Source organism: Elgaria multicarinata, chromosome 20 (assembly GCF_023053635.1).
Source record: "Elgaria multicarinata webbii isolate HBS135686 ecotype San Diego chromosome 20, rElgMul1.1.pri, whole genome shotgun sequence".
Classification (NCBI taxonomy): Eukaryota; Metazoa; Chordata; class Lepidosauria; order Squamata; family Anguidae; genus Elgaria; species Elgaria multicarinata.
Window position 1 is genome coordinate 1,998,659 of NC_086190.1, and position 127,298 is coordinate 2,125,956.

General features: G+C 51.0%; 1 protein-coding gene across 1 annotated transcript; it reads left to right on the top strand.

Annotated features, from left to right (window-relative positions):
- Window positions 1-3,150: 3,150 nt before the first annotated feature.
- On the top strand, window positions 3,151-96,257 carry PLEKHG5 (pleckstrin homology and RhoGEF domain containing G5). The gene is made up of 21 exons (XM_063145346.1): window positions 3,151-3,210; window positions 24,961-25,037; window positions 59,163-59,292; window positions 60,052-60,154; window positions 60,855-60,915; window positions 61,758-61,849; window positions 62,989-63,125; window positions 63,388-63,551; window positions 81,132-81,317; window positions 82,326-82,502; window positions 82,814-82,909; window positions 85,418-85,468; window positions 86,014-86,163; window positions 86,708-86,818; window positions 87,600-87,749; window positions 89,654-89,791; window positions 90,018-90,137; window positions 90,843-90,975; window positions 92,322-92,437; window positions 94,049-94,215; window positions 95,393-96,257. The coding sequence occupies exons 3-21, from the start codon at window positions 59,250-59,252 to the stop codon at window positions 96,255-96,257; spliced, it is 3,060 nt and encodes a 1,019-aa protein (XP_063001416.1). The 5' UTR covers window positions 3,151-3,210; window positions 24,961-25,037; window positions 59,163-59,249.
- Window positions 96,258-127,298: the final 31,041 nt, after the last annotated feature.

Sequence of the window (127,298 nt, forward strand, 5' to 3'; positions counted from 1 at the left end):
ATAGGCAGAAGCAACATAGGGCACTATTCTATGCATGTCTAGACAGAAAAAAGTCCTACAAACCTATGCATGTCTAGACAGAAAAAAGTCCTACAATTCTATGCATGTCTAGACAGAAAAAAGTCCTACAACTCCCAGCATTCCCCAGCCAGCAATGCTTAAGAGCTGTTTGAAAAGGAGCTAAGTCTTGGCAAAGGCCACCTGGCTTCTGAAAATGCTGTAGGTCAGCCTCCCCCAGATATATTGGGCCACGAAGCTGCTGTGACCACTCCACTGGCATAGGGGACTGTGCGTGCACTGGAGAAGATCCAAGTGCGCTAAGCTTAATTAATTAATTGCATTTCTATACCGCCCAATAGCCAAAGGTCTCTGGGTGATTTGCAGCATTAAATCATAACATGGTTTCCATTAAAACCGTGCTTTTGGGCCAGGCCAGCGGCCCTCTTGACCCTGAGCCCACGCGGCAGCAGAGAGATTCAGATCTTATCAGCCCTGCTTTTTCTTGGCCTCGTCTGTAGCTGCTTTTATCTCTGCTCCTTGAAGTTTAATGATTACAGACCTCATTTCGGCTTTTCCCCTTTCTGGCTAGGGAAGCGCGTCTGGTACAAACCCACTTAATCAAACGGCTTAATACGCCGTCCGCTCTCAAAATGTGGTTGCCGTGAATGTGCCTGTTGAAGCTTCCTGATCCGGCATCTCTCAATCCCCACGGTTTTGAAGCTTGCCATTTTCGTATTCTGGATGCCGATACGGAAGTGTGCTTGCGTCTGCATTGGTGCCCAGCTGGGAAATTTTGAGGCAACGAGCGTCCCTTCAGTCCACTCTAACGCGCACCTGTGGCCTTGGCTGGCGGCCATTATGGGTGCGGTTTTGGGGGGCGCCTTGAGCTTCGAGGGCAGCATCTGTCGGCTCGTATGCAAGGCGCCCGTCTCGGGTCGCGGTAATTCTTCACTGCTGTTCAGCATTTGGAAGACTTGGAGGGTTGGTCCCGAAACCTTCCTAGAGTAAATCAGTGCAAGTGAGCGACTCTGAGTTCTTAATACGTTATCATCTAACTGCACCTTGAAATGGAAGGTGCAAAACAGCCAACCGCATCACTTTCTGCAGGGGTAAGCAATGTGGCACCACCAGCGCACCCTCGAACGGCTTTCCTGGTGTCCATGAAGGTGCCCTAACCGCTCCCATTATTTTAAAAAAATCGTTCTTACTAGCCATGGGAACACTTCAAAGTACAATGGGGGCCTCTCCCTGCTCCCGTCTTCTTTTCCTACGGATGCCTCTGCCCCATATATGGGGCTCAGCAGCTGCAGGCCAATGCTTTCCTCTGCTGCGGTGGGAACTGCCCAGAGCAGTTTATCAAACTGCCGGCGTCTCCACAGGCCTAAAAAGCTCACCCCCCGCCCCCATGACTGTGTTGCTGCCCCTCTCCAGTGCGTATAATTCTGCCCTCCCCTCCAAATCCTCACCGCAGCCCTATGAGATACGTTTGTGACCTTGTGCCTGGCCCAATTTCTCATCCCAAACGTATCTCATAGGACTGCGGTGAGGATTTGGAGGGGAGGGCAGAGTTACATGCCTTGAGAGGGGCTGAACCCAGGTCCTCCTGGTGCCCAGCGTAATCCACTCCACAACCCAACTCCACGCAATCGATGTCCTAGAGCACCTTTAAAATCAGTTATCGTGGCAACTGCTTTTATGGACCAGGGCTACGTCATGCATCTGATCGTGGGAACTCCGATGCACAAAATTTCATGCTGCAATTGAAGGTGCCACGAGACCCACCGTCGTTTTGGTTCATGCAGGTCTGGTGGTCATGGAGCCAGGAGTTGGCTGCGGTTCCTGTTGAACACGTAATGTGCGGAACGGCTCTCGGGTGACTTCTGTGCTCCTGGCGTACGGAGTTCTCCCTTGGCCAGAGACGGCTTCTCTTACGGAGTTCAGGCCTATGAGCAGCTGCCTCAGAGCAACTCCCAAGTAGTCCAGAGAGGTCTCGGAAATGCTTTGATCTGTTTCCTTCTTAACTCTTTCGTGGCGTCGGGAGAGCAGTCTAGATGGGAAAGTTGGACTTGACCAAATCGGAGCAGGGCGCCCGGTGTCAGGAGACGCCTGTCGAGCGGGGTGCTCGCTCTGGCCCAGGCCTGGCGACGTCGTGCTGCTGCAGTAGAAAGAGTTAAAACTTCAACTTAATCTCTTCTTAATTCTCCCCATATGGCCGAGTCTGGCAGGGCAGGAAAAGCATTGGCTGACAATCCACCCTGAACAGTGGCTAGAATAAATATGGAGGCCATCTGTGCAGCAAAGAGGCAGCAGGCGGGGAGCGAATCGCGTGGAAACGTCAGGGCCTGAGACGATTTAAGTTTTAAAAACTGGGGGAGGGGGTGAGAAATGTCCAGAGGCAAAAGACCTCTTCTGCTCGTGGAACGAGCTGAATCCATCTTTAATCTGAAATGTGAGCCGGGGGGGGGGGGGAGGGGAAGAGAAGATGGAGCCAGGGGTGCAGGGATGCTTCCCTAGTTGGTCCGAGTAGCCGGTTGCTGTAGCAACCGATCCCGCTGCCGCCGTGATGCTCAGTGGCCTGTAGCGCGAGTTTTTCTAAACTCCACTGGCTGTTTTTTGTGTGTGCAGGGTGGGTGCGGGGAACAGCCTTCCTAGGAAAATATAAAGGAGGCAAGCTGGAAGGAGAGTGGAACTGGAGTTGCCGTGCTTCCAGCGGCTTCACCTGCCCGGCAAGCTGGCTTGGCGGCTCGCTGCATTAGCCTAGCGGAAAGCAGGTGGCCATTTGCCAGGGAAGGGGAAGGCCCAGACTGCGAGCCAGGGCTAGCGGAGAGGCGGGAAGGCACACGCAACGGAGAACCTCAGGAAGCCGGTGCTAAAATATACAACGCCTAGAGGAAGCTCGGATCTGGAAAAGGGTGCATGCGTTCCGAGGCCAAGCAGACGCGTTTCAGTCTACCGTCGGAGCGGAAGAACTGGAGCCATGCTTCTGGACCGCGTTCCTTGAAGGGGTCTTGGTGTGTAGCCTGAGCCTGCTCCATGCTTGGATTCCTCCCCCACGTCACCCTTCATTCATGGTACCCTGACTTCTTCGGCTGCCGGGACGGGCGCCTCTCTGCCGGGACTTCAGCTCCGCGCAAGGCAAGGGGATGATCCCGGTCCTGACCAAATATGAGCCCCCCCCACGCAGCTGGCTCAGTCTACGCTTGGGAACAAGTAAGTAGAATGGACCCATCCAGACGATCGCGAGGCCGAGGTCAGAAGAGGCTGTCATGTGGATGCGAAGGCTTCCCCAACCAGGGCCTCTCCAGATGTGTTGGACTGGGGGATTATGGGAGAAGTAGTCCAACACATCTGGAGAGCCCCTGGTTGGGGAAGGCGGCTCTATATTGCTCGGAATGGAACTTTTCCTTTTCAGCCGCAGCTTACAAGGTAGCGCTATTTTTTTCTTGCCCAGTTTATTTATTTATTAAGACATTTGTATCCCACCCTATGGCAGTGAGATCTCAGGGTGGCGTACAGTTAAAATGGATTTAAACAGTAGAAAACAATGAATTATTTACACAGCTAAAGATGCATGAAACCATTAAACGAATATCTGTATTTTTTAACAATAAAAACAAAGCAATGTATAAATTTAGCCCTCCAAGGCTTTGATGAAAAGCCACGTCTTAACTCAGTGCTGAAACAAAGCCGGCATCTGTGCCAGTCGGGCCTCCAAGGGGAGGGCATTCCACCACTGGGGTGTCACAGCAGAGAAGGCCCTCTCCACCACTGGGGTGTCACAGCAGAGAAGGCCCTCTCCACCACTGGGGTGCCACAGCAGAGAAGGCCCTCTCCACCACTGGGGTGCCACAGCAGAGAAGGCCCTCTCCACCACTGGGGTGCCACAGCAGAGAAGGCCCTCTCCCACGTCCCACCACAGCATATGTCTCGCTGACCTCGGATCTCGGGCAGGCACGCTGCGTGCTGACTTTGCTTCTTGTGAACGTCTGTTGGCACCTGTGGTCTCACCCAGCTGGGGCTGTTGTTAATGTTCTTTGCTGCAAGATCACATTTCCTTCTGCACTCTGCCCTGTGCTGCGAACGTCTGCATGGGATCTGGTCCTGGCGTTTCTGCACATCGTGAGCTGAAATGCTCCTTTTGGTTCTTTGCAGCTGTTCAGAAACGATCAGGTGCCCCGGTCAGTTTCGGACAGGAGCCCTTGCTAGTCAAGAGTGGCGGCGGTGATTGTAACAGGTTGAAGGCGCTCGTGCCAAATTGCCTTTGAGGTGGCCTTTGTAAGTCTGAAGGCTATCACAGAGGAGGGCCTGGTTTCTCTCGGGTAGGTCGTGTCGTGCTTGCTGCTTTCGTCTCCTCCATTGCCCGCATTCTGGAGGTGTAACAGGTGGTGCCCCAAGACCCCTTTGGTGCTTTACCCTACTTCCAAGCACTGGGGTCAGTTTACCCTCATCAGAACCACAGAGGGTAGCCGGGCTGGCGCCACCCTCTGTAGCGCACGGTTGGCACGGTCGGGCTCTGGCCAAGGGCCCACATCTAGAGGGATCCACTGACAAGAGCTCCCTGGAGTTGCACTTTCTGTTCATTGCGGCCCTCCAGCGCTTGCTCAGTGTAAAGCAGTGGGGTCCGGAAACTCCGGCATCAGCGGACCCCAGCAGTTTCGCACCTGGGAGAGCCGCTTTAGAGTTCCGCCTGGCTCTGCCCGAATCCCGGAGCAGATCCACAGCTCCGCTGACATCGGAGCCACCTGCCTCCAGTTGCCTGTGAGGAATCTGGAGCATCCTCCTTTCAACCTGGTGCCCTCCAGATGTTGTCCAACACATCTGGAGAGCACAGGGGCCGCGGAAGACCGCTCTAGATCCTGCAAACGTCCCCAAGACCACGACCTGAAATTGCCCTTCTAGTGACGCGCTGCCTTTTCTCGCTAAGTCCTGACGGGCGGGCAGACGAGACGCGGCCGCTTTGCCCGCAGCCCCACCGACACAGAAATAGGTAGGGAACCAAGTATGTCAGCTGGGATGTTTTGGCAATCCTCAGCCGGAAGTAGGAGGGACCGGCGATTTTAAAACACTGGCTACCTCTTTGGCAAACGGTACAGACGGAACAACAAACTGTTCCGAGTGTGTGGGCAGGGTGTTTTGTTTTAAAGTAAGCAAAGGAGACGCTGATAAACGATCCGGCTGGGAAATGGTTTACCCCACCCGCTGAGCCTCACGAGGCTTTTCCCCTGTTATAGGGGCCGACGGCTTCTTTTCGTGCCTCTCCGGAATGGATGGGGCCCTTCAGACATGTTTTTTGTTAGCTGCTCTCATTCCCCCCCCCCCCCCCCCCGCGCCTTCCTCTCTCAGGCTCAATCAATTTTAGTGGCCCAGGAAGGAAATCCCAAATGCTGCCACCGGCCCCCTTCTGTTGCTGAATCCGGGGCAAAAGGCAGGGCTTGGGGGAGAAGGTCTTGCGGGCTGCCTCCCCCATGGTGGGCGGGACTCAAGGTGAAGGAGGTGTGGAGTCAAGATGCAACAAAACTGCCAACATAGAGCTTAAAGCTCTTCCTGTGACGATCTCAGCCTTTGGAGACGCATTTCGGTCTTTAAGAATGGGGAAGGAACTGCCCGAAACCCAGGAAAACACCCAAGGGGTGGGGGTGGGGAGGGGCACTCTGGTGTGCCCCGGGAGGGGCGGATTTGCCTCTGGGCCCAAACTGCCCCACGCTGGAGGCCAAGGGAAGTTCTCCTACGTAAGCCAAACGAGATGATGAGACCCTGCCAATGAACGGTGCCGCCTAAGCTGGCTCCATTTCCCCCTCTGCCATACCAGGGGTCTCCTAGGCTGAAGGTCACTTTGTCCAGAGTTTGGGGGGGGGGGTCTTTGCAACGGCCCTTCCAGGCAGGACCCCGTTTCCCGCTTCTGCCCCCTGCGTGTTCAGAGCCGCGTGGAATTGAGACGGCAAGGGCATCCGCAGTTGGAGGGGAGGTGGGGCTGGTGCCGTGCCATGCTGATCCCCTGTGGTTGTATCTGGGACGGGGTGGGCTTTAGGGAGCGCCCTTTTTGTGTGCTGCTGCTGCCGCCGGGGCAGAGTCTGTGTGCGTGTGAGGAATGGGGAGCTGCGTTTCGCTTGGCTTTGGGAATTTTAATTTGTACCAGGGTGAAAGGAATGAGCCCCCCTGGGGCTCGTCACGGAGTCCAGAACCATTTGCCTCTCTTCTTATTTTTAACAGGAGGTGGGGAAAAGCTTGACTCTCCTATTGTGGCGGCTTCTCACGCACGTTTCCCGGGCCCTGGCACAGCTGTGCGTACAGGCGGGCTCCTTGCCCGCCTGGCGCTCTCTGCTTTTGCAGACGGAAAGTAAATCCCCATGGAGCCGGCTCTCTTAAGTCCAGTGAACCAGTGTAGCTTGGTATATCGCCACCTTCCCCAGACTGGTGACCTCCAGCTGTTTTGGACTTCAGCCCCCGTGATCCCCATCCACCATGGTCAGGAATGCTGGGAGGCGTAGTCCAAAATATCCAAAGAGCAGCAAGTTAGGGAAGTCTGGTATATAGCAGGTGTGGGAGGCCTCGGGCCAAATTTGCTCCTCCTTGGCTCTCAATCGGGGCCACCAGCGAGATGGCCCTGCTACAGCCCCCTTCATCACCGCTTCCTGCCTTTTGCGCAGCATCTCCCCCCCCCCCTTCTAAAAGGCTGAGACTTGAGTTAACTGAACCCCCTGGAGACCCAGGTTCAAATCTCACAGGGCGTTCTGGCAGTTCGCCATGGTATGGGTCTAAAAGGCCTGACCCGACCAGACGTGTGTCACCTTGAGTTCCTTGGAGGAAGGATGGGGCTCAAATACATTTTCCCCCTCCTGAGAGGGTGGGTGGGCTTAATTCACCCCTTCCCCCATATGCTCCCCGACTCCCGGTCCCTTGCTGATCCCAGTTGATTTTCTTTGCCCTTTGAACCCCTGAGAACGGAGCCTCCTTTATCTTCCGTTTCTTGGCCAGGGTGACGTTTTTAATATCCCTGCCTTTGGCTCAGACTGGCTTAGTTCAGCCTTTTCCAGCCACGGGGATTCTGGGAGCCAGACCGACACATCTGCAGGGCGCCAGGTTGGGGATGGCTAGCATAGACAGGCTCCTGGCTCCTTCTAAGCTCTCTCCACCCTTGATGTATTCTTCAGCCTCCAAGGCTGGCTTGCTAGCCATTTGGCTTTGCTTGACAACGTCTTTCTCCGTGATCTCTCCGCCCCCCGCTGCTTGATGAAGAATGCTGCTGGCCTTGTCAGAGTTTCCATCCTTCCAGGCTTGAGGGGTCATAAAAAGCAGGGCGGCTGCAGCCAGGGTTTTTGGTTCCAGGCTACAGTCTGGTGCTGTCGGCAGCCAAGCGGCTCCCCTTCCAGAAACCACTGGGAGGCTGTGTGTGCCGCTCCCTGTGTTGATGTGGCGGGAACGGCTGGAGATCGCCGCTTAGCCAAGCCAGGGGCCAGCGAAGCAGCGCCGAATTCAGCGACTGAGAGGCGCTGCTCCCGATCCCAAACTGCAGCTGCGTTTTTGTGACTGTGCAGGAGGAAGGAAGGGGGCTTGCCAGGAGGAAAGCTGAGGAGACCACACTGTCCTGATCAGGTTCCCTGCCTGCAACGAAGATTAAAAACAAAGCTGAGGGACAACAAAGCCCGGGGCAGAAAAAGGTCTTCAACTGGCACCGAAAAGACCACAGTGTAGGCATCAGGCGGGCCTCTCTGGGGAGCTCCTTCCGCAACCGGGGTGCCACCACTGAAAAGCCCCTTTCCTTAGTAGCCACCCGCCTCACCTCATTGGGTGGGGGCACCCCGAGAAGGGCTGTGAGGATCATCACAATGATCATAACGTGACAGGATTTGGTCTTTCCGGTAACCCAAACCCCAAGCTCTTTAGGATATTCAAACTTAATGGCATCCATTTGAAACTGGAAGCAGGCCAGGAGTGCAATGTGACCCTATTGACCAGCTCCCCCTTAACACTCTTGCTGCCCTGTCTTGGACCAGCTGAAGTTTCTGGGCCATTTTCAAAGGCAGCCCCACGTTGCAGTAAACCAGACGAGAGGGTACCAGAGCATGGATAAGTGTAGCTTGGCTGTCTCTGTCCAGATAAGGGCGCAGTCGAAATAAATAAATAAATAATTATTTCTTACCCGCCTCTCCATTCTGATCGAGGCAGGGAACAACAGTAAATATAAAATACATAAAACTGAATTAAAACATAATATACGTTGTTAAAAACATTCTAAAACATCTTAAAATATCAGCCAAAGTTGATAAAAGATGCTTTGAGCCACTGAGACCACTAGTGACTCGAATGGCAGTTTGGGATCCAAGGGCACTGCCCAATATGAACCTGCTCCTATGCAGGGGTTCAACACACACACACACACACGGACAAGCTGAACACCTCTTAGCTGGGCCCATGGACCAGCCACGAGCGGCACCTTTGCAGGATTTAACTGTCGCACCGCCTCCGCTTAGCTCGGACGTTTCATCTTGTCAGAGTGAAGAGCCCGTCTGACCCAGTTTTGAGGCTGATCAGAGAGGCAGGTGGGGAAGCATTCAGAATAGACCTTCTCCTGGCGCTCCCCACAATGCCAAAGATCACTGTGATCCCTCTTTCCTCCCCACCCCCTCGGCCCCAAGATGGAAAGTGCTGCAGGAGGAGCTCAGCATGATTTAGGAATAGATTGTGCGTTCCAAAGCATGGTGAATATGTACCTCCTCTGTGGGGCAACCTTTCAAGTCTTTGAAGAGTGCTCTCATGTCTCCCCTCAATCTTCTCTTCTCCAGCCTAAACAGGCCCAGTTCTTTCAGTCTCTCCTCCTAGAGCTTGGTTTCCAGACCCCTGATCATTCCCCTCACCCTCCTCTGAACATGCTTCAAAGCTAGAACGTTGTGCAGAGTTGCCAGAAAACAACAAGTTTTTTGCGTTTTTTGCTCCATCCATATTTGCTGCCCATTACTGCTGTCTGACAATAGTGCTGTGAATTTTCCTGGCTGGATACCCCAACGCTCACTCCTGCCATGTAACTCTATTTATGCCGCTTTGCAGCAGTGACACTATGGGATGGGGGTGGAAATCAGTAGGCAAAGCAGTGTCATATAGGTGCCCCCTTGGCTACTGACGGGAGACGGAAAGCTGGCCAAGACGGACCCTTTGTGCCCGATCCCCTGGACTCTTCCTGTGTGTAAGGAGCATGGAAGCCACTGTCTAGGGCAGCCTTCCTCAACCTGGGGCGCTCCAGATGTGTTGGACTGCACCTCCCAGAATGCCCCAGCCAGCTGGCTGGGGCATTCTGGGAGTTGTAGTCCAACACATCTGGAGCGCCCCAGGTTGAGGAAGGCTGGTCTAGGGGGCGTCTGAAGAGTGGTCTCTTCTCCCCCCACACACTCTTTGATGTGGATTAAATCCCCTCTGTTTCTTAAAAGAAAATCCCTGACCAAACCTCTCTCAACTGAGATTTAAATAAAATAGAATATTCCACTGCATGAGCCAAAGCATGTGCTGGAACAAACATTTGCTACAGTATTTAATCGTCGGTGGGGGAGGGGGGGGCGGAGAAAAACTCCCAACCGCTGCCTACCCCTGAATTGCAACCAGGTGTATGATGCACGAGTGGAAACCAGAGACGTGAATGAGGCCAGGGAGCCTCCCATGGAACCGTGCAACTGTACTGTGTGACTTCACTTTCGTTGCCAAAGCTGCCTCCCCGCTTTCCCTGTGCCACTTTATTTATTTATTTATTCATTTATTTAAAATATTTATATCCCGCCCTATATCACTAAGATCTCAGGGCGGCGTACAGATAAAAACATACAGTATAAAACAATAAACAATACACAGTTAAAAACAAATTAAACCATAATCCAAGTTAAAACAATATATAATTTAAAAGCAAAAGATGCAGTTAAAACAGTTAAAACAATGTGCCAGTGAGTTTAACCATCAAAGGCTTTGTTAAAAAGCCATGTTTTTACTTGGCGTCGAAATGCAATCAATGTTGGTGCCAATCGGGCCTCCAAGGGGAGGGCATTCCACAGTCGGGGTGCCACCACAGAGAAGGCCCTCTCCCTTGTCCCATCATAGCGTATATGCTGCATTGGTGGGATGTGGAGAAGGGCTCCTCCAACAGATCTGAGGTCTCGGGCAGGCATATATAAGGAGAGACGCTCTCTCAAGTATCGAGGTCCCAAGCTCTTTAGGGCTTTAAACGTCATTACCAACACCTTGAATTCCGACCGGAAGCATATAGGCAGCCAGTGCAGTTCCTTTAAGACCGGTGTTATGTGGTTTCTATAAGATGTACCCGCCAGCAGTCTAGCTGCTGCATTTTGCACTAGCTGCAACTTCCACGTCGTCTTCAAGGGCAGCCCCATGTAGAGTGCATTGCAGTAGTCTAATCGGGAAGTTACCAGTGCATGCACTACTGTGGCTAGCCCTTCCCCAGCCTGGTACAGTCTGACACATCTGGAGAGCACCAGGTTGGGGAAGGTTGATCCAGCACATATTTTTGTGTCCCCCTTTTTCCTGAGCGGTAAGAAGTTCCAAATGCAGAATTTTGGGGGGATCCATTCCATTGGGGAGAGCAAGCGAGCGAGAGAACCAAATTCTTACAGCCAGTGGGGTAGTGGTACATTTTGGAAGTGCAGGTTCTCCTCATGACAGCGCCCCCAAGGAGAGTACAAAAACACAGTCAGCTGCATGGATCCATACCAGCAAACCACTTCTAACAGGTTTCATCTCCACCAGGAGCAGGTCTTGCATGAAGTGAATGGATCTGAATCGCCTGCTCCAGTCCAAGGGCTTGTCTATATGTTGTGGCTGTGCAGTTGCGCCCTGTTGTTTATATGACACAGCCATCAACCCCCAGCCCCGTCATGGTATTCCCCACAAAACTCTGCTTTTCAATGTGTTATTTTATTGTGGCTTTTTACGTTGCTCCGATGTCACCACGGTTGTGTGTTGTCTGTCAGGGGCGGCTTCAGTTCGGATTAAGAGAGTGGCGTTGTTTTGTGCAGATCCCAGTGCAGGGGGAATGCCACGGGGGGGGGGGGGGCAAGCCTAGTAATGGCCACCATGGCAATATCAAAGTCTGCAGAACGAAAGTAAGGACAGTTACGATAAATATCACATAAATTCAATAAATTTCTAAAGTTGCACAGAGTTGCCAGAAAACAAAGGGGGTGGTGGTGGATGTTTTTTGCAAGTTTCAGTCCCTCAATATTTGCTGCCCGTTCTCGCCATCCGACAATAGTGCTGTGATTTTTCCTGGCTGCACAGCCCGCGGTCACTCCAGCCATATAGCCCTATCACTGCTGCGGGTGTTTGTGGGGATGAGTAGGCAAAGCGGCATCATAGAGGCAGGCCCCGTGCAACCCCAAAATACTTGGGTTTAAAATAGGGAGGGGGCATATCATAGAATCATAGAATAGCAGAGTTGGAAGGAGCCTACAAGGCCATCAAGTCCAACCCCCTGCTCAATGCAGGAATCCGCCCTAAAGCCTCCCCGACAGATGCTTGTCCATCTGCCTCTTGAAGGCCTCTAGTGTGGGAGAGCCCACAACCTCCCTAGGTCACTGGTTCCATTGTCGTACTGCTCTAACTGTCAGGAAGTTTTTCCTGATGTCCAGCCGGAATCTGGCTTCCTGTAACTTGAGCCCGTTATTCCATGTCCTGAACTCTGGGAGGATGGAGAAGAGATCCTGGCCCTCCTCTGTGTGACAACCTTTCAAGTATTTGAAGAATGCTCTCATGTCTCCCCTCAATCTTCTCTTCTCCAGGCTAAACATGCCCAGTTCTTGCAGTCTCTCTTCATAGGGCTTTGTTTCCAGACCCCTCATCATCCTGGTTGCAGGAAAACGCACTCCCCTCCAGCTGCTGTGAGGATTTGCAGCAAAGCTCAGAGGGAAAGGGCAGAGCCTGAGTGAGCCCGGCAGACCCTGCTGCTGCGTGTAGCATTTATTCCCCCCCCCCCCCAATATCTGTTTATTTACAAAGATACACGGTGAGCCAGTGGGAGCAGGCAAGGCAGAGCCCAAGCGGGCCATGCTATGCCTCAGAGCAGCCTTCCCCAATCTGGGGCTCTCCAGATGTTTTGGAAGGCGGCTCCCACCATTCCTCGCACGCAACCCCCAGAATGCGCAATCTCGCGATAGAATGCACCATCCAGTGCAGGCTGGTGGGTCTGATGTCAGTGGGGCAGTGAATCCACTCTGGGTTTTAGTCAGAACCAGTCAGAAATCTAAAGGAGTTCTCCAAGGTGTTGGACTGGGAGTCGAGAGATCCGGGTTCTCGTCCCCACTCGGCCATGGAAACCCACTGTGTGACTTTGGGCCAGTCACAGACTCTCAGCCCAACCTACCTCACAGGGTTGTCGTGAGGATAAAATAGAGAGGAGGAGGAGGATTATGTATGCCACCTTGGGTTCCTTGGAGGAAAAAAGGTGGGATATAAATGCAATAATCAAACAAACAAATAAATACTCCTCTATTCTAGAGCTGTGCATGTGTGCTTGCGTGCCATAAAGACACTCTATACATGCTCCTGGTGCTTTTTGTTCAAGTGTTCCAGGGCAAAGCACTGCTTTCTTCTTGGCTTGATCAAGGCATGGCATGATTTTTCCCCTCTGTGGTCGGGAGTTCTAAATAAAGTTTGCTTATAATGGAATTAAAATCGGCTGCTCCGGGTTGAGAGGAAGGGAGCGGCCATAGTTGGGAACGACGGTGGTGCCACATGGCCTGGTGGTGGGAGAGTTGAGTTGAGTCAAAGTCCAAAGCGGCCGCTGCGTACCAGGGGAACTTTTCTGCTCACTCCCTTTTGCAAAGGCCTGTGTAACATGTTGCACAATTTGGAGGAAAACCGAACGTGTCTTGATCAAAACTAGCAAACGCGGACGATGTGCGTAGAATCTGAGTCTCGGCGAAACGTCACAATGGCACACGTCACTTCCACCTGCGACGCTGTGGAGTAGGTTCTGCTGAGCACGGGGCCATTAGGCAGAGGGAGGCAAGCGGAACCGAGAGAATGTGATTCAGATAAACCGTAACGGCTTCAGAGAAGGGCGACAAAAACAATCAGAGGGCTAGAAAGTGAGCCCTGCGAGGAAAGACGGGAGGAACTGATTATGTTTAGCCTCGAGAAGACTGAGGGAAGAAGAGGACAGGACTTTTGAAATACCCGAAGGGTTGTCCCACCGGAGAGGACCAGGACCTGTTCTCTGTCATCCAAGACTGTAGGCGTGGAATACCAGGCTTAATTTACAGCAAGGGAGATTTCGGTTGAACAGCAGGAGAAGTTTCCTAACATTCAGAGCAGTCAGACAGTGGTGCCAACTGCCTAGGGGGAGGTATGGGGGGGCTCTCCGTCCCATAAGTATTCAAGCAAAGACTGGGCAGTGCCAGGGATGCTTTAAAGTGGATTCCTGCACTGAGCAGGGGGTTGGACCCGATGGCCTAAATCGCTCCTTCTGACTCTATGATTCTCCCAGGTCTCCCAGGACTACATTAGATTTATGACACCACGCTGGCTTTCTTCCGGTCAGCAGGGGTGTATGGACCAAAATCTCTTTGGTCAGAGGTGATAGCGGGATGTCAGATACGGGTGTGGACACCATGGTTGCCCCTCTTATCCCACCTTCATCTATCTTAAAAACGACCATCTCTCACCCATCTAGGTGACAGCTGTCTTCTTCCGGTGTTTTGACAATGCCGCTCTTTCCTTTCGAAATCTTATTGTGCAGGCAGAACTGCTGAACAGCTTTCTGTCACTTGCTCTCTGGCAAGGGTTCCCCCCTCCTTTTTAAGAAAAAAAGAAAGAAATACCCACCATAAATATGTCTTGTATCCTTGGCTGAGATCTCTTTCATAAACGACGGAAAGCGAAATTCGTAAAATGTCTGTAGGAGGCTGAAGAAAGGCCCTTTGTCCGGCCTGGTGCCCGGAATATCGGACAGTTTCTTAGAAGCATTTTGCTGTCCCAGAAACCTCCTGTTTGGTGGGATGAATGTGGCAGTGGCCGGGGTGTCCACTGGAACCCGCTCCTTAAACCTGGTCGGCTCCTCTTAGAGCCAGAGATGGCACTTTGGCTAGAAGAGTTTAGGGTAGCCAACGTGGGCTATTAAGACAGAGACAATCCCCCCCCCCTCCCAGGCCACCGAGCGGCAAGGACGAGCGGACAGTCTGGAATTTCTCTGGGCCTCTTTCTCTGCAACATGTTTCTATACTGGAAGAAAAGGGGGGCATACGAGTTGGAGACCCTCCCGACGGACCTTGCGGAGCTGGAATATGCGCCGGTGGAGCGTTTCTCCTGGAGCTCAACTCTGGATATTACGCAGGATCTGGAGAGTAAGTCAGGCGCCTCCGTGTGCCAAAGGCTCTGGGGATGAGGTCACCCAGGCTGGGTTTTGCATTTGCCCTCCTTGCTCTGCAGAGCCAACCCGAAACTATGCAAACATTTTTAAGAGTCGAGATAATTTATTTTCACAATGAGCCCCCTTGCTTTCTTTTCCTTCCTTTTCTCTCCTCTTTCCTCCCTCTCAGAATGTCCCAGACTGTGTTTTATGGCAGGCTGAAGAGTTTTGCACTCTAAACAAAGAGTTAAGATGAATAAACAGACAAATGAAAATCAAAGTTTGGGTGCTTGGACCTGTTTTGGCTTTCCAAATATTTGACTTGCTATGGCAGAAGGATGAGAACTGGATCAGTGACCGAGAGCATGTTAAAATCGTATTTGCTTTCCGCAGGAGGCTGCCTGCTGTGTGTCTGTATGAGTTACTGCTCTAAGCTTTCCTCCTTCCCATCTGCAGTCGCACCTCTGCAGTGACCTGCAGAAACACAGCAAAGGAGCTCTTCCCAGGCTGGTCAATTTCATTTATATAAAACATATTTTAAAAGGAAGCCTTTTAGGTTTTAAGGACAGGCCAGCCCTACTGTTAGGCAGAGTGAGGCAGCTGCCTCAGGTGGCAGATGCTGCAGGCAGTGGGGCGAGGATGTTGGAAGATAGAACTGTGTGTCTCTTGCCCAGTGACGCCTAAACTAGCCTGCTGCCCTCCAGGTGTGGCGGAGGACACACTCCCAGCGCCTGTGCTGATGTCAGATTCAACCGTCTGTCTGATCCGCTTTGGAACAAGGGGGAGGGGGAAGCATCTTCTTGGGGTGGCCTATTTAGGGCTGACATGTGCCTCTAATTTTAATTCTTTGCGGGGGGCGAAGTAGCTTGAAGACATTGGAAAAGGTTAGTTTGTTAATAAGCAGAAAAGAAAAGTGAGGATGCCAGAACGTGCTTGGGGAGTTTCTTGATCAGCGTCTGGGCCCCCTCCCCTCCCCCTCCCCCCGCCTTGCAAAAGCTGCCTCCGGAACCCTCAGCTAAGAGCCCCCTTGATGCTGTTGGCTGCTCTTAAGGCAGAGGTAAAAGGGCTGAGATTTGTGCAGGGCTGCACAGTTTGCTCCCCCACCCACTCCGCCCCGCACTTTGAAGCTCGCACAAATATTTAGCTCTGGTTCTGCACTGGGAGATAAACACCCCTCCTGCTGTGATGGATGCCTTTCCTTGTCTGTGAGCTGGCACAGGGGTGGGGCAGCAGCGGCCGGGGGGGGGGGAACAGGACCTCGCACTGGCAGGAACGGATGCTCATTGGGCAGAAAGCAAGATGGGGGGCAGCTGTTGTAATCCACTGAGGCCGTGGGGCTCTGGATATCTCTGTTATGGCCTTTCTCCAACGTGGCAGCTTCCAGGCAGGTTGGACTACAAGCTCCATCAGCCCCAGACAGTATGGCCAATTCCCTTTGCTTGTTCAGCCCTTTAGAAGAGCCCAGCAGGGTCAGACTACAGCTTCACTCTCATGCAGCATCCTGGTTTCCAGCAGTGGAGCCCAAATGCCCCCTACAAGACCAAACAGCAGGGAGTGAAGGCAAGGGCACCTGCTTGGGGGCACTTGCTGGTGCCCCCAAGCAGCTGGTTTTGGGGGTAGGCTGCTGCTAAACATGCAGGTTTCATTTGCCCCTCAGAGCAACCTGCCTTCTTTTACCATTATTCATCTCATTCCCTTTTAAAGCCAAATGTTCAACCAAAGGGTTTCCAGGAGTGTTTGCTGCTGTGTGAGATGAGGAGTGAAGAGGGGGTGTTTTCATGGGTTTCATGTTATTGGGAAAAGATTGCCTGTTGCTTCCATGCATGAGTCCCTGCTCTGGCCTTGCAACCAGCTCCAACCAGCTCCAGAACAGTGTGTCAAGTGTGAAGCGAGGGCGCTCGGCACTGGTCACACTCAGTCTTATGTCATCTAAAAGTAAAGCTTCTCAGGTGAAAGAGCGAATTTCAGCAATCAAGATTGAGTGATTTCCCACGTTTTAAAGTTCTAAAAATATTTTTCTCAGTCCTTGCAGAGCCTTTGCATTGCTTGACTAGAACAACTGGAAGGCAGGAACAGGGCTGGTTTTTACAGAACGGTAACCTGGTCTGCATGTTTTCCCCTCAGGTTAAAAGGGCAAGAAACGGATTTTCTATTAAAATGAAAGCTGGGACATTCAGGGCCAATTTAGGCAGCAGGAAAGGGCAGGAGGGCAGCCCCCCCCCCCCCCGGGCTCTGCCTTTGGCCCTGAATGACAGCTGCACCCTAAAGACATCGCTGGGGCACGAACTGGCAAGAGTGACAAGGCCCAGAGCATCGCTTTGGGTGGACCACACCTGCCTTCTTTTCAATAGCACCTATTCATGAGGACATGAGAGTTGTTCTGGATTAGGCCCAGGGTCCATCTGGTTCAGCATTCTGTTCACACAGGGGCCAACCAGCTGTTGACCAGGGACCAACAAGCTGGACACAGGTGCAACAGCACCCAACCACCCATGTTCCCCAGCAACTGGTGTACAAACCAGACTGCCTCTGACATGGGAGACATCAGGGCTAGTAGCCATGGATAGCCTTCTCCTCCTCCAGGAATTTGTCCCATCTCCTTTTAAAGCCATCCAGATTGGCGGCCATCACACATCTTGTGGTAGTGAGTTCCATAGTTTGACTCTGCGCTGTGTGAAGAAGTCCTTCCTTTGATCATTACTGAATCTCCCACCCATCAGCTTCATGGGATAATGACCCCATTGGGTTCTAGCATTTTTACAGAGAGAGAAATGCCTCCCTCTCCACCTTCTCCACACCAGGCATGACTTTGTCCACCTCTCTCCGGCCTCCCCTCAGCCTCCTTTTTTCCAAGCTCAACAATCCCAGCTGTGGTCACCTTCCCTCCCAGGGGAGATGCTCCGGCCCCTGGGTCATTTGAGTTGCCCCTTTCTGCACTTTTTCCAGCTCTACAATTAGACATGGTGACCAGAACTCTACACGGTATTCCGAGTGTGGTTGCACCAAGGATTTCCCGATTATGCCTGTCCTCATCCCCCAATGAATCTCTCATCCGCTGGGGCGGGTGTGTGTGTGAGAGATTGACTGATGTCCGTCCAGGGATTGCGGCGGCTTGGTGCATGCTTGCAAGGGTTGTGTCTTTCATCTGTTTTTGTTGCTGGGGGTCATCCTGCAGATCCAGGGGAGAGGGTTTTTTCAGGTCGACAGCATGGTGAGGAAAGCTTAACTGCCCCCCTCCCTCAGTGCTGTGGCCCTGATCCAATTCAGCCCAGATCCCCCAGTTGCTTTAAAAGGAAACGTAGAGAGGTGTCAGCTCTGATTCCTAGGGCAGGATCTGCACCACTGCCTTAAAACGGTTTATATAACACTAGTGACAACGGTTGGGGCCAGGACACACTCCATGTACAGGCTTCACACCGTTTTCAAAGTTCTGCTTGGTGTACATCTGGCCTTGTCCCCAGTCTCCAGCGTTCCAGGCAGTCAGCCTGTGTGCACCAGCTACTGGGGAGCATGGGCGGGAGGGTGCTGTTACACCATGCCTGCTTTGTTGGTCCCTGGCTGACGGCTGGTTGGTCCCTGTGTGAACAGAGTGCTGGACTAGATGGGCCCTCAGGGCTCTTCTGATGTCCTAATGTTCCTGTGGGCCATTAGGAAAGACACGAAGCAGGGTCCCTCTTGCCCACAGCTCCATTGTCGCCCCCCCTGCCCCCCCACCCGTTCAACTTCCTGGGCTTGATCCTGGCTCTGCCATGGGATTTCCTTGTTCTCTGGTCTTTTCCGTGTCTTTGAGAAAACTTTCCTTTCTCCTCTGCTGAAAGAATTCCTTCTTTGCCTCCCTTATCGCCCATAATAGGTCAACAGCAATAATAATTTCGCCCGGCGAGGCGGCCAATGGCGAACCTGGCACCGAGTAGCCGGGGCCAGACGTGAACCCGCCAGTGACAGAGACCTCATTGTTCGGTGGGGTCGGGCTGGGGGAGGGGGTCGGTAATAATTTCAAAGCGTGGGCAGCTCATCTCTCAAGCCAGCACATTTCTCTCGTCCATCTTAGCCAGGCTGCGGCGTTCAGCTGCAGTGTGGGTCACCCCAGGGGCCTCCGCTGTCTTGGATGGTTGCCCCCCTCAGGCCATGGCAGGGAAGAAGCACCCCACTGGATCAGGCCTCTCAGAGTGGCTAAGTAGTTGCGTCTGAGAAGCCCACGAAGACGACGGCACTGGCCGCCTCCCGCTGTTTCCCTGGACCAACTGGAAATCAGTGGTACACTGTTCCATTTCACTGTCATAGTTGGTAAAAGACCTTCCTCCTCTTCCTCCTCCTCCATGAATTTGCCTAAAACCCTCCAAAAGCCATCTAAATTAGATGCTATCTAAGTTTAATTTAGGGCACAATCCTATGCATGTTCAGACAGACCCCCCCCCCCCATCCTGGCTCAATGCCACGCACCCTCTCTGGCTTCCATGATTCTGAACGTGTGCCTGAAGTGTGCAGGCTGGCGGGGGGTGGGAGAGTTATTTTAAATGACAGCGACACCGTGCAAAACAAAAGCTCTCACAATAGGATTTGGCTTAACTGGGAAAGCCGCTTGTAAACCTGTTTCGGGGACCGGGAGTTGACTAAGCTCCGAGGTGCCATCAGCAGTGAGAAGCAAAGGCTCTTCTGCAGCACAGCCGGAAGGCAGGTGGGTCCCCTGTCACCCCGCTCCACAGCCCTCAGCTGGAGATGGAGCTCAAAGTGCGCTTCGGTTGACTCAGGCTCTGCGTCCGTCCTTCCTAGGGGCACCCACCTCAGCGAGGTGATTTTGCTCTGCCTGTCCTGCTCCTTCCTGCACGGCATGCTGTCGCTTCTCCATGCAGGGCCTAATTAACTTAGGGAATTTGCTGCCGTAAGAGGTGGCGATAGGCCTTGGCCTCCGAGGGCTTTGAAGGGGGGATTAGACCCACTGGAGCGCTGCGGAAGGACCTCTGCGTTCAGAGGCTGTGCACAAACCGGGGAGGTCGGTCCCCGTTGTACCTGGCTGGTCCAATTCCTGGAAGCAGATGGTGGACCTTCAGTCTGACCAGGCTCTCCTTATAGTTCACACAGACCTGGACACTCGATCACTGGTGATGCATGGAAGGGATTATTTAGTAATGATGTCCTATTAGAATAGCAGAGTAAAGGCAAAACAGAATGAGCGTTTACCAGTCCCACATGGACACAGGCTATCCTGGTGGAGACCATACCCTCCTTTGGTGAAGAAAAAGTAAAATGGTTTTACTCTCACAAATGTTCTTGCATATACAATGCAGGTACAGCATAGGGTTCTGAAAAGAGTTTGCTCAGTCCTTTTGGTGTTCTATTGCATCGGCAGGAGTGAGAGTGCAAATACGCATGCTCCTGGCAATGATGGAAGTGGGTGGGGGGAGAGGAAGGAGCAAAAGGAAGAAATCACAGGAAACCACACTGTAGAGTATAGTGATTCTAAGGCTAGCTATTGCCAAAATCCCCCAGAACTTGCTAACTGCAACGCTGTCCCCTTCCAGGAACTTGCAGATGAGCTTGCAATATTCCCCCAAAATTGGTCTCTTATCCTAAAACAGTGGTCTTCGACTGGTGGATTGTGACCCAAAAGTGGGTCGTGAGATCAGTCCAGATTACTCGCGGCAAAGCTGTTGCTGCCGTCATGGGCAATTGTGAAATTGTGAAAGTGGCTCCGACGTGTGTCTCGGGAATGGACCCGTTGAAGACCGCTGTCCTAAACCCTGGCATGTGAGTGAATACCCCAACAAAGATGGTGGTGGAAGACACCATTTCACTTTGCAGCCAGACCCACCAGGGAAAGAGTTTTAAAAATCTTAAGAAATAATGCAAAACCCACGAGGGGCAGAGGCCCCTGGCGTCTGCCAAGGGAGGGGGTTGGGGGCACATTGGGGCCCACGGGCACCACGTTGGAGAGCCCAGCTCCAATGAATATTAAAAACAAACACGAAACTATTTCAAAGCAGGGAGTTGATGTGTGTGCAGAGGATCCATATCAGGAAACATTTCGGCATTATCCCTGCACGCCTGAGGCAAAGTTAATGCTTTCACACCAAAGTGCATCATTGGGTCCAAAATCTTGACTCCTTTGCGGTGCCTTTTCTGTGGCTTACAAATGGTTCCCTGCCAAGGGTTTCAATCCAGCGTCCTTGGAAAGAGAAAACTTGTAGGCTTCGAGAGGACCAGGTCTCAGATCCCAGCCTTCCTGGCCCCTGTGTTGCCGTCCTCGCACATGCGCCCTCCTGGCTCTGCCGCGGACTCCTTAATAGGCAAGGCTCAAGACTTTGGGCTCCTTTTTCCATTAGTGATGAGTGGAAAGCTTCCATTTTTAAAAAATAAATAAATGAAAGCGACGCAGCAGTGAGTCAGTTTGCTGGCAGTGCTCAGCGCACTGGGTCAAAGGTAGATTGCCGACACCGTCAGGATGTGCGCGGCCTCTGTTTTTGTTGGCTGGAACTGCGCAGCGGTGTAATTCGCATGGTTTGCTACTAAACATAAACCCGGTGGAGCTACTCTGGCCAGAAACAGCAGGTAGCGATGCAGGAGGCAACTCACTTGCTAAGTCACCAGCTTCTTTTTCTTTGGCTCAAGGTCAAAAAATAATGCCACACTTGTAGGCCAGTAGTAGATCCCCTCCTTTGCTCTGGAGCAATGCGTTGCTTGGTGTTGGCTTGAAAACAGAGCTGCGAAGCAAATTTCTCCAGTGTGTTTTCCTTGGCAATCCATGAATTGCGGTTACGTGTGCATCAGGTGGGATATGACCCTTGGCAACAAAGCATGTGCAGACGTACAAGGAAAATGCACACGTGTGTTGCAGCAGCGTGTGCAAATTAGAATCTCACGCCACTCCTCCGCTTTCCCCCTGGCCTGGAGAAAAAGCCTGCAGTTGCTCACGATTGGGTCGCACACAGGAAGAGAGGAGGAACTCCACGTTGCCTTTGAAGACAAGCTTTGTGATGCATGTTTGTTTACTTATTAAGGGGAGAACATTTACATCTTGCCTTTCTGCCTCAATCAACGAGAGGCACTCAAAGTTTAAGAAAACACAAACAAAACAGTAAATCAATGAAATACACTTGGCTGGAGTTTGCTGTACTTTGCACGCTGGCCACTCGAGATGTCAAGCTGGACCCCTCTACTGGTATGTGTGGAGATCTACTTGTGAGTAAGTCGGGCGAGAAACAGGCAAGGGCTCTTCTGTTTCTCCCATGGTCGTAGCAGGCTGTTCGTTTCTCCTGCGTTTTCGAGGCAACGTTCTGTTGTGCGGCAGAGAATCTGAGCGGCGTTCACGTGCGGAGAGGGTTTCCCAACCCAAATCGCTCACACGGATGGAACATCTGCAGCCCATTCTGAACGATGCATAAACTGTTAGTATTCTTGACTGTTCAGCCTGGTTATGTTCAGGGTGGAGGGAGAAAAAGGAAACGGCGGGACCTGCTTATGAATAATACAAGAAGCAGAGCTAGACCAGACCGGCCCCTCCTTCGTATCTTTCCCCCAGATGGTCGCGGTAAGACAGACGGACACCTTTGGTGCTGGCTCAGGTGGCATTAAAAGGAGATTAGAGAGGCAATCCATGGAGGAAAGGTCTGCTTTCAGTGGTGTAAGGAGTAGTACCTAGCTGGCTGACTGGAACCTCCTTGGTCAGAGGAAGTAGGTCTGAAAAGAACAGATGATGGGGTGTTTGGGAGAGGCCTTTCCACAAATAAAATCTTTGCATCCTGAGAGATTTCTCTCCATTTGGAGCCTACTTTGGATGCTTACTACCCTTTGCACGGCCCTCCTCATGAGCAGGGGCAGGCATGCCATGTGCAACTTGGAGGTTCTTCCAAGGGGCTGAGGGTCGGTTGATGCTTTTAAAGCTGTCTGAAGAGGATTCTGAGGGCTGGAAGATGTTTCTAGGACAAGGGCTGACATCTATTGAATTAGACACCCCCATAAGTTGGCTGGCCATGGGGAAGTATCTGAAGGAACGCCTCCTCCTGTATGTACCTGCCCGGACCCTAAGGTCATCCTCAGGGGTCCTTCTCCGTGAGCCCCTGCCAAAGGAAGTGAGGCAGGTGGCCAGGAGGAGGGCCTTCTCTGCTGTGGCACCCCGGCTGTGGAATGAGCTCCCTAAGGAGGTTCGCTTGGCACCTACATTATATGCTTTTAGACGCCAGGTGAAGACCTTTTTATTCTCCCAGCATTTTAACAGTCTATAAATACATTTTAACTCTGTGTTTTAAATTTGTAATTTTTCATTGCTGCTGTTTTTATCTGGTTGAGCTTTTATATTGTATTTTATATTATGGTTTTATACTGTTGTTTTATACTTTGAATGTTTTAAATTTTTGCGAACCGCCCAGAGAGCTCCGGCTATTGGGCGGTATAGAAATGCAATAAATAAATAAATAAATAAATAAATACTTAAGGGCTGCAGTGGAGTTTGCAAAGTGGGGTTGGCGAGTCTGGTTTTTGCAGCTGACTGAAAGCTAAGAAGTGCTTTTGCGGCAGGCCTAGACCTTGATCCCAGCTAAGGCTGATAATATCATAAAGGGTATGCTCTACTGATTTAAGATGAAGGCAACTATCTGAGGTCTTGTTTAGTTTTAACGTTTTAACTTGTTTTACCCGTTTAACTGTATCAATTAGACTAATGTTTTAATGGTTCATATGACATTGTAACGGCCATTGGCTACAAACAATAAAGGAACTGAGGTGGGGGGACATGGATGGCATTTGCTTTTGGAGAGCCCTGATGCCACCGTGTCTTTGGGCACTGACTTGCTTCCCAGGGCTCAGACTGTACATTTGACAACAAGTGTAGCGCAAAACCCAGGCCATCTCTCTCGGTAAGGACCTTGCCACGCAGCTGCATCGCTCAGCGAAGTGAAATGCTGCTGCATGTGCAGAAGAATTCTCCCCCACCCCCAATACACACAGAGAGGAAAAAATAACTGGTCGGAAAACACGGCCTGGCAAAACCGCTACTTACTACTTCTAAAGTAAAGAGCAGCGTCTTGAACAGGAGCGTTCTTCAAGGTTGCTTTTGGACAAGTGTTTGTGCAGATTTGGGTGGGGTGTGTGGGTGTGTGGCGGCATTCTCGAGCGCTCTGAACAAACAGACAAAGTAGGAGAGAATTCCTCTCAGTTGCTTTTGCCACACGTGTTTTTTTCGGAAGACAGCTTGAGTGAAAGACACAACCGCAACTTGGGACTTTCTTGCCTCACATACTTACCGGGCTTGGGGATAGGAGTTCAGCTTGACTTGGACGAGGTAGCGTCGATTCAATGCTCGGCCTCTCCAGGTAGGGATGGGATCCACCCAGGCTGCCCTGGTCTCCATCTCCGCTTGGTGTATAATCTAACATTTGACCCGGAAGGGCCAACCAGGGAAGGGGAACGTGGCTGGAAGCGCTGCACCGAGGCGGTTCTTTCTTCCAGCCATGCTAGGAGAAGCATACAAATCAGCCTTGCCAGTTACAGGTTTCTTGACAGCCTTCCTGTTCCACTGCTGGGCCTGGGCTGGTGCTCTGTACCTGGCCGTACCTGCTTCTCCTTTTGCCCCTGATGGGAGCCCGCTTGGGTCGCGGAATCGCCCGGGCCGGCCTGCCGCTCCGTCTGCGCAGCAGAGATCTGCCTGCCAAGAACAGAGTGTAATGGCCTTTTAAATGCTCTTTGTTTATGGCTGCATAATCAGGGGCTTAGGACCTGAGCCAGCCCCAAACGCTGGGATCTGCCAGCAGCGAATCCTGAGGCTTGAGAGCAGGGTTCCCTTGCTCCCGAGAAGGGAGCGCTTTGGCCCACGTTTTAGGGCTAGGAGCTCATGTCTTTGTCGTGCAGTGAACAGCGTCCAAAAGGAGAATTGCTTCAGAACCTGATCTGAGCTAACGTTTGACAAAGCTCATCCCTGAAACCTATTAGAATCATAGAATAGTAGAGTTGGAAGGGGCCTCTAAGGCCATCGAGTCCAGCCCCCTGCTCAATGCAGGAATCCACCCTAAAGCAACCCTGACCGATGGCTGTCCGGCTGCCTCTTGAAGGCCTCTGGTGTGGGAGAGCCCATGGCCTCCCTAAGTCATTGGTTTTGAGTGCTCATTAGCGATCAGTCTGTTGAAGCAACAATACAGCCTCTGAACATGTACAGGGTGCATTTCTCTCACCACCATCTCAGATGCAGGAGAGGTGCCTGCTCCATGCAAGCAGTGGTCCCTCCCCATCCCAGTCCTTACGTATGAAAGAGTTAATGTAGCATCCTTTGTTAAAGTGATGCCTGAAAGCCCCTGAGTTCAAATTCTCACTCAGCTATGAAGCTCTCTGGGTGACCTTGGTCCAGCCACGGGCTCTCAGCCTAACCTACCTCGCAGGTTTGTTGTGTGGTCGGAGGAGAGACGCGTATGCTGCCCTGAGGAAGGAGGAGTTAAATTGCAATAGGAAAACAACCATGGCTGCCCCGTAAGGCATTGCTTCTCATCATTTTCCTGCCCTTACTGTGCAGAAAGGCTTGCTGGCCGCCAGCCAACCCTTGGTTGGACATTTTGCTGTCAGGTCTGCTTAGGCTGTTGTTGCAGACTCTCTGGCTAATCCATGTCTCTTTCTCCTCCTCCTCCTCCTCCTAGATGAACGGGCTGCGACGGAGGAGAAGGCCCTCCAATGCCAGAATCCCAACTGCACCGACAAACGCAGAGCAGTGAAGGTAACTCCTTTTTCATGCTTGGAGCTGTGTGGGATTTGGGGTTTGTGCTGCTTCTCTGCCCAGAAGGGAGCCGAATTCTGCTTCAACTTTAGTATGCACTTAAAGAGTCGCCAGGGCAAGGGAGGCATTTCCCCATGCATCTCAGTCAAAACAAAAAAACAAAAACCAGAGGTGGGGGACAATTACCATTCCTGCATTAGCCGAGCCAACATAATCTGATTGCAGAGACAGATTCATTCGGGGGTGACAAAACCTTACAAGGGACATGGCCACGGCCCCATGTTCAGGGTCTTTGTCCTCCCTCCCTGCATAACATCAAGACAACTTATGGCATGTCACTCTGGCAGTGCACTGTGGGTCCTGCTCCCCCCTCCACTTGCTCCCTGCTGCCGACGCTCCGCATCACTGGTGGATGCTGGCCGGCAACCACAGGATGTCATGATGTTGAACCACAGCGGCCCTTGGAAAAGTTTGTGAAAAATCAAACGACTTGAAGTTAAAAGTTAGCAGCCTTTACAGCGAACTCAAAAAGTTAAATCTTTTCACTTTCAGCTTGTTCAAAGGTAAGTTAAACAGAGAGCGACTCATTTGGGTTTACGCTTCACACCGTTTTCAGAATCACAATTTACTGATGCCCTGGTCGAAGTTAAAAGCTGTTAGCTGAAAAAAATGACTAGTTATAGTTAAAAAATGAGCCATTTACTTAACTTTTAAACAAGCAAAAACGGGATAATTCCCATGACTGGGACACGGGGTAAAGTGATACTAGGCATCACACTCTTAAGCTGCAATTCTGTGGCTGTTGAGACAGGGATGGAGTCCACCATTGCCTCCAGATGCGATTTAAATGACACCATCCTATGCATGTTTAGGCAGAAAAAAGTCCTATAACTCCCAGCGGTCCCAACGGTTCAATCCCATTTCAGCCTGTGCTGAAAAGCTCCTGATCGCCAGCCGTCAGGAGCGAGCGAAAACAGCGTGTACCAAAGGAGGGAGAAAGCGGCTCCTTTTTGCACAGCTGGATTCATCTGAAATGTGTGCACATTTTTAAAAAGCTGACATAATATTGAAAGTCGGCGTGTGGGTGTGTGCGCGCATGTGGATTAAAACCAGCATGAACCAAAGGCTCTTTATCCTAGCTCGTTGCGGAACTGAACGCAGAGGCCCCCAAGTGTTCCGTGGGGGCTTGGCTCCTGGCTGGGCATCCGAGAAGGGGCATGGTTGGTCCCTTACTCTTTTGGGTCCCTGACGGTTGTGGAGGGGCAGGCGCATGGGTCGGGGAGCGTGGTCTCCGCAGAGATGTACCAGCCCTCCGGCGCTGCTGAAACGTTTTTGGCAGCGGGACAGAGAGACCAGTCGGCCTTTGTCCAATCCGTGCTTTGTAGCTGATGGCACGGCTTCCGCGGGTGAGGAAAGGGGGCGCCCCACAGCTTGCAGTGACATCGTCGGTGCTGGTTCTTCTTCCTCCTCCTCCTCCTCCTGCACTGTTTTTGCCTCTTGGCCCTTATACGGGTCTCCCATTACTTCACCGCCTGCTTCCTCGCAGTTAACAAACCGCAATAACTTTTCCAGATTGGGCGTCTGCGTTGCCGTTGCAGCAGCTGGAGAAACCCTCAGTCTCCAAGGGGTCAGCAAGTCTCCATTCCAACAGCAAGAGAATGGGGGGGGACACTGGGACAGCTGCTTCCCCCCCTCCCCCAGTCACCCTCACTTGCTTCCAGCGAATAACTTGAGCTGTTCTCCTGCTTTTCGTTCAGTTGCAGAAGGAGAGCCGGGCATATATCGATTTATATTTCTTTCACGTATATTGAATTGATATCCTGTCTTTCTGCCAGCAGCGATGCTCGGGGTGGCTAGCAATCCTAAAATACAGGTTAAAAGAAAAATTAAAACAGAACATGAAAAAAGCATTAATTAATTCAAAATGAATGCATGAATTATAACCTAACATGCGAACGGATCCGTAAGGTTGCAACTAGAAACACAACCATAAAAGAAAGAAACAGCACCCAAACAATTGAAAACCAGTTCCGCAACAGGCCAGTTTATATTCCGAAGGGTTGCCTGGATAGAAACATCTTTGCCTGCTGACGGAAGGGCAGCAGAGAGGGCGGGAACTTCGCCTCCCACAGCAGGAGTTCCACAGCCTGGGAGCGGCCACCAAGAAGGCCCCTTCTTTTGTGTCACTCGGTCTTTCAGGTAACCTGGTCCCAAGCTGTATAGAGCTTTATAGGTCACAACTAGAGCTTTGAATTGTGACGTGCTCCCAATAACTGGCCCTGATTATGGGCTGGCCACAGCATTTTGGACCGGCTAAAGTCTTTGAGCAGTTTTCGAAGGCAGCCCCATGTAGAGTACATTACAGTAGTCCAAACGGGGATGTCACTAAGGCATGCGTGGCTGTGGCTGGATCAAATCTCTCTAGGAATTGGGTGTAGTCAGTGCACTAGCCTCTGTGGCGCAAATGCTACCCATGCAGGATAGGGTGTAGATACCTGCCGGACGTAAATCCAATGGCCAACTGGGCTTTGCCTCTATGGAATGTGAGAAATGGCCTCACGCCAAGCACCTCTCTCAGCCAACCTTGGGCCGTGCTGGTAACAACAGCCCCACTGGGTGAAATGCCCCCCTCCCCCCTGCCAAGCCATAATTCGTGTGCAAAATAGCTCCAGGGAATCTTCCCCCCTCTTAACCTAATTGCTCGTTAATGTAAAGCCCTGATGGATTTAGAGTCTCTTATTCTCCCCGCCCCCCATCTGCCCAAGCGGTGGCTGTGTCAGTTGTCCACCATTCCCTGGGATGCTCCTTCCTGCCTTTCCCTTTGAGACTGAATTCTGGGTGGCAAAACTCTCAGTTGGGTTGTTGTTAGAGGCTGCCTGGCTTCCTCCTGGCAACCGTCTTGAAGAGAAGGTAAGTGCTGGAAGAGCCTTGGGTGTTGGAGGAGAAGCGCTCCCTGGTCTTTCCCTTCTCTTTGGAACCTTTGGCGTTGTCCCGGACCTGAGAAGCCTTTTCTCTTTCGAGGATGGTCTGCGACAGCCGTGTGCTGCGAACTTGGGTGCTTTAGGCTGAGGATAGATGAAATGCCTGGAGAATGAAGGTGGGAAGGATCAGAAAGCTTTATTGCTGCCCCTAAAAGACACATGCATGTTTCCCCCCCTTCTCTGAACTCCCAGTTGCTCCCAGTTTGTGTAAGCTGAACTGGGGAAAAGCCAAGCCCTTTCCTGATTCTACCAGTGACTGACCAAGAAAGAGATCTTGGGGTTGTGGTGGATGACTTGGTGAAAATCTCCACCTGCTGTGGAAAAGGCAAACTCCATGTTGGGTATAAATAGGAAAGGAGCTGAAAATAAAACTGCCAGAAACATATTGTCCGTATACAAATCTACGGGGCTTGGAATACTGTGTACGGTTCTGGTCACTGCACCTAAAAAACGATATTGTTGAGCTGGAAAAAGCGCAGCTCAAAGGATCTGGGGGGCTGGAGCATCTCCCCAGCACGGGAAGCTCACAGCGCGTGAGACTGTTTAGCTTAGAGAAAAGGCCAGTGAGGGGATGGGTCCCGAAAGCCTCCATCGCCTGGCTTCGGCGCATTTCTGTGGCTACTAAGGGGTGGCATTCCATTCCGTTCCATGTTCATTCTGCTCTGCCAAATGAGGAGCACACATCCTTTCTGGTCCTGAGGGCCACATGCAGGGATGACCACTGAGAGCAGGGGATGGATCAGCCCTCGTTTGGCACTGGTGGCACGAAGGGGAAACTGTTCTGTGCCTAGAGGGTTCAACTTCTACTCCCCCGTCAGTGATCCGAGTAGATTTTGCTATAACCCCCCTCCCCTCTGCTAATTGCAGCTACATTGTTGAGCAGCGCTTCCGAAGGCAGAGATTTTTTTCCCCACATGCAGGAAAGGGCAGCTAAAATGATAGAGCAAATGGAGCATTTTCCATATAGAAAAAGCTTTATAAAGCACAGGGTTTGTTTCTCTTTTATTTTGAAAACTTGGTCAAGATGGCGAAGTCAGAGGGTCGGTGAATCTTGGAGAGAACTCCTTTAGAGTTTTGAGCGGTTCCGGCTGAAACCTGGAGCAGATTTACCACCCCTCTGAGTTCGGAGTCACCAGCCCCCACCGGGGATGAGAACCAGCAAGGGAGAAGGTACACAAAAGTCCGAGGATGGATGGGACTCGTATCAATTCCTCATCTCTTTTAAAACACCAGAATCGTGCGGCAGCCTCAGCCAGCGCGACAGATTGGCAGGGAGTTGAAAGTTCGAGAGAAGAAGCCCGCCTTCACGCGAGGCGTAATTCAATTATGAGATTCATCGCCCCAGATTGATTGATGAGGACCAGCATAAATGGTCTTCCAAAAAAGAAAAGAAAAAAGGATTAAGCGAATGTCTGGATTTGAAGCTGGAACCTTTTCATTGTGAGGCAGGAGGAGACCCCAGATTTCCAGATGCTGCGGATGAACGGGAGGCAATGTTGTCCACCTCGCTGCCGTCAACAAGCATCTTGCTAGCCAGAAGGATGCAGTTCCGGAGCTCTCCCTGGCTGTGGACTTGATCTTCTAGTGCAGCGTTCCCCAATTTGGTACCATCCAGAAGTTTTGGACAACGGCCTTCATTCCCGACCATAGCGGGGGCTGATAGGCGCTGAAATCCAAAACACCTGGAGGACACCAGGTAGGGGAGAGTTGGTCTAGGAAGTGTATGTTGGGCCACACTCAGAGTGACTCAGCCCCTTACAGGAGCTCAAATGACAGCCTCTCCTCAACCCCCCCCCCATTTTCTATTGCCCACTGCCCTCATAAAAACCTTCATCCCCAGGGGGCTCAGCTGACCTCACTTTCCAGGAGTTGAGCTGCACACAACCTTGCTTTTTTTTTTTTTTCATATGAGGTCTTCTAGCCCCGAGCGCAAGGAAATGGCTCAGCAACAAAGTGCCAAGATAAAAAGAAATGATGCAAACATGTGAGTTAAGCCCCTGTGTGAGTTTTGCAACAGGGTGCGAGTTCAGGGCAGCCAACGTTTCCCTGTTTCCTGCTAGTGCGTAACTCCATTTTTCAGGTGAATAGCTCTAACTGCAAGAACAGAAGAAACAGCCGTGCAAGTAGAAAGCCAGCAGGGTGTGGGAGCGATTGCATTTATTGCAGCGAGTGGCGGATACATGACTTACCTGCCTGGCGGACAGAAGTTGTGGGCTTGGTGCAAGGAGCTCCTGGCCCTCAGGGAAGCTTGAGACCAAGTTTGCTGACCTGGAAAAGCTGAGACAAGCAGCGAGGTTTGTGCATGAGACCTTCCGGGGCGTGATAGCGGCATCCCAGTCCCAGGGTGACAGCTCCTCTGCTTTCACGGAGAATGAGGGTCCCTCTCCGAAAATGATCCCTTCGAAGGGATCCATCCTTTTGGGGGTGTGTGTGTGAACAGGTAACCTCTATGCCTCCTATGGTATATGTGTGAGTGTGGTTCATGGATGCTGACAACGGGGCTTTTTATAGCCATGTAGGCTGCATGGAGAATTAGCTGCCAGGTTCAAAGGTTGTGGATTACACTCGACATGGTGGCACCACACTTCAAGAAGGATGCAGACAGGCTCGAGGGGGTTCAGAGGAGAGCAACCAGGATGATCAGGGTTCTGGAAACAAAGCCCTATGAAGAGAGACTGAAACAACTGGGCCTGTTTAGCCTGGAGAAGAGAAGACTGAGAGGAGAAATGAGAGCACTCTTCAAATAAATGCTTAAAAGGTTGTCACACAGAGGAAGGCCAGGATCTCTTCTTGATCATCCCAGAGTGCAGGACACGGAATAACGGGCTCAAGTTACAGGAAGCCAGATTCCGGCTGGACATCAGGAAAAACTTCCTGACTGTTAGAGCAGTACGACAATGGAATCAGTTACCTAGGGAGGTTGTGGGCTCTCCCACACTAGAGGCCTTCAAGAGGTAGCTGGACAGCCATCTGTCAGGGATGCTTTAAGGGGGATTCCTGCACTGCGCAGGGGGTTGGACTCGATGGCCTTCCAACTGTACTTTTCCATGATTCTATGGGACCAGTTGCCAAGGGCCAAAAGGAGAAGGCTCAGCTTTTGCCATGCCCTTACTGCAGACTGCCCAGTTAGCCACTCCGGGAAACAGGACCCTGGGCCAGATTGACTTCTGGCCCGATCCAGGAGGGCTCTTCGTATTACCTTTCTGTGCCACTAGAATATGAAGGCTCCTTTCGCTTCAGGATCGCGACTCCTTTACACACGGTTCATCTGCCTCCCCTGCTGTTCACCCTTCCTTTGCAAGCCGCGTGTTTTCTCTACGGCCAAAGTCTCAGCTTTTGAGATACTTTTGAACACTCACAAGCATCTCGGCGCCCGGAATTTTGTATGCACGGGAAAACGTGCTGCTCCAGAGCTTCCGGAGGGGACTGTTAGGCTCACGGCTGTACTGTTAGGTGCACCTCCCTCAAGGGGTAAGAAGTTCCACCCTTTCACAGGTTCTGTTTCCTTTACAGAAGCCAAGACAGAGCTTGTTTGCGGAAATAACTGTTTACAAATATGCACGTTGGGTATGTGAGGGCAGTGAAGACTTTTAGGACAGCAGGCATCCATCCCTTCCCACGTGACGGAAGTCTCTGAGATGGAACCTTGCTGGTTAGCTGCGAAAGCCTGCGCCTGCACCTCTTTTTCTGGCTGCCTTCCAAGCCTGATGCGGTTTCCCTCTTCAACTCATCTCCTCTTCTGTCAAATCAGGCACTGCAGCCCGTCTCCGTTTGCGGCAGCTGGTAGCCACCAGCCATCAGGGCTGTTAGGCGAACCTCTTCAGCTAGCAAATTTAGCAAGAGCCTTGGAAGGAAAGGAAAGAAGGAAGGAAGATGGTATTTTGCAGATCAAAGAGAGCAAGGAAGAAAAAGCCTGCTTGCATCAATAACCCAGGGCCTGCTGTCCCAGCAGGGATTGCAAGGTTAAGTGTTTTCTCTGGGCGGTTACGTAAGGGCCTGGAGCGGGCCCGCGAGCCAGCCCTGGAAGGAACAGCAGGTCCCTGCTTCCCTCCGTGGCCTCTCTGTGGAGGTCTGTGTACAAACTTGGGATGGCAGAGTGAAAAAGGACTCGCCGGAGGGCTGCAGCCGCTGTTTTGACATCTCCTGGGCATCCGATCAAGTGGATTTTGGCTGAGAAGAAGGGAGCCTGCTTTCAGGTTTCCCTGCCAGCCTCACTCTCTGCTCCAAGCGATGTACAAGCAGCAGGTTCACGTGGGAAGAGCCCTGCCCACGGAGAGACCCAGCCACCCCGCCTCACGTGTTGAAGCAAGCCTTGAGAACATTTCCATTTGGACGGGCCTTTGATGATGAGGGTCCGTCTGGCTCTGTGGGTGGCGCGGTCTTAAAGGAGACGCTTTCAGCCATTCCGTTTCGTTACTCTGAAATTGTATTGGCTTTTACTGAGCATATGATGGAGTTTTATTGCTTTTGAAATGTGGATGCCACCTTGCAAGGAGTTACTCTAAAAGGCAAGGCGTTGTTGTTATTGTTATTATCATTGATGATCACGGGAGAATCCCATCCACGTCTGCTGTGAAAGAACGTCAGCACATTCGGTTGTCATGTTTTTAAAAAACTGGCCTGGCTCCTAAGCCTTTAAATCTGGAGTGGGAAATCTCTTTCAAGTTTGAATTCAGTTTCAGAGAAACTCTTGGTGGCTAAAGGGGTCTCTCTCTCTCTCTCTCTCCAGTATATTTGAGTTGAATTTTTTTCCTGCCAGTAACTAAGCCTCGGGAGAGGAATGTCAACCCTTTAGAATGGGGGGAAACTGAGCAAAAATTGTGAAACCCCCAAATGATGGGGGCGTGGGTAGGTGGGGGCGTGGCCACCAGGATTGGCACCACGGGTCTGAGAGACTGCCCCCCTCTCCCACTTCAAAAGTAGACTGGCACGCAGAAATAAAGATGTCTCAGGCGATGAAGTGATGAGGAAACGTCTGCTTCCTTTTAAAGAGATTATGTCATGATTTGAGCTTTGCAGGAGCTAGAGAGATAATAATATAGCCACATCTTGCATATACAGGCTTGAATTCATAGTATGAAACTGGAGACAGAGGTTGGTGTAAAAATGGTTTGGGAGAGGCGTCACTTTTCACAGAATTCACAAGTGCCATTTCTCTTTTCTCTCTGTTTCCTCCGGTTAAACAGGCTTGGGCATTTTTTTTGGCATGGGGGGAGAATCCCTTCCAGAGTGGTCAGCAAAGACTAGAGCAAATTGATGCCTAACAATAAATATTTGGGGTGTGTGATCGGTTACAGGTGAATTTGTACAGGTGGTACAAAAACCTGCCAAACCTGTTTGACCATAGGCGAAAGTAGGATGGGTGCTTTCCACTCTCTTCCAAGCCACCTAACCAAGCCACTTCCAATTCTCTCGGGAGGGGGGGCAGGGGGGGAGAGAGTTTCTTTGTCTAAATTAAGGTCAGATTGCACGTTAGAATTTACCTTCGGACAGATTTGTTTTGTTTCAAAGGCAACACACAAGAACCTATGAAGCGGATCAGTGGGAGATTCAGGGCAGAGAAAAGGAAGGACTTCTTCACAAGAGGTGGTGATGGCCACCCATTTGGATGGCTTCAAAAGGGGGCTGGATAAATTCCTGGAGAAGGAGAAGGCTATCAAGGGCTACTAGCCTAGATGGTTGTGTGCTTCCTCCAGTATCAGAGGCAGTAAGCTTGTGTGCACCAGTTGCTGGGGAACATGGGCGGGAGGGTGCTGTTGCACCTGTGTCCTGCTTGTGGGCTTCCACGGGCGCATCTGGGTGGCCACTGTGTGAACCGAATGACAGGCCTGTGGTCTGATCTAGCGTGGCTCCTCCTATGTCCTTATACTTGCCTACTTGAAGTCCACCCCTCCTGCAAGGAGTTGTTTGCCTTGTAGGGAACGCAATGCCTTGTCCCACCCCCACTTTCACCATGGGCCAAGCAGCAGCTTGGGATGGCACAGTGGCGGTTTTGTTCAGGAACATAACATGGCATGTGTGTGTGTGTGGGGGGGAATGATTAAATACCCCCACACAGACACACCAATTCACAACCTCCCACTCCAGGCAACTTGGTCCTTCTGAAAAGGATCTGGTATAAATAAGGAGGCTTTGCGGAAAATAAACCCAATTTAAAAGCCCTCCTACACATATAACTAATCATCTGAAATGAATAAATAAATGTCACCCATTTTATTTTAGAATGCAAAGTCTATTCAGACATTAGGAAAATTTATATCCTTCCTTTGCTAGTTTGGATCAAGGGAAGATCATCCCTCGAAAAACTGTGTTTTTTATTGAATGATTTTAACAAATATGTAACTTTTAGAACTGCTAATTCTCTTCTGCTGGCCCTGCTCTTGCACACACACGAAGGCCAAGGGGACGAACGAATGGATGTTACACATCTATGTGAAGCTGTACGGTGGCTGGTTGTGGAGTACAATAAAGTGGATGTGGACTTGGACTAAATATGGATAGCCGTTGCTGGTCCAAAAGAAAGAGGAAGAAAATCCAGGCTCAGCCGTTCAGCGAATGGGGGTGGGTTCTAATAAAAGGATCGCCCAACTGTAGACTAAAATAAAGGCTTTAGGGCAGAGGAGGAGTCTTCAGGACACAGAAGCCAAATCTGGACCTTCTGGGTCCCAATCCGGCCCTCTGCAGTTCCCCGGAAAGACCACGACACTCTCTCCCAATCTCTAAGAAACTCTCTCCCAGATTTTTGCTCTTCTAAAGGGCTGAATGCCTCCCGTAAAGGCTTAGTGACTGGCAAGAAGCACTTTTGGCTAAAATATGCTGGCATTTTTGGCATTTTGTTGCATGGGCTGAAAGGGTTTTGGCAGCCCTGCTCTAGGGTGTCACAAGAAACTGTTGTTTTGGCTGCAGCAGACTACCACGGCCACCCACCCCTCCAGAAGCCCCCCTTCCTGCCGTAAAACAGAAGCAATAGGTTTTGACAGTCAGTAGCTCACATGAACTGTTCCCATGTATCGCTTTGGTGCTGGCCACGGAGGATGTCAAGGTGGCTTTGCCAGCGCTCCCACCATGTGCCAGCAGATGGCAGTGCTTGCTCGGAGCTGACCGGCGCATGGATCTCGCTCTCCCAAGGGCAGAATCTGCTCATGGCATCTCCTCCTCCAGGTCAGAAGCGAGAGAAACGGGTTCTCAGGATGCAAGATATTTATTTTCAAGAAGCCCGGCGCATTTTGGCCTGTTCTTTATTCTAAGGCCTTCCTCAGAGGGCTGATAGAAGGTAGCTTCTGCAGAATTTCCTCTAGCAAAATAATTGTCTCCGGCGGTCATCTATGGCGACTCAAACATATTGTGGGTGAAAGCAGGGACCTACTTGGAACCCCATTTCCTCTCCCAGCAGGAAAACCTACTCTGCCTATTGTATGGCATGAATTTTATTTCCTCTTTGCAGTGGTCGGACAGCCCCCACTCCTGGTTGGTTGAATGGGTTTTCCTGCACGTTGCAGAGGGTTGGACTAGATGACCCTCGTGTCCCCTTCCAACTCCACAATCCTATCATTCTATGCAGTGCCCAGGTGCGCCTTCTACCATTCGATGTGCCTGAAACTCAACCCCACTCCCCTTCCTCTCTTCCGTTGTTTCCCCTCTTTTTCTGAATGTTTCTCCTCTTCTTCTTTTCCCTTCTTTGCAAGCGCCCATTTGCAAACAGGAACAAAATTCTAATACATTGCTAAAAAGAAAATCGGATTCCGTCAAAGAGCAGACAATGGAATGGAAGACGCCTGGCGATCCACAAAGCACAGAGCGAATGGATTTAACCAAATCCGTACACCCCTCCTCAGTGGAACAGTCCAAGAGGCCACTGAGATGGGTGCAATCCAGCCCGTGCTTGTCCAGAGAGGGGCTCTAAGTCAAGACCGGCGGGGGTGACAGCAACTTTCCAGTTACTGGAACAATTCATCTCGGCGAAGGTATCCTGGAAATTGTAGTTTAGCCAGGGTGCTGAGTATTCTCATAGAGCTCCCAGCCCAGAGCCTTCTCACACCTCCCACACCTCCCAGCACGCCTTAAGCCGAGGAACTGACTGTTAAATACAGTCATACCCATTCCTGGGATGCGGTAGAGTCAGTCACCCCCAACAGAAGTTAATTGGAAGGAGGCAAGGCCTGTGTAGCAGTGGCTCATGCAGATTTGCAGCGGGCAGCCTCCTTACTGAAGCCTCAGCTTACTGAATTAATTTCCTTCTTGGCCCCCGCTGCTTGGGAAATGACTAGAAGTGCTTTGCGTCGGTGTTTCGGGTGTTCCCGGGCACCCCTGGCTTCCAAGGCCTGGAGTGCCCTGACGTAGGTTCTCCTGGGCTTTCTGCTTCAGGGGCAGCTGGTCAGCTCAGCGCCTCTTCCCTGGCATTTTGCAGCATGCTGGCTTTGTGGGCCGCTGCATGCTTGCTTCGTTTGGAAGTGGCGAAAATATCTGCGGGGGCACCGAATTGGAGATAAGGCGCCTTGCATGAAAAGGGCCCTGTGTTGGAGGAACTGGGCAGCTAGGCAGATCCGACGGGATGACCCGTCCTGCGGCAGGTGGGACGCGTCCCGAAGGGAGGCCACGGCCTCACAAGGTGGCCTCTTGATCATAGAATCATAGAATCATAGAATAGCAGAGTTGGAAGGGGCCTACAAGGCCATCGAGTCCAACCCCCTGCTCAATGCAGGAATCCACCCTAAAGCATCCCTAACAGATGGTTGTCCAGCTGCCTTTTGAAGGCCTCTAGTGTGGGAGAGCCCACAACCTCCCAAGGTCACTGATTCCATTGTCGTACTGCTCTAACAGTCAGGAAGTTTTTCCTGATGTCCAGCTGGAATCTGGCTTCCTTTAACTTGAGCCCCTGAGAGCTCCTGCACTCTGGGAGGATCGAGAAGAGATCCTGGCCCTCCTCTGTGTGACATCCTTCTAAGTATTTGAAGAGTGCTATCATGTCTCCCCTCAATCTTCGGAACATGTCCTCCAAAGGAGCATTTCTGGGGGGTGTTTTGACACCACAAAGAAAATAGGTTGTTAATTTATGATTGACGGAGCACCGTTCCCCAACAGAGCCGTGTGGCATTGGGTACGTGGGTACCATAAAAGTTGGTTGCTGATTCTACGTTAGGTTGGCTTAGCTTTTAATTCATGTTTTTGAGGACAAGTTCTACTGTCTATCCTGTTCTATATATGTGCTTTTTAGAGTTAATTTTTTTATTGCAAAATTTCAACGAGAAAGAGGAAAATAAAAGAAAAAGTAGCTGCATGCATAATTTGAATAGATCCATTTCAATACAAGTTAATGTGTGTGTGAATGGTATATCTATATCTATGAGAATATGACTTTCTAAGAATCAGACATAAACTTCAACAAAAGCAGGCCAGGTATCCATTCTTAATTTCCCCATTTTATGCTCTAAAAATTGTTTTGTATATCAATACTTGGACACGCTGTGGACTGAAATAGCACTTTTGGTTGGCACAGGAGCAACGAGAGCAGCGGTGTAGTGAACTTGGGGCTGGCAGGGGACGCAGCCTGGACAGTGTTTTATTAATGGGGATACTGCCCTCATCTCTCTACACGCCCCCACCCCCAGCAAAATTCCCTGTTCCCTCTGAGCTCAGCAATTGTTCCTGTTGTAATGAAAAATATTTTGGGCTTGTTTGGTCTTGAATGGGGAAATGAAACCCATTAGCTTTACCAAAGACTTGATAAGATGTGGTGGGTCTTAGTGTGTTGCTTGTGGCCTCTCCTTGGAGGTGTGGCTAGGACTGTTATGAGGAGAATCTGCACTTCCACATTTACCACTACACCGCTGAACAAGAGTCAGCCTTCCTCAGCCGGGCGTCCTCCCTATGTGTCAGACAGCAACTTCCATCATACTGCCTGGGAATGATGGGAATTGCAGTCCAACACATCTGGGGGCTTCGAACAGGAGATGTAAACAGTTCGTTTGGACACATGGCAGGCACCAGCCATGCTTGATGGGCACAGTCTCACTCTGTGCATCTTCTCACTGTGCCCAGCTTCTGTGCCATGCTAGAAGCAATTTCCAGCAGGTCGCTGCAGCAGCAGCAAACACAACCAAGATTCTTGTGGGTTTAAAATCAAACAGATGGGTTGTGACACCAACTTTTATGGACTGTTTGGTCAGATGCATGATACGGCTAAAAACGAATTCTGCACCAGTTTCAACGTTCCACGAAGCGTACACATTTAAATTAATTTTCGCCGTTTGAGGTTTGCTTTTATGCCAACTTAAATTGAGTGGTTAATAATGATGATGAACGGGACTGTAATTCTCTGGTCCTTTAACTGACAGATCTAAGGGAAAACATGCAAGCAGTGTGCCTAGTTGTCACACAGAGGAGGACCAGGATCTCTTCATCATCCCAGAGTGCAGGACACAGAATAATGGGCTCAAGTAACAGGAAGCCAGATTCTGGCTGGACACCAGGAAAAACTTCCTCACTGTTAGAGCAGTATGACAATGGAACCAGTTACCTAGGGAGGTGGTGGGCTCTCCCACACTAGAGGCCTTCAAGAGGCACCTGGACAACCATCTGTCAGAGATGCTTTAAGGTGGATTCCTGCACTGAGCAGGGGGTTGGACTGGATGGCCTTAGAGGCCCCTTCCAACTCTGCTATTCTATGATTCTCCGAAGTCACCATGAAATAGGATCAGGCTGTGCATTTGAAAAGAAGATTTCTCGGAGCAAGTGTGCCTTTGAGGTTCCTGCCCCAAAGACTCTCGCAAGTGGCTTCTAAGCTGGCTGGCTGGGGCAACCCTGCGGGCCCATTGTGGGCTCTTCCTCGAAGCTGCACTCCTTCCCACCCTTCTGCGATGTGGCCAGAGGCACACGCCGGCCGCTGCACCTCTCCGCCACTGTTGCTGCTGTCGTGCAGCGAGAGAATGGTACGCTCCAGCCGCCCGCCTCTCCTTGGGAGGTGAGTGGTAGATTCCCGACAGCCCTAATTATCCTGCTGACGGGCTTGGACATGGCTTTGTCTCTGTGGAGCCTCGGTGCATGTCTGGCGTGCCTGTTCCGTGCGCTCTGCAGAAGGGAGAGCCACGGGCTCTGTGCAGCCGAGGCACATGAATGAAGCCTGCAGCCTGGCCGTTCCATGTGGGATCTCTCCCCTGAAGCTGGGCATTTCTCCCTTTTGGATGCTACCATGCGTCAGCGCCTGGGCGATTTCAAAGCCCCCGGAGAGGCCCGCGGTCTCCCCGAGGGGCTGCCCCCTGCAAGAGGCCACCTCAAACTGGTGAGTGCCTGAACGGGGGAAGAACTTGGGGGAACGTCTGGCGGGTCTCCAGAAGAGGTCGCCAAGGGACGTGGCCACGTCTAGGCTGGGGGTGCCAGGACTGGGCACACAGCCGGCGGTGGTGTAGCAGGGAAATGTGCAGCGTCTCAAGGGGATGTGAGCCTTTTTTTGGTGCGGGGGGAGGAGGATGTTTTCTGCCCGGATTTGGAACATGAGAACAGGGTTGTTTTCAGGAGCAGAGATAGTAACTGAGTATATCTGTAGGTGAAGGAGAGAGGGAGGGAGAGAGAGAGAGCGCCTTTTTCTCTCCTCAGTTTAGGCTCCAGAGCTACACCTCTCTCTCCCCCAGGGTATGTCTGGGTTTGGCTAATATCCCTGCAGGGCCAGGCGATGGAGAGGACAGGGCTTTGGATTCACCGAGCCGGGCTAGCTGCAGAGCTTAACTGAGAAATGGAGGCCAGCAGGCTTGCACAGATGATGGGAACTCCTGTGGTTGGTGGGAGTGCGATCTCTGGACAGGGGGTACAGTCCAGGGTTGCGTCCTGAGCGGAGCTCCTTGATCCCAGGCCAAACTATTGGTAGCGACTGGAAAGCGGGTGGATCTGCTCTGGATAGCTCAGATCCCGCGTCGAGATGCAGCAGCTCCTGTTCCTTTGCCGTGGCGTTTTCGGCAGCTAGTGTGGTTTCTAGCGGTGGCGTCGCTACGCCTGGCCCCACATGGCCCGGCCCCGGAATCTCTTCCATGGTGCTCCAGATCTATTCCATTGATGCCAATGAAAGGTTTTCTTTCTCTGCTTCATTGCCAGTTTGCAACTGGGGCGGGAAGGGTTAATGCTCCCATCCCCACATGCTGCAACACGGGTTGAGCTGGGTCAGCATGCAAATCAAATGAAGGAGTTACCGTATTTCTTCGATTGTAAGACGCCATCGATTGTAAGACGCACACTAATTTCAGTACCACCAACAGAAAAACACACACACCCTCAGACACACCCGCGATTCTAAGACGCACCCCATTTTTAGAGATGTTTATATGGTGGGGGGGGAAAGTGCGTCTTAGAATCGAAGAAATAGGGTACCTTATTTGTGTTGATCCGGATGAGAACTGAATGGGATTTGCCTGCTGGGAAACCCAAATCGCCGTCACTATGTCTGGATGTGGACACATCGATAAAAACGAATGCAGGCAGGTTTTGTGCAGCATTGCGGGCCTGCCCCCCACGTCTTTTACGTGCTTCGTGACGCCCCAGGCTTCCAGGAGTGCAGAGCCAGGTCTGAAGTGGGACGTTGCAGCGGGGTCCCAGTTGAAGCCCTGGAACGGCCTCCGCTATGGCGGCTTCCTCCTTTCTTCAGATCCTGTAACAGGCAAGCCTCCCCAGGGCCGATCCGGAATCCCCGGGGCGGAGGCTGCCCCTGACAAGCAATTAGCCACTTCACTTTGGGGACGCCGTGTGCTGGCAGGGCTGAGCAGTGCCGTTGGCAGAAGGCATCCCAGCAATAACCAGCAGCAGCAGCGGCAGGAGCCCTGCGGCCCCTTAAAGCCTAAAAGAGTGATGAAGGACTCTGTCGGTGTTCGCTGCCCCGGATAAATGCAGCCCCCCTCCCCTGCCACCTCTGGAATTAGTCCGACAATCGTTGCAGAAGTTTGCAAGGCGTTTGCAGTTGCCTTGTTCTGTGTACAGAGCTTGGTCCTCCTGCAGGAGAGGCAGTGTTGCAGCCAGGGCATTTTAGACCCTGGGCTTAAAGGTCTTAGGGGGATGGGGGTGAGGGGGCTTCGCCGCGGCCGTGCCTGTTACTTTTCTCCCCCCTCAAACCTTGCTGCCGTTCCATGCTTAAAAATTGCTCCTTCGTTCCTGATACCAGAACAAAGACAGCACAACCTTGCTTTAACAGCAACAACAGCAACTCTGAGCATGTGCAGATTTGAATGTTAATCTTATTTAAACCGTGGCACCATCATGGCTAAAATGGAGTTTGCTTCTGTACCTGCTGCTCCCTGGGTGGCCATTTGTGGCTTGACTTCAGCCCCCTGGTCCAGCCTTACTGGGACCATTGCCCAGAGGACTCTGGCCCCATTTGAGTCCTCAGCAGGGGATGGGGGGAAATTTCCATGGGGGAGGGCAGGTTCAGAGGCCTGCTCTTCTTCAAGCTTCCACGCAGCAGCAATTTTTCAAAGTGTTTTCTTGTTGTTTTTCATGCCTCACCATGACTGAAACACAAGGACGGCAGGGTGAAGGTGGGGGCTACCTGGCAACCGTTCTGGTCAGTGGCCATGGTGGCTGGGGATAATGGGAGCTGTAGTCTAGGACCTCTGGAAGATTGCCTTAAGCTCAATCTACGCTACTGTTTTATAGCACCATTGAAGTGGACTGATCACCGTTGGGGCGCATGAGAGACGCCATACACTGCTTTCCTACTGTGATTTCCTGCTTTTTACGCCACATTATCCAAAATACTGCAACAAAACGCCATTGTGTGTCCTATGAGGTATAAATGCGCTAGAGGGGTATAGCGTTACCATGATGAGAGCGTCATGATTCGATGCAAGGCGTAGATCTGGCCACGGTTGTATTGCTCCCTTTCTCGGGTCTGTCCAAACAGCCGAGCAAGACGTGTTCGGGATGGAGTCAGGGACTAAGGGCCAGCAACCCCAAAAATATTCCCCAAAACGGAGATGGTCTTTAGTGAGTCCCCAGCCAGCCCCACCTCCTATGTGTTTTTAAGGCAGGTGGGCCGTTGGCTCCTCTCCGGATTTCTCCTCGGACTCCCAGTTCTGGGCGCAGTGCGGACTCCGTCCTGGCTGCCCTGGGCCGTCTTTTTGACCTGGCCACATCCCGTTGCAACAGCCCCCTGGGGCTGCTGGCTCCGTCTCTCCCGACCACGTGGAACGGCGGTGATGCAACGGCCGCCCAGCTGCGTCGTGCCTCCCCACGCCTGAAGTCTCGTCTGTTGGCTTACTGGAAGTCTCTCCTTCCCTCCTCGCCCGGCCCCAGCCTAGTGGAAGAGATTGAAGTGGTCAGCCTGAGAGGCACCGGCTTGTTCTGTTAGTTCTGTTTGTGGGCTTCCCCAGAGGATGACCGGCGGTTGGCTGTTCCTGCAGCAGCTGCAGCCGCTTGGCCATCCGTCCGTCTGTCTGTCTGGGCGCTCAGCCCCGGCCTCCGTCTCCGGTTCCTTTTCTCTCTGCCTTCCCCGCTATTACCTGAGCAATTCAAACGTTACTTTTTCCCAGAACCAGTTGTTTTTTAAAAAAATAAACAACCCCGTCCATGTAAACATTATTCGATGAGGATGTTGATGATGTTTTTCATTTCTATTTCGCCCGATAGCTGAAGCTCTCTGGGTGGTTTACAATTCATCGAAATACAAAATACAACAGAATAAAAATAGTCGAGCGTTCTTAACGTAGAAGAATTAAAAGAACGTAAACTGCTAAAAACAATTTAAATAAGCAAAGTTTCCCCAAATGAACCTGTTCTAAAAACAGCAGACATAGATGCCTCATCATATATCTTTAAATGCCTAGGACTAGAGGGCGGTCTTTACCTGGTTGTCGAAAAAGATGACTGTGTCGGCGCTAGGTGCTCAGAAGGGAGCCCCAGATATTGAGACAAAGGAGTCGCTGTTTTGTTTGGTTTTAATCATTTTTTAAAATTGTAAGTTTCAATAAAACAAAATGATAAAACGAAAAAATCCCAGTGTAACTACATACTTTGAAGGCCTCAGTTTCAAATGTTACAATATCCTAAAAAAAAAAAAAGGTGGTGGTGGTGGAAGAGGAGTAAATTACACATAAACGTCAATAAAGACAGACCAACTACCCAAATGTAACTCCGTTTGTAAATGGCGCCTACTCTCCAGTCTTCAATCCATTGCATGATAGGCTTTTTGTCTTTCCAATGTGGGGGTATCAGTCCTTCAGCAGTTGCTCTTGCGTCTTTTTAAATATCTCATCATAACTGGGGCAAAGTAATCAAGGAAAGCCAACATTCACCCTTCCCCCTACCTGCATTTCTTTTAAGTGGAAGGATTTGTACATGACATCAGCGTTGCCCAAACTTCTGAGAACTGAAGCGTGTTTTGTTTCTGAACTAAAACAGGGGACTTTACGCCTACACCCCAAAAGGACCCCTTTTAGAATGTGGAGGAACAGGAATGCCGTGCTGTCAACGGATCCCACCCTGGTTCACCACTCATTGTTCATGGTGGGCTTCCCGACTGGGGTAGAGGAAGGCCAGAGCAGTAACTCACGCAGAGGTGTGACATGCGCCCTCTTCTGAGTGGCATCATCCCGGGGTTTCCTCAGCAGAGAGGTTAGGGGTCAGCCAAGCCCAGGCCCACGCGCCTTGAGGCCACCCCGTGTAAGAGGGGCGTGTCCTGGCTTGCCCTAGCCAGGTGCAAAGCCTTTCCGGCTAGGTGCGCTCTGACTCACTTCCCCCCTCCCCCTGGAACCTGAAGCACACAAATACAAGGCGTGTTGCGCCCAGGGGCTGGGCTTTGCGGGGTGGGCTGGGGGGCAGCCGGCCTGGGAGGCAGGCGCAATGCTAGGCACTGAAAGGATTGCAAATCCAGGCCCACGGGACACAAATCTGCATGGAATTTGCATGTGCTAATTCATCACAATGGATGCACATTTAGAAATAATTACTAGCGTATATCTACATTGGGGGGGGGAATCCATCTTACTGTACTTCCTTGACTTCTCTCCCCCCCCCCCTTTCATTTCTCTCTCTTTTTCCTGGAGGAAAATTGTCCCCACCAATTAAACTTAGATGAAAAGTGTCCATGAACACCAATTGAAGCTGCCCTAAGTTGAATTGCCCTGCAGGGTGTGTGTGGGGTGTGTGTGTGTTCCATGACGTTGGGGGGGGGGGGAGGAAGGGAAGCATTAACCCTTCCCTCCCCAGCTGCACACCCCCCCCCTTGGAAATTGGCCTCTGTGTGGCAGTTAAGCTAAGAAAGAATCCTCCAGGGAAGGATAAAGTAGTTGATTTGGGAGGCCCTTAAGGCAACGGTGGACAGATTTCAGGCTTATGAGACCTACTTAGCCACGCTGGCTAGGAATGATGGGGCTTGTAGTCCCACACATTTGGAGAAGGGTGTTGCACATGGGATAGCTGTTTGGACAAACAGCCTGCTGATCTCCTTGCGGTCCCGTTGCGTCCCCTACACAGGAGGTGACCTGATGCGGAAGAAAAGAAAACTTTTGCAGCAGAGGGAATTCCAACAAATGCAGCTTTCCTCCCCTTGCGCAAACCCCTCCTTTTACCTGCTGCAAGGATTAATTGCGGCGGCCATGAACGAACATGCCAAGGGAAGTGTACTACAAAGGAAACCGCACGAGGCCCCGCTCCGACAGCCTTGTTTACAACCCCCACACCTTGCCTCTGAGATTGCCCTTGAGTCAACAGGCTAGGTGTTTCCTGCAAGGTGGAGAAGAGGGCGCGCAGGCGGTTGGCGTCTGACGCATCGAAGGGCCACTCCCAGGGCTGCTGCCTGGCCTGGCAGAATTGCCTGGGAGGGGGAAATCCGAGGGTGCGCACCGGAGTAGACCCTTGGGGCCAAATGGCGCAATGTGTGGGGGCAATGGTCCTCTCTCCCTTTTTGTGAGATGGCAACGTTTCTTTTTAACCACAAACCCTACAACTTTGAAGTACAGGCGCTCATCGTGACAGTGCCCCACAGCCACGAGGCCAAGGACAGTCCAAAAATTCAGGCACCCATGTTGACCCCTATCCCTATATGTGTTGATCTCAAACCCCCTCCCAAAGAGCAGCAGCACACAGCATAATACCCAATTGATTAGGAACAGTTGACAGTCGTAGGATAGGGACCTGGCCAGGGGTAGCAGTTAGCATGTTGGACTTTCATTGGAGAGACGTGAGACCGCCTGAGAAAGCAAAAGAGAGGGGCGTGCCGGATCCCCCCAAAGTCTAAGACACTTGATCTCAAAGTGAACCAGCCGTCCCTCCTAGCGGCTTTCATCTCCACCTGAAACAGCCTTCCTCAACCTGGGGCGCTCCAGATGTGTTGGACTGCATCTCCCAGAATGCCCCAGCCAGTCCAACACATCTGGAGTGCCCCAGGTTGAGGAAGGCTGACCTGGAAGGAGAAGCTCTTTTGGTAAAGTAAATGGGTCTTGATGGCCCATTGAAGACCAGACTGCCCTGATACATTTTGCATTGCAACACAGGGACAGTCGCAAGGATAGAGCAGTAGCTGGGAATTTCCGTCCCCTTCACCCCACCCAGCTTCTGTGACAGTTGCAGCTCAGCTAGAAGGGAATGGGGAAGTATTTGGGGCAGGGGCAATTGATGTCGACATTCCCGTTCATCAAAACAAATCCCTTTAAAAATGGATTTGATACCCGAATGCAGCAGATCGTGGCAGAGGAGAGGTCTGTCATAGCCGCCACAAACTGAGTGAGGCCCTCGGTCCACCTAGCCCAGTATTGTCGGCAGGGCCGGCCCTACGATGAGGCAGAGTGAGGCAATGGCCGCAGGCAGCACATTTGGGGTGTCATAAAAGGGCAGCAAATTATTCATTATTTTACCTTGTTGTTCTTGCTGCTCTAGCGCCAGGGAAGGGGAGAGGGGCTTATGGAATTTTCTGCCACATGTAGCGAAATAATCCAGCTAAGGTTGGGTACTTTGCACCTTGACTTGGGTGAGTGCGGGGGGGGGGCACCGTTTGCTGCTCTGCCTCCGACAGCAGAATATCTTGGGCCGGCGCTGATTTTTGGCATTGTCTGCCAGCGGTGTCTCTCCAGGGATTTGGGCAGGCGCCTTCCCCAGTCCTCCCTGGAGTTCCCAGTGATCGAATGTGGCACCTTCTGCGTGCAAAGTAGGGTCTCCATCACCGAGCCCCGGCCCGTACGTGGCTGATATCCAAGATGGCTGAATGGAACTTCCGGTTTCAGTGGCCGGATGCTCTTGGATACCAGTTGCTCGAGACGACGAGCAGCGGAGGTCTGTCGCTTCAATGCCTCTGCTGCCCGCGGTCTTCCTGGACCGGATGGGCTCACGTTGGGCTGATCCAGTGGACTTAAGTTCTTTTGCCGGTAGCCTGACAGCAGCAGCTGCGTAGCCGAGGCTTAGGACAGTGTGTGTGTGAGGGAGGATTTCCAGAAACCTGATGCGCTTGGTGCAGCTCACTTTGGAGTCGAGGTGTGTGTGTGTGAGCGTCTGTCTCTCCCTCTCTGCCGGGGCCTGTGGGCTTCGGTTCCAGCTGGGAGAGTTTCCTAGCAGAAAGAGGGGGAGGGCGAGAGGGGGGGGGAAAGGCCCGAGCGAGCCGAGGCAGGGAGGCAAGTGCAGGCAGGCAGCCCGGCCGGGTTCAGCGCCAGCAGTAATTTGCAGCCTGTCTGGGCTTCGGCTGGCAGGAGCGGGTTTCCAGCCCTTACTCACTGCAAACCCCAAAGCCGCCCCACCTGCCGCGTCAATGTTTTGTCACGGCAGCCCGGATTCCACCCCAAACCTCTCCGAAGCGTTGAGTCAGCTCGCCTCGATCCGCCTCGGACACAGCCTCCCCAGAGAGGCTTCCATTTCTGCCCAGCTCTGGACCCGCTGCTGGCCGCTGGCCGAGGGCGGCCGAAGAGGCTGACGGGGCGTGAGAGGGGTGAGTCTCCGGTGCCGGCCTGGGCATCACGGCCACACGCCCTGGGCTCGCATTGCCAGCCTGGAGGCCCTGTGCTGCTCCGGGCGCCCTTCAGCTCTGCTGGCTTCCACGATGGCTGCACTGCTGTTACACATTGGTGGTGCTGACCATTGGTGGTGGCACAGCCGCTCTCTGCTCCCTTCGTCCCTTCTTTGGCTCGAGCCCTTTCTGCCTTCACCTCCCCTCCCCTCCAGCCACGTCTCGTGGCAGTTCAGAGAGCTGGCAGTGGGAACTCGGCCAAATTGGCGCTGACTCCCCAAAAGGGGAGCCACCTGCTGGCACGCCCCCCCATCCCCGGTCGCCTCTCCTAACCCCGTTGACAGAGCAGCTCGGCGCTTGGCCTCCAGCTGCTGGCAGCCTCTTCCCCCCACTCCCTGCTGGGTTTGCTTTCGTTCACAGAGCAGGAGACGTCGTGGTGGTGCAGGAGACTGCAAATATTGACATGCTCGCTTCCGGTGGCAGAACAAGCTTGGGCAGCACCAGGGCCCGGCCGTCTTGCTTGCCGCTTAGCTGCTGGTGGATGTCTAGGAGCAAGCCCAGCTGGCTGGCTGGGGATGCCCTGGGAACAATGGGGAGGGAAACGGTTCTGGCGAGCGGCTCCACGGGCGGGTCGCACATCTGGGAGACATCGCTTCGGTGGGAACCATGTGGCTGCAGAGTGCAGATGCTGGGATGTCTGTTTCAGGGTGGAATTTTTTTGGGTGTGTGTGTGTGATTCAGGAGGCCAGCGGTGTTTTCAGATGAGAGGCTGCTGCAGCACAGCTCTGTAGAATACAAACCCTCAAACCTAGCGCCCCCTCCAAATGTTTCCTAAAGTTTCATGCCGGTTTTGTCCCACAAAGCCTGCGTTTTATGAATGCGCGTTTGCAGTTAGCACAGAGAAAAACGGCAGTGGTGTCACATCCCCTCTGAACCTCCGTGCCAGTGAATGCTAAAAACAGCAACCTGGTCCTGGCGCTACCACGCCAAAGGCAGCTGTTCCGTCTTTTCTTCCTTTATGGATTTTCCATGGTAAGGAGACAGAAGAAGTGGGGCTCTCCATCCCATAAGGGGGATGGAGAGGAGGGGAAATACAGGAACATTGTGAGTGGAAGACATCCGGGTCTGGAATCCCCCTGTAAAATTCTGGGAATGGAGATGTGAAAGCCTGAGAAAACACCACAGCACAAGAACATAGGAGGAGGAGCCCAGAGGCTGGATCACACCGAGGGCCCGTCTAGTCCAGCACTCTGGTCACACAGGGGCCCACCAGCTGTCCACCAGGGACCCACAAGCAGAACACGGGTGCAACAGCACCCTCCCACCCATGTTCCCCAGCAACTGGTGTACATAGAGCCCTCAGGGGTAGTAGCCATTGATAGCCTTCTCCTCCAGGAATTGATCCACACACACCCCCTTTAAAGCCATCCAAATGGGTGGCCATCAGTACGTCTTGTGGTAGTGAGTTCCATAATTTAACTCTGCGTTGTGTGAAGAAGTCCTTCCTCTTGTTTGTCCTGGATCTCCCAGCAATCAGCTTCACGCGATATGACCCCACTGGATTCTAGTATTTTGAGAGAGGGAGAGAAACGCCTCCCTCTCTACATTCTCCACACCAGGCATAGTTTTGTCCACCTCTCTCCTGTCTCCCCTCAGCCTCCTCTTTTCCAAGCTGAAGAATCCCAGCTGTTGCAACCTTCCCTCGTAGGGGAGATGTTCCAGCCTCTTAATCATTTGAGTTGCCCTTTTCTGTGCTTTTTCCAGGTCTACAATAACATTTTTTTAGCTGTGGTGACCAAAACTGCACACAGTATTCTAAGTGTGATCACAGCACAGATTTGTATAAAGGCAGTATAATACTGGCAGTTTTATTCTCGATTCCTTTTTCTAATAATGCCTCATGTGGAGTTTGCCTTCTTTACAGCAGCCGCACACTGGGTGGACATTTTCATCAAACTGTCCACCACAACCCCAAGATCTCTTCCTTGGTCTGTAACTGCCAGCTGGAAGTTGGGGTAGGAGAGAACAGAGAAAAGAGCTTTTTCTGGGTTTGGGGAGAATTGTTTTGGGGGAATTGCCCCCTATTTTTCTGTTCCCCCTCATTTCCCCCTAACCCTTCACATCTCTAACTGTGAAAGTGGTGAGGTGAGGCTGTATGAAAGCCAAGTCAGGAAGCGGCTGACCAATGCAAGGGTGTCTGTGTTATCACCCAACGGCTTTGGCCACTGCAAGTAAGGTAATTATCACTGTCTGTGCTTTCAGCATTTCAATTCCCTCTGACCTCACTGTTTACGATTCCTCCCCGCCGGCTGTGTGTGTATATATATAGATCTGCCAACTGAGGTTAACGCGTCATGCGTTGGATGACATGGGCACAAATGCTTATGACACAGTCAATGGGTTCATCTCTTGGCTGTCCTTGTTCGGAATACTTCATTTTGCTGCACGGGGGGCAGGTGAAGTGTTTTGCAAAGTGCTCGTTGCCTGCTGGTTATGGGAAACGTTCGCTTCTCTCTGGCTTTTTAGATTTCACCAAGGAATCCCGCCCTCCCCTCATGTTTCCAAGCATATCTTAAAATAGAGGTGGGGAACTTCAAGCCCAGGGTCCCAATCCAGGCCTCCAGGAATCCCCAGATGGCCACGCCTCCCTGTTGGCCACGCCCGTTTCCCCCTCAATCAACAATTATTTGGTGGTCTCTTGGCTTTTCTGCCACCACCATCCCATTCTAAAAGGTTGATAAACAAATGGTCAAAGAACACCTAATTTCCTTGAATGAGTTCAAATCCCCAGGGCCCAATGAACTGCATCCAAGAGTAATGAAGGAGCTAGCAGAAGAACTCTCAGAACCTTTGTCTATTATCTTTGCAAAATCATGGAAGACGGGTGAAGTGCCGGACGACTGGAGGAGGGCTAACGTTGTCCCTATCTTCAAAAAGGGCAAAAAGGAGGAACCTGGGAACTACAGACCAGTCAGCCTGACATCCATCCCTGGGAAAATTCTGGAGCAGATTATAAAGAAGTCAATCTGTAAACACCTTGAAATCAATGCAGTGATTACTAGAAGCCAACATGGATTTGTCAGGAACAAATCCTGTCAGACTAATTTGATCTCATTTTTTGATAGGATAACCTCCCTTGTGGACTGTGGGAATGCTGTGGATGTCATATATCTTGACTTCAGCAAAGCTTTTGACAAAGTACCACATGACATTCTGATTAACAAACTAGCTAAAAGTGGGCTAGATGGAACAACTATTAGGTGGATCCACAGTTGGCTACAGAATCGGACTCAAAGAGTACTTATCAATGGAACCTTCTCAAACTGGGGAGAGGCAACGAGTGGGGTGCCGCAGGGCTCAGTCCTGGGCCCAGTGCTCTTCAACATTTTTATTAATGATTTGGACGAGGAGGTGCAGGGAACGCTGATCAAATTTGCAGATGACACCAAATTGGGTGGGATAGCTAATACCCTGGAAGACAGAAACAAACTTCAAAGTGATCTTGATAGGCTGGAGTGCTGGGCTGAAAACAACAGAATGAAATTTAATAGGGATAAATGCCAAGTTCTACATTTAGGGAATAGAAACCAAATGCACAGTTACAAGATGGGGGACACTTGGCTCAGCAATACTACAAACGAGAAAGATCTTGGAATTGTTGTAGATCACAAGCTGAATATGAGCCAACAGTGCGATATGGCTGCAAGAAAGGCAAATGCTATTTTGGGCTGCATTAATAGAAGTATAGCTTCCAAATCACGTGAGGTACTGGTTCCTCTCTATTCGGCCCTGGTTAGGCCTCATCTAGAGTATTGCGTCCAGTTCTGGGCTCCACAATTCAAGAAGGACGCAGACAAGCTGGAGCGTGTTCAGAAGAGGGCAACGAGGATGATCAGAGGTCTAGAAACAAAGCCCTATGAAGAGAGACTGAAAGAACTGGGCATGTTTAGCCTGGAGAAGAGAAGATTGAGGGGAGACATGATAGCAGTCTTCAAATACTTAAAAGGTTGTCACACAGAGGAGGGCCAGGATCTCTTCTCGATTCTCCCAGAGTGCAGGACACGGAATAACGGGCTCAAGTTAAAGGAAGCCAGATTCCGGCTGGACATCAGGAAAAACTTCCTGACTGTTAGAGCAGTGCGACAGTGGAATCAGCTACCTAGGGAGGTTGTGGGCTCTCCCACACTAGAGGCATTCAAGAGGCAGCTGGACAACCATCTGTCAGGGATGCTTTAGGGTGGATTCCTGCATTGAGCAGGGGGTTGGACTCGATGGCCTTGTAGGCCCCTTCCAACTCTGCTATTCTATGATTCTATGATTCTAAGGTTGAAATTCCTCTCCTAAGGACAGAGGAGCTTTAAATTATTATTTTTGCCCCCGCAACCCCTCCCACCACTGGAATGCACCCCCCCTCCAAACTTGTCCAAATTGAATTCGGCTCTCGGCCGAAGGAGGTTCAGCGTCCTATTGGAAAGGCTTGGCCTGTTTGTTCTCTTTCAGGATGAATGGATGCCGCTGGGATTCCTAAGTGATTTCTGTCCTTGCTTCTCGTGGTTGTGGGATTGTGCCTCCCAGTCTCGCCTGCCCTCGTTCATGCCCCCCCATCTATGACCAAGCATGTCTGTCTGTGTGGATGTCCCACGCATGGTGCGCCCGACTTTTGGGGACGTGCGCAAAAGGCTTATTCGTGACTTCCCTTAAAATAGTGCAGAATTTCCGTGCTTGCACAACTGCTCACGTGCTAATACAGATGTAGGAGTGTGTTTGCACAGAATCCGTTGTGACAATGTTTGCGTCAGGGTGGCTAGAATTGGGCCTGCCAGGAGGCCTGGGCTGTGGCCTTGATGGGGTTTGGCTTAGTTGACTTAGCTTGTTTTCAGCGTTTGCATTTACATTGTAAGGCACTTTTGTCTCTGAAATGCATCGAGTTCAAATAAAGATGTTTCCCTTTTGCTCCATTGAGAACATCTTTTCTTTTGGCATTTCATCGAGGCTGTACATCAGGGCCAAGAGAAGAGACCCGGGGCAAAGGCAGGCTGATCACAAGAAAGAGCTCGGAGGTCCCGGATGTGAGATGAAGGGTGCACCACACTTTCTGCTCCCCACTTTCCATTGACAAAACACGCAAAACCAGCAGGTTCCCACATGCCAGTGCCAAACTGAATTTCCCACCAGCAACTCTCAACCCAGTTCGCCTCTGTGAATTTTGATGGTGAATATTCTGTGGATGTGCGAATAATCTGAGCTAATTTTCCAGCCAACGTCTTCACTCATCAGCTGAAAAATCGTTACGTTTGACAGTATCTTGACACCCGGGAAACTTTATTTATTTATCCGATGTATTTATTTGGTTTATATCCTGGCCCGCCTCATGGCGCTGTTTGATGCCGTACCCCTCGGAACGCCCCCAATTTCCCTCCCTCGGGGCGGCGTCGGGTAATCCCAATGCTGAGGAGGGAGAGCAAGGTTTCCAGGCGGTTATCCGGGGACCGGAGCTTCCCCTGCTCTCTTTCTGGTGGAAGGCGACCCATCGCAGGTCGCCTTCCACCAGGCGCTACCCAGCCACACCTCCGCTGCGTCTTCGGAGCAAGGTGAGGGACTGTCTTGATGTCCTCTTGGGCATCCTCACCTTGTTCCAGAGAAAGAAGTAAGGGTAAATTCCTGACTTTTTTTCTCCATAGCTTTGGGATTGCAGCAGCATCGTATAATCAAAGCTGCACCACTGTGCACCCACCCTGGGGCTTTCCCTGCATTTAAACAGCCCCCTACGTAAAACACAACATAGACAACATGGTGTCTATAGCACATAGACACCATGAAAATCATAATTCTAAAATCACAAAGTTATAATAAAATACAATAAAACAGTCAGCACTAGCAACAGAAAAACAAATCGAGCATTTTGAAAGCTTGCAGAACTAATTTGAGAGTTGGGGTGCTGCCACTGAGAAGGCCCTGCCCTGGGTGGCAGCCCCAGGGGCCCCATTTCTCAAGGACACCACAAGCAAAGCCTCCCTGGCTGATCTTATATTCTGGGATGGTTGGTATTCAGGAAGGCGATCTTTAAAGTCCTTGAGTCCTGAGCCATTTGGGGTTTTGTACACTACTACTAACACCAGCAGAGGCTGGTGGCTCCAATGTCAGTGAAGCGGTGAATCCACTCTGGGTTTTAGAACCAAGCAGAACTCTAAAGGAGCTCTCCAAGGTACGAAGTAGTTGAAAATGTGATATTAACTAATTCCATTTCAGTGTTGACAGCAAATGTAAATTCCTAAATGTAAACAGTGAATTTCAAGTTCAGGTTTCATGATGAAAATCTGCCAGATTTCAACATTTTGCAAAATTTTTATTTCAACTTTACAACATTTGCATACAAATTCAAGGTCGTTGGTGCAAAGATGTGTTGTTAGCAAAAGTTACTGTGGAATCAAATGTGCTTTGAAAAATCCTCTGAATTCTTGCGTTAAATATTCTCTTGATATTTGAATGCCCAGATTTTTGCTGGATAGTCTTTGAATGTTGCTATATGTACCTGACATATTACGATATTTATTTTTGACAGTATTTGATATGAGGCGTGTAATGGTGTGTAGTAATTAGACTGTACTCACAACTGACCTGCAATGGCATATAATAACGAACAATATTTGAAAGAGAACATAGAATCATGGATAGTAGAGTTGGAAGGGGCCTATAAGGCCATTGAGTCTAACCCCAATGCAGCCCAATTTCGTATTTGCTGATGAGCTTTTGTATGTATTTGGAATGCCAAAACCATAAGGAATAATAATAATAATAATAATAATAATAATAATAATAATAATAATAATAATAATTTGTTTCTTACCCGCCTCTCCACTTGGATCGAGGCGGGGAACAACAGTGAATATAAAACACATAAAAACTGATTAAAAACATAGTATACATGATTAAAATATCCTTAAAACATTCTTAAAACATTCTAAAATTTCACTGGATGGGCCTGCCAAAATAGAAATACTACTACTACTAATTTATTTATTTATTTATTTAATGGACGTGGTGCTGTACAGAATATACAAATAAAACAGCAATACCCTGCCTAGAGGCTTACAGTCTAAAATCACATTAAAACATTATTATTAATAATAATTTTATTTATTTATTTATTTATTTATTATTTTATTTATTTATCATATTTATACCCCGCTCCTCAGCCAAAAAGGAGCGGCTTACATTTAGCAAAAAAGACAGTCCCTGCCCTCAGGCTTACAGTCTAATAAAGACATGACACACAAGGAAAAGGAGTTCAGGAGGGAAGAGGTAAAGAGAGAGAGAAATTAAGTGGACTGGAGAAAGGGCTGATGGGATTGTCCTGCTCCCGAAGGAGGGGAGTCCAACTGGAGCAGGCCCCGATGTTTCCTCGGCCTGCTCCTGTCCCCTCGGTCCTTCTTCTTCCCCACAGGGCCAAGATGGCAGTAATAATTTATTTATTACATTTCTATACCGCCCAATAGCCGGAGCTCTCTGGGCGGTTCACAAAAATTAAAACCATTCAAAGTATAAAACAACAGTATAAAACCATAATATAAAATACAATATAAAAGCTCAACCAGATAAAAACAGCAGCAATGCAAAATTACAAATTTAAAACCATGTTATTTAAAATTTATAGATTGTTAAAATGTTGGGAGAATAAAAAGGTCTTCACCTGGCGTCTAAAAGCATATAATGTAGGTGCCAAGCGAACCTCCTTAGGGAGCTCATTCCACAGCCGGGGTGCCACAGCAGAGAAGGCCCTCCTCCTGGTAGCCACCTGCCTCACTTCCTGAAGCCCCAAAAGCCCCAAAGTGCTCAATTATCAGATTGTGAGCCAAAATTTTACAGCCAAAATAGGAATTAGAATTTTGAATGTCACCTTCAAAACGTGAACTGCAAACTTGGAAATAGACGAACTTTGAATACTTTTTAACATTTGTTTGCGATCAAAGGATATCTAATTGTTGTGTTGCATCACCCCCTGCTGGATATCTATCTATCTATCATCTATGAGTTGAAGTGGAGGAGTCACATAAACCTCTCACTTTTATGATCTCAATAACCCTTCGAGGGAGGCTGTGCTCACATGTCCCATAAGCGTTCGTGGCTGAGCAGGAATTTCAGCCTGGGTCTTCCTGATGTATGTCCAGTCTCTCTCTCTCAGCACAATCTTTGCAAGTTCATTCCTAATTGCAGAGCAGAAACATATCTCTGGCCAGGGTCATGGAGTTGAAAGTGGCCTTAGAGATCATCTAGTCGCACCCCTGCTCAATGCAAGCTCTGCATTGCAGGCTGCAGCTACACCATCCGTGTCATCCAGCCTCTGCTTCAGTACATCCCAGGATGGAGAGCCTCCCCCCCCACCCCAAGGCAGAGTCTGTTCCACTGCTGTTTGGACACTTCTCCTAATGTTTATCTGCCTCCCTGCCATTTCCGTCTAGTGCTCCTGGGCTTGCTGCTTCTAAGGGAACAGGCCTGCTCCATCTCCTCATGACAGGCATTCAGAGCCTGCTGCTGCCAGTCAGAGCGGAAAGCACTGGGCCAGACGGAGCTCTTGTCTGACCTGGTAAAGAGCGGCGTCACGGGCCTCCTGTTTTGGGAATTAAACAAAAAGTCCTGGGTCCCCTCTGGCCATCCTTCCTCCCCCGTCACAGGAAGGGGGGGGCATTGTCAGCGGCTTGTTTGGGCAGACCCGGGAGTGCTGTCTTTGTGGCAATCAATGCACATTGTTGTGTGCAGCCTCTGGGGTCACAGGGCAGCAGGCAGCACCCCACGAGGCCCGGCTGCGCGGTTAAAAATAACCCTGTCTTGCTGCGGGTGCTGAGCAGAGCACGGCCTTTGCGCACAATCGGAGGAAGCGCTGGGGCTGCTGGAGCATTGTTCTGCTGCAGACACTCACTTCCTTTGCCCTGCGGTGGGGGGGTGCGTTAGGCTGGAGCTAGCCGGCAGCTGGGTTTGCGAGCCCAGAGGGGGCTGTGTAACTTGAGGCCGCCGAAAGGATCTGTGCGGGGCTCCTGCCAGAGGCTTGGTTGCAGCTGGTGAAGTGAGAGCAGCCGGTCTTTCGGAATGGTGAGTGCTGACCGAAATGAGCATGGTGGGCGAAGAGATCCCAACTTCCCATCTATGCGGACGGGATCTGAGCTGGTGGTGCCTGACCAAGGAAGGGATCTGAGCTGGCAGTTATTGACCAAGGAAGAGACCGTGGGATTGCGGTGAGGGGGTCAATGGAAACGTCGACCCAGTGAGCGGCTGATGGGAAAAAGGCAAACTCCAGGTTGGGCAGAATTCGAAAAGGAATTGAAGATAAACCTGCCAAGATCACGGTATAACCACGCTTGGAATAATGTGTGCACTTCTGTACGCCGCACCTAAAAGAGGATATTGTGGAGCTGGAAAAAGTGCAGAAAGAGCAACTGGAGCATCTCCCCTACGAGGGAAGGTGGTGGCATTTGGGGCTGTTTACCCGAGAAAGAAATTGATTGAGGGGAGACCTGATGGAGGTGGACAAAGTCATGCCTGGCGTGGAGAATGTGGAGAGGGAGGCATTTCTCTCCCTCTCCCATAATACTAGAACCCAAAGGGGTCATTATCCCATGAAGCTGAGGGGTGGGAGATCCCGGACAGATCAAAGGAAGGATTTCTTCACATAGCACATAGTTAAGCTATGGAATTCACCACCACAAGATGTAGTGATGGCCACCAATCTGGATGGCTTTAAAAGGGGGTTGGATAAATTCCTGGCAGAGGAGAAGGCTATCGATGGGCTACTAGCCGTGATGGCTGTGTGCTACCTCCACAAGTGTGCCTGTGTATGCCAGTTGCTGGGGAACATGGGTGGGAGGGTGCTGTTGCACCGTGTCCTGCTTTGTTGGCCCCTGGTTGGTGGCTGGTTGGCCCCTGTGTGAACAGAGTGTTGGACTAGATGGACCCTTGGCCTGATCCAGCCTCAGGGCTCTTCTTGTATTCTTATGTTCGTTTCAGCAGTCAGTGGTCTGGTAAGATTACTGCTCCTTATGTGGAGCTGTAGGAATGGGAATTGTAGGACTTTTGCTATCTACGCATGCATAGTTTTGCACTATAAAGGGCACTATCCGTTGCACATTCAGGCTGGAGAAAAAAGTCCTACAACTCCCAGCATGCTTCAGCCAGACATGTAGGCAGGGGCATGCAGGGAGTCGTAGGGCCTTTTTTCTCTGTTTACTAAACATACTTGGAGTCCATTTGTTAAATTTGTATTAGAAAAAGGGAAAGGGAGTAAACCGTCGCAGGATACATTACAATTTTGGAAAAGAGAATAAGTGTCCCGGGGTGGGGTGGGGTGCATGAGACAGTATTATATTATTTCAATAAGTTCTTTTTTAATTTCATTATTGTGGTATATTAAGTTGATGTAGTGTGATAAAATTCAAATAAAAAAATATTATATATATAAAAAAGGATTGCACCATAAAAACCTGTTAATGTAATATAAACTGCCCCAGGGCAGCAGTTTATTTTTAAAGTAGCATTATGTTTATTGTAACATCTTTCAAAAGCTGTCAGTAGCTGGCATCATGTTAGAGGAAGCATTCATTCCCTCTGCCTCCCACATGAAGACAGAGATCAGCTAAGATCGTCTCTGCAGCAACACGGGTGTGCATCAACTAAAAACAAAGAAAATGTTGTTATATTTTTCCTCCGAACGATTGCTTTATTGTGGATTTAGTTGGTACATTGGCGAATGATTTATTGACCAAGACTCCTTTGCTTGTGTGGCAGCCCTAAAAAAATAAACCTTCCCCAAAGGTGACTATGTATGAGTAGGGATCCCTTTTCCAGCACTGGATGTGATCCTGTATTTACTATATTTGAATGGCCGTGTGTTTGTTTGTTTGTTTTAGCCATTTGTCACTTTGAAAGTGACGTGAACACCCCTCGGGGAAGGCTCAGGGCTCAGCTGGGGTGAACCTCAAAGAGACGTGTGGCTCAAAATGAGCGTGGGCACAATCCCCAGGTGAAACGTAGGGATAGCGATCCTAGCTGAGTGGAAGAAGGAAGTCTCACTCAACACGGCTCAGGGAACCGGCGCTCATGAAGCGGAAAAGCAAAGCCAAACAGAAGATGCTCTAGATCAGCCTTCCTCAACCTGGGGCGCTCCAGATGTGTTGGACTACAACTCCTGGGGCATTCTGGGAGATGCAGTCCAACACATCTGGAACGCCCCAAGTTGAGGAAGGCTGATCTAGATCTCTCTTCCTTCCCAACAGAGAACGACAGTCTGCGTAGGTCAGAGTCCCTCGACATGAGGTTTTCCAGATGCTTTGGCCTTCAACCACCATCAACCCCAGCCAGCAGGGCAAATGGTCGGGCATTCTGAGTTGTAGTCCAAAACATCTGGCAGTAGGAGTGTTGCTAGGCCTACATCTGTGTGGCCCTGGGTCCAAATCTATTTTCTAGAACCCTGAGTATCTCTTGGTGCTAATGAAATGCCAAAATTGTGTGTGTGTGTATCACAGCTGAGCAGGGAAGGATTAATCCTCCCCTGCCCATGTGTTACAACCCGCCTCCCGCCCCTGATCCCCACCCCAACATGGCAATGAAGCTTAGGAAAAACACTTCAACGTGGTGCCACTGGAAGGTTTATTCTAAGCTTCATTGCCAGGGGCATTGGAGGAGGGGGGTTTCCAGGGAATTGCAGTTTGGGAGGAAAGGGTTAATCCCCAGGCTCTGTGACACCCCACCCCCACCCCCATATAGCCATCAAACTTAGAGGAAAAAAACTTCCAGTGGGTGCCCAAGGAATCTTTTATTTGGGGTGATTTGGATGGGAAAGTAGCTGAATGGCTTTGACTCTGGTAAAAATTTAAATCGATCTCAGCATATTTCCCCCCCAGAAGTTGCATACATAGGTATCAATTAGCAAATGCACATTTGTGTCCCAGGGGCCTGGGGCCTGACTCTATTGCCTGGGTTGGGAAAGGGAAATACGCTTGCAGCTGGTTGCTGAGGTCCAAATGGAGAGAAGGCCTCCCTGCCTTTGACAGCTGTGCAGAAGAAAGGATTTCAGCAAGTGTTACGTTTCCCCTCCCTGCTGTGAGAAGTTGCACCTACCAAAATTCCCCCCTATGCACAACTGAAGGACTATTTTATTTATTTATTACATTTTTATCCCACTGTTTTTCCTCCAAGGTGTTTAACCTCCCTCTCTCTCTCTCTCTCTCTCTCTCTCCTTCCCTCCAGGTATGCCACCACGCCGAATGCCAGCAGCTGAACCACAACGGACCCCTTCAGTTGTGCGAGGTGTGTGACGGACGCTTCCACAGTGCCATGTACTTTGACGGACACATCCGCTTCGACCTGCCTCCCCAAGGTGAGGAAGGCCGAGCCATGTGATGAGTGTGCGTGTGAATGTGCCTGTGTGCACACTTTTGGAGAGTGTGTGTGTTTGCATTTTTGGACAGTCACGGAAAGGGCAGTGCAGCCCCCAAAGGCCAGATGATTTCTCATCCAGGAAAGCAGAAGCTGCACTCAGGTTACAACTTAGCCTCTGTCACCCCAGGGCTAAGATGGAGCTCTTAAATTGTCCAGATTGGGCCCTACGGATTCGTTGCTGATTCCTCTTTTATGACAACAGGTTCAGATTGCTTCTTAGTTCAGCCTTTAAAAGCCTCTCTGAATAGGAAAGTCTTGCTAATGCCTGTGAGATGAGCCCTAAGGAGGTAAGAGGAACCCAGCTGGATCAAAGCAAAGGGTGCTTCTCATCCACTGGCCAACGGGATGCCCCTGGCAAGCCCACAAGTCAGGCCTTGCTTGGCAGCCGTAGCCTCCTCCCGCTGTTTACCCACCCACCCAGCAATGACTACTCAGAGGCATCAGAGATCCAATTCTTAACTGCCATGGAGAACAAGAACGTCAAGAATCCTGCCTGAATCTCTTCCAACGTCTTGTTTCTTGGAAGCTGACTGGCAGGGGCAGGAAGGCAGGAGATGCCTGAGTTTTATGTCCCCAGCTTCTGTTACCCTAAGATAGATTGCGGCTGAAGCTGGAGGCTCCGTTAGGAGGCTACTCGTCAGTGAGAGAGATCTATCTAGCTGTGATGCACTGTAACCTGACTCCTTCTGCCTTCCAGGTTCTATCCTGGCGCGGAATGTCTCCACACGGTCGTGTCCGCCGCGCACCAGCCCTGCCTCAGACGTGGAGGAAGAGGAGGATGGGCTTATTGATGGGAAAGGGTAAGTGTAGGGAGGGGCCAGGCCAGCAGGTGCTTAATTCAGGGGAAAACAAAAACAAAACCCTCATCTGGAAAATTAGCATTTCAGGGTGGAAAGTTTGAACCTGACAAGCTGTTTTTCTGAGTGCAGGGAGTTATTGTTTCATGGGAGACAATTCAAGCATGCAATCTCCCTCCTCCTGTCTAAAGTGGTACACTCTGTCAAGCGCTGTACTTGCGCGACTCTGCTAAATGTGTAGCTTGATAAGAGTTCTGTAAAGGCTTCTAAACCATTCACCAATTGGTGGGGCAGAAAGTTCCCTGCATTTGAGGGGTGGGTGGGAATTTCCCTGCCTCCCCCAGCTATGCTCCTGCCGCCAGCCAAAATGCTGCAAAGGGGGGGGGGCTGCCAGGGAAAAAGCCTCCTTGGTAGTGACCCCCAGCTGTGAAATGGCCTCCCCCAGGGAGATCCATCTGGTGTCTTTGCTGTATGCATTTAGACACCAGTTTAAGAACTTGCTTTTCCAGCAGGCATTGGCTCTTTAATCTGTTGCTCTGTTGCTGGCTTTTTAATGTTTTTAAATCTTTTTGAAATGTTTGGTGCGATATTTTTATGGTTGTCTTTGCTTTGTTATTTTATCGCTTTTTTAGTGGTCTTTCTATGATTGTAAACCTCCCCGCAGGCTCTTTTAATATGCCTGCCTCTTGCTTGTCTCGTGCAGGGACAAGAAAAGCTCAGCGCTGAAACTGCCCAAGAAGAAAGCCAGGAGGAGACACACGGATGTAAGGAGGCCGGTCGTGTCCGTCCCTCGGTCCTTCCTTGCTCTCGGACTGGGTTCACATGTCACACTGACTCACAAACCCTGCTCGGAGGTTGTTTGCACAAACTGAAACGAGCTCGTAGGCCGCACATTTCCCTGCAAATTGTGGGTTAAATAACCCACAGTTTGCGCCGTGACACGGGAGATGGATCTGAACCTGGCCAACGCGGGGGTGGGCTTTTCGGCAAGATGCACCTTCAGCCCCCATGGGGCACTGGAGAATAAAGTGCCCCCACCCTCAAGAATATAGGAGTTAGCCTACCCTGACGCAGGGCAACCCTTGTTTCTGCAATCAGATTGATCTCCCGTTAGGCTGCGCTTCTGCCGGCAGGCAGGTCCATCCATAGCTATTCGCCTCAGTGACTAAATCGAACTTCCAGGCTCAGGGGCAACTTTACTGGCTGTTTGAGAATGTCATTGTCCCAGTTTTGTGAGCAATGCATATGCATGTGTGTGTGTGTGAGAGAGAGAGAAAGAGAGAGAGAGACACACACACAGAGAGAGAGAGAGAGAGAGAGAGAGAGAGAGAGAGAGAGAGAGAGAGAGAGAGGGACTTCTTTTATGGGCTGTCGCATGCATGAGTGTTTGCTGTAAAAGCACCTGCAGGCTCCACTGATCCCCTGCTCAGTACCAACAAACATTAAGGCCATCCAAGTACATGAGTACTAGAAACTTGCGGGGTGGGGGTGGTCTAGTGGACCTTTCTTCCCCGCCGGAGCCCTGTTTCTGGCTCAGGTGAGGGGAGATGTTGGGGAAGGATTCAGCCATTGTACCTTGCCCAAGATGCCTGGATTTCTCCTGCAGGATCCCAGCAAGGAATGCTTCACCTTGAAGTTTGATCTGAATGTGGATATTGAGATGGAGATTGTGCCAGCCGTGAAGAAGAAATCTTTGGGGTAAGGAGGGCACCTAGCAAGTTAGCCGGGGATGTGGGGGGCACATTGATATTTGAGGGCCCCAGTTAGGCCCTGGCTGGGACGCAATGATTCCAGGGACTCACCTGGAGACACAGGAGTTGCCTCCCAAACCCAGCATTTCAGATCTGTTTGGTGTAGGGTTGTACTCAATGGCTCCTTGATTGATTGATACCCTGCTCTTCTTTGCAAAGAGCCCAGGGTGGCTAACAACCTACATTAAACACAGTACACCACATCAACAACATTAAAATCATGAGTCTAAAAAGACAAATATGTGATTAAAAAAATCAACCCAATCAATCTAAAAACACCCAGAGTGCTGGCCTGTAGCCCCAAAGCCTGCACAAATAAATAGGTCTTTAACTGGTGCCAAAATGCCAAGAGCATGGGGACAGCATAATCTTTATGAGAAGAGAATTCCATAGCCAGGGTGCTGCAACCGAAAAGGCCCTGCCATACGAAGTCAACCTGTGTCCATCTTCTGAGTGCTAAGGCAAGTGACAATTATTATTATTAAGTACACTGCTGACATCCTACATACTCACTACTCAGACAGACTGCTCCCGCTCAGAAAATACGGTATGGAAAACACTTACAACCACCACCACCACCCCATCTCCAATTTTGTGCATTTCTGAAGTTCTCCTCCAGCACCAATAGCATTTATTTATTTATTTATTTATTACATTTATATACCGCCCCATAGCCGAAGCTCTCTGGGCGGTTCAGTGCCTAGATGTGCTTTACATTCTTAAGCTGGAGACGCAGGGCCAATGAGAAGCTGTAACTGTGACCTCTTTCTGCCCAAACTGCTGCCCCCACTAAGCCTCTCAGCAAGTTGGTTTCTTGCTTTTTGTCTCCTGACGTGAAAGCTTTATTGTTCCATATTTATTATTACTTATTATTTCATATGAAAAGAAAGAACATCTTTGGCGCACAATTTGCGTCTGTGTCCACGCTGCACCCAGGAAGGTGCCTGGCTGCATGACTTTTGGGGCAGGTGTGAAGCCTCCCCACTCCCAGGTGTCTCCTGCAGGTACACCCCAGGGTGACCGTTCCAAGGCATCCGTGGATTGGTACCCTACTTCCTTTCCATGCATTTTGTTTTTTAAACCCAGGGAAGTGCTGCTGCCGGTCTTTGAGAGGAAAGGGATCGACCTGGCTAAAGTGGACATTTACCTGGATCAGTCCAACACCCCCCTCTCGCTCCACTTTGAGGCGTATCGATTTGGAGGACACTACCTGCGTGTGAAAGGTACGCTGCGGTGAGGTCCTGTCTCAGCCTTCGCCTGACCTGGCGCTCTTCAGATGTGTTTGGTCTACACATCCCATGACCCCCAGCCAAAAAACCCCAATCAGGATCCAGAGAACAGTACTATGTGCCGTTATTTTAAGATCAAGGTTTCGATTAGGCTGATCTGAAGCATTTCTGCACCTCAGCTGTTTTCCTGGAGGACTCAAGGGTTGAGCAACGCCTCTCTCTCTCTCTCTCTCTCTCTCTCTTTCCTACATTGCAGCCAAACCTGGGGATGAGCTCAAAGTGGAACAGGCAGTGAAGGACTTCAAGTCTTTGAGCCTGCCCATCCTGCGCCCCCCGGGCATCAGCCCCCCCTTCCCTTGCACCCCCTCCCTGGATCGGCTGGAGCAGCTGTCGCTTCGCAGGGAAAGTGCCGACATCCTGGTGAGTGGGGAAAGCGCCGCTTGGGGGGGGGGGCGGTCGCCAGAAAGGAGGGCCGATTGCGAATGCTGCGGGCATTGAAGACATGGGGTGCTCTCTTGATCATCGAAGGCGAGGGGTCAACAGCTCACGTCGCTTGTGGCTTTGTCTCTTTCGAGGTGTAGCCTGCTCCATCTCAAAGATTTAGGGTGAGTTAGGAACCTAGCAAGCTGACTTCTACTGACTCAGACCCTTGGTCCATCTAAGCCAATAGTGTCAGCACTGGCTGGCAGCAATGGCTCTCCAGGGATCCAGGGAGAATTTTTTACCCAGATCAAAGCTGAGACCTTCTGCATGCAAACCCGGCTCTGCCGCTGGGCTACGGATCCCTCCCCAAAGTTATATAAACATACATCATTGAACAAGTTAAAATTAGCTGGGGAGTGAGCGATTTCCCTTGATGTTAGGAAGCTAATGAGATCAAAGGGATGAGTGATTTCTTTTGATGAGACCTGAAGATGCTCCGTTAAGGTTAGAAGATGTTTCTCCTTCTGCTCTGCCTGCCAGTCTGAGCGGTGGAGCAGGGACAGATTTGGATCCCGTCCAAAGGAACGAACTCAAGGAAGACCAGCGACGGAAGCTTCCTCCTTCTGCTAATAGTCCTGGGCGGGCCCCGGTGATGCCCCATCCTAGGAGCTGGGCCTGAGGGTGCTGAGAGCTCTCTCTCTCCCTCTCTCTCTCTTTGGTGTGTCTGTTGATAGTACACCGGGGTGGAGGGATGGTCTGGCGTCTGTCAGAGAGAAGGTAGAGAAGACGTGAGACGTGGCTGCATCATTGCACCTCGTCACGCGCCCGTCTTGGATGAGAAGGTCATGTGTCACTGCGATGCACAACAAAACGTCATCCATGCCTCACGGGGTGTCCGAGCATGTGTCTCGAGGTGTGGCTGTGGGATGACCACATCGCTCAGGCGTATCTTCACGGGGTTGGCTTTTTTGCAAATTCACCCCTGCGCTCACTCGTGTTTTCCTTCTGAACCTCTCTCTCTGGTATTTGGCTGCCTTCCAATAACATGACTAGGAGTGTCATCAAAAGGGGGGGGAATCGCATTTGTTTACCGTCGCTTCTCCGCCCGTGTGTTTGTCCCTCGTTACTTCCTCTTTCAAAAGAGGAAGTCAACAATGTGCACGTGGGCCGTTTTGATCATGCTGCGGAGACAGTGGCAACTTCTGTCTTTAAAAATACATTGGACTTACTGGGGTGTTTTTTTGTGGCGCGAAGAAGGCTAGGAGTGGTGGAAGGCAGACGGCAGCATGAGAGGGACCTGCGAAAATCCGTGAGTGCCCAGAGACAGGTGTGCCATAAAACACTCCTCTGATGGAGCTCTAGGTGTGGCATAATCCCAAACTCCCCCAAAGGTTTCCATGATGTTATGGCCAACAATGTGTGTGTTGTGGTGTTCAACATCTCATGCCCCCCAAAATATTCAGGTCATCTACAGGACTGCCTCCTCCCACATGGATTCGCTGGTTTGTTTCTTTCTTTATTGTCCTACCTGTTCTTGGAGTTCTGCCAGAGAGTTTCTCCTTTGCGTCTCGGCGGAGGAGTGAGTGGCTGAGTGACTAACACGGGTTCTTAGTTCAAATCTCACCTCTGCCCTGAACAAAAGAAGCTGCTCCGTCCCCATGCCTCAGCAATACAAGAGGGGGAAAACAGTAATCTGGATGATTTAAACTTAATTTTTGAGATAAACTAATCTAAATTTCAAGAGCTGATCTCCAAGTTTGCTTGTTTTCCACATGCTTTTTCCTTTTGCGTCCTGTCTTTGAGATTGTGCGTCTGTGGTCAGGGAACATCTAGTTTTTAACATCTTTGCAGAGCACATTTTTAGGTGTGTTATCATTCAATGATAAATAGTATTGTGGTGGTGATGATTTATTTATTTATTTATATTTATTTATTTATTTATTTATTACATTTTTATACCGCCCAATAGCCGAAGCTCTCTGGGCGGTTCACAAAGAAAATTCGGTTTGCAATATCTGACCAGCGAAAGCTATTCTGTATCAGAATCTGGTGCAAAGTACCATTGTGTGGGTCAGGTTTATGTTTTCTGGGCCTTTAGACCTCAGTTGTTCAGTTTATGAGCTCCAAGTATTGGAGACCAGTTTATCGTTGAGTGTCTGGTAGGGATGTGCGAATATTGTATCATTCTGCAGATTTGCAGATTGTCAGGATTTCCCCCCCCCCTCTAGAAAAGGGCACCAAAAAATCTGTCAGAATTGTGGAACTTCTGTTGGTGCATAACATTTTGCATACTTTTCTTACGTCAGTGTAAAATCAATGAGCAGAGGGCACAAAGCAAAGATGGCAATAGAACCGAGGCTGAAGAAACGCCCAGAGAGGTGGTTCTTCAGCTGTTGGGTGGTGTAGAAATATAATAAATAAATAAATGGTGTCAGAGGTGTGTAGATGTGTTGTTGCGTTGTTGTTTTAAAAAGGGTGTATATATTGCCATATATTTACGCAACTCCCATAGTTTTATAGGACCAAAGTTGCGTACAATTAGGGAATGTTTAAAAAATGCGTCTGCCAGTCCACAGAACCAGCATAAAGTGCCAATCCTCTTTGGATTCCCCAGGGCAGATTCATAGAAATCCAGTGTCATTTTGATCTGCTGCGGATTTCATAGAATCATAGAATCATAGAATAGCAGAGTTGGAAGGGGCCTACAAGGCCATCGAGTCCAACCCCCTGCTCAGTGCAGGAATCCACCCTAAAGCATCCCTGACAGGTGGCTGTCCAGCTGCCTCTCCTCCAACATCTCCAGTAGCGGACGTCACAGGGCAGGCAGATTCAATTTGTCACCATCCCGTAGATCAGCCAGGGTCTCTCTTGCCCAATTCTTTAACAAAAGCAGCAGTAAAATCCCTTTGCTGAAAATTATACTGCTGAAATGAAGAAAGCTTGGGGTAACCACGAGAGGTCTGTGGGTGGGTGGGTGAAAGGGATGTAGAATCCTTTCAGTTTTTGGCTCCCCTGTTCAAAACAAATTCCTGGCCTCAGGGCTCTTCAATGGTCAGTGTGTGCCTTTTGCACCAAGGCTCTGGTAGGTGCATCTTGGGCTGCTAGTTAAAAATCCAAAGTAGATCTCGTGGGCCTGGCGTCTATCTGTCCCTCACCCCCACCCACCCCGCTTGCTATACTGATCGCTAATGGGATCAGATCAACTGCTAACCAGACACAGTGCTCAGATTATCACATCACGTGGCGGGCCATAATTAGATTGAAGGGATCAGGAAGGAGCAGAGAGAACTTGCAACTTTGAGCCGGGAGGGTGGGTCTGGAGTTTTGCTCTAGGGCAGCACATAGGGTTTGCGGAAGGAGGATGGAGCACAAAGGAAATCACCCCATGCTCCTTGAAGGATTGCGGGGTGGGGGTGGGGGCCAGATTTGCCAAGATTAATGGGTGGGTTTTTTTTATGTCAAGCTCAGCGCCCCAGGTTGAGGAAGGCTGATGTATGGTTTTTAACGGGCGTTTTTAGAAGTATACAGTTTGGGCGGACTCCTGCATTGACTAAAATGTATTTGTGCTCATTTTGGAAATGTGCATGTTCTTCTTTGTGCCTTTTCCCCGTGTGGGCATGTCGCCAAGCACTTATATTTGGTCGAACGCATGGAAGCTAGGAAATGTACACATTTCCAACCGCAAATTGTGTTTTGGGGCCAGGAGGTGCAAATTGGGTAAAGCCCTGCAGCCTCCAAATGTCTGCAGAAAGCACGCTGGGGTCATGTCCCGTCTCCCATCCTGAGTAGCCACTAAAAGGGGCAGGCAAGTTTAGAATTGTACACATCATGACATCTGAGGCTGGCTTTGCAAAAGAGGACCTGGAACAGGTGTGTGGGACGCTTCCTAACAATGGATCTACCGAGACATCAGGAGAGTCTTGATTTGTCTACCGTTCCATTCACCACCGTTCACAAGCAATACATGAGGGGATGAGCCCTCTAATGCAGTTGCTTTCAACACTCTAGCTGGGAATGATGGGAATTGCAGTTCAACGCATGTGGACATTGCCAGGTTGGGAAACTCTGGTCTGATCCTTTTTTAAACAGCTATGACTTGTGCCAGCAAATTCCATAAGTTAATTACGCCATTCCTCCTTGGCTGTTCATCTGTTGACCTTAATTGGTTTTATAATTAGTCTGTGACAAATAGTGCTTTTACATGTCGTGTTGCTTTTGGATCGTCCGCGGCACAGTGGGCCATGAGTCATGGAGAAGCAAAGGCAAAGGACTTACGAGGTGACCTTAGTTGAGACACCCATCGTCCGTTCCTCATTTGTGAATTGGGAGGAATAACAGGATTTGAGGAGTTCGTTACACACCCCAAATCATAGCTATGACCTAGTCACACACCCCTGAAAGTTAGGCATGCTATTCTGACCCCGTGAAAAGAAGTCATTACTAAGGAATAATAAAACTTAGCATTTCAAGCATTCAGAGTGGTTTACGGGCATTATCTTGGGCATCTTTATAACAGCGGGAGGTTGGACTTGATGGCCTTATGGGACCCTTCCAACTCCACTATTCTATGATTTTATGATTCTATGAACCCTGTAAAATAGGCCGGTGTGATTGCAGTTGAAGCCTCCATGTTGCAGGTAGAACGGGGAGGTGTTTCCCCAAAGCCCATTTAGTGAGCTTGCAGACCAGCTGAAATTCGAGCCAGAAACTTCCTAGCTTGCAGCCACTTCACTGCACTAGTCCTCAAGAGCAGGACCCTCCAGTCTCTGCTCCTTCCTCACTCTGCGTGCCGTCCACTTGTCTTGGTGGGCAACCCAATACAAAGAACAGGAAGAGCCACGTGAGGACAGCTTAGTTTGCTACTGTTAGGCATCTGGTGTTAAATGGCAATGTCCAAAAATGTAGCAGCCGTTGATGTTACCTTGGCATCAGAGCCATGCAAAGAGAAAGCAAGCAGAAATCCCCCCCCCCCCCGGGCACCCAGGAAAGAGGATGCAAAGAGGGTTCGCTGGCTCTTTTACAGAAACCACAGTGGAACAAGGCGGGAGAAAGACTCTCGGTCTTACCAGAGTTGCGGGGTGTGTGTGTTCTCTTAGTGCAACGGAGTCGTAAGAGCCGCCCTTCCAATACTGTAAAACAAACTGTGCCTGGAAAACCCCTGTTCTATATTTTGGGGCACCTAAAGCTCCCCAGTATGGAGCACATTCAAGCAAGGGATACTCGCCCCATGAGCCAAGGGCAGGCAGCAAGCAGGGAGTGCCTTCCCACCCACTGCCCCCATAAACAAAGAGGCACCACTCATGCTGAGGAAACTGGGCGCAGGCTACGCATTCATTCATTCATTCATTTATTGCATTTCTCTACCGCCCAATAGCCGGAGCTCTCTGGGCGGTTCACAAAAATTAAAAACATTCAAAGTATAAAACAACAGTATAAAACCATAATATAAAATACAATATAAAAGCTCAACCAGATAAAAACAGCAGCAATGCAAAATTACAAATTTAAAACACAGAGTTAAAATTTATTTATAGACTGTTAAAATGCTGGGAGAATAAAAAGGTCCTCACCTCCTTCTGGTAGCCACCTGCCTCACTTCCTTTGGCAGGGGCTCGCGGAGAAGGACCCCTGAGGATGACCTTAGGGTCCGGGCAGGTACATACGGGAGGAGGCGTTCCTTCAGATAGCCTGGCCCCAAGCCATTTAGGGCTTTAAATGTTAATACCAGCACTTTGAATCAGGCCCGGACCTGGACTGGCAGCCAATGAAGCTGGAAAAGGACTGGCGTGATGTGATCTCGCCGGCCAGTCCCTGTTAGTAAACATGCTGCCCTGTTTTGTACCAGCTGAAGCTTCCGGACCGTTTTCAAAGGCAGCCCCACGTATAACGCATTGCAGTAATCCAAACGAGAGGTTATCAGAGCATGGATCACTGTAGCTAGGCTATCTCTGTCCAGATAAGGGCGCAGTTGGTATATCAGCCTAAGCTGATAAAAGGTGCTCTTTGCCACTGAGTTCACCTGTGCCTCAAGTGACAGTTCTGGATCCAAGAGCACCCCCAAACTACGGACCTGATCCTTTAGGGAGAGTGCAACCCCGTCCAGGACAGGGCAAACATCACCTCACCGGACAGCATTCATGTGCTGCCTTTCCCTTCCTCTCGTCTCCTCTCCCTTGGGCCATTTTCTCCCTTCCATCATCTCCAGGCATTCATTCTTTTTGCGCATTCCACGTACGCCAACACAACCCACAGCTGTTCCCTCGTGAACCAGGGACTGAAACCACAATTTGACGTGGGCTTATGAAAGCATGCGTTTGAGGGAATCTAGTGTACATTGCCACGGCTTGTGTTTGCAGAGATCCAGGCCCAGTAAAAACTAGATGTGGGGAAGGAAGAGAAGACCCCCCTGAGATGGAAATCTTGCCGGCTAGTTTATCAAGGGAATTCTGGGAGGCTTCTGGCTCCAGCTGGAGGCTGGCACGTCTGAATGCTCTCAAGAGCGCTCATTGCATGTTGTCAATCAGTGAGCGGAGCCCAGCTTCGCCTTCCCCCTGGCAAGCTATCTTTCTGCTTGCAGAGCAGCCTGGGAATGAACCACTTCTTACCTGCAGCCTGAAATGGCACCATCCAGGCAAAGGTGATTCTGTTGCACCTATAAACTGGCTGGCAGCCATGTGCCGCCTGGCTACGCAGTGACGCGGCAGACGGAGGGGGAGGGACCAGGCAGGATGGTTTCCTCCTCCTGACTCAGGAACTGGGTGGCACAGGGTCACGAAAGAGCCGTTGCTGCATGAATCATGGCTCGCTTTGAGGCGTTGTTGGTGTCTGCATTTTTGAAATGTTTTATTATGACACTAGCAAATGGACTTAGCTTGACACAGGTTGGAAGCCTTGGTGCCGCCTCATACAGCCGTCCCGCCCTGTCTGAGTGGGGGGTATGCCTGCCGCTGCCCCTACGCACCGCCCTTATCCTGGCGCACCCCCGTAGCCTGAGTGGGGGAATCGCCACACAGCAGGGGGTATGCCTCGGTCCCTAGGTGTTTCCCTCCCATACTCAGCTTTGGTCTGTATCAACTGAAAAATATCTGATGGTCGGGGAAGCCTGCCCCTGGTGACTGAAAATATCTAGAGCAGCCTTCCTCAACCTGGGGCGCTCCAGATGTGTTGGACTACAACTCCCAGAATGCCCGAGCCAGCTAGAGGGAGGAAGGGCGGTGAGCCATTCCCACCATCCCCTGTGCCCGCTTGGGCCATCCTAGCTCCCGCTGAAACCCATCACTAGAATGCTCCCCACTCTCAACCATCCTTGGTCGGGTCTGAGAGGAGATATTGTCTCAGGATGCCCACCTGGCTAGCGGCACGTACAGAAATCTCCAAGAGTCAAAGCTTATGGATTTTGCAGTCCTAGGCAATGGGCTGCAAGGGGGGCTCCTGAAAGGTCATTCAAACAAGCCCCAAACCCATAAGAAGAATGACAACTAAACACAAATCATCGCTAACAATATAACACGATTAAAAAAAACAAAAAAAACAGTGAATGAAATGAACAGTAAAAAAGAATACAAAGATGGCAAAAACCAATCTTTTGATGCTAAAATGAGAACCTTGGCCTCATCCTATACCTTTGGTCTGAGCACCATTTTTGCCCCCCCCCTTTGCTCTAAAAATCAGTCCCCCCCCAGTTTATATATGATGGGTCAGACCCACATGCAAGTGAATGCTTTTGCCACTGACCCACCGTTCCCTTGTTAAAGCTGTGCAGCACTTCTCCGTTTCCAAAGTGTTTCTCCCCATAATGTTCCTGCGAGCGTTTATAACTCTCATGGCAGATGGCACACGTTAGCGTGCAAAGGCCGCCTCATGAGTCCCTCGTGGCGACAGGTGTCCCTTTCCAGGCAGGCTAAGTTTCCTCCTCAATCGATCAATCTTACTCCACCTCTCAGACCAGGTATTGTGAGAGCAATTGGTGGCACCACCTGACAAAATCATAAAGTTATTTATTTGTGACCCCAGTGCCATAAATGTGATGCTACGGCAGTTGCCGATAATACTTATAAAATCTGTTCTTGAGATGCAGCTGCATCTGCATCTACACAAAGCATCAAGTTCAGACAAGACAGTCAACAGTGGGGTAATAATCAACTCAACGGTTGTTTATCTAGGGCGTACGCCCCACACAACATGATAAGAATCAACCACAGTGTGGATTAGGATCAGCTCTGAATTGACTATTAGTTGAATCATTCATCCCTCATCCTCTCTCCCCCTCAGTCCTCCTGCTAGTATCCCATCAGCCATTGCTACCGCAAATCTATCCGGCCAGCTAGACTACAGCAGCAGCCATCGCTTTGACCGCTCTTGCCTTGTGACTCTGTGGCAAACCAAATAGCCAACGGTGCCCTCCACACGACACAATAACCAACAGTGGTTCAAACAGCCAACTTTGCAGAGCGTTGGTTATTTGCATGGATTATTTCTGCCAAATAACCAACTGTTGGTTAAAAACTCCCTCCATACAACACGATCACCTATGGTGGGTTAAATAACCAACCGCTGACTATTTAAACCGCCATTGGTTATCGTGTTGTCTGAACCCAGTCTGTGACTCTTTCCATGGTCTGGGACTTTCCTAAGTCTTATCTGCCCCGCTCAGGTCTTCAGGCCTGGGGCGAAATAGCTGTTGCGGCCAACACTTCCCCTCCTCTGCTGCCAAAAATGGTGGGAAAGTGATTCCGGTAGGGAACAAGGCACAGGGGGAACACATGCCCTGTTTCCTGGCAGAATTGGTGCATTCGTGTTTGCTATGGTTGCATTAAACTGCTGTTTGGTGGAGGGTGGGGTGGGGGAGAGAGATTCTGCTGGGAAAAATAAGTCCCTGTGCAGCCAGCAGAATGCCTGGGGATCCGGTGTATGTGTGTGTGTTGGGGTGGGTGGGCAGTGGCACCAGAACATCCAGCAAGGCCATGATTACCCACCCTGCCCTCATGCCCCCCACTCACTTTCCCCCAAATTTGGGGGTAGCTGGTCATTTGTGTCTCTCCCCCTTGAGGGTCTGACAGAATTGCCTCTTGCCTTCCGGCACCCCCAGGCTGCCTCATGGCCTGGGCCAACCCTAACCTCTGGTTCCTACCAAAGCCAGTACTTGCGATGGGGAAATTTAGTTGGGTGTGAATTTTAACGCGGACATCCGTATTTTTGCATTTTGCACCGATAGGCGCCCAACAATGTGCATGCATTTTCATTTCGTTCACATATGACATTTTTATACCGCCCCGGAGCCAAAGCTTTCTGGGCGGTTCACAAAAATGGAAAAACCATTAAAACCATGTTCTACAAAACACAAAAAAGAAAAGCATTTACCTAAAACCACAGGCCACATATATCTAAAACCGTTTCATTTTCACGCAAATATTTTAAAAAGAAATCTACACACACACCCAAAACAATCCTACCCCACCGCACCCCAATAAATAAAATAAATCTACAAGTTTGGGAGGATTAGGTCCCAAACCTACGGCTGGGAAAACAAGAGCGAAACTGAAACGGGCAGACTTGTCTGTCCCGAGCGCCTCGCCTGATCTGTGGATTCCTGCCCTGCTTCCGACTGGTGGCCTCCCGAGGCTGCTGCCTGGGTTTCCCGGGAGAAGCAGGAAGTGCAGGCTGTGCTGCTCTGTGCCAGGCGGTATCAAAGGTGAGCTCCACACCTGGATCCATCCAGCTTGGCCCAAAGACAGTCTGCTGAGCCTCTGCAGTGAGATGCAGCTTCTTTTCCTCCTCCTCCTCCTCCTTTGCTGCTCTTAGAGAAGCCCACTGGGCGGATAGCTCTCCATCACCAGGGTGCATGTGGTGTGTGTGTGTGTGGGGGGGGTTGTCCTCTTGCCCTCCTTTGGCGTTGTGCCTCCCCAGGTTTTCAGAGCTGCTGTGTGTTGGCCGACAACTTGTGCAATAACTCTCTGCAAGAAGAGCTCCATTGGATCCGGATCCCCCCTTCGTTCACACTGGCAGTGGTGGGACCATGCTGCATTCCAGATGCAAGAGCTGGCAGGTCCCTGCCATTGGGACAGAGGCCATCTCTCCCCTCTCCCACTTCCACCATCTCCCAGACGGACCTCCTGCTGACGAGCCCCAGAGATCTGGACAGCCGGTGGTAGCCCCTGGATTCGTTGCTGCCAGGATCCGGTTCTATCGTTCTCCGTTGCCTGGTCCTGAGCTCTCCAGAGAGTCAGTGGGACCTGCTAGAAGCCACTGGCCCAAGGAGAAGGAGGCTCTTGGCTTGCAGCCGTACCACCAGACGGGACTGTGGCAGGACCTAAGGGGCCAAGGCCTTGGGCTTGGAGATGTGGCAGAATGCAGGAGATGGCAGCAGAGGGTGAGTTAGCCCTTCCTGGGCAGGCGTGGGCGGGGTGGGGGGCATCTCAGCAGTGTGTGGAGGGATGCTGGTCCTTCAAGGAATGCAGCAGCCTGACGAGCCAGGGGGAAGAAGGGGGAGAGATAATCCCTCTGTAAAGTTTTTCATGTTGACTCTCTGAGATCCATCGGTGGTGTGTTTGCATGCTGTCAGGGCTGTTGTTAACTGTTGGTTTGTTTGATTGATTGATTGATTACATTTCTATAGCGCCCAGTAGCTGAAGCTCTCTGGGCAGTTCACAACAAGTAATTTAAGAATCCTATCTAGCATCTCTGAAAGTTCAGAGTAGCTTTCTCCAACCTGGTGAGGAAGTCCCCCGTCTTCACATATGGGGGTCTGAGCTAAAGGTGACTGATTAAGAAAGGGATCTCGAAGGTTGTGGTGGAAAAGCTCGATGGAAAATGTCAGCCCAGTGTGCGGCTGCTGTGAAAAAGGGCAAACGCCATGTTAGGCATAATTGGGAAAGGAATTGAGAACAAAGCTGCCAAGATCATGGTGCGACCATGCCTGGAATGCTGTCTGCAGCTCTGGTCACCACACCTAGAAAAGAAAAGAAAAGAAAAGAAAAGAAGATATTGTGGAGTTGGAGAAAGCGTAGAAAGGGCAACGCAAATGATCAAGGGGCCGAAGCGCACCTCCCTTATGAGGAATGGATGCAATGTTTGGGCTCATGCATGACGTGGAGGAAGTGGATAGGCAGGTATTTTTCTCCCTCTCTTAAAATACTAGAACCCGGGATCATCCCAGGAAGCTGATTGGTGGGAGATTCAGGGTAGATAAAAGGAAGGGCGTCTTCACAGAGTGCAAGGTTAAATGATGGATTTTTCTATCCCAAGATGTAGCGATGGCCACCATCTTGGATGGCTGTAGAAGGGGGTTGGATAAATTCCTGGAGGAGGAGGAGAAGGCTATCGATGGCTACTAGTCCTGATGGCTCTGTGCTACCCCTAGTATCAGAGGCATTATGCCTCTGCACACCTGTTGCTGGGGAACATGGGTGGGAGGGTGCTGTTGCACTCATGTTCTGCTTGTGGGTCGCTGGTGAACAGCTGCTTGGCTATTGTGTGAACAGAGCGCTGGACTAGACGGATCCTTCGTGTGATCTATCATGGCTCTTCTTATGTTCTCACAGTGCCCTTGAAATGTGTAGGACTTCAACTCCTATCATTCCCAGCCAATGAGGGGTGTTGCAGTCCAAGATATCTGGAGTCCCCTGCTGGTGTGAGCGTGGGTCTCCCAGCCACGTGCGATGGACAGCAGCCCCCCCCCCCCCCGCACAAGCTTTCCCAGCGCCTGCCGTGAGAGGAGGGGAGGCAAGCCTGGGAACGGCCTCCACCCCCGCCAGGCGCGTCGTCTCTCCGTCAGCTGCTGGCCCAAAGGGCAGGCAACTCGTCTGCCTCCCTTGCCCAGCTGCGGTGCGCAGGGAGGATCCAGCTGTTTGTCCCAGCTGCCCTGCCGGCCCCGAAGCAGATTGAGGTCGCCGGATCCTCTGTCCTCGCCCTATTCGGGTCTGGGGGGTGGGAGAATCTGAGCACCCCACCCAGGAGGAAGGTTGGGCCTGCTTTGGGGCAGGCTCTGCCCCGTGGACTGGAAGGGGTTGCCACACTGCTGGTGTTGCTGCACCCTTGGGGGAAGGCTTGGAGCTACCTCTGCCCCCGTCGTGCCCCCTGTCCTGGGTAATACTGCCGTGTGCACTCAAACTGGGCCTGTATCGCAGGCCGGGTGATCAAGGGACCCGGACGTCTTTCTCCAGAGGTGAGGGGGGGGTGGCGGCTGGAGAGGGGGTCTTCCCTAGCAGTGTCGTGGTGTCAGAGCTCACAGGGACGTGGTGCCGGCACTGCTTTATGAGCAGGGGCACGGATGATGCCCCCCACACCCTCCAGACGCCCCTGTTCCCACTGAGCTCAACTGCAGTCCTCTCGGTGAATTTCCCCAGCTTCAAATAATGATGGTACAATAAGAGTGATAACACTCCACCACAAAGGTACTAAGAAATATTTATAGACGAATAGTTCAAAAGATATCACAAATGTACAAAAGGCAGAGCAATGACAAATCTTGATAAAATAGTTAAGAGCAGAGACCCCACACTGACAACAAAGGTCCGCATAGTTAAAGCAATGGTATTCCCCGTAGTAACCTATGGCTGCGAGAGCTGGACCATAAGGAAGGCTGAGCGAAGGAAGAGAGATGCTTTTGAACTGTGGTGTTAGAGGAAAATTCTGAGAGTGCCTTGGACTGCAAGAAGATCAAACCAGTCCATACTCCAGGAAATAAAGCCAGACTGCTCACTTGAGGGAATGGTATTAAAGGCAAAACTGAAGTACTTTGGCCACATAATGAGAAGACAGGATACCCTGGAGAAGAGGCTGATGCTAGGGAAAGTGGAAGGCAAAAGGAAGAGGGGCTGACCAAGGGCAAGATGGATGGATGATATTCTGGAGGTGACAGACTTGACCTTGGGGGAGCTGGGGGTGGCAACGGCCGACAGAAAGCTCTGGCGTGGGCTGGTCCATGAAGTCACGAAGAGTCGGAAGCGACTGAACGAATAAACAACAACAAATAGATAACATTTACAACGTGTTCATCAAACATTCATAATGAAGCCTACAATAAGTTGGCATCCATTAAACATTCATGACAATAATCAATAATCTCATAATATATGCGTCTAATAAATAATGTCATAAAGCGTCTAATAATAAACAGTAGTCCGGTACAAGTCCTGTTTCGAGAATTCTTCGTCAGTAGGATGCAACTGGTTTACAAAAGGCGCCGCGGCTATACATTTAGAGTGGAACCCTCCAAGGTTTATCACCATATCATTTTCACATATTCAAGCTGTCAGATAATGCTCTCAATTTCTAGTACCATTGTTATTTTCAACCACAGCCTTCTATTTTATTTTACCCAGCTTCAAATATACAGCAATTCAAGAACTGAAATAATAATAATAATAATAATAATAATGATAATAATAATAATAATAATAATGAACTTTATTAGCATTATCTTCTTCTACCCCTCCCGGCTTTGAGAGCAGAGGAGCTGATGGTCTTCGCTATGGTTATTTTGCCATTTTTATGACAGGCCGCTGCTTTGAACATTTTAAGAAAATGTCTGAAGAGAAACATTTTAAAATAAATACACCGACCCATTTTGCATGAGATAAAATGGCAGGGTGGTGTGTGTGTGTGTGTTGTTTGAAAAGCCTATCAAACCTGTTTGGCCTGGGGTGAGAATAGGAGAAACAAAAGGCGTGTGTGTGCGTGTGTGTGTGTGTGTGTGTGTGTGTGTGTGAGAGAGAGAGAGAGAGAGAGAGAGAGAGAGAGAGAGATTGGAGGGATCACACTTCTCTGAAGAAAATAGTTGTTTGTCCCCAGCTGGAGGGTACATTTGAAGAGCAAATGTTTCCCAGGAGGGGTGTTTGACTGGCTGGGCTCCCGGCAGAGACTTCTTCTGCTGTTGTTTGAGCCAAGTTGGAAGCAGAGGGAGATGCTTGCGGTTTCCTGTGGCTTCATGCTCGGGGCGGTGGGTGGGGGGGCACCGATGTGCTGCCTTTCCCTGAAGGAGCCAGGAAGAGCCCAGGAATGTCCCATCACCAGGGTCCCTGTGAGCCTCTCTCAGCGATGCGGTGGGCGGCTGGGGGGTGCACAGAGTGCGGAATCAACACCAGTGCTCTGCTTCCTGCTCGACAGCCAGCTGGAGACGGCCAGGCCGCGGGTCCCTCTTGTGCCTCCGCTCCTGCTGGGCGTCTTTCCAGGGCAGCAGGAAGTTTTGGCGAAGGTGAGTCTGGCAGAAACGAAGGTTTTCGGGTGGCCATGTGGCAGAGACGTCGTCTCTGGTGCTCTCGCCCGGTTTGCGGCAGTCCCAGGCCCCTACGGCTCTTCTGGCCTTGGGAAATGGTTGCTCAAGGGCAAGGCGCTCTTTTAGAGTTCTGGCTGGTTCTGGCTGAAACCCGGAGCGGATTCGCCGTCCCACTGACCTCAGAGCCACCAACCTGCACTGGAAAATCCTGTGCTAGACAGACTGAATTCTCCGAGCCAACTCATTCCTATGCCACTGATGGGGTTGGTGTAAGCCACACGTTTCAGGTGGATGGCACCGATCCCACTGAGTCCTCCGTGGGGCTCTTCCTCTCTGTCTCTTGCAAAGGTCTGTGGAGGGAGCCAAGATTGCTCCCTCTGAGAAATGGGCGGAGGCCATCTCCGATGCATCGAAAGGCAAAGAGTTTGCACATGTGGATCGCTCAGTCCTGCTCCTCTTGGAAACCCCATTCCTGGAGATGTCTGATCTGGCCACGGTCCCGCATGCCTTAATACCTTGTTTGGACTACTACAATTTGTTCCACATGGGGCTGCCTTTGAAAACTGTTCAGAATCTTCCACTAGTCCAGATTGCTGCAGCCAGACTGCTGACTGAGGCCGGATATAGAAGCACGTGACGCCCTTCTTAGAGCAGCTTCATTGGCTGTTTGTCTGTTCTCGAGGACAATTTGAAGTCCGGTTATGACCCATAAAGCCTTATATGGCTTGGGACCGGGCTACCTAAAAGACCTCCTTCTCCCACACAAGCCTGCCCGGTCCTTAAGATCTTCTGGAGAGGGCCTTTTTTTGAGACCACCACCTGCTCAGGCACGTTTTGTGGCAATGCAAAAGAGGGCCTTCTTGGTGGCTGCTCCCAGGCCGTGGAACTCCCTGCCCAGGGAGGCAGGGCCTTTGGTGTTTAAACCGCTCTGCTGGGCTAGAGGCTGTTTTTAATTCTTTTACTGTTGTGTGTTTTTAATTGTGTTTCAATGTATTTGTTTTACAACTGTTTTGAGGAAATTTTAACTTAATAGTTTGTTTCTTAGTATCCTTAGCCACTTTAAGTGCAATTTCCCTGCTGGAGTTCTGTCAACTTCACAGGTGCCATCATAGCATAAAAGGCACAATGGAATTGACAAAACCAACCTACCTACCTTCCTCTTTCTTTCTTTCTTTCTTTCTTTCTTTCTTTCTTTCTTTCTTTCTTTCTTTCTTTCCATTCATCCTCTGGCTAGATTTATACATGCAGCAGAATGAGATGGTACAGCCCAGAGATGGAAGAACAGACTGTACCTCTTCAAAGTTCAGGTGGTGAAATCACATTTTTGAATGCACTTCTGTATATAACAACAAGAAGAAGAAGATGAAAACTCTGCCCTGCATGTAGAAAACATGGGTTGAGAACTCTGCCTGATGCATTAGCTTTCTACTTGTAGGGACTTTTTAAAAAAACAAACAAAGCAAATCACGGGAAAACATTAAAAATGGTGGAGGGTCTACCACCCACAGATGCTACCACCATCTTATTCTTCTGCATGTGCAGATCCAGTCTTCAGGACGTGGCTCTTTTACTGTTAGTGGGTGGGCATTCTTCAAAGAGCACGCAACTGTATTTCTGCCCTCTTCTTATCAATGAATGATTTGATTACATGGATATCCTATTTTTCAGCTGGTTTTTCTCCTAAAGTGGCTTATAATGAAAATCCCCACAAAGGTATAATGTCAATTAGGGAGACGCTGGTGGGGTTTGCATGGTTAATATCTGGGGTTCCAGGCTCTTCCTTCTAGTTAGAAGGGTCAGAAAGAGCTGCAGGTGGACTCAGAGGTGGTCTGGTGGTCAAGATGCCCACCCACAGAGATGGGATCCCCTTCTGTTGACCTGTAAAATCTCCAGGTGGTCTCTCTTAGCTGGTCTTTTCTGTTCTACCATGAGCTCCATCAGACGAGTGTTTTATGGCACGCTTGTTACTGGGCACTCATGGATTTTCGCAGGTCACTCGTCTGCTTCCCACCTGTTCTAGCCTTCTCCACACCACAAAAAAACCTCCCCAGTAAGTCCGACTTACTTTTAAAGACAGAAGTTGCCGCTATCTCTTGCTGTGTGCAGGAGAAGCGGGGCAATCAAAACGGCCCACTGAAGGGCCCACGTACGCGTTGTTGACGTCCTCTTTCAAAAGAGGTCATGAGGGACAAATGCGCAGGTGGAGAAGTGATGGTAAGCAAATGCGATTTTGCCCCGTGTGATGATGCTCAATATTTTATTTTATTTTTAGAAAAACATGGTGTCAAAATGTAGATGGAGGTGATTCCATTGTATTGTAACTGGGGCTTTGAGTTATAATTGGTGGAATAAGTAGATTTCTCAGGAAATGTTTTGCTTGGGTGTTCCCACGTCATCATTCAAGAGACAACGCAAGACAGGGGTGTGTCTCTCCCCCCCCCCCCCAGGTACCGGACCTGCCAGCATTTATTGGTGTTTATTAATGGCGGGGAGAGAGAGAGAAATGACAAATTCGATTAGTTAAGGGCACATGTGTTTGTTTATCGCCGCTGTCCCAAGTATTATCCAAAGAAGATACTCAAGATAACTTTCACTCTTATGAGGAAATTGTAAGTTATCTTACGCTTCAGTATCTAAAAAAGTCATGTTTTACGTTTAATGCATTAATTTCAAAATAAAGCAGCCGCCCCACAAACTGGGCAGGAAATGCTACAGCTCAGCGTCTTATACGAAGTCGTGGGGCGGCTCCAAAGGGTCTGTGGGGTCAGGATGGGGTCCTTCGCAGCCCAGGGGATTTCCCTTCTCACCTCTCACCCTGCCGTGGCTGCTTTTGCCAATCCCTGGCTGAGCCATATCTTGTGAATGCCAGGAGGAGGAGGAGGAGGAGGAGGAGGAGGAGTCAGTGCTACAGATTCCTGGCATGGGGAGATGTGAACTAGTAAAAAAACCCAATCCATCCATTTTCTCACTTGGTGCATATTCCTGCCACGTTCTGGCAGTGGCCCGTGGAGCAACGGTGTCTGATGATGCCATGGAGGGAGGGAGGGAGGGCGGGCGCTGGAGGTCTTCTGGGGCTGAGAATAGCAAGAGGATTAACCCAGCACCTTGGAGATTTGTGCTTCTCCGCCTGGCTCAGGACATGCAGCTGCCATTAGGGTGCAGAGCAGGACAACGGGCAGCAATGGTCCTTTGCGCTCTTGTACAGCTCTCTTTCCTCCTCAAGGTACGGGCCTCGCTGGCAACCCTGCGCATGATTCCTGGAACCTCTGGCTGCCTCGATGAACCCCCAGGTCCTCCCCCTCCTCCCCCTCTGTCCCTGCCGTATCCTCAGTCCTTTCTCGTCTCCCCGTTCTGCCTTGCAGGCGCCTGGAAGACAGAGGAAGAACATGAATGAGTTCCTGGGCGACTCCAACATCCCCAGCGGCGAACCCTTGCAGCCTGCCAACAGCTCCTTGTGCAGCAACGGCGTCGACACCTGGAAGAACCGGGCCGCCAGCCGCTTCAGCGGCTTCTTCGGTTCCGGCAACAGCGCCAGCCCCTTTGCACGGGTACGTAGGCGGCCGCCCCTGTGCCCACCACCAGCCACGGGGGGCTGGATGGAGCCTCTGCCTCTGGGGGCAGTCTAGCACCGAATACCTGTTGCTGGGGAGCAGCAGCGGAGGAGAAGGGGCCGTAGCTTAGTGAGTAGAGCCCCCGTTTGACATGCAGAAGGTTCCAGGTTGAATTCCAGCATCTCCGGGGAGGGCTGCTGTCTGAAACCCTGGAGAATTCCTGCTTGTCAGGGTGCTGCTGCTGTTGTATGCCTTTCTTAGCTGCCTTTCACAACTGCAATCTTGATTTTTTTATTTCTTTAAAGCCTTTTTCTCCTCCTCTTCTGTGAAAAAGACCCCCAGAGTAGGCTTACCATGATGAGGATGAGGATGATGAGGATGAGGATGATGAGGATGAGGATGACACGTCACAAAAAGAAACAGGGAGAGGGAGGGAAAAGGAAAAGGAAAACAGCAAGTGGCCTTATGACAAGGCTGATGGGACTGCCTTGCTTTCCCTTTCATCTCCCTTGACTGCCTGCTGGGCCAGTTTGACTCGGCAGAAGCCAGCATTCCTACATTTGGCCTGATCCATTTGGGCTCTTCTTAGCCATGATAGGAATGAGGCCTTCATGATCAGAGGCCGTCTTCCCCTGGGTACCAGATACCAAGGCACATAAAACCAGAGCCCCTTCCTGACCCCGCCCTTGTGGGCGACATGGAGGCCTTTGGCTGGCCATGGTGGGAACCATCTTTTGGCTTTGATCTAGCAAGGCTCTTCTTAGGGTCTTTGTTTGAAAGAGTTGTGGTGGGGGAATTGTGGTCAGTGCAGGTTTCCTCACCTTCCTGTATGAAAAATCGCATCTGCCGCACTTTTCTGTGCAGCTGCTAAAGGGGCAGGAGTCGAGCTTCTATCCTTCAACCTCGGGGCTGCTTTATTTTGAGGGGTGGGGTGTGTGTGTGTGGGTGTGTGTGTGGGTGTGTGTGTCTGCCAGCCCTTTCTCAGCACTCTCTGTGCTCCTCCAGGAGATGGACAAGATGGAGCAGCTGGAGGGCAAACTGCACACGTTCAGCCTCTTCGGTTTGCCCAAGTTCCCACCGCAGCTCCGCTTCGATCAGGATTCCTGGGAGGAGGAAGAAGAGGAGGATGACGCCAACCTGCACCTGGAAGACAGCTGGCAAGAGATCATAGAGGGCACAGAGGTGCGGAGCGAGCAGAGCTGCTCCCTGGGATGTGGGGAGGGGAGGGTTGACCCCTCGAACGTTGCCCCCTGCATGGCAATGAAACGAAGGAAGGAATCATCCATTGGCTGTCAATGGACGCTCAAGGCCCTAGGGACAAGATCCGGGGCACCGGGAAATAAGTTCGGGGTCAGGCCCTGTGGGCCCACGCCTAACAACGCCCCTGGCTAGGTGGGCCTTTGAACTGCCCCAGCAAAGCCCTCGTCCCATTCTGATGAAAGAGGTGAAAAGGCCCGAGGCTCCGAAGACTCACCTGCCCTCTCCTCACCTAGGCTCTGACGCGCCGGCAGTGCCACCAGCAGGAGGCGATCTGGGAGCTGCTGCACACGGAGGCCTCCTACATCCGGAAGCTGAAAGTCATCACTGACGTGAGTGCCGCCTCCCTCGTCGGGTCGCTTGCGCAGGAACCTTCCCCGGATGCTCGGAAGCATCCGTTGAAGGCCGAAGGCCGGGGAATCGTGAACGGCCGTCAGCCACCCTGTCCTGCGCCGGAACAGGACGGTTAGCATGCCGAGGGAAAAAGCCTTCTCGAGCCTGGTGCCCTCTAGATGTGTTGGACTACAACTCCCAGCATGGGTTGTAGTCCAACACACACCTGGAAGGTCCCAGATTGGCAAAGACTGAAGCAAGACCATCTGTTCCTTCATTTGCACAAGCTGATGCTTGTGTGAAAATGCGGCAGCCAGATTAATAGCTGAGCACATAAAACCGACTCTGGCCTGCTTGCGTTGGCTGCCTGCGTGCTTCTGAGCTCGATTCAAGGTGCCGTTTTAACCTATAAAGCCTCACACGGGCTGCAGTACCTGACGGAATGCCTCTCCTGACCTGAACATACCTGGACACTATGGTCAACATCTGCCCCCCCCCTCCGAGGGCCTCCTCCAAGGGAGACTCGGAGGGGGGTGACAAGAGAGAGGGCCTTCTTTGTGGTGGCCCCCCAGCTGCGGAATGAGCCTCCCACTCAGGCCCACCTGGTGCCAACGCTATCATCTTTTCTGTGCCAGGTCTCCCAGGCATTCAAAGGCGCATGACGGGGCATTTATGCCAGTTGTCTAAACAGTGTTTTATTGAAACTGTTTTTAGCTGCCTAATTCTTTACGTTTTGTATATGTAAAGTTTTATGCTCTATTTTTATATTGCATTTTATGAATGGTTGCAAACCGCCCAAAGAGCTTCAGCTGTTGGGTGGTATAATAATATTAACAACCGCAACACTAGGCAGGCGATGCAATTTCACAGACTCTTGCGAGCCGAGACGCACTCGTTTCACGCCCACGCCACCAAAGAGTCCCTTTTCAGAGCAGTGGTCGTTGGACCTTTCCCAGCCTGAGGGCCAAATTCCATTCCAGAGCAGCTTCCAAGGGCCGTATTGCAGTGGCCAAGGGCAAAAGGGCGCAGGGCCCAGGCACCAAAGATGCCGGCGTGGTTGAGCTTCAGGCTCTTCCAGCTGGGAAGGGGGCCACCGGAGAGTCGTCCTCGCCTTTTAGAAAGGGGGCGGAGCTCCGCCAAAGCCAGGAATCCACTACTAAACGATCTGTGGTGGTCGGGGAAATGGGGCATCGGCAAGGGACGGGGGTGGGGGTGGCCAGGTTCAGGGAACCAGATTTGCCCCCTTGGCCTGAGCATATAAGAGGAGGAAACGCCCAGGTGAAAAGAGCACCCTGTCTGTTCGGGGTGTGCTTCCAAACTTGGAAGCAGGGCAGAGCAGCGATTCATACCGGGAGGCAACAGGCAACCTCCTCTGTAGGGGCATACTTGGAGCTCCAAGGTTACTGGGTTGTCTTGTTTCATAGAATCATAGAATAGCAGAGTTGGAAGGGGCCTACAAGACCATCCAGTCCAACCCCCTACTCAGTGCAGGAATCCACCTTCAAGCATCCCTGGCAGATGGTTGTTCAGCTGTCTCTTGAAGGCCTCTAGTGTGGGAGAGCCCACAACCTCCCTAGGTAACTGATTCCATTGTCGTACTGCTCTAACAGTCAGGAAGTTTTTCCTGATGTCCAGCTGGAATCTGGCTTCCTTTCACTTGAGCCTGTTATTCCGAGTCCTGCACTCTGGGAGGATGGAGAAGAGATCCTGGCCCTCCTCTGTGTGACAACCTTTTAAGTATTTGAAGAGTGCTATCCTGTCTCTCCTCAATCTGCTGGCTTGATCATTTGGGAATGATTGGAGTCAAGGCTGAGAAGGAAACAGGTACTTGTGTGTGTCCCCCGGTATATTCCTGGCACAGGGTCCAAACCTGGCTGGCTGAGCAGAAGCAGAGCAGAAGGGCCTTGCCCTGGGCAGTCCTTGCACACCCACGAGATTTCATGAGGACCGGCATGGCCTTGAGGCAGTCTGCTGTCCTCCCTGGCGAGGGGCAAAGGGTCCCTCACCCAAAGCAAAGTCTGATCAACAGCTTGCACCCTTATTGTGCTCCTTCCTTGTGGCTTAACATGCCCACCCAGCCTGCCTGCCCACCCACAGGTCTGGTTTCCTGCTGCCCTCAGCGGGCAGAAGGGAGACCTCTCCTCGGGGGGCCCTGGCGGATTCCAGGAGCCCTGTGAAAGGTCGTTTTCCCAGCGCTCCTGGCTCATGTATCCAACGCAGCATGGCAGGAAGCTCTTCCGGGTTTTCTTTCCGATGCAACTGATCGTGGGCAAGGTCAGAGTTTCCCAACCTGGTGTCCTCTGGATGTGTTGGAGCACAACTCCCATCATGCTTGGCCATTGGCTAAGCTGGGTTGGGGATGCTGGGAGCTGTAGTCCAACACTGCCCGGTTCAGGAAGGCTCTCTCAGCCAAAGGGAGGACAACCCCCCACAATACTGAGCGCCTCATTGAGCGCTGCTTAACCCCCGCAGTGCAATGACCCCCCCCTCTCTCTTTGTCCCCTCAGCTGTTCCTGTGCTGCCTGTTGAACTTGCAGGAATCAGGGCTGCTGTGTGAGGTAAGGACTCCGATTCCCTCCCACGAGAGTTTGCCAGGCAGCCAGGGCAGACGCCGCTTTCGCATCTAGAGGGACGTCATTCCCCGGGGATGACTCTCGCTCCTTCGTGCCCAGGGATTATCACCGCCTGTTGCGGTGGCTTTCTAGAACAGCGCCGCCTCCGCAGGCTCCTCCCTCCCTCCCTCCCTCCCTCCCTCCCTCCCTCTCTCTCCCCCCCTCTGTCTGTCACTGTCCTGAGGAAGTGGCCCAGTTTTCGCTTTGTCGGCTGTGACGGGAAACAGTTTTGCTCCCTGTTCAGCATCTGACGAAACGGAAACCACTCCACCGCATGTCCCACGCTGGGGCTGCTGCAGGAGAAAGTGTCAGGGGCAGTGGCAGCTTTCACAACAGACAAGGGTGGCGGGGGCGAGGCCGCGTTGCGCACAGGGGTGCCGAGAAACAACACCCCTTTCCTCCCCCCTCCAATAATGAAAGTGCTCAAAATGGGGGGTGGTTGAACCCTGGGCCCATCCCCCCCGAGTGTGCCAGTGTCGTCTCCCTCACAGGTAGAAGCCGAGCGCCTCTTCAGCAACATCCCAGAGATTGTCCAGCTGCACCGAGGCCTGTGGGGAAGCGTCATGGCCCCCGTGCTGGCCAAGGCCCGGGCCAGCCGGATGCTGATGGACCCCACCGACTTCTTCAAGGGCTTCAAGACGGTGGGTGTGAGAGAGGCCTGCTGCGGGGCGTGGGTGGGCGGGGTGTCACTCCCTGTGCCACTCACGCCAAGCCACCGAGGTGCAATTGGCTCACTGGGGCTATCCCTGGAGAAGATGGGGAGGCCCCCTCGGCTTTCTTCCATCAATACCTTCTGGGGCTGAAGCCAACAGGGGCAGCCGGGCAGAGAGGCGGAGGGGCAGATCAGGTCAGCCTGGAGAGAGTTTGATCGCAGTTCCAAAGATGAGCAACTCAGAATGAAAAGCTGGGCCCGAGGAGGCCTCTTGTGGCAGGGAGTCCCTGCTGAACAGCTAGCTGCAATACCGCCTCTGGCCTTTGCCAGTGGAGGCACTGAAGAGCATTACTAAACAGAGGCAGCAGAGAGAGTGGGTCTCAGTCCAGCTGCCAAGCCCCTCAAGCTCTGCCCGGCCCGATGGCTGACGCTGTGGCAAAGGCCTGGTTCCAAGCACACACACACCCCGGCCCCTCTTGCTGGGCTGCTGCCTCCCTGGACCGCCGCTCAGTTCTGTGCCTTTTCTCTTCCAGTTTGGCTCCCATTTCAAGCCTTACATCCGATATTGCATGGAGGAGGAAGGCTGCATGGAATACATGCGGAACTTGCTACGGGACAACGAGCTATTCCGGACCTACGTCACGGTAAGGATTGGGCCGGATGGGCGGAGTGCGTCCCTGCCCCACACATGCGCGTGTGCACACACACGCACGCACGCACCACCACGCCTGCAGTACAGCTTTCCTTTTACTCACTGCCTCCTGCCAGGCACAGGTGTGTCAAGACCGAGCGAGGGCTGCCAGCCTGGCTTGGGCTTGTGGGAGGACGGGGCTTCCTTGGAGGCATGGAGCTCTGTGCAGGGCACAGGGGCTGGGACTGTTGGCGGGGTCCTGTCCTCTTTTCAGGCAAACGGTTCTCCCTGCATGTAGAAATGAGCACATCAGGGAAAGGACTGTCGTGGGTGCGAGGCGTTAGTGCACGGGGGTCGAACCCCCTTCAACCCAAGGGCAAAAAGGGGCGTGGCTAAAGCACCTCACGTCCCAGCACCATGTAGCTTATGGATCTTAAAGGCGCCTCAGAGAGCTCCTTTAGAGCCCTGACTGAAACCCGGAGCGGATTCGCAAGTTCCACGGACTTTGCAGCCACCAGCCTCCGCTGCCTAATGGTCAGACGAAATCTACCCTACTGGAGCAGCAGAGAACAAATTCTCACACTCCCCTCTCCCCCCCGGGATTTAAAAAGGGCTGTCAGGGTTTTAGAGCCATGTTGGTTCATGGTGGCCTTGGAGGCAGCGACCGCAGCTGCCTGGCGTTCCCCGTGGAAGTGCAGGCAGGCAGGCGTTTTCAGAGCTGGGATCCCGGGCCAGGCGGCCTGTTTCTCAGCTTGGGGCCGCGGCGGCTGACCTTCGGCCCTTCCTGCTTGCAGTGGGCCGAGAAGCACAAGCAGTGCAACCGATTGAAGCTGAGCGACATGTTGGTGAAGCCCCACCAGCGCCTGACCAAGTACCCTCTGCTGCTGAAGTCAGTGCTGAAGAAGACGGAGGAGCCCCGCACGCGCGAGGCCATCGTCACCATGGTAATTGGGGGGAGGGTGGGGGGGAGAAGGAGAAGAAGGAAGGGCCCCGCTCTAGGAGAATTTTTTATTTTTTTATTTTATTCATTTGTTACATGCCTATCCCACTTATTCCTCCAAGGAACTCAAGGTGGCATAAATGCCCCCCCTCCATTTTATATTCACAACAACCTTGCGAGGTAGGATAGGCCAACCGGGGACTAGAACCCGGATCTCCCGGGTCCCAATCACAGGCTGCCCAGGCTCAGGGCTGCGTAGATTTCTCACCCCACTCAGCCACCAAGCTGAATCCAGCATGCTTTGATCAAGGCAGCCATGTACAGTGGTTATCTCTCCCAGAGGAGACGCCGCGTGAGTCTGTTGCAGCAAACACATCAGCCTAGCAACTTAAAGACTTACAGACATCTTGGACTATGGCTCACTTTGTCGGATGTTTTCAGGAGTTTCAGGTGCATGTGGTGACGGTGGAACTGTAAACCGTGAGGTCAGAAGAGAATTAAACGCAAAAAGTACAGGAAGTGACAACCACATTATTAACAGAGGAGGAATCAGTGACCGGTGGAACCAAAACGGCCATCCCCCAACTTGGTTGCAAATGTGGGAATCCTTTTGCAAAGCCCAGCATTGCTCAGAGCCGCTCCACACGCCCCAAGAAGTGGGTGGTACAGTCTGCTGAGCTTGTACCGTTTCAGACAGTTCCGGGGGAATGCCTGCCTGCATGCTCGCCCTGATTGTTTCGGAAAGCTATCAAGGGACAAGCGTCCTGGCTTGTCCTTACATGCTTGTGAAGGGGCAGTCATGACACAGACGTTCTTCCTGAAATGCATGGCCCTGTCTTCTGTTGTAGCCCAGCCTCAAAGGACTAGCCCGTACCCTCCAGAGTCACATCCAGGGCTCACATCCCACCCTTCTATGGGTTGGGGTGGGGTATGGACCTAGTGCAGTGTTGTACTGGATGGAGGACCAGTTCTGAGTCAAGGCGGTGTAGCCAGAAGTTAATTTTGTGGGGTGGCAGGAAGGTGTGTGTGTGTGGATGCAACCAGGAGTGGAGAAGACCAGGATGATCACGGGACTGGAAACAAAGCCCTATGAAGAGAGACTGAAAGAACTGGGCATGTTTAGCCTGGAGAAGAGAAGATGGAGGGGAGACATGAGAGCACTCTTCAAATCCTTAAAAGGTTGTCACACAGAGGAGGGCCAGGATCTCTTCTCGATCCTCCCAGAGTGCAGGACACGGAATAACGGGCTCAAGTTAAAGGAAGCCAGATTCCAGCTGGACATGAGGAAAAACTTCCTGATTGTTAGAGCAGTATGACAATGGAACCAGTTACCTAGGGAGGTTGTGGGCTCTCCCACACTAGAGGCCTTCAAGAGGCAGCTGGACAACCATCTGTCAGGGATGCTTTAGGGTGGATTCCTGCCTTGAGCAGGGGGTTGGACTGGATGGCCTTGTAGGTCCCTTCCAACTCTGCTATTCTATGGTTCTATGATTCTATGAAGACAGCAGAAGAATCTCCCCTCGCTTCACAGCACTTGTGTCTACAGGGTTCAGGATCCTTCCCACCTGAGCCTCGCCACACTCAGAATGTGGCCACTGTGGGAAAAGACAATTCCATGCGAGGGGTTTATTGGGAAAGAGGCAGGGAATTAACACCCCGGTATCCAAATCTGGAATGCGACTCACATTTGGAAAACTACATGCAGTTCTGGTTTTCCCCATCTCAGGGATGATGCTGTAGGTTTGGAAAAGGGCAGGCTGAGAGGTTCAGGGGCCGAGAGCCCCGCGGGCCTTTTGCGTTTAGGAAAGACACGACAGAGGGTGGAGGAGGTGGAGGAGGGAGGCGCATTTCTCCCTGCCCTTTCAGGCCATTTGGCGCCCTCTGACTGGTGTCCTTCCCTCCCTGCAGATCAACTCGGTGGAGTGCTTCATCAACCACGTCAACTCCTGCATGCGCCAGCGCCAGGAGCAGCAGCGCTTGGCCACCATTGTCAGCCGCATCGACGCCTACGAGGTGGTGGAGGGCAGCACCGATGAGGTGGACAAGGTGGGGCGAGGCGGTGGCCATGGCCGGGGGAGGAAGTGGGGGCCCGGGATGGTTTGGGCCAGGTCCCCTCCTGTTTGTCGGCTGCCCATGGGGCACCTGGTTGGCCACAGCGGGAACCCGGATGCCGCTGGCGTAGCGTGGCTTGGTCCGGCGTGGCGCTTTTTGTGCCCATCGGCCCTCTGTGGGTGTCAGCTCCTGGACTGCCTTTTGCTTCTCCCCTCCCCAGATCCTGAAGGAGTTCTTGCGCCTGGACCTGACGGCCCCCATCCCAGGAACCTCCACCGAGGAGACGCGCCAGCTTCTGCTGGAGGGGAGTCTTAAAATGAAAGAAGGCAGGGACAGTAAGGTGAGCCATGGGCGCTTGGGGCCGGGGGGGGGGGTGCACTGGGCTCTTGCCTCAGACTTCCAGGAGAAAGGAACTATTTTGTGGCTTAGCCCTCCCTGGGCTGTACCACGGTGTCTCAGAGACGTCAGGCGGAGAGAGGTTTTTGCCAGCTCTCCTCATTCCGAGATCCTTTTCACAGCAGATCGAACTTGGGATCTTCTGCTCGCAGCACATCACATGCCCTCCTGCTGAGTGACGAGCCTTGCATGTGGAAAGTTAGGGAGATACGGACTCACCCAGCCTCCCCCCTGACACAGTAGCTTTCTATGTGCAGGGAAGGCGAGGCTTCGCAGGGGCATGTTTCAAAAAGGTCTGAAGTGGTACAGCCCTCTAAGGGTCCCTCTTGACACTTCATTCAGATCGCATTCTCACTCCCTTGGCAACCCAGGATTGGCGCTGGCCAGAAACGCCACTGAAAAGTACATGAACCAAAATCACCCGTTCTGAACCGGGTGAAGCCACGTCTGAAAGGATTGTTGCAGGGTTCTCCGGGCTTGTTCTTTCCAGTGGGCACATTTCGAGGTGTTGAGAAAGATGAATGGGCACCATCACAACTTATTGTTGTGGAGCGAGGGTGGGGGGTTGGGGATGCTGGCCCCTGGATAAGGGTCATTTCAGGCCTACGCTGTGCTGCGGGGTCTCATGGTGACTCATGGCCTCCCCTAGATGGACGTCTACTGCTTCCTCTTCACGGACCTCTTCCTCATCACCAAGCCGGTGAAGAAGGCCGAGCGCACCAAGGTCATCCGCCAGCCCTTGCTGGTCGACAAGGTGGTGTGCCGCACGCTCAAGGATCCAGGTGAGGGGCCTGCGCATGACTTGTCCATATGCATGTGCGGAGAGCAGCGCGTGGACCATTGGCGCGGCCGGTTAAAGGGAGAACGCGGCTGCCGTGTCGCAACGGCTCCCTTGGCTGCCGGTCTGCTTCCGAGCGCAATTCAAAGCGCCGGTTGTGACCTATAAAGGGCAAAACAATTGGGGAAAAGGCACTTCTGCGCCCCCAAAACACAGGGGAGAAGATTTCTTTCCCCAGGCGCCGCTCATGTTTCTCCAAGTGTGTCACAAAGACCCTTAAGGCAGAAGAAGCCCTGGGAATATTCTTTGCAACACATTTGGAGAAAGTTAAGTGGCCCCCTGAGGATGGAAAGTCCTTTCTGAAGCACGTTGGGCATAATAAAAGCCTTTCCCCCAGGTACCCGGGAATATTTTCTCTTCTGTTTTGTTACAAAGCCCTCTATGACTTGGGATTGGGCTACCCGAAAGACACCCCCCCTCTCCATATGTGCTTGCCCAGGTTTTAAGGTCTTCCCAGGAAGCCCTTCTTTCAAGACCACGATCTTCAGAGGCACGTTTAGTGGCAACATGAGAAGGCCTTTTTGGTGGCTGCTCCCAGGCTGTGGAACTCCTTCCCGAAAGAGGCCAGGCTTGCTCCCTCTCTGAGGTCCTTCAGCCAGAAGGGAAACGTTTTTATTCAACCAGACTTTGGGCAGATATGCAAATTGCTGCAGGGATTTTTAAATTGGCTAGTGCCGCTTCTTTTAGGGTCATATTTTTAGTTGTGAATTTAAGCATTTGTTTTTATTTTATGTTTTAATTAAGATTTTGGTTTTGATCCAAATTATCCTGTTAGCCGCATTGAGTGCCATCATAGAATAGTAGAGCTAGAAGGGGCTTATAAGGCCATCAAGTCCAACCCCCTGCTCCATGCAGGAATCCACCTCAAAGCATCCCTGACAGGTGGTTGAATCCTTTGGCAGCGAGCTGTGACATGAGCAAGCAAATGAACAAATAGCGATTGGAGAGAAATTTGTTTCATTGAAGTTTCTTTAATTTTGTTTTATGGATTACCCAATTTGCAGCCCCCACGCCTTTCAACAAGCCAAGACAGGGTTGTGTTCAGAAATCTACTTTTTGCAAGCTAACCTTTAGCCTGCCTATTTTCTCTTTTTTAAAAAATAAATAAAGCTGAGACTCTCAGGGGGTTGAAGGTGATGCCCAGCCCCACATCCTAAAGCTTTCCTGCCCTCCAGTGGCATAATCACAGCATTGGCACATGATTTGCGCTTGTGTGTTCAGTCCGTGAGCTCTGTGGGTGCGGGAGGCAGCGCTCCTAATAACGCCAGACTCCTGCATGTCCCTGACCAGGTTCCTTCCTGCTGATTTATCTCAATGAATTCCGGAGTGCGGTGTGTGCCTACACCTTCCAGACCAGCGGGCAGTCTCTCTGCCGCAGCTGGATAGATGCCCTCTGCAATGCCCAGGTGAGTGCTGGGCGAACCCAAAGGATGTTTCCTGGGAGAGAGAGAGATAAGTGTGTGTGTGTGTGTGTGTGTGTGTGTGTGCGCGTGCCTTTCTGTCTGTCTCTTTCTGTCTGTGTGTGTGTCTGCAGGACTCTGTGTATCTTTGCGCCCCATAAAGCAATGGTGGGTCCCCACTGGGCATTTTCCAAGCTGGAATGGATCAAAGGACTTTGGGGAGCAGCTGCCAGTCAGGGGAAACCAGCCCACCCCCAATTCTGCAGCCCAGCACATCTGGGGGGGGGGGACCATGTTGGTGAAACTTGGGGGAAGACATTATTGAGCTTGACAGACCAAGCGACGGGGCTGCTAGATTTATTTATTTATTACATTTCTATACCGCCCAATAGCCGGAGCTTTCTGGGCGGTTCACAAAAATTAAAACCATTCAAAGTATAAAACAACAGTATAAAACCATACTATAAAATACAATATACAGATGGCAGCTTTAGCTAGGTGTGGACATACTACTATTTTTAAAAAACGTGGGGGTGCGCTCAAACGCATAAGTCTCCCCCAGCGGGGTTTGAGGTCATGTCAATGTCTGAATGCTTCGATTGATCCCTTTGGAGAAAGCCTTCCTTTCGTGACCTGTTCTTTTGAGTTCTCCTTTCCTAACTGAAAGGATCCGCCCCCTTGTCTTGTGGATGTTGGGGTGCAGCTGCATCACCACCCAGTTGTGAGCCTTCTGGTGTAGGGTTGCATGAAAATTTGGGACGTCAGAGAAATCTATTTTGGGGGTGGAGCTTGATGGAGTTTCCTAGGCTCACCCCCCCCTCCACCAGGCTTCATCTCAGTTCCCAGTTTGCGGATTTCCTAGGAATTTTGCTCTTTGGTGTGTGTGTGTGTGTGTGTGTGCTTCTGCAATTTGCCCAAATGTCTGAGCTACGTGTGTGAATTACAGCTGAACGTGCGAATGATAGCTGAATTTACAAAAACTGTACCGAAACAAAACTAAATGGGCCAAAAAGTTGCAGGAGTTCTGGGAAAAGTGCACACCTCAGTTTGCAGGTGCAAAGCAAATTGTACACAACAAGGAACTCCATCAAGCCCCCAAAAGAGCCGGATTTCCCAGTGAGGGACATCCCCGAACGAGAATTTTGTTCCTGTTTGCAAATTATGCGAACCTGTCCAGTTCGCAACCCTGAATGTATATGTGAGCGGGAACGCATTTCTTGGGAAGGTTCTGCAATTTCCAAAAATTGCATTCATGCTCTTAAAGTGAGCACATGCTCAAATGTTCCAAAAATGTTCATTTGAGCAAACCCCCCCCCCCCATTTCACATGTTAGCCTATGGAGGAAAAGTGTGCATTTTTGGTTGGGATAAATTGTGTAGTTTTTTTAAAATGAACATTTTTCCCCAATCAAGAAAAAAAAATAGTCGCTTGAATTCGGGAATGCAAACAACGTGAAATGGGCTTCAGGGGAAAAATTTGGAGAACCCCCAATGAATTGCAACTTTGGGGCCTGCGGAGTGTCGGTTGGGTCTTTCTGGAATAAACCCACTCCGTTCTCTCCTTTGTCTCATGCTTTCGATGGTTCTACCCTCCGCCCTGCTCCCGTCCTTCTGGCAGAACAAACTCCAGCACCTGCGTCTCCAGGAGTACCAGCGCAGTCAGCAGCTGCAGAGCCTTGAGGAAGAGGAGGAGGAGGAAGAGGAGGAGGAAGAGGATGGAGAGAGCCTGGCCAGCTCCCCCACCATCCTCCGCAAGAGCACCAACAGTTTGGACTCCCAGCAGTGGTGAGCCAGGTGGGGAAGGGACCCGGTGTGCGTGCAGAGGGACGGGACGGCCCAGAGCGGAAGGCAGCCTTCCAAACATTGGCCCCCTCCAGAGTTTTGGGCTTTACCTCCCATCAGCCCCAGACAACACAGCCAATAGTCAGGACTGCTGGGACTTGTAGCCCAAAACACCTGAAGGGCACCAGCTTGGAGAAGCCTGCTAGAAAGCGTTGGGCGAATTCAGAGTAGAGATGTCCTTCCACAAGCATGAAAGGTGGGAGCGAAGAATGGAACCTCCAGCTACAGAGGCAGGATATCTTTGAATATCAGGTGCTGATGACAGACAACCAAGGAAGGGGCGACCACGGCGATGCCCGTCTTGGGTGCTTGCAGGAGCTCCTGCCCAGACGCTGTGCAAAGCAGGGTGCTGGGTGGAACGAGTGATCCGATGGACTCCGCTGAGACTTAATTTGGGCCAAGGTGGGACCCCAAAGCATGTGAAGAGTGTCTGGGGGGAGGGATGTCGCCCATGGGTAGAGTATGAACATGAGCATGAAAAGGCTCCCACGTCCAGTACCCAACACCTCCAGGTGGGGCTGGGAAAAATGCCCCCCCATCCGACACCCTGCAGAGGAACGGTACAGATGTAGACAACCTTACTGGGCTCATGTGCCTCTGGGTCGTTTACTCACTCGCTCACAGGAGGCCAGACCGCTAGGCCAAATACCCAGATGCCTCCCCTTTCAGAAATGGCCCCTGTGAGTTCCATGTTTTTAAAACGTATCCCCCGCCTTTCTGCTCAAGGCCCTGGACGCCAAACCCATTGCACAAAGTGCTCATTGAAACCTGCAGGTCTTTGTCGAACAGTCTTTGCCCACCTCCAAAGGCGGGTATCTCTTAGTCCTGCACCCTTTTGGGGGGGGGATGTACGCACGGAGCGCGCTTCCGTTTTAATTCGGGATCAGGGAGTGGGGGGAATACTCGGATCAGGGCCTCGTTACATCGTCTGAGCGCAAGGGGTGAGGGAAGAGCATACTACGGGCAAGGATGTGCCCTGGATCTGGGCCGTGGCTGCGTTGAGGAAGCCCCTGTGTGCAGTGGGGCTTCCTCCCAGGAAGCGTGCCCTCTGGAAGGTTGGGGCCAGTGCTTTGACAACCGGCCGAGCGCCCCCTTGACCTTTGCCCGCCTTGCCTTGCAGCCTCTCCGACGGCTCCACGGAGACCATCTCCGTGGTGGTGGTGGAGGCCGGCGAGGGCCCTCCGTCGCCCGACTTCGAGGCCAGCCCGTTCAGCTCGCCATCGGACGAGGCTTCCATCAGCACCACGGCGCCCTCCAGCGCGCCCTCCGTGGAGTCGTGCGAAGCCCTCCCGGCCGTCGCCGAGCGCAGCCTGAGACCGGACGCCGGGTCGTGCCGCTCAGCCTCCATCGACAGCGCCTACGGCACGCTTTCGCCCACCTCCGTCGAGGAGTTTGCAGGGCAGCAGCAAGGGACAGCAGCAGTGAGGGAGGAGGAGGAGGAGGAGGGGGAGAACGGCAGCGCGGCGCCCTCTCAACGGGCCGGATCCCCAAAGCTGCGCCGGCAAACGCCGGTGCAGCTGCTGGCCACCAAGACCAAAGTGCTGAAGTCCAAGTCGGAGGCCAACCTCTTGCAGCTGGTCCCGGCCTCCTCGCAGGCCCAGCTGAGCCAGAGCAGAAGCCTCTCGGAACTCTGCCCGGCCGTCTTCCTCTTGGGCTCCCCGCGGACTAACGGCTCCAGGGGCCCAGGGGCCGGCCGAGCGGGCCGTGCCGGGCCCCGCAACAGCAGCAGCAGCAGCAGCAGCAGCAGCAACAGCAGCGCTTCGGAGCTGTCGGAGGCCGAGGAGCCCGGGGTCGGCGTTCCGGCCCCCTCCGACGGGCCGCAGCCCCCGTGCTGGCTGTCCGGGGAGCGCCACAGGGAGGAGCTGCCCACCACCCGACGGACCCTTTCTGACCCGCAAGCGATCCAGCACCGCAAGCTGACGCTGGCCCAGCTTTACCGCATCCGCACGACGCTGCTGCTCAACTCCACGCTCACCGCCTCGTGAGTGCGCCTGGGAGGGGCGGGGGCTGGCAGGGCAGAGGGGGCAGAGGTGGTAGAGAGAGTGGACCCGGGGTGCCCAACGTGGCGCACGTGGCCACAAACATGCCCACAGACACTTCTCTTTTCACACCGGCAGGGCTCAACTTCTGGGTTGTATTTCATTTCTTAAGATTTCTTTTAATTTTTTTTAAAAAAGTGTTTTTTGACTGGGGGGATGGTGAGGGCCTGCCCTCCGGGGCCATCGTTCCTGTGGCTCAGAAGTGGGCACCTGTGTTTTGGAGCTCAGACCCCACCTCTGCTTTGGGCTTCGGTTCTTGGGCTCCTTCCTTTTTTTATTTCAGTTTTAAAGTTTCCCCAGTTTGCTTCCCGTGAAAGAAGTGTTCCGTGGCGGTCCATGCCCACCCTGGCAGCCTTTTTGTGAAGGGGGAAACCCTCCCCACAGCAGCCATTTTGTGAGAGTGCCTGCCACACTCTTCCCCACCAATCCCAAAAGTTTGAGTTGCTCTGGGCAAGGCGTTAGCTTCAGGTTGGGGTGGATGGGAGGCCGCAGGAGGCCTGGCGGAGGACAAGGGACCTGCCCCAAAGGCTGAGCAGCAGGCGGAGGCGGGCGCTGAGCCCCAGCAGAGGAAACCCCTCCTTCGGACCCAGAGTTTTCAGTGCCAGCACAATCCTGTTTCCTCCCAGCTGTTCCAGCTGCTGCGAAGGAAAAGTGTCCACTAAAAGAAGAAGTTGGGCAGGTGGCAGGAACAGTGTCCACGTGTGCCACGTGTCCCACCCCTGCCCTGGGCATTTTGGTAGCACTTGCGCGTGGCTGCAGTTCACCGCATGTCCATCTGCTCTGTCGGTTTCACTTCCACGGCACCTTGGGAGGGGCGGTGGCCACGACTGCCTTCCCTGCCCCGTCCCCACAACCCCCATTGGCCACCTTCCGCACAGCTTCCTCTCAAGGAGCCGCGCGACCAATTAACCTCTTTTGCCTACTTGTCTGTCTTTTGCAGGGAGGTATGAGACTCATCGGGGGAAGCCAAGAACCGAAGGGCGTGAGAGACGCCGACGCCGCTCCCACCAGGCGGTCCGCATAACTTTCCCATTCCGTAGCGTCACGAGGCTGGGGAACTCTGGCCCGCTCTTGCACAGTGGTGCTCCCGCGATGGGGCTGGGCGTAGGCGCATAAGAGCACGTGGCCTGCCGTCTCAGAAGCAGAGACTGCACCCGGGTGGGGACCTGGCAGACACGCCCATCCGTGTGGGCTGAGTGCGTGTATGTACACGTGTCTGTGTGTGTGTGTCTGTGTACACGTCTGTGGCCAGTGTGCAAGAGGCAGCACGGCAGCAGAGAGGAGAGACGCCCGCACCTGCCAACGGCTCTCGGAGAACTTCTCGGGATGCTGTCGCCGGCGTCCCCTTCTCTGCACTGTGCAAAACCCTCTAACACTTCTTCTGGACTCTGTGGGAGAAGACGCGGGTCGGCCGTGCGCCACGCAATAAGGGGCTCCTTCCAAAACAGCGCACTTCGGAACACCCTCTCCTACATGGTCTGGTGACGGGTCGTTCGTAGGACCATCGCAGGACGTTCTCCACTGCACGGCCTCTCCCGGACTCCCAAACGAATGCAAGGTTCTCCCATGCGCCCTTCCGGTCCTGACTGGCACCTGCACATCTGCGCTGCTGCGCCCTGTAGCTCCGATCGAGATGCCCCCCACTTCACTTCTTCCCTCCCCTTCTGCGCATTTTGATCACGTCCGGAGCAAGGAAGCAAAGCCGGAGGGAGACGCCAGTTGCTCTTCGGAATAACCCTGCCCTGTTCCCATAGCTGCGCTTGGCCTTCACGGCCGTGACAAGGGTGTCAAGGGGTCCATTCTGTGCCGCCTCAAACGAAACGCCAGGGCCAGGGCTGAAGCTGCAGCCAGGATCATCTGGGCTGTTGAATGGCAGCAGCCAATACGGCCGGTCAGTGGCACCCTATGGTGGCCTCGCCTCCAATTGAGCACTTGTGTGTTCGACCACGGACTCTGCAGGGCCTGGAAATGGCTAGTATTTCTCTTCGGCCACTTGCAGGAGGGTGTCTGGGGCAACCAACTTGCCTGCCCCGGGAGTTCCCCAGAGAGAGATGGCGAGATGGCTTTGGCCTTGGGTCCGTTTCATGCCAAGGCCCCGGGACCGATGCAGAGCCACGCTCCGTAACTTTTGCCCACGCCGTTATGCACTTGGGGGTCTCGGTCCTCCCAGCCAAGGGAGGGATGAGGATGGAAACAGAAGGTTGGGAAGGAGAGAAGGAGTGAGGTACCTCATGGTTGTGCCAGGAGAGGCTGAGTTCTGGGGGAGGGAAAGGGGGGGGCCCTTAGCTGCCTGAGGGCCAAGGGGGTGAGGATTGGGGGCACACAGGCAGGGGGGTAGCATGGGGTTCAGCGGCCAGTAGGGGGTTGGTGCCGGGGTGCAACTCAGGCAGTTGGGAAACAAAACGGTGCAGCCTTCCCCAAGCAGGGTCTCCCCGCCAGATGTGTGAGTCTGGGAATGCTGGCAATTGTAGCCCAACACATCTGGTGCCCCCCCACTTGGGGACTGGAAGAGATTGTCAAGGCACCTTTCCCTTGGGGAGAGGTTGGGTGCCTAGCGGCCACACGCAACACCTCTGGGGCCTGCTGGCAGGATGTGGGGAGGCTGTGGGGAACAGCCCCCCCTTCCAGTCTGTGCTTGGGACATACGACGGAGGAATCTGCCGAGTACCCGGCTTTGCCCTGGTGGCAAATGGAGGACATCCTCAGCTCGCCCGCCCCTTCCATGGCTTCCAGACTCCGTGGCCGTCCTCTCGGTCGGACACGGATGCCGACTGCTTCTCTCTCCGGGGAAAACTCTACGCCTGGGTTGTGCTCCCCCTCCAGCGCAATGCAGCCCTCCCTGTTGAAACTGGGGGCTACAGCATGGAGAACTAGGGTGGGGGCAGAAAAAGAAGGAGGAAGCTTGAGGCCCGCCAGCCTATTTTCCCAAGAAAGGTTTAGATGGCTGATGTATTTTCATGTGTATTTTTTTAAAAAGTTGCATATTTATTAAGCTTACCCGTGTCCCTGGATCCCTGCTCACCATCACCCCTTAATGTGTATTCTCTCACTGGGGGAGATGAGGCAATTCCTAGCCTGGTCCTTTTATACCATGTTGTGTATTGATGTGTGTGCTCCCCCCCCTGCCCCCCACCCAAAGTAGGGACAGATTTGTCGGTTCCTGCAGTCCTTCTAAGGCTTACGTCCCCTTGGTCAGTGCTGTCACCATAATGGATCAACCATTAAACCTAGACCAGTGCCCCCAACTGGTGCTTCCTGTGTTCTGTTGGCGGGGCTATGTGGGTGTTGGGGAGAGGTGTTCTGCTTGGAGCAAAGCACGTGGCCGTTCGTCTTGGTCCTCTCCCGTGCAGTCTGTTTCTTCACACATGCGACATAGATGTATGGAACTCATTGCCATGAGATGTGTCGGCAGCGGCTGCTCACAGATCTTTTTAGAAGGGGATCAGACCAGTTTAGTGGAAGAGGAGAAATCTAGTCGGTGTCTGTTAGTCATGACAGGTAAATAAAAGAGGTCGGAGGTTGACCAACCCAGAAAGAGATCTTGGGGTTGTGGTGGACAACTTGATGAAAACATCAACCAATGTGTGACCCTGAAAGAGTTCCCATAACTTGAAGAATTTACAGAGATGGGGAATCCACCGGATGTGGTTTCTTTATGTTGGTACCTTTCCAGTAACTCTTCAAAGCACAGAGAAAGTGTTTGTGTCCTTTTGATGATGCTTCCCCTGCCTGGCCACAAAAGGCTGGTTGGGGTGGGGGTGGGGCGTTTCATAGAAATGAGACCACCACACTGAAGCCTCCTCTCCTGGCAGACTCCAACCATGCCACTGGTGGACTCAAACCAGGCTGTGTTGAAGGGGAATTTCCAACACAGGCACCTTTTCCCTGCCTGCATCTCTGAAAAGGGAAAAGCTTCCCCTCCTGAAATCTTGTCCTTTGTCCAGTTCTCCAGGGTGCCTCAGGAACTGGACTTCACCGTGCGATAGCCAGCGTCCTCAAAGACCGGTGGCCAGCCCTGAAAGCAGTATGTCTCTTGGCCCTTTAAAGACTGCCCTATGTTGAAAGGGTGGCTTCTCTTGTACCTGCCTAATCCATTCCACACCTTCATAGGCAGTTTTTCCTCTACCTGACAAAGATGCAGGCCAAGTGCTTTATACCCGCCCACATACACATTCTGCGTCCTTTGAAAAATTGCAGCAAAGATGTGTGCCGGGAGCGGGCCCCCGGCTAACTCACCTGCTTGTTGGGTCACACTTTCCACCCCATCTTTCTTGCTTTCCCTTGCATCAACATAGCCCCAATTTCCCTATAGTGTTCTTCTAAGAAAGCCTTTTTATCTATAGTTCACAGAATAAACTCACCCTGAAAAAAGACGGGTTTCCTTTTCTTTTCTTTTCCTACTGTGGACCAAAGATCTCAGCAGGTTCTCCCGCACTGGGTGATGGATCAGGACACCCAGGAGCAGAAGCCCAGCGGAGGGGGTGGCTGAATTGAGGGGTGGTGCTGGCCGGTTTCTTCTTGCAGCCTCCGGTCTGCCTGTCCTCGCTCAGCTCTGGGATTCCCTCCTGTATCGGGCTGCAGGCTTACTCTGTTCTTGAAAGCTCATTTCCTTCCTCCCACAGGGGTTTTGCCTTAAAAGATTCGTCGGTGTGGTTCTGCCTTCAGTTTTCAGCCCCAAATGCTCCTGGCAACGTGTGCCGTATGCTGCGTCTTCTCGGGGGGGGGGGGGGGGATGCCTTTTGCTTGGGTGGGTGTTGCGTGACGCAGCGCCGGGCCTCTCCTGACCACGTTTCCCCTGGGGAATTCAGCAACACAAGGCCTCTTCATCTTGGCCTGAGAGGATGAGGCGCTGGCCATTTGCGCCCGTGGTGGTAAGTGCTCATACCTGAAGGTGCCGGAATCGGAGCCAGGCAATGGGGGAAGTCGGACAGAGAGCACAGGCAGGTGATAGGAAGCTGCAGCAAATAAAAGCCAGCCTTGTGGTTTTACAAGACGGCGAGAGGTGACACAGCATTGTGTGCTACCTTAACTGCCTTGAGGTTGCCAACTTGAATACTTGACAGGTTGTCACACAGAGGAGGGCCAGAATTTCTCCTCGATCATTCCAGAGTGCAGGACATGGAATAATGGGCTCAAGTGACAGGAAGCCAGATTCCGGCTGGACATCAGGAAAAACTCCCTGACTGTTAGAGCAGTACGACAAGGTTGTGGGCTCTCCCACACTTGGAGGCCTTGAAGAGGCAGCTGGACAGCCATCCGTCAGGGATGCTTTAGGGTGGGGATTCCTTCATTGAGTAGGAGGTTGGACTCGATGGCCTTGTAGGCCCCTTCCAACTCTTCTATGATTCTATGAACTGATCAGAAGAAACCCAACCTGATTTACCCCTGTGCCACAAAACTCTACTTGATATGCAGAAATCAACAGCTCAAGTTGAGTGGCTGTTAAAAGGCACAGAAGCAACAGCTGGTAGAATATTGGCAGGCTAGTGGGCACAAACTGGACTGTGTGTTTTGTGGGGAAGGGGAATTTGTAAAGTGCAGTAAAAAAAATGGGGGCAAGGTAGTCATTTACTGGACAGGGTGGATTGAAGATCTCAGGTTGGCTGTGGCGTGGCTCCCTGCTCTCTTTTTCTGGACTGACAGGTAGATTCTGTCTCAGGTGCAGGAGGGCTGTGCGAGTTGTTGAATGTTTTTCTCCTGGTATGGCTCCTGTTCCATTCACAGATGCATGGCAGATAGACATTCAACAGGTACAGTACTTCTGGTGGAAAATTGGCTTCTGGGGCGTCCTCCTAGGCTTTTCGACCTATTTATTGAATTATCCATTTCTGCTTGTGATGCTTGTGATGTACAAGGAAATTTGGGGTTAAAGGGCTTGTTGTAACGGCTTCTGGTTATGTCCCTTGGTGGCTGGTTACATCTCAAGCCAATGTGACATTTTTATGAGAGTGAGGACAGGAACTGGATGAAGTTTCCAACCTTGCTATTTGGATTTTTTGAGGCTGAAAATGTTTCCTTCTAAATCCCCGCTGTGGGTTTTGCCACTGAAATTTGACAACCAACACTGACACTGAAATTCGGATATGCCGCTAGTTTGGTTCTTCTTGGCACTTTGAGGGGATGCTTTCTGATGAACTCAAGGAATTAATGAAATGAGTAGAACACTTTACTAAATGCCATTGCATGTCAGAGTTCAGTTGCTGTCAAATGTGGACTACTGTGGCAAATGCCACTGCATGTCAGCTGTCAAATGCCAACCATTTCAGGAAGCTTTCCTTGAGTGACTGGCATGAATTTACCAGAACGTGGGTTTTATCAGAACTCTATTTCTTTTTTGAAATAGTATTTTTTATTAATGTGGTGTTGTTATTCTTTTATCCTATCTGCTGTTCAATGCTCTGGAATCTTTTGGATGTGGGGCAGTATATAAATATTGTAAATAAATAAATACAAATTTATATAGCCCTTTGTGGAAACCAGTTATGAAACGACGTATGTATGATTGAGAAACGATAGGACTGCTAAGCTACCTTGGCCATGTTCAACCGCTGATGTTCAATACCAAATCTTTATAAGTGTGGGAAAAGTTTGACATCATCAACATTGACAGAGGAGATGTTGTGGAAGGAGGGAGGGGGGGAATTCATTTCAGCTCTGGGTGCATTAGCTATGATGCAGAATCCAACCCACTTCATGTAGGACGGGTTTACCAGCAAAGGACCAGGAGGTATTTGGAAAAGTTTGGGGTTTCCCAGGGAGGCCAGCTGATAATTGAAAAATGGACGTGTTAAGAGGAGGGCAGGGAAATGCATCATCAAAAAAGAAGACCACAAGGGACGTCACTTTGTATAAAATTTGCATAGGCTAAGTTATGGGCAGAGAAGCAAATTCTGAAATTGCAATCTATATCTTAATACAGAGCATGGATATTCATTCACTCCATTTCAACCGCTCAGTATTTTCTGGTTGAGTTCAGAACGGCCTAGTTGTGCCGAAAAATCACCATAGCTCTGAAAATAAACAGACCGCTTTGCCATTATTTTGTTAAAAGCCTATAATAATTTGTGTCATGGAGCCAAAGACGACATGTTTTCAGAAGCCAACTGAAAAGAGTTTTAAACCTAAAACAACTTGAAGAGCTGAAGCGAAGTTTCAGCCGCTCGTACACGAGGGCTGCTGATCTAGATCTATTTCATCCTTTCTTCAAGTCTGATTTTGGCATTGAAACTACACCGGCCTTCTTCACCTTGGTGTCCTCCATGTGTTTTCGACTACAACACCCAGTAGGCCCCAACTAGCATGGCCAATGGCCAGGAATGTGAGCGTTGTAGTCGAAAACATCTGGAGAATACCAGGATGAGGATGCCTGGCTTACACGCTGGTTGACAGCAGTTGTTCAAGGTTTCAGGAAGAGGTCTCTATCAGGACTACCTGGAGATAATGGCTTATGCACTTATTTGGCCCTGTGGAGGACCAGGTTGGCATATTGTCAGGAAACACAACGGTGTAAGACAAACTTTCATTTGAAATAATCTTACAGTGTGAGAAGATATTTGCGATAAAATGGCAGGCAGAGGTAATGCACCGATTTCAACTCTGTTTTAAATGCTAGAAAATGGACATCTCTCCTAGGAGGGAAGGTTACAACAGCTGGGACTGTTTAATTTGCGGGAAAAGGAAGCGGACGGGAGACCTGATAGAGGTGTACAAAATGATGCCTGGTGTTGAGCCGAGGTCTTCAACGGCTGGGTCGTGTCCCAAAAGCGGGTCGCAAGATCAGTCCAGATGGGTTGTGGTAAAGCTGTGGCTGCCATGTTGGGCGCGGAGAAAATTGTGAAAGTGGGCCCCATGTTACAGGTCGGGAGGCCGAGGTGGGTTTCGGGTGTGGACCAGTTGAAGACCACTGATGTGGAGAATGTGGACAGGGAGACATTCTGCTCCTTCTCTCAAAATACTGGAACCCAACGGGGCCATTATCCCATGAAGCTGGATGGTGGGAGATTCAGGACAGATAAAACGAAGTACTTCTTCAGAGGAGGGCAACCAGGATGGTCAGGGGTCTGGAAACAAAGCCCCATGAAGAGAGACTGAAAGAACTGGGCCTCTTTAGCCTGGAGAAGAGAAGATTGAGGGGAGACATGATAGCACTCTTCAAATACTTAAAAGGTTGTGTCACACAGAGGAGGGCCAGGATCTCTTCTCAATCCTCCCAGAGTGCAGGACACGGAATAACGGGCTCAAGTTAAAGGAAGCCAGATTCCGGCTGGACATCAGGAAAAACTTCCTGACTGTTAGAGCAGTATGACAGTGGAACCAGTTACCAAGGGAGGTTGTGGGCTTTCCCACACTAGAGGCCAAGAGGCAACTAGACAATCATCTGTCAGGGATGCTTTAGGGTGGATTCCTGCATTGAGCAGGGGGTTGGACTCGATGGCCTTATAGACCCCATCCAACTCTACTATTCTATGTGTCTATACACCCAGTGTATAGTTAAACTATGGAATTCTCTACCACAAGATGTCGAGATGTCCACCAAATGGGATGGCTTTAAAATGGGGTTGGATCAATTCCTGGAGTAGAAGGCTATCAATAGCTACCAGTCCTGATGGCTAAGAGCTACCTTCAGTTTCAGAGGCAGTAAGCCTATATGCACCAGTTGCTGGGGAACATGGGTGGGCGGGTGCTGTTGCACTCATGTCCTGCTGTGGGTCTCTAGTCAACAGCTGTTTAGCCACAGTGTGAACAGAGTGCTGGTCTAGATGGACCCTGGGTCTGATCCAGCATTAGGGCTCCTCCTGTGTTCTTATATTATTAATGCAGCAGCTGATAGTCAACTATTATGATGGAATTGAAGGAGATGGTTAGAAATCAGCAGTCTCATTTAAGTGTTGGAGGCTGTGGGTCAGAGCGATTTCCATTTTTCTTTTTTCATTTCGAAAAAGCGTTCAAAACTGAACAACTTTCTCGCTTACTCTGCCAGGCTTTCTCCAACAGTTTTGATGCAAACTTAATATGAGGTTCTGAAATCTCAAGATCGGTTCACACAGCTGATTAATAAAGTTACTGAATCATAAGTTACATTCTGAAACTTTTTGTAAGGGGAGCAAAGTACACCTCTCCATAGCACTTAAAAATGGGACCACGTGACCTATGTGCCTGATTCTTCAGCCTGCCGTCCAGGTGATCACTGGTGATGGGCAACTGTTGTTAGAGTTCACACTCCTTAAACAGAAATTGAACAAGGATGGCTTTTCAAACACACAATGGTCCTCGGGTAGCTCTTCAAACAGAGGACTGTTATCTGTAAATGAAGACACGGGGCCAACACAAAGGAGGCACTGAAAATATGTTTAAATGTAAATGAAGACACGGGGCCAACACAGAGGAGGCACTGAAAATATGTTTAAATGTAAATGAAGACATGGGGCCAACACAGAGGAGGCACTGAAAATATGTTTAAATGTAAATGAAGACACAGGGCCAACACATAGGAGGCACTGAAAATATGTTTAAATGTAAATGAAGACACGGGGCCAACACAGAGGAGGCACTGAAAATATATTTAAAAGAAAGATCAGGAGGGGTGGAAGAAAGATCAAAGCAGGTCTTAGATAGCTGTTGATTTTTTTGTGTCTTTGGAGATCAGGCAGTTGCTGGTCTTTTGTGCCTCCAAAGCACCACCTGCCTCATGGTGGTGGGGGACGACATTCAGCTGGAGAGGAAGGAGCGCTCTGTGGTTCTAGAGAAGGGAGCATTTATGTTATTCTTCCTGCTATAGATTTCCAATTCACGCTCTACCAGGTGTATAATAAAGGCTAAAGTGTTGGACTGGGAGTCAGGAGATCCGGGTTCTAGTCCTCAACCAGCCATGGAAACCTACCGGGTGACTTTGGGCCAGTCACAGACACTCAGCCCAACCTACCTCACAGGTTTTTTTGTGTGAGGATAAAATGGAGAGGAAGAGGAGGAGGAGGAGGAGGATTATGTACCCCACCTAGGTGGGATATAAGTGCAATAATCAATAAAAATAATAGGGCTGTGCACCACCACCACCACCACCACCACCCCGATTTGCCTTGGAGGCAGATTCAGAGCTTCTGAATCAGCCTCGATTCACCTCAGGGTGCCTCGGAACCACCTTAGCCCACTTCGGATTTGTTTCTGAATCCAAAGCAGGTGGGCTGTTGCGGTTTCTGGGGCGTGAGGCTGACTGGGAGTCCATAGGACTCCCCTCCCAACTTGCCCCCTCCCCCTCAAACCAATTGAGCCTTTGCCCCCTGTCCAGCTGCCTGCTGGACTTACCTGGCCTGTCTGCGCCCACCACTGAGAGATGCCCGTTCTCCAGGAGAGCCACCATCTTTAAGGAAGACAACGGCTCTGGCCTGCCATAGATCTATTGTTGCAAACTACAGTGGCCAGAAAAGTTTGTTAACCGCAACCTCCAAAGTGTGGGTTGTTGTTGAACTGTGGGTCGTTGTGTTGTGTGAACTCAGCCATGTTGTTAGCCACGAACAACCCACAAAGAGCACCCATGGTTTGTCGTTGGGTTGCGAACTGTGGATTGTTCATGGTTAACAAACAATGGTTTGTGAGCGGCCTGAGTTCACACAACGCAACGGCCCTCGATTCAACGGCAACCCACACTCAACCTGTACTCTGGCTTGGCATGTTGTGTGAACCAGGTTGACTGTATCCTCAGACAGCCTGACATTTTCGAGGAGTTCCTTTCCCCAGGTCAATGGAGAAACAAGTCCACCAGCCAGGCCTAGCAATTTCCACCCCCATCAATGGCAGGTCTTTGTAACGCTAATGGCTCGTTGACCTAAAAGACTTTGCACTGCAAACAGAGTTGTCTCCCAACAATAGATGGTGGCTGGGAAATTCTATCCTTCCAGCGCCTGCAAGGACTGCAGGGTATGTATGTGTGAGTCAGATGACGTCAGCGTCCGCTCATCAGAAAGTCCAGGCAAGTTTGACCTTACAAGCCCTCTGCTGCACCACTGAATGCAGCTGTCTCACACCCACCACCGCACGCCCCCAGACACTCCCTTTGCCATAGGAAAAAATCCCAAGGAATGGATGTGTCACGCTGACACCCCCCCCACACACAAATGCCCTTTAATGCAGCCACCCTGCCCTCCGCTGCACCTGCTGCAGAAAGTGAGAGAAAAGCATCACGCTTCCTTCAGGCTCCCTGTTGGTATGGCCGGGCTGTTCTGCAAAGGTTTCCTGTCTTGTTAGACTCCCTCCATGACTCCCTGCCCTGATCCATACCAAATTTCTGACAACGGGGCCAGGGCGGTGGTGAGACATGAAATGGCACAGAGAGCTATATCAGCAAAGCAAGCCGGAGTGAGAAAGGTTTGGGCGTGGGAGGAAGAGGAGGGGATGTCGTCTTCAGGAAGGGGAAAAAGATAACTCTTTACGTTGATGATGCACTGATAGGCGTCTCTGGGCTTTGAGCAGCTGGGGAGGTGGGGGAAGAATGGTAGTTTCCTGGCCTCGCCAGGAGGCAGCAGATGGGCCCAGATGCCTACACAGCTGCAGAGGCAAGCCAGATGTTGAGGGAGGACTGTCTATCGCCTCTCGATTCCAACTCTACTATTCCATGGTTCTATGATTCAGTTCTTTCTAGCATTTTCGTCCCCCTTTTCAGCCGAAAAGGGCTCCCAGAGCGCCTTGCAAAGGTCTGCAATGACCTGTGAGGTTTGTTTGTTTGTTTGTTTGTGTATTTGCAACCTGTGTTTATTTATTTATTGCATTTCTACACTGCCCAATAGCTGAAGCTCTCTGGGCGGATCCACATCTAAACAAAAGAGAAAAAGAAATAAAAAAAAACCCACATTAAACACTTCAAAAAAGAAAGAAAAAAGGAATAATGACTGTCCCACCACGGCCAAGCTATCCCTGTCCAGGGGAGGATCCGCACGTTGCTCCCAGAGCGCTTCTATGCGATCCCAGTGCACCCCGAAAACGATAGTCTGACTTCCCTGTAAAAGAAACAAGGAAGAGCCGTCCATGCCGCCGCCGCCGCCACCGATGACGAGGAGAGCTCTCCGCTGGCGAGGAGAACTCGGCAAAAGAAGCTCTCCACCCCTCCTTCTTTTGCCGAGCAATCCTCGCCGGGGGAGAGCTCTCCTCGTCGTCGTCGTCGGTGGCGGCGGCGGTGGCGGCATGGACGGCTCTTCCTCGTTTCTTTTACAGGGAAGTCAGACTATCGTTTTTGGGGTGCACTGGGATCGCATAGAAGCGCTCTGGGAGCGACGTGCGGATCCCCTCCAGGAGAGGCCGTAGTTGGCGAACCAGCTGGTAAAAGGCACTCTGTGCCACCGTGGCCATTTGAGCCTCCAGCGACAGAGATGGGTCTAAGAGTACCCCCAAACTACGAACCTGTTCTTCCAGAGGCAGTGCAACCCCATCCGGAACAGGCAAGGAGTGTATCTCCCGGACTCGGGAACCCCTCACCCACAGGGCTTCCGTCTAGCCAGGATTCAGCTTCAGTTTATTGGCCCTCAACCAGCCCATCACTGAGTCTAGGCACTGGTCCAGGACTTGCAGCACAGCCTCTCTTGATTCAGATGTCACAGGAAGACAGACCTGTGTTTCACTTGGCTCCAAATTCCCTAATTACTGCTCCCAGTGGCTTCACATACATGTTGAACAACATCGGGGATGAGACGTTACCCTGGGGAACCCCGTAGCTTAATTAACAAGGGGCTAAGAAGTGGTACCATGTACCAGCACCATGTACACTGATGGTGCTATATAAATAAGTAATAATAATAATAATGGTCACCCAATGTTGCTCTCTGAAATCAGCCCTGCAGATGAGACCAGAATCACAGGCCACGGAGTCGATCCAGGAGGATACCAGGGCCGATGGTATCAAAAGCCGATGAGAGATTGAGCAGAAGTAACAGGGCTCCGCTCCGCTTGTCCCTCTCTTGATAAAGGGCAACCAAGGCTGATCCGGTCCCATAACCAGGTCAAAACTCAGACTGAAATGGTTCTAGAGACATATCTAAATGTTCTATATACCCTGGCATGGCTGCGCAGTTGCGCCCTGCTGTTTATCAGAAGCAGGCCGCCAAGTCACAGCTATCCTGCGCTGTTCCCCGTGAAACTGCGCTTTTTCTCTGTGTCCTTCTACCACGACTTTGTACATTGCTCCAATATCACCACAGTGGTTTGTTGCCTGCCAGTGGTGGCTTCCGTTTGGATTAAGTGGGACTAGTTAGGGATGGATCCCAGTGCAGGGTAGGTGCAGGAATGCAGGGTGGGGAAGGAGGGGGCAGCGACAAGTCTGGAAATGGCGGCCATGGCAATATTAAAGTCTGGGCAATGAAAGTAAGGGCAATGATGATGCATAACGCATGAATTCAATGAACTGTAGCAGTGCAGATGCGCTAGTACAGGCTTTCGAATTTGCGCAGCATTGCTACAAAAAAAGAGAGAGGCTTTCACCTTTTTTTGTCCCTCGATATTTGCTGCCAATTCCCACCATCTGACAGTGCAACTTTTCTTAACTGGATAGCCTGTGCTCACTCCTGACATGTAAACCCTATTGATGCGGCTTCGCAGCAGCGGTGCTGCGGGATTTTGGGGCAACCAGTAGGCAAAGCAGCCTCGTATAGACGGGGGCTAGATAATCAGGATCCTCCAAGTGTGTCTGCAGTTGCTCCACCTCAACGCACTCCAGTACCTTCCCTAAGAAAGGGTATTTGTGACTAGGGGGTAGTTGTCTAGTACCATTGGATCCGGGGTGGGCTTCTTTAGCAGTGGTCACACGACTGCCTTCTTAAAGACAGCAGGAAGCATCTACCACACCATGGACCCACCCAGTCATACCCCCTCAGCTGGCTTTTATTAGCCAGGAGGGGCAAAAGTTGAGAGGGTGCAGCGGTTAGTTGCATTGCTGCAAGCACACCCTTAACCCCACCCCCAAACTTTCCCCTTAATCTCAACACCCAGTCACAACTCAAACGTATCCTCAACCACTCAGAACCTCACCCACTCTCACGGAACTGACCCAGCGCAATCACAAATGATAGGTCGTGGTTATAATCAGCCACTGATCGCATATAGGACATCGGACATGCCAATCCGCCAAGCGACTTTGAGAACAAGATACCCATTCAAACCTACTTGCCCTAGTTCACGCTTAGAATCTCAAAGATACGACACAAAAGGAAAATGGGTTGGGAGGGAGGAGGAAAGAAGCAGGCTCTAGCCTCTTCGTTACGAAGCTCAGCACTTCCTCATGCCCAGATACAGCTTGCCCTGGGAGTGCGAACAGCTCCATGAAAAGTGCTGTCCACAGCTGGATGGAACCTCCATCTTCAGAGGTGGTCTACCGCACCTCTGCATAGCAGTTGTGAGAGTGGGGCAGGGCTGCCGCCTTCATGCCCTCCTTGCAGGACTAGATGGCCCTGATCTTAATAGAGGAGAAGGGGCAGCCCCAAGGTTTCTCTGCTTGCTTCTGGTTGTCACCCTGAGTTCGAATTCCTTTTCCACGCAGACAGGCAGCTGAGCTACAGATTTTTGGGTGCATGAGCGAGGGCAAACATTGTGGTTTGATGATGTGCCAACGCAATGTGGTCGGCAGCAGCGCTATTTCTGGGCAGGCAGCGACAGAGAAAGTTCCCAAGAAGGCGAAGATTTGTTTCCAGGAAACAACTGCGCACGGATCATGAGATCTACCGATGCATCACTCGCTGCTCCCCTTGATCGTCAGTGCCAGCTCGTGGGTGCAGCCGCTGGGCTGCCTGCACGGCCGACTCTTGAAATGCCACTAGTCAGAAATGTATACGCAGGTGGTTTTGATGGGCATGGGGAGGGGGGGAGGGATGCCCAGGGATTTCCCCAAGCAGCGGTGTTGAGATGAACAAACAGACCAGTGTCAAACTTGGCAAATTGGCTTCTTTTTGAGGAGGGGAAGGGGGCCAAAGTGTCACTTTAGGGCGCAATGCTAGGCATGTTTAGACAGAAAAAGGACCTACAATCCTGTGCATGTTTAGACAGAAAAATGTCCTACAAGCCCATTCATGTTTAGAAAAAAATGTCCTACAAGCCCATTCATGTTTACACAGAACAAGTCCTACAATCCAACTCCCAGCATAGCTGGCTGGAGAATGCTGGGAGTTTTAGGGTTGGTTTTGTTTTGTTTTTGGGTGGTCTGAACATGCATAGGGTTGGTTGCGCCCTTAAATAGGCAATGCGGTGTTCCCCATTGAGCGATAACAGTGGCATTTGAGCCGTCCATACGAATGTACGTCATAGACCGGAGAGAGCACTGGGCGCCCTCCAGATCTGTTGGGCTACAATCCCATTGTCTGTGCTGGTTGGGGCTTATGGTTGTTGTAGTCCAAAACTTCTGGAGGGCACAAGGGTTAGATCGTTCTGGGGAGACTTGGGTTCAGATTCACTGGGAGACTTCGGGCAGGTCACTCTCAGCTTGATCTACCTCCCAGAGCTCTTGTGAAGATAAAATGGGTGGAGAGCCACGCACGTCACCTGGAGCTCCTCAGAGGAAAGGCAGACTATAAAGGAGATATTTTGCGTCTACTCAGTCTTCTCATGGCCAACCAGCTGCTTCAGGGAAACCTACAAGCCATTTAGGAAGGCAGATGGTTCATCCAGCTTGGCCCCTGGCAACTGATGTTCTCTGAAGATGGACTGTTCCATGAAGCCCGTGATGAGGGATGTTGGGAGATGTGCAATGGATTTAAATGAGTCTGTTTTTCTATGAATCCAATCTATGGATCCTGCAGCACCCCGGCTTTCTCACATGGATTTTGCCATTCATGCATTCCATGTTGCTGGGAGTTGTGTTCCAAGACATCCGGTTAGAGAAGGCTGAACTATAGACTTTGACATGGTTCACACAACACAACAAGCCAGAATATGGCTTGAGTATGAGTTGTCGTTAAACCATATATTGTTCTTGAATTGTGGGTTGTTGTGTTGTTTGAACCCAGCCATGCTGACCACAAACAACCCACAGTTCATAATTCAGCAACAAACCATGGGTTCTCATTGTGGGTTGTTTGTGGTTAGCCATGGTTTGTTAATGGGGCTGAGTTCACACAACACAATATCCCTGGGTTCAACAACAACCCACACTCAACCTGTACTGAATATGTCCTCTGGTTTGAACACAGTCATTATCAATGAAGGTCAAGCAACTACATATACACCTTTCTAAGCACAGGAATTGGTGCACCTGGCATCTACCTAATCCGTATTATATGGGTGGTGTCTGTGGGCTTTCCATGATGTCTCAGTGGTAACTTTGCACATGCTCATAGTCAGTCCACTGTTTATGTCTTACTTTTTCCATAGCTTGAACCTGAAACCAGTTTCAGAGGCCTTCTCCCACTGAGCAGTAAAAATGTTTGCTGCAGGTGGTTCTGTAACATCACAACAGCTTACGTTAAATAGCTTTGTTGCTGCTACAGGTAATTTTGCTTGCATGCAATAATGCGTCGTACCGTGGGAAATCAACAGCCATCCATATCATTTTGCACATCACGGCGTGCGGTGCGCTTCTTTCGTGAATTCATAGCCAAGTGTCATGGCAACGGCGATTGCAGAAATTCGACGTTCAATCTCTCCCATGGGTTGGGTGGGAGGGGGCCCTTTGCAGGCAGGCAGGGAGCCCCCCCCCCATCATGCCAAATAAGAAGACGAGCCTGAGCAGCTGTGACAAATCGCCCAGCCTTTGGAAACTGTGCAGAGCAGCCGTGGCAGGAACGGAAACTGGTGCCTGTCGTCAATTGCTTTGGCTGTAAAATTAGCAGCAACCTCAGAACTTCAGAGAGGCGAATAAGGGGCGGGGGAGGGGGAAACCCTTCTGCCCACTCATAGCATGCGGCTGAAGGCAATGCTCATTCCTGGAAGTTTCTGAAGAACATCAAAAGAGCTGTGCTGGATCAGACCAAAGATCTATCTAGTCCAGCTTGCTGAGCCTTTCTGCGTGAGGCTTTTCTGCGTGTGCCTGTGATTGCTCACTCTCCGTAGCTAGCAGGCCCTTTACCTGACTTTGTCAAGTTCCAGGGCCTCTCCTGTGTGTTGCTGCCATTATGCCGTTCCCTAATAAGGAAAGCCTGGTATTATTTAGAAATGGCGGAATGAGGGTTTGGTGTAATTGTGCAATTCCTCTATAACACAATTCCTCTATAAATACAGACTAGCTCTGCTAAACGGAAACGTTTGGAGCTTTCCCCAACTCTGTAGGTAGGCAGGATTGCAATTCCCATCATTCCAGCAGCCATGCTGGCTGTGAGTGATGGGAGTGGCAGTCTGTCCAACACACCTGCACAGCCATCAGACTGGAGAAGGCTGTTTTAGGTGTGCACCTCTAGACAGAGCTCTGAAAAGGCCCTGCCCCCCCGTATCCCTACAAGCCCTCCACCCATTTTGGGGGTCGGGCGTCTGCCCACGAACTCACCACGGCCAGCACACCCCACACAGAAATGCGCTTCCTTTTTCTCTGGGTCTTTCAGGTTTTTTTGATGACTTTCTTGAACTCCTCTTGTGGTGCACAAATCCGGGGCGACATGACGGATGCCAAGCTCAGGAGGGCAGTCCAGGAAACAAAGAGGGAGGCAGGCCCAGTGAGTCCTGCAACGGAGAGCCTGGATCAGAACCAGAAGGTGCCACTGATGCAGACGGGGCGCAGGCCCAGAGTCACGTGTCCGCCAGGTAAAGGGGAGGGAAGCCTTCTCTCTGCAGGGTCCAGACCCACTGAGTCCGGCGGAAGTTGCTTCTCGGTTTTGCTTCTATGAATGCGTCCTGATGGGGACGTGTGGGTAGGAACCTCACATCTGGATTCAGTCTGAATCAGTCCAAACTGTATTTGGTGTTTCTCCACTGCCCCAAGATGTGATCTAAAAGTCACGGTAAATTGCGAATGCGAAGATGCGCATTATCGCGTTAAAAACCCGGCGCTACGCTATCGCTGGGTGAAAAAGTCCCAGCGATGCACCCAAGGAGGAGATGGACTCTGGACCGCCCAGCCATGGTCCATCAGAGGGAGGCAAGAGAGACCCTTCCTCTGACCCCAGGCAAAACAAGGGAGGCTCCTGACTTCTGAAGCCCACCAGCCGGACCCCCTCCTCTCTCTCTCTCTCTCTTACCCATGTGTTGCACTCTGGGGAGGGGCTGCCCCACGTCTCTGTCCTATACTGGAGGGCTCAGTTGTTTTATACTGTTGTTTTTATATTTTTGATAGTTTAAAATTTTGTATACTTTTTAATGTTCACTGTTTTAAACTTTTGTAAACCGCCCAGAGAGCTTCGGCTATGGGGCGGTATAAAAATGCAATGAATAAATAAATAGATGGCTGCGTCATGTGTCCGAAAATGCAAATATGCACATTTAAGTCAGGGTAAACAAGCCGTATAGACAAGCCCATGGTTGCATTTAGAAGGGGTTTACACACCTGACTGAGCTCCTGGTTGCAGTCTGCACGACTGTTGTCCAGGCCAGCCTTCTCCAACCTGCTACTCTCCAGATGTGTTGGGATTGTGACTCCCACCATTCCCAGGTAGCACGGCCCAGTGGTCAGAGCTTATGTCAGTTTTAACCCCAAGTCTCTGGAGGGCACCAGGATGGGAAACGCTGCTGAAGTCCTAACCCTGAAGAGTTCGGCTGCTCCTAAATACTGCTTATAGAGCGTTGCTGTTGCTGCTGCTATCTGGGAATCCAGCGGATGGCCTGAGTAGGCATGCAGAAGGGGGCACAGCGAGCGTGTGCTTCCTCCTCTAAACCAGCCTCCCCCAACTTGGCACCCTCCAGAACTTTTGGACTCTAACTCCCAAAAATCCTCGCCATTGGCTAGAGCTGATGGCCGTTGAAGTCCAACACAAAGTGTTGGTTATCACCTTTAAAGCCCTACGTAGTTTGGGTCCAGGTTACCTGGGGATCACCTTCTCCCGTACAATCCGCCTCTGGGATTTTCCAAACACTCAGGGCCTCTGGGAAGAATCTACTTCAGCTAGCAAAAACTAGATTGACAACTGTTACCCAGAGGACCTTCTCTTCTGCTGCTCCCAGACTGTGGAATGGCCTGCCGGAGGAGATTCGTCAACTTAACAGTCTTTTAGAATTTAAAAAAGCAATAAAGATTGATCTATTCCAGCAGGCCTATCCAGTGAAATTTTAGAATGTTTTCAGGATGTTTTCAGGATGTTTTAAAGTTGTTTTAATCATGTATGGTATGTTTTAATCAGCTTTTAATGTGTATTTTATATCATGTTTTTATACTTTGAATGGTTTTAGTTTTTGTGAACTGCCCAGGGAGCTTCAGCTATTGGGTGGTATAAAAATGCAATTAATAATAATAATAATAATAATAATAATAATAATAATAATGGGAAGGCGGATCTAAATCACGCGTTAAAAAAATCATCGTTTTTCAGAATTCCATTTAAGATGTTTTTAGAATGTTTTTAGGATGATTTTTAGGATGTTTTAAACAATGTATATTATGTTTTAATTCAGTTTTAAGTATTTTATCGTTTATTGTTGTTCCCCGTCTTATTCAGAATGGAGAGGCGGGTAAGAATTATTATTATTATTATTATTATTATTATTATTATTATTATTATTATTATTATTAGGCCAGTATCCAGCTGCGTCATTCCATTCGCACAAGCGACGTTGCACAAGCTGAAACCAGGTTCCAAAATGGCACAAGAGGAGGAACCCACTTAGCTTTATGTTTGTGCAAGCGGGGTTGTGTGTGCAGTTGTGCAAGGGGCTGCGTGTTAGCCATGCGCCACCTTCCATGCAGCTTCTTGCACAACCACTGGTGCGAGGCTTGTTCAACGGAAGGCTTTGGCAGAATTCAACCGGCGCTGTTTTGAGTTTGTGGAACAACACCGCTGGACTCGGTTATGAATTAGCCAGCTGGCAGCAGCCAGTGTGGAAGCAGCTGATATTTAACACTTTCTGGATTCAGCTCCTGTCAAAAAGGAAGCCCTACAGGTTTGCAGTCTTTAAAAGCGGACACGATTCAGCAAAAGCACGAGGGTCTTCTGGGAAATGAAGAATGCAACGGGGTGGTTTCGACTGGCCGCGTATGAAAACTGAAATAGAAAACGTACTGAAATAACACAGAGACATGCGCGCGCGCGCACACGCACACATACACACGTTTGTTTTGCAGGGAGAGCTTTGGAACCACGGGATTGCGGAGGCAGCAGCGAGTGCAAATGTGGGCCATGCCGGAGCGAATTCTACTCCTCGCAGGACTCTTGTGTCCGGTGCAAAAGTTGCTATGGTGAGAAGCTGGGGTGCTGGGCAGGTTTTGAAAGGGGGGCTGGAATAGGAGGGAGGTTTGCACATGATGCGGCACTGTGTGTGTGTGTGTGTGTGAGAGAGAGAGAGGGGGGGGGCACTGTCCTTTGCAGGCTTGGTTTGCGCTTCTCAGGTCACGCTCCAAGAGGCGGTGGGCTTCACTGTGGAGTAAAAACGAAATTATTCATCCAGGTAAATACGGGCTGAAGGTGGTGAAGGAATGCAAACTTGACCAGGACAGGGAATGCGGCTGCCAGGATGGCCACTTCCGCGTGGGCCCCGAGGACACCTTCACCTGCAAGAGATGCACACGCTGTTTGAACAGGCAAACGGAGCGGAACTGTGAGTGTTCTCAGGCGCTCAGTGCCAGCCCTTCGCTCACTCTCAGGCGCTCGGTGCCAGCCCTTCGCTCACTCTCAGGCGCTCGGTGCCAGCCCTTCGCTCACTCTCAGGCGCTCGGTGCCAGCCCTTCCCTCACTCTCAGGCGCTTGGTGCCAGCCCTTCCTTCACTCTCAGTCGTTCTCAAATAAGAAATGCATCGGGTTAAATGGCTGACGTCTCCTGGCGTCCAAAGCAATTGCCCACAGGGCACCTCTCTATGAAACGTAACACTCTGGTCTCGCTTTCTTCCCATCGGCCTCCCCGGATAACAGGTATCCCTGCGGCTGGTGTGCATCAGGTGAACTGGCCCATTCAAGGATAGAGCAAAACCACCTGCCGGCTTGTTCAGAGGCTTAGTGGGGGCAGCCAGCCAGGCAGAGGGGCAGCATTACAGCTTCTCTTTGGAACTGTGCATGGAGCTTATCACTGGGAGCCTACTCAGCTACTGAATACTGATAGTTGGGAGGGTGGGGAAATCAAAGGCTGATGTTATTGGAACACTCCCCCCCCCCTCGGCCCCATTTCCAGGAGGTTGTGGACAGGAACTGTGTCCCTGAGGTGTTACTCTGAGATCTCCCCAATCCTTCTTCGCTTGCCCTGGTGGTGGATCTTGGGGGCAGCTAGGGAGTGGGTGGGAAAATACAGATGGTGGCACCCTGGTGCCATGTGGCCCTAAAAACGAGAGGTCTTCTCTTTCTTGCAGGCTCAGAAAAAGGAGATGCAAAATGCCTGCCCGGTTGCCTGCCCGGCTTCTGCCAGGTTGGAGATAGCTGCCGGCGATGTCCCGAGTGAGTTCTTGGGTTTTTCTAGTTGCCTCGCTCTCTCTTTGACCAATTCTGAGGCAGGGATGAAGGCTGGAGAACCCCCAACAGCAAGTGGCACCTCCCGCAAAGCAGAAAACAAGTCAACAGTGGTATTTCGGTTGTATTTTATTTAGAAATGTACCCCTCCATAGTACAGGGCCATCCTGTCCTCCAAAAGTCCATCTTTACCAGGGTCTGTCTCAGTGACTCCCCATGGTCAATTGGTGACCCTTTGGAGGATCCTTCCTTAATAGTTTATGTCTGTTGCTAGTCCTCAGGCTTCAGGGCCCAGCCCTCGACCCAGAGTCTCAGCGCTTTTCTACACAAGGCTGTTAATCCACCACCTCCATTTCAGAATTGAGATCCAAACACGACACAAAGAGTGTTTCCTTCCCTGCTTTTCCACAACATCACCTCTAGGTGGCACTGTGGTATAGCAGAATCATGCAAATGCATCAGGGGGAAAAGCAGCTTCTTTTGCTTTCACAATTAAAGGCTGCATTTCCCCTGTTCTTGAGAAGAAGAAAAAAAACTAGCGTAAAATGCTCTTGAGATACAGAAGCAAAACTGACAAGCACATCTCATGTAGAAATGCCCCCAGAAGTCAAATCACTGAGTGGAGAATGGATGGTGGGGAAGAAAAGAAGCGATACTAAGGAACCCCATTCCTAAATTGTTTTTTGGTCCTGTTAGGGTCACCCACAGAGGTCGTTAAGGTTTCAAGTTGATTCAACTCTCTCCCTCCTTGGCATACAGCACCATTTAATCCCCATGTCATTTCTATAGAGTCGGCTCCTCTAACCTGGCTGACTGGGAATGATGGGAGTTGTAATCCAACACATCTGGAGGGTGCCAGGTTGGGGAAGGCTGCTGGTGAGTTTGTCTCCAGAGAGGTCTGTACCCCACCAATTCCCTCCGCCCCACCAGGGTGTTGACAGGCCCACTAAATGTACACCCACACCTACATATAGTCATGCTCAAGTTTCCTCTTACCCCATTTGGATGACCTAGAACAATGTATATTATGTTCAATTCAGTTTTATGTATTTTATCGCTTATTGTTGTTTCCCGCCTCGATCAAAATGGAGAGGCGGGTAAGAAATATTTATTATTATTATTATTATTATTATTATTATTATTATTTCCATCCTCATCTCCTAGGGACGAGGCGTCCCAAACAGGTCGCTCCCCCCACCCACCCAAAGGTCTGTTTAAACATTTCCCTGCAGCCCTCTTGGGGTTCAGCACCTGCAGTCCAGTTCCACCCGCCATTTCAGTAGAGTCCCTTTCGCTCAAATTTGCCTCATCTCAAAATGCTGCCCTCATCACTCCCGGGGGCTAACAAATCTGACCCCTTCCTTTCTGAAATCAACGTCTCATCCATGTACAGGCTGGTAGGGGAGGTGGTAGCTTATCCTTTGCTGGAGGTATTTAAGGAGAGACCGGACAGCCATCTGCCTGGGATGCTGTCACTTCAGCCTGCCTTGCAGAGCCTGCAGTGAGCAGAGGGTTGGACTAGTTGACCTCTGGGGTCCCTGCCAACCCCATGATTCTATGATACGAATCCTCAAGTCTGCCTGCTTAGTTGGCCCCTTGCATGGAGTAGCTAGCATTTCTTAAAGTGCTGCCTCGGCAGTTCTGGAATTCAAGCAACCTACTTCTCTTCTCCTTCTTCTAGGATTGCACATCTTTCGACATCGTTGCCAGAGTCTCACGCCGTCCCTACATTTGCATGGCCGCAGAGAACCAAACCAAACAGGCAAGTCCCCAAATTTGAATGTCGCCTCCGTCACTGGCCTAGACAAGGGGAGACCCCTGGTCTCTCCCAGTGGGCAGGAGCAGAAGGTTGTTGCTCTACTAAACTACCCAACAGCGAAAACAAGGGCGGCAGGATCTCAGTATGAGGCTTCCAATAAGAGAACTGTATGTTACAATATAGGATGGCCCACATATTTTCAGTAGCTTGCCTCCTTCAAAGACAAGAATATTTTATCCCACCATAACAGTTGGGCATGCTAGATGGTTCATAAAATAAAAATATTTTACTTTATGTGTCCTTTGGGATCCCCCCACTGTTTTAGTTTTCGTTCCTTTTCATGCTGCCTTTTTGTGTGTGCCTGCTAGTTTCCCCCCTAAAACATGGAAGGAACAAGAGAGAGAAACAGATGCACCAGCATTATAAGGAGTCTTAGGGGCTGTCTGTGTTTAGGCAAAGGCCCGGGGCAGCTGTGAATCCGTGCTGTGTCACACAGATCACAGCCACACACGGGGTTTTCCCACAAGGCTGTGCGGAAAAAAAGTCGGGGGCTTACCCCGATTTTTTTGATGAGAGCGAGGTCAGTACGGCTCTTCTGCTGTCTGACCTCGCTCCATAGTTGATCCGGGGCGGGGGGGGGCAGTCCTGGTGGAAGTTGACCAGCGATTGGTTGCCAGAAACCAGGAAGAGGGCAGGAGGCAGCCCCGGTACCTGGATGACCACCAGAAACCCCACACTCCCTCCTTGGTATCAGGATTACCCGACACCACCCTGGGTAAGTAAAGGCAGAGGGTTTGGGGAGAAGGCAGCACCAACTCTGTGCCGTGAAGACAACCCCTTAAACTCAGGCCTTAAACTCCTTTCTGGAAATATTCACATCTATCCATGGGGTGAGCCCTATGGCTGATATGGCCTGAAATGAAGGTGATTTCTTCTTAGCTGTGCACTGAGGATACATGACTCACTCAAATAAGTCCTGCCAATTTCACTGGGATAAGCGAGCGTACAATTAAGTTGATTTCAACAGAAATCAATGGGATTTAGAAAGGTTTAACTTTTCTGGGTTTCTGCCCCAGAAGTAAGAAACCTGACTTTTTATTTCAGTGGCGAAGTCCTCCTCCTAGCGCACTGGAATTGCATGTTTGGGACACTTATCTGCATGAGCAGAGATGAGGCAAGCAAAACAAATAACTGTATGCACATTATCCAAAGACGCTCATCCACAATCACTCATCCTATCTCATGTCCAGCTGTTACCAGTGGAGGCTGTTGGCTCTGATACCAGTGGGGCAGTGAATCCGCTCCGGGTTTCAGTCAGAACTCTAAAGGGGCTATCTAAGGTGCAGGCGCACCTTGGACAGGTCCTTTAAAATTCTGACTGGTTCTGACTGACACCTGGAGCGGATTCACCGGCCCACTGACACCAGAGCTCCCAGCCTCCACTGGTTGCTAGTCTTTCCCTCCTCTGGAACCCATTGCCCACTCAGGACACTTATCTGCCACAATAAAGCTTCAGGAAAATCATGGGTATTCTTGGCTACCTTAGGATGCGGAAGTGCCCTCTTTCTGGATGCCAAATGTTTGAATTGCGTCTTGGCCTGAAACACCCAAGCAGAACAAAGAGTGCCAAAGTCACGAAATGCAGAATGATAATTTTTGAAGGATGTAAGAGGGGAAACAGTGATAAGGAGAGGAAGCACTGTTGACTTGAAAGAAGGACAAATCAAAGGACACATGGGCACAGCAAAGTTGTATTGGCTTTTTAAAAAATGCTGCCTTGACTGTCAAAGCTTCACCCAATGAATTCTGGGAATGGTAGTTTGGTGAGGGTGCTGAGGGTCCTTTCCTCTAACCACCTGCGCAGAACTGCCCAGAGAGCTCCGGCTATTGGGCGGTATAGAAATGTAATAAATAAATAAATAAATAAACAAACTACACTCATCACAATTCACCAGGGTATGACTGTCACATTAGTTAAAGAGCAACACCAGTATAGATAGAGCTGTCATGGCACCTTTCAACTAACTATTATTCTCCTTTTGCCTTCTTCTAGAATTTCTCCTGAACCTGAACTCTGTGGCAAAGTCTGCATATTTGGTATGTTTGGGTGATTCGGGAAATGGTGGTGTTATGAATGTAGTGTTTCACCTTTATGGAATCATAGAGTGAGAAGCAATGTGACAGATAGAGTATCAGACTTTGGTCACAAAGACATGATTCCACTTCCTAGACTGTCATCCAGTACTCGGCTTCACACAAAGCCTTAGGGCTTTTCTACACCAGGCATTTATCGTGCACTCATCATTCCCTACTCACGGTTGTTTACGTGTTCTTTAGATGATGTCATGACCCTCCATTTTCACTTCTGTGTCTAATGAGCACTTTCGGCAAGTTTTTTTAGAGCAAGGAAAATGCAGCATTTAACTGTGAAAGAAACCGCTTTTTCACTCGCGTATTTGCACTATTCTGCTATACCACAGTGCCACCTTGAGGTTATGCAGTGGAAAAGCAAGAAAGGAAATGCTGTTTGTGAACTGCTCAATCTCAATTTTACAATGGAAACAAAAATAGATACAGAAGATTAACAGCCTTGTATAGAAAAGCTCTTCTTATGTAGCCCCCCCACCTAGTGTATAGATGCACACTTTGCCCTCACAACAGTGTTGTGTTGTTCCTGGCAGTATAAGAGCTTTAAGCATAATTTGAACTCAGGACTCCTTTATTGACACCCAACACTCAATCTGCAACAGTACACTAAGGATGGAATCTGAAACCTCTTACTCAGGAGTAGAGATGTGAAGGCCTGGGGGGATAAACCTGGGAAAATTAGGGAGACTTTTTTCTCATTTTTTCCAAGGAATTTTTTTTTGTTTCTTTATATGAAAAATTGGATTATGAAATATTTACTTTTAGAATTTAAAATAAAGTATTTATATAGTATTGCTCAGCCTTTTCTCCCTCAAAACAATTTCTAAAAACTATGTCATAAGAACATTTTTATTGAAAGACTAGAGATGTAAAATATCCGGAAATTATGAAGCTGTGTGTGTGTGTGTTTTAATCCTCCCTATATAGTTATTTCTTTCATTCCTTATTAAAAGTATTGTTCTAAAGTATGTTTTACTGATAGACATTTATACTCAGTTCTGCAACATGTGAGTAGGAGTCACCATTGTGCATTCTTGACAATTTGGGTTTTGCTCTATAGAGTCTTGTGTTTCTGATGAATCTATTCAGACAATAATTACAAAGTTACTGAGTTTACATTTAAAAGTTTCAAAATATGATAATTGTATGAGCTAACTAAGTTATACATAAACATAACTTTAGGAACAGAAAGGGTGCTTCCTGTTCCTAATTCAGCATTCACCCACCTGACGCCACCCAGATGTTTTGGACTACACTACCCAGCATCCCTGACAATTGGCCATGCTACCTGAGGCTAATGGGAGCTGAAGTCCAAAACAACTGGAAGGATGCAGGTTGGGGAAAGACTGCTTTAAAACAACAAAAGGATTTTAGATCTGTAAAGAGTGCTAAAGAGGAAAAAAATGCTTATTTTTCAATTTTCTGCAAAATTTCTGTCCCCCCCCCACAAAAAAAACCCTAGAAAAAAATCACTTTCCCCCCCTCATGGCCTCAACATTTCTAGAAATTTTACATCCCAGAGTGCAGGACACGGAATAACGGGCTCAAGTTACAGGAAGCCAGATTCCAGCTTGACATCAGGAAAAACTTCCTGACTGTTAGAGCAGCAGGACAATGGAACCAGTGACCTGGGGAGGTGGTGGGCTCTCCCACACTCGAGGCCTTCAAGAGGCAGCTGGACAGCCATCTGTCAGGGATGCTTTAAGGTGGATTCCTGCATTGAGCAGGGGGTTGGACTCGATGGCCTTGTAGGCCCCTTCCAACTCTGCTATTCTCTGATTCTATGATCTCTACTCAGGAGTAAGAGCCACTGAATGCGATAGCTATGCAATGAATTACCCGACACATCTGACCCCTGTTCTGTCCTCTTCTTTTCTCACTCGGGAGGCATTCTGGGTAGATTTCCCCCTGACAGCATCACAGGATGCAACTGGTAGGAGCAACATTGCCATTCTCAACTAGGGTTGCCAACATTTTTAACCCACCATGGCTCCTGTGCCTTCAACTGCAGATTGATCTGCAGTTCTAAACAGGTGATGACGTTTACCTCCAGGAGTATCCTCACTGGGCTGGCTTCTGCACATCATTGCTGCTACAAGCTGCAGAGGAGCAGGATGCTGTTCTTCTAGGCAGTTGGCAACCTTAGGGACAGCAACCCAGTATTCATAGTCTTGCTGCTGAAATTCAGGCTGGGCAGCAAAAAGGCATAAGTAGCCCCTTCTCTCACTCCCCTTCCCCTCTCAAGATTACAGCTTTTTGCCATTCTATTCTCATTTTTAAAAAAAATCAGGAAAAAGACTTGCATGACTACACAGAAGTCTTGGTTTGTCCCCAGTATCTCCCATGCACACATGTTCCTCGAGCAGCTAATCTCTGTGCTCTAAAGCAGCCTTCCCCGGGCTCGTGTCCTCCAGATGTTTTGGGTGTCAACTTTCAGGCTCCCCACCAGCCAGCGTGAGAGTTGTCGTCCGACACATCTGGAGCACAGCAGGTTGGGAAAAGCGGCTTCAAAGAACAGCTGGAAAGGGTCAGGAAAGGGCAACGGAAACAAGAATGAACAGAACCAGGTTCTACAATAAATGGTTCCCCCACACACACACACATTCAGGGGCAGCATTACAAAAAAGAAAAGAGGAATTCTCTTCCATGCTCTGGTTTGGCAACAGGGGACATGTGCCAAGGACAGGCCCGTGCACACAGGCAGCTCTGTGGCTGGGGGATTTGAGGCGCCCCAATTGCACCTGACTTTTGGGCTGTCTCTGTGTGTGCTCCAGGGCTCTGCGGATGCCTGCTCCTGCTCGTGGGAGTGCTTGTCGTCTTTTGGAAGAGGAGGCGGTGCACCAGGGCTTCCCTTGCTGGCAGTGCTAATCCCCCCCGATCTCCAGGCCTCCGCGTCCGTGTGACGTCTTTTGGTAAATCTCTTTTGGAACCGTAATCCGAAGGGAATCGCTCCCGTCTCCAGGCACAGGAGTGCTTCAGTGCTGTTTGCGGGGTGGAGGGCTTCGAGGAATCAAAACACAGTGAAAGCCTTTAGAACCACGCTGGGAGTTAGGTCAGTATTATACCCATTTTGCAGAAAAGGGACTGAGGCTGAGAGAAGGGCAGGCTGCCCGAAGTTGGCTCTCAGTGGCCCTTGGTTCTCCGGATGTCCGATTTCTTAACATGTTTGTTTGTTTGTTTAAAATATCTCTAGGCCGCCTTTTGGGGCAGAAGCCCTGAATGAGCCGAAGCCTAGAGCTGTGCACGCGCCAGTCTTCACGGTCCCCTTCCAACTCGATCTCTCGAGTTTACTCCAGAGAGTGGCCACGGGTCTCTGCCAGTAAGCCAGGGCTTGCTTTCCTCCGCGCAGGGCAGCTGACTACCCCCTGCCTTCCCTTTGCAGAGACCCCGGCGCCCCGCGCTGAGACAGCCGTGCTGACGGACCCAGGCCCCGCTCCGCACTGCGTCTCACTGCAGCAAGGCCGGAAGCTGTACGCCGTCATCGACGCCGTCCCCGTCCGCCGCTGGAAAGAGTTTGTGCGCGGCCTGGGCCTGCGTGACGGCGAGATCGAGCTGGTGGAGCTGGAGCACTCGCAGTTCCGGGAGCGGCAGTACGAGATGCTGAAGCGCTGGGGCCAGCAGAAGGGGGCCTCCATGGGCGCCATCTTTGCCACCTTGGAGGACATGCAGCTGGGCGGCTGCGCCCAGGAACTGAGGGAGCAGCTCCAGCCGCAGAACCTGCAGCGCAGCCCCGAGGCGCGTGCAGAGAGCTCCCTTGCCCGCACTGGCGGATGGACGCCGGGGCAACTTTGGTGCTAGAAGCGACCCTGCAGGAAGATGCCCGGCAATCCGGTGCTCGTTCTGCTAGTGCACACACATACCCTCAGGTGGTTCCGTTGATAGGGTGTTGGTCTTGGGCTGTCAGGGTCTGTGTTCAAATCCTTGCTATTTGAGGACCCCGAACCACATGCGAGATGGGGCTTTTCTAGACAAGGCTTTTATTGTGAGCTCACCATTCTTCACTCACTGCAGTTTATGGCTGCTTTGGATGATGTCATCATCCTCCAGTGTCCCCCACCCCCCAGTGTTTTCCAACCACTTTCCCAGCATTTTTGGGGGTGGGGAAAAATGTGGTCTTTGGGGGCACTGTGAAACAAAGCACAATTTTCCACCAGTGTAGTTGCATCATTCCGCTTTGTTCAACTATACCACAGCACCACCTAGAGGTACCATAAGGCAGGACAGGAAAAAAGCCTGTGTGTAGAGATCCAATCTTAATCCTGTAATGAATCTGGAAGCAGAAGTACCGGGTTAAAAAGTCTTGCCTAGAAAATGTGCCTAGGGGCTGATTATTATGCAATCCTATACACACCCATTAATTTCCAATACGGCATGCTTACTCCAAGGGAAGTGGATATAGAATTGCAGCCTTCATATATGTATCTGTGGAGCTTCCCATAGGACCATTAGGCAGTGGAGGCTGGAGGCTCCAATGTCATTGGGGTGGTGAATCCAATCCTGGTTTCAGTCAGAACTCTAAAGGAGCTGTCCAAGGTGATATTCTTTTAAGTGAGTCTAAGATTTGCAGAGTGCAATTCTGGGCCAAAATGGCCCCGCTAATACTGTTCCGTAACAACCACATTGGCTGTTGCAGGGCAAGTTGCATGTTTACTTTGGCCTCAGTTTCCCATTTGTAAAATGGGACCGATGGCCTACCCCACAGGGTTGCTGTGAGGATGAGCAAACGAAGCTGTTTGCACGTGAGTGGTTTGAGAGAGACGATGCGTTTTCCTGTCACCACCACCATAAAAAAAATCCCCATACCAGTATGGAAGCTTTGTAGACATTTTGTGTCACTTTTAAATACGCCTTTAGATTTTATCCTACCTTGCAATGGTAAAATCTGGGTTCAGGCGTTCTGAAAATCCCTGGCCTTCCCCTCCCTCTTTCTCTAGGATTTATGTAGCATCCGGGACACGGAGCTCTGACCAGGAACTCTCCAGTACCCATCTTGCTACATATGGCCTCAGTTTACCCATCTGCAATAGTAAGGTTTACTGGGAAAAGGTATGTGAACTGCTTTGCAGACATTAAAGTGCCATGAAGTGCTTTGGTAGGGCCATAAATTATGGCTAGGGAAGCATTGCTGCTCCCCACCCCGCCTCAGCCATGAGGGGCGGAACATTCTCCAACCCCACCCTTCTCACCTCCAGCAATGCTGCAAATTTTTCTGCGGTTAAACTGGAATTCTTTGTAGGTTCCGGCACCTTGAGCATTCTGTGACTGCAACTTCTCTCTCAGCAGTTAGGATGTCCACAGACATTCCGTGGCATCGCAATAGCTCATTTAGTGGTCGACAAGGGTCTATTTACTTTACATACTTCAGAGCAAGGGGGCAGAATCCTTGACCTAGGGTCTCCACCCGTACCCCTTTTGCCCTGCCAGTAGGTTAAATATAACATTTAAAAACAGGCAGTCTGGCATAGTGTTTAGGAGTGGGACGGCGCGTGTTCAAGTCCTCAGTCATCTGTGAAGCTCACTGGGTGATTTGGAGCCAGTCCCTCTCAACCTAACCTACCTCACAGGGTTGTTGTGAGGATGACATTGAGAGCAGGAGGA

Excerpts from the sequence above, each read along its gene's own strand:
- PLEKHG5 (XM_063145346.1), top strand. The coding sequence starts at position 59,250 with ATGTACTTTGACGGACACATCCGCTTCGACCTGCCTCCCCAAG. Across the intron at positions 85,469-86,013 it reads AATCAGGGCTGCTGTGTGAG|GTAGAAGCCGAGCGCCTCTT; the intron begins GTAAGGACTCCG and ends TCTCCCTCACAG. Across the intron at positions 86,819-87,599 it reads TATTCCGGACCTACGTCACG|TGGGCCGAGAAGCACAAGCA; the intron begins GTAAGGATTGGG and ends TCCTGCTTGCAG.